The 144,179-nt window shown below is 35.9% G+C and overlaps 8 protein-coding genes and 2 long non-coding RNA genes across 10 annotated transcripts in view; 6 read left to right on the top strand and 4 right to left on the bottom strand.

Moving 5' to 3' along the window:
- The first annotated feature begins 33,765 nt into the window (after positions 1-33,765).
- On the top strand, positions 33,766-37,326 carry LOC136815459 (uncharacterized). Its single transcript, XM_067071913.1, has 4 exons — positions 33,766-33,977; positions 35,510-35,763; positions 36,021-36,141; positions 36,860-37,326. The coding sequence occupies exons 1-4, from the start codon at positions 33,860-33,862 to the stop codon at positions 37,312-37,314; spliced, it is 948 nt and encodes a 315-aa protein (XP_066928014.1). The 5' UTR covers positions 33,766-33,859; the 3' UTR covers positions 37,315-37,326.
- A 16,130-nt stretch (positions 37,327-53,456) lies between these two features.
- Positions 53,457-58,456, bottom strand: LOC136815376 (uncharacterized). Its single transcript, XM_067071815.1, has 5 exons — positions 58,370-58,456; positions 57,646-57,680; positions 56,291-56,687; positions 54,399-54,710; positions 53,457-53,945 (listed from the first exon to the last, which is right to left on the bottom strand). Exons 1-4 carry the CDS (start codon positions 58,428-58,430, stop codon positions 54,499-54,501), a joined length of 705 nt encoding a protein of 234 aa, XP_066927916.1. The 5' UTR covers positions 58,431-58,456; the 3' UTR covers positions 53,457-53,945; positions 54,399-54,498.
- A 5,164-nt stretch (positions 58,457-63,620) lies between these two features.
- LOC136815458 (chymotrypsinogen B-like) lies at positions 63,621-65,963 on the top strand. The gene is made up of 4 exons (XM_067071911.1): positions 63,621-64,046; positions 64,224-64,459; positions 64,889-64,996; positions 65,723-65,963. Exons 1-4 carry the CDS (start codon positions 63,743-63,745, stop codon positions 65,936-65,938), a joined length of 864 nt encoding a protein of 287 aa, XP_066928012.1. The 5' UTR covers positions 63,621-63,742; the 3' UTR covers positions 65,939-65,963.
- Positions 65,964-66,769: 806 nt separating this feature from the next.
- Positions 66,770-69,334, top strand: LOC136815457 (uncharacterized). The gene is made up of 3 exons (XR_010847717.1): positions 66,770-66,821; positions 67,251-67,475; positions 68,657-69,334. It is a non-coding gene; the product is annotated as an uncharacterized lncRNA (long non-coding RNA).
- Positions 69,335-70,683: 1,349 nt separating this feature from the next.
- On the bottom strand, positions 70,684-79,207 carry LOC136815461 (splicing factor U2AF 26 kDa subunit-like). Its single transcript, XM_067071915.1, has 10 exons — positions 79,070-79,207; positions 75,037-75,124; positions 73,836-73,923; positions 73,163-73,242; positions 72,757-72,889; positions 72,282-72,324; positions 72,061-72,090; positions 71,756-71,818; positions 71,443-71,523; positions 70,684-71,147 (listed from the first exon to the last, which is right to left on the bottom strand). Exons 1-10 carry the CDS (start codon positions 79,111-79,113, stop codon positions 71,048-71,050), a joined length of 750 nt encoding a protein of 249 aa, XP_066928016.1. The 5' UTR covers positions 79,114-79,207; the 3' UTR covers positions 70,684-71,047.
- Positions 79,208-82,160: 2,953 nt separating this feature from the next.
- Positions 82,161-112,058, top strand: LOC136815439 (mediator of RNA polymerase II transcription subunit 14-like). Its single transcript, XM_067071891.1, has 34 exons — positions 82,161-82,352; positions 89,014-89,040; positions 89,325-89,430; positions 89,697-89,791; positions 90,461-90,539; positions 90,865-90,991; positions 92,045-92,085; positions 92,227-92,314; positions 93,217-93,245; positions 93,576-93,654; positions 94,008-94,051; positions 94,167-94,255; positions 95,621-95,646; positions 96,247-96,618; positions 97,710-97,788; positions 98,188-98,347; positions 98,739-99,014; positions 99,368-99,556; positions 100,230-100,614; positions 101,037-101,131; positions 102,140-102,286; positions 102,973-103,047; positions 103,856-103,979; positions 104,918-104,985; positions 105,231-105,330; positions 105,936-106,046; positions 107,239-107,350; positions 107,690-107,903; positions 108,548-108,698; positions 109,478-109,536; positions 110,053-110,160; positions 110,544-110,657; positions 110,876-111,074; positions 111,470-112,058. Exons 1-34 carry the CDS (start codon positions 82,207-82,209, stop codon positions 111,529-111,531), a joined length of 4,176 nt encoding a protein of 1,391 aa, XP_066927992.1. The 5' UTR covers positions 82,161-82,206; the 3' UTR covers positions 111,532-112,058.
- Positions 112,059-114,226: 2,168 nt separating this feature from the next.
- Positions 114,227-118,430, top strand: LOC136815375 (uncharacterized). Its single transcript, XM_067071814.1, has 3 exons — positions 114,227-114,370; positions 116,716-116,969; positions 117,485-118,430. The coding sequence occupies exons 2-3, from the start codon at positions 116,785-116,787 to the stop codon at positions 117,801-117,803; spliced, it is 504 nt and encodes a 167-aa protein (XP_066927915.1). The 5' UTR covers positions 114,227-114,370; positions 116,716-116,784; the 3' UTR covers positions 117,804-118,430.
- Positions 118,431-122,735: 4,305 nt separating this feature from the next.
- On the bottom strand, positions 122,736-127,530 carry LOC136815382 (secretory phospholipase A2 receptor-like). The gene is made up of 5 exons (XM_067071819.1): positions 127,485-127,530; positions 126,797-126,892; positions 126,359-126,500; positions 123,917-124,339; positions 122,736-123,117 (listed from the first exon to the last, which is right to left on the bottom strand). The coding sequence occupies exons 1-5, from the start codon at positions 127,498-127,500 to the stop codon at positions 122,736-122,738; spliced, it is 1,059 nt and encodes a 352-aa protein (XP_066927920.1). The 5' UTR covers positions 127,501-127,530.
- A 4,795-nt stretch (positions 127,531-132,325) lies between these two features.
- Positions 132,326-135,720, bottom strand: LOC136815456 (uncharacterized). Its single transcript, XR_010847716.1, has 2 exons — positions 133,613-135,720; positions 132,326-133,240 (listed from the first exon to the last, which is right to left on the bottom strand). It is a non-coding gene; the product is annotated as an uncharacterized lncRNA (long non-coding RNA).
- Positions 135,721-138,967: 3,247 nt separating this feature from the next.
- The window catches only part of LOC136815381 (uncharacterized), a 9,436-nt gene continuing 4,224 nt past the window's right edge, over positions 138,968-144,179 (top strand). The window contains exons 1-7 of the mRNA XM_067071817.1: positions 138,968-138,998; positions 139,674-140,066; positions 140,906-141,199; positions 141,558-141,731; positions 142,350-142,517; positions 143,157-143,546; positions 143,930-144,179. The exon at positions 143,930-144,179 is cut by the window's right edge and continues 59 nt beyond it. Of these exons, the coding sequence (XP_066927918.1) occupies positions 138,968-138,998; positions 139,674-140,066; positions 140,906-141,199; positions 141,558-141,731; positions 142,350-142,517; positions 143,157-143,546; positions 143,930-144,179 (1,700 nt within the window). The remainder of the gene's footprint in view (positions 138,999-139,673; positions 140,067-140,905; positions 141,200-141,557; positions 141,732-142,349; positions 142,518-143,156; positions 143,547-143,929) is intronic.

Here is a 144,179-nt window from a genome sequence, read left to right as displayed (position 1 = left end):
CAATATAAACAATTCACTAGTAAATGCAGAAATATGTCCTCAACGATCTTGAGGACAATCAAGAAGCCTTATATCACCATTATGATAATGTTCAAGCAAAGGCTCCAAAAACATTCAATGTGACTTGGATCATGGCCGTCGAGAAAATAAATATAGAAGTCAGAGGGTTTTGTGGGTCTGGACTTTTATCATCTATATCGACTACTTCAGCCTTCCACCACACTTCCTCCCCATAATCATCATTAAGATAAAGGAAACTAATACTGGCATCAAGAAAGTCTTCTACTTCAATATTAGCCAACTCAACTTTGCCATTTTGAAAACCTTAGAAAGAAAATACACTAGTGTCATCACCTTCGTTGTCACGCTGTATATATTGAATGGTAAATTTTGGATTCTCTGCGTGTGTTGTTTCTTTCATTTCTAGAATAAGACCCTTAAACAATTCAATCAACTCATTATTAATACAACGCTCAGTATAGTGATGTACAAGTTTTCCTAAAAGGTTACTAGGAGTAGACACAGTAGAAATATCTGTTTGTAACCTAGCTCTTTTTTATACAGTTTGTCCCCTTATCTTTTTTTGTTTTTCGTTTTACAGGTTTCCCAGACGCTTTCAAAGTAGTTTTTGTGGCTTCAGTGAGATTTTTTTGCTTGCTTTTTCGACAGGTTTCCCAGACAATTTTAAAGCAGTCACCTTGGCTTCAGTAAGGTTATTTTCTTTTGTTTTTTTGAGAATTTCAGGGTCTAAAGTAATGGGTTGATCAAAGCACTGAGTTTCCTTTTCTTGGATCAACTCTGACGGTTTCCAGCTAGCTACTTTTAAAAGATTAGCTTTTATTTCAGAGATGGGCTTATAGTCCGGGAGCCAAACCTGAAAAATGGCATTTTGCTTAACCCAAGATTCTACAAGATAAACTATACATTTTTGGGATCCTCAACTATCCTAGTTTAAGAAATGGTCGGTCCCCAAAGCTTACTCCTGGTCAATTTTTCATATTGGGCCTGAGTTTAGGGGGTACTTTTTACCCTTTGTAAGGATTTGTTAAGGAAAATATCTTTCCATGTATGATTTAATTTGCTATATCTCATGAATAAATTGACCAATTGCTTTGAAACTTTGCAAAAGTTTCAAGATACATCGGTGATCATCATTGGCAAAAGATTTTGGCGAAAAATTATTTTTGGGGGTTTACCTTGGGCAAAATAGGGAAAAATTGGGTATTTTCACTGAAATTTGACACTTTATAAGACAACTACACATTATTTCGATGCTTTAACTGAAGTTACAACTGCACAGTTACAGTGATTTAGCGTAACTTTGTTAGCTCTTTCTCTGAAATTTCTTGTATTGCTTCTCAGTTCTCAGGACCTCCCAAAAATGGTCCCTACTAGCAGTGTTTTAAGTACAATTATTGTAGTGATAAATAATTATTAGAAGGCGTAGAAATAAAAGTGATATTTTGCGGGTTAAGGGGGATACGACCAGACTGACGAAGAAAATGCCAAATCACCTCTAATGAAAGTAGATCTTGATGTCCTCTTTAAGGTCATGCTTTGAGTTGACTTCTCTTTTCTTCCACTATTTTATTTTCCTTTTAACAGTAGCTTTCCTCAAAATAACAAGTTCTACTCAAAAACTGGCATTTATGACCGTTTCGGGAAGTAAAAGCTGACAAAATTAGGCTAAATTACTGTAACTATGTAGTCATAACCATTTTTGGGAGGTCCTGAGAACCCGGGGGGGGGGGGGTACTAGGGCAAAATGGGTTACGGGGATGCTCCGCTGGTCAGGGTACCTTTTTTAACCTCCACGAGTCCCAGGTAGGGTCGCAAAAACACCAAAATAGAAAAATCAGTCCCTCGTAGGGTGCCTATTTTTGGAAAATTTGGGGGAAAAGTAGAAAATTTTGCAATTTCAGTCCCATTCAGGATCACTTTTTTCGCAAATTTCGAGTCCCACGTAGGGTCCATTTTTCGAACCCCAGCGGAGCACCCCCGTCGGTCGACAAGGGTAGTACCCCCCCGGGCCTGAGAAGCAATACAAGAAACTTCAGAGCAATAAAGTTCATAAAATAAAGTTCAAGTTAGCCATAACTTCAGTTAAAAGCATTGAAATGTTGTGTAGTCTTTCAAAGGACTAAGTAATGATTGAATGGTAATTTAAAGTTTGTTAGGGCTGGTTTTTATTCTAAAAATTTCGGATTTTGAGGAAACTTCTCAAGAAAAACATCCAAACTTAGGCAACTGCGAACTAGAAATTGGCATATTTAGTCCCTGATTTTACACCTGTATCCCTGATGCCAGATAATGAAAAGCACAGATTGCTTTCCTCGATTATCAATGTCTCCAGTAGTTAGAAATCAAATTTCGTACACCTTAATACTTTTTTATGGGTCAAGTGGGCCCAAAAATCAATAAATATTGATAAAAATCCACTAAAACGGACAATTTTACCCCCTGGTTTGTCCAGTTGCACTTTGAATGTGATATTTTCAATTCAGAATTGTAATTTTCCAGAGTATATTACACAAAAGATCAAGTTAAAACTATTCTCGAAGATATTTTAGGCGAGATGAGCAGTGAAAATTATGTAAAAATCCAATAAAATGGGCATTTTTACCCCCTGAAGCGCCAAAAGTGAAACTAAGTACAGTTGACAAGAAATTTTTCTGGTGTATCGCATCAAATTTTATCATAACACAAAGTTTGTGCCTCATTAAAAGTTGTTTTGGTAGGTCCCAGTCTTATAAAGTGTCAAAATTCAGTGAAAATACCCAAATTTTCCCTATCTTGCTGCCCCAAGTTAAACCCCCAAAAATAATTTTTCGCCAAAATTTTTTGCCAATGATGATCACTGATGTATCTTGAAACTTTTGGCAAAGTTTCAAAGCAATTGGTCAATTTATTCATGAGATATAGCAAATTAAATCATACATGGAAAGACATTTTCCTTAACGAATCCTTACGAACAGTAAAAAGTACCCCCTAAACCAGGAGTTAGCTTTGGGGACCGACCATTTCTTAAACTAGGATAGTTGAGGATTCCAAAAATATATAGTTTATCCTGTAGAATCTTGGGTTAAGCAAAAGTGCTTATTTAAGGAGATATAGGATTTGGCTCCTGGACTATTATTTTTGTTGTTTGAAGAGAGGTGGAAAAGAGACTTTTCACATTTAAAGCCAAGCAGTTTTTTATGAAAATCAAGTTGTGTTTGTCAGTTTTCAGAAGATCTACAAAGGTATCCATTTCAATTTCAGTTTTCCAAAGCCCTTGCTCCTCAACACTTTTGACTAACCTCTCTTTCACCGGTATAATGTTGGCTTCTTTTGTAGCCCTTTCTTCATAGTCATTTTTCATTTTTATTGCACGCAAATCATGAATTTCTTTTTTTCTTTTACTGCAACAACCAAATTGTTGCTTAGATCTATATAATCAAAAAAGGAAATCAATTTTGGCAACAAGGTAAATATTCCAGCACCATTGAGAAACAGGATATTGAATCTATTGCCCAAGAAAGGATATAGGGGTTCTATACCGTGCTCTTCATGCAGCCATGTACTAAATTGAATTATTTGACCACTTTTTTCGCAACCAGCATTCTGAACTGTTTTACAAGTAGTCCTTATGAGTCTGGTAGCTCCATAATCGCCAGTTGAATAGCCTCCATGCTTCAGGGAGCCAACCTTTTTGTCTTGAAAAAGAAACGATTCGTACAATTTAAGGCTAGCCTCCGTTTGATCTGACAAACCTACTAAAAAATGTAGACCACAAAAGTATTCGTTTACTTTTGCAAATTTATTTTACTGCTTTCTGATAATGTATCCTAATTAGAAAAAACTTTAGGCAAGACACATGTCCTAAAATTATCAAAAATCTCATTGAATTTCTTTTGAAAACTCAACTCAATGCGTGGGGTGCTCAGTGGTGCGTGTGTTCAGGGGTGGGTGTGTTGACAGAAAAAAAGAATTTACGACGAACGAAACCACTGTCATGTTTTGGCATGTCGCTACTGAGCCGATAAACTTAATTAAAAACAAATCATACCACCAGAAAATAGAAAGATTCAGCTTTCCAACGATGTATAGTGCTTCACATAAAATCTTTCAAAAACTCAAAAAAATTGAAGTTTGTTCTTATTTTCGTTATAACTTTCGCTGTAGATGTTGCCTGGACAAGCGGGTTGCACGAAAAGAAAGCCCTGTCTTTTCTCTTCACGTTGAAAGCAAAACGGCCGTCGTAAAGATGGCAGCTTAAAAGCAACAGGCCGTTGCAAAGCATTTTTATTGTTTTTTTTTTCGGTGCCGTGGTCATGTGCGGCGCGCTTGCAAAGGTACCAGTCTAGAAAGAAGACGATTGTGAGCCGAAGAGGTATTGTCGCAATTCTTTTTTTATTCGATTCCTTAATAAATGTTTTCCTTCTTTGGACCAACATCAATTTTCAAAAGCTTAAAAACATTAATAAGTCCAAGCAATCCATCATTGAATTGTATAATTGCACTATATACGCCTGGCTCTTATTGTGGCCTCTCAACATAGGTTCTTTTAGGGCACTGAGACCAAATTATATTGTTTATCGACTCATTAACATTTTGCGTTTGACCGTGGGTACATTTTGCTACGAGGTCGTCATCCATTTAAAAACAGGTTCTAAAATAGGAAACATCCATTCAGGCAAATTCACTTTATGTTTAGCATGTGCTGGGTCTTTTTTGAATTTACACCAGGAATCCTCATCTGGGGGACAATACATATGTCTCTTTTATACATTTTTAAAGTCCGTGCAGTGATGTAAAATTGCGGCGATCCACTTTTTCATACCGTAAACTTTTTCCTTGTCTGTGTTTCCTGTTCGTACATTATAACGAATGGCTCTACCATAAAAATTTGTCATAGAATTGATTGTTTTTGCTTTCTGTGTAAGCTTCCCTCGTTTACCTCCCAAAGGTCGTTCCGTTCCTTTATGGTCCCTTACTAAATTTCGTAGCCGCAAACGCATTCTAGCTTATTAGGCGTGATTCTTCTCAACTGAGCGGTGGAACATTTCAACAGCGCCATTGGATTCCAAATCGCTCTGACGATTCTGTGTGGATGATACGGCAAATATGGGTTGCTTTCCAAGCGTTGTATGCTGACGTACCTTGTTTTCTCTCCCAAACTTCACAACCTCTACATCTTTTAGACATTACCATTGAATTAATGCACATACCACCAGATATCATTGTTACCACCCCATTTAAGGATGAGTGTCCTCTTCGTTGCCAAGAACCGTCAATCGATATCCGCGCTGAATATACGTTGGGTGCAATTACCTCACCACGTGCTTCAAAAGTAGCTTTTTCATGCTTTCATTTGCTACAAGTTCATAGGTATCATGAAGCTTTTCATTGATCTTTGTATAAGAAGGTTCACTTATTGAGTACATGTTCATACAGCGCGAAAAAGTTTTTATTGTGTCAGAGATGTTCTGAAAAATGCTAAAAAGAATGCTTTTAAACCCGAGCCAAAAACAGGAGAAATCTGGAAAATATATTTTTCGTAAGCTCGAGGTAATGCTTATCATCGGCTTAAATTGCTGCCATAATGAGCCTTGATATGCTTATAAGTGCAATGCTTATATTAAAAAACGTGTATCTCACAAGAAGTAAATTTCGCAGATGACTATATTTAGACTACATTGCCGTTTCAGGATTTTCATGTCTTTCTACATCTAAACTGCGCATGCTGATTGCTGGAATAGGTTTTAAGTCATCTTTAATCTCAACTAACATATAGCGGTCTTCGGACATTCCGCTGATAATTTCTTTGGGACTGAATTTTGTAGTGTACAACCAAAGTCGGGACTTTAGCGAAATTTACCCCCTCCAAATTACATCCCATTAAAGTATCTAACATAAAGTTTAGCAGTATTTCATTTTATTATAAATGTGGTCCAGCTTTGATTAGTAAGCAACACATTCTGACGAGGACGTGTTGAACATATGTCAATTCAGTAAGATAGAATAATTACAGTAAAGTAAACAATGATTTTTCTATATTGAGTACGAAGGTTTTTCTAAAAAGCTAATGAGGCAACTAGGTCGGAAAATTGTAAAATGAATCATGAGGAATTTTTCTCAATTTAGATTTCGCCCCGCTCTCTTCCAAACACACTTTTAAGCAGTTACCTTGGCAGTGAAATTCTTTGTAAAGGATCTTGAAATGCTTCCGGGATAAAGCTTTCTCGTCAACAGGGTCATTGACATCATCCCTTTCTATAAGTAGAGGAATCGTTGAAGGATGCACTTTCTTTTTGCACAGTAAAATTTTCTTGCAAGGACGTACGTAAGGATTGGTGGACCATCATCAGGATTAGGGCGATAGTAGTATTCTCGGTGTTTAACAACAATGTCCAAGCCAATCTTTATCTTTTTCCCTGTTGGGAAATGCATCCTGCATTGCTTGCATTTGATGGCACGCTTGCATTCTTCATTTCCCAACCGGTGAATGATGAATTACTCGTTATTGTGCCAAAACTCCTTGAAATCCATTTTTTTTCCTCATCGACTTGAAGATCGAAATCCGTTCTCAGGTGCGTGATTGGGTTAGTGTGATTTTATGTTGTGTCATGCCGTTTCTTCTTTTCATGCGGTTTCTTTCCACCACGCTTCGGAACATTAACCACCTTCGCAGGGTCTACTTTAAACTCCTCCAAGAATCTGTTCAAGGTATCATTATCAGCATGGAATGCAATCATGTGACAGCACAGGCCTTTAAAGCCGAATTCTGAACAGTCACACTTCCCGTTGATCCCCACAATGGCGTTGGTATCGTAGCCCGATATAGATGTAACACCAGAAACCAGTTTTTCTGCTCTTTCTTGAGCGATGATACATTCAGCATCCGTCCAAGGTTTTTCAAGAGTAGAAATTGGGGGATCAGCCAACTGACAGGTTTCATTCAATGTTAAATGTATTGAACTGTTGAATTAATGAGGATCTATTGGGTGCTGCGCCAGAAAGGAGCTTCTTAATCGTTGCATCCTGCTGGGCATTGGACATTTTATTCCATTCAGAAATTCGAACGGATTTTTCGGGACAAGCAAGACGATAAATGCCCATATTGCATATAGCCTGTATCAGTTCATCTTCTTGAGCTTTGAACACCTGCCTCTCAACTTTGTCTAAAATTGAAACTACATCTACTGCATTCTTTGAAATTGCTTCTTGTACGACCAAATTTAAGGCTTCAACAGGGTTGTTACTATACTTGTTTGCCGGCTACCAAGTCCAGTAGACTCACGAACTTTTCGAAGCATGCACTTTTTCATCGTTTCCTTTAAGGGGCGAGACCTGCCAATCGCAAACTGTAGTGTGATAGTTTTAGAATCCAATCTAAAAAATTTTCCTCTCCAACTCCTTTAGGTCAAAGAAAAATTTTAGTACTTGAATCAAGTAAAATAGTCGCATCAGTCATCAAAAGGGGCTATCTTGTGCAAATTTTCTTGTTGAGAAATTTATTTGTTCTATAGATACGCAGACTTGTATTTTTCACTACGTCATATTACGTTTTTCTATTGGTTGGTTATACACAGACTGGTATTTTTGCATTACGTCCGATTATGTTTTTCTTACGTAACTCCCGTCAACAAGGTACTGCAAGGCTGATTTTTGGCATGAAGCAGGGTCTTTTGGGTAGTAACATATGCACCAACTTTTGTTGTAAGATATTTAACGGTTCGAAAGTTATTTGAAAATTCCGTACATTAGTAATTTGCGGAATATTTTTTTTCTGGAATTTTTGCACTACGTCGAATTACGTTTTTCCTACTTAATTCCCGTCAACAAGGTACTTCCGAGCTGACTTTTGGCGTGAAGCAGCCTCTTTCAGATACTAACACACGTGCCAAATTTCGTTGTAAGATATATAAATGTTCGAAAGTTATTTGAGAATTTCGTAGATTAGTAATTTGCGGAATTTCAACGTAAGTCTCGATTACGTCGTTTTTTTAATCTGAAATTTTTAATACGAGATTTTGTTACAAAGGGGCTACCTTGTGCACATTTTCTTGTTGAGAAACTTAATAGTTGCAGGGATACGCAGAATTGTATTTTTGCGCTACGTAACATTACGTTTTTCTTACGTACCTTTTTCCCACGTCGAGAAGGGGATTTGATTTTTTCAGAGAGGATTTTCATACATACCTTACGTGTTCACACCAAATTTGGGCTTTTTGCTCGAATTTTTTTTTTTGAATTAGAGCAGTTCTAAGTTTCGGTGGTGAACGGTTAAAGGATGACTACGTGATTTTACGTTTTTCTTATGTAACTCCCGTCAACAAAGTACTACAGAGCTGATTTTTGGCATGAAGCAGAGTCTTACGGATACTAAGATACGTGCCAAATTTCGTTTTAAGATATACAACGGTTCGAAAGTTATTTGAAAATCCCGTAGATTAGTAATTTGTGGAATTTTCGTAATCAGAATGGCACTAAATGCTTTATTGGCCGTAATTACGTTTTACGTAGGTTTCATATTCCCAAAGTTTGCATGTAGCAGTATTGATCCATTATGAAGACATGTGTGAAGTTTGAGCAATATACCTCTGTTGATTCAAGAGATATCAATGTATTCCGTAGATTGGTAATTTGCGGAATAAAATTCCGTAGATTAAAAGGCGGAATTTTATTCCGTAAATTACTATAAGCCCTAAATAGATACATCACCTGAACCAGAAATAATTCCAAAATGTTTTTTTTTTTACCGACATTAGGGTTTTGAAAGGTGAAATTCGAGAATTTCATAAGCGCAGCGCAAAGCGCCGCGCGCAATGAAGTTCAGATTTTACATCAGAAAATCTAAGAGAATTTATGGTGCAACCATGCTTCCAAAAGGCCTATCTGACCGACCAGCACAAAGTGTTAATGGAAGTACTAGAAAATGTTTAACTTGTCCCCAAAAGTGGGGTATTAGGTCGAAACTCAATTTTCGTGTTAATTTTCAGGCAAGTTCTAGTTAGACTTAGTTTAATACAAAGGGTAGTTTTAAGCAATAAATAGAAACAATTATTTGTTTGACCCGTTCAGGGTTAATAATCTATTACTTTAAGATAAGCTACTAAAATCGTCCTCTTCCACGTCCACGCCATCCTAAAATGTAACGAAATGAAAATTGAGAATGTGTCAATGATAATTGATGGGTGGGAGGGTGTGGCACCATAAATTCTCTTAGATTTTCTGATGTAAAATCTGAACTTCATTGCGCGCGGCACTTTGTGCCGCGCTTTTAAAATTCTCGAATTTTACATCACAAAATCTTTCAAGAGTTTATGGTGCAACCATGTCCCCGAAAAGTGGCCCTAAAGGCCCGTTCGGGCCAGTGTCCTTTCTTGTTCAAAGCTTATTGTAACATAACCTTTTGGGTTTTTTCTAAATTAGACAATATAGGTTTATGATAAAAGTTTTGCCATGTTGAAGCACTGCTCCAATTTCCACAGCTCATAATTCCCCCCGGTGAATTCCCACCCAGTGAATTCCCCCCGGAAAATTTCCCCCCGAAAAATTCCCCCCTGGTGAATTCCCCCCCATATATTTTTTATATATAATTTTGATCGAGTTTTTCTTGAAGAGGATAATTCTCATTTTCTATGTAATGTTCTTATAAATAAAGGTGCAGTCTGGTCATAGTTTTAGATTCCGTGCGGTTGCGTAATACGACCGTGTAATGAGTATTAATGAATGGTTTCAAAAGGTGGGGTTGGATGTATTGTTCTAAATTCCATTTTTTAATAGAAACAACAATAAAAGAGCAAAAGGTACCCTGAAAGGAACCCGCTTTTAATTATATTTTTGTTATATCATTATATCAACTTCTTGTTCGTCGAAAGTCATGCTTTTATCTTTTATCTCATATCTTTCAATGGGCATCGAAACAAATTTCAAGAAAACCTTTCACGGTTGTTTCGCAATATTCCCTTGATCTCAGCAGAAAGCCTTATCACAGTGGAAAGGCTGGAAACAATGCTTATTAATCAAGTTTTTATATCTGAGAGAAATAATAAAATCTTCTTTTTTTGTTATTCTTGATTTTATGGCATTTTCATGACAAAATCTAAAACACAAACCGTTGTAATAGAGTAAACAAACAAACAAAAACTACAATTTGAGCATAATAGTAACATAAAATAATATAATGTTTTTTAATCGAAAAATCCCAAGAATTACAAAGCTATCAAAACACAATGTTGTGGGCTATAGCTCTCAAATATTGGACTGTTTGACGATTAGGATAGTCCTCAACTATGGTCATAATACGCTGATTACAATCACGATATCTCCGTCTCTGGGGTGGTGGGGCGTAGCCGACAAGTTGTTGGACAATCTCAACACGGACCAAGTTTTCTTCATCCTTTAGAAGGTCGATAAATTTCCAAAGGGTCGGGTGGCATGATGAAACTTGTAGGCGATGCCAATGTAGGTGTCTTCGAAGTAGTCTAGTAAATCATCCAGATCATTTTCGAAACTTTCCTGAATGGCATCCGTCAATTCCCTAAAACCATCAATAACATCTCCTTCTGGGAGGAAAGCAAGGGCACAGATCATCCGACAATGGAGAGCAAACTCTTCGTCATTTGCATATCTTTGTTGGCCAAACATTTGAAGACAAATGATAAAAACAACCTTTGATCTCAGCATTTGGTTTCAAATGGTTAATAGCATTCATAGCCGCTTTTTCAAAGTCTACAAGAAAGTCCTGCAGGTTTTCGTTTGGTACCTCTTGGAAAACTTGGTCAAAGAACCTGCGGTATGTATCCTCCGTTTTGTTAGGAAGTAAGGCATAAATGCACGGAAATATTTGACCATCGCGTTGAGCGTGGATGGTGTAAAGCTGGAAAAAAGATTTCTGAACACACTTTGAAAGTTCCGTCCGCATACCAATGCTCGGATTCCCCTAAAAGCTGAACGCCAATGTCCGACGCAAAAATAAAAATCCAATTTACATCATCAAAAGCACTATCGTAAAACAAAAATCTTTCATCCACCGTAGTTTGACGGAATGCTGGCGGCAAAACAGAAACTTCTTCCCTGCTCAAAGGATTTGGCGGTTGATCACCATCTTCTCGTGCTTTTCTAATATTTCGCCGCATTGTTTCCATACTTGGAAGGTTAGCAGCAACATCCTCGCTCACGTTTCGTAATTCTCTAGAGAGAATTTGTTGTGGGTTGTCCGTTGTTGATTGAGCTCTCTGCTTCATGCTGACCTTTAGCTTCGTAACTTCAGCCTCCGTTTGAGAAGGAGCATGCGTGTGAAGATTGACTTGGTCAACAAATTCATCATCCTCATCTACTTTGATGAAAGCATTACACCGACTTTCCTTTCGCCGTAAAATACATTCAAATGTTCTTAATCCACTTGCCAACTCCTTTTTAAACGTATAAATGTATCCGTCTTTAATGATTTTAGGTTTTCCTTTTTCCGTTTCAGTAAACTCCATGATTTCACTTCGGTCGTAGATTGCATTTAAGTAGAGTAGTATATATATTTATAACGATTCTTCGTTTGCATTTTTGGTCAGCCTAAGCTGAGCATTCAAATAGGTAAAATTTTCTTCCATCATCATCAGCAGCATCATAAGACGGCAAAAAAAAAATCTGATTTTCCGATCTCACTACTTTGATTTCTAAACTTTCTTCCGATCGGGTTAACTTTTTGGGTACTTTTAGCGTGCGTTGTTTTTACTGATCATAATGTACAGTGTAGTGTTTCAAGATGGCGGCTCAAGCGATAAGTCAGATGTGATAAGAGCTGTGATAAGTCAGTGTTGTACCAAAGTATTTCCAGTGTAAATCTGTTGCAAGCTTCAATTTCTGTCATTTATTTTTTTAACTCGGCAAATCAAACACATGATTTTCATTAAGGGGATTCTTTTTCAACATCATTTGAAGGTTTAAAGCCGTTTGCTCAAGTTTTTGTTTATGTTGAATTTTCTGATACTTTTTATTGCTGCTTTTTAATAGTTTTTGCAATAAAAACATATTTTTCTTGTTTGCCTCCCCTTAGGATTGATGGTGTTATAATGTTATTGGAATTTGATAAAGTTTACAAAAGACTGGATGCAATCGTGCTTTTTTGGACTTGTTGGACGTGTTTGATATAAGGCAAATCACAAAAAATTGTTTGGTTCCCGTCATTTCTACTTTAAAAAGTGGGGGTCGTTCAGTCGGTCGGTCGAAAATATTTTTCTGTTAAGAAGCAGCTACATCTTGTTGAAAGGGAATCTGTGTGGATTGATCCGACCAAATTAAAAAATTAAGAAACCGTGGATAAACTGGTTTTCGGTTTACTCTCCATTAGCATGCGGCTCGCTACTTCGATTTGAAAACTTGTAAACACAGAGCGTGCAGAGGTCGACAGTGGAAATCCAGCAAAGCAGCGGAAAAGCTTTCCGACTCTCCAACTCTACCTGCTGACCGTAAATCAGGGTCGGTTAGATGACGGGAACCAAATGATGACATCACATCTCCTATTATTGGACTTGCAAAATTATGACAAATGGTCTTTGGAATTTGATCAATTATATTAATATTAATATATACAGTTCTTGTTGAAATTGATCAAACTATTTTTCAAGCAGTTCCGGACGCAGATTGTGTTTTTTAACCTTGGCGCACGTTTTGAATGAATAGAATGATGGAATGGAATGACTGGCGATAACAGTTTATACATACCGTGAGATTGGGTAACTTGCATCAGTGGAGGCTAACATGCATAGCCCTCAAATGAAAGACCTGGCTGGTCATTAAAATACAACTACGCAGCTCCGCTCACAGCTCTACTCTACCATTTTTGTTTTGATTTAACTTTTTATTTTAATGACCAGCCAGGTCTTTCATTTGAGGGCTATGCATGTTAGCCTCCACTGATGCAAGTTACCCAATCTCACGGTATCTCTTATCAGACTTGCAGAAAGCGGACTGCAGAAAGTTATGAAAAATGGTTTCTAGAATTTAATGAATTATACCGTCAAGTTACACAACATGCACACTCTTGTCACAACTTGCACAGTCATAACAAACAGATCCATCTGGTCTTCATTTAACATTGTTTTAAAGTTTAAAAAACACTGCTAGTGCTTGGCACAGAAGAGAGGACTTCCAGTTGAAATTAATTGCTACTCCGCTGCCCTGTTGAATTTATTTATTATGGTCGTGTGTTTATTCTGCCAAGGCGATAAAGCGACCAAATTCATAGACCAATCAAAAGGGAGTTTAAAGCAAAACGGGGGGAAAATGAGCTTCCCTGCATAGTTATGAATTTTAAGTTTTGCTTTCGATTATCATTTGCGACCAGCAAAGTCTTCAAGATGGTTGTGTGCATGTTGTGTAACTTGACGGTACTAAACTACAAAATTTATTTACGCAGACTGGATGCAAATTATGTTTTTCTGACCTTGCCAAATTTTGGCTTTGACTGAATAGCAGTCAGTTTTTACGTACCTCATTGGCCTTGCAGACAACTGACAAATGGTTTCTGTAATTTGACCAAGTCTACTAAAATACAGTTCCTGTTGAAATGTTATAAATATGAACTACGTTTTGCAAAGTTTTTGATGCAAATTGTGTTTTTCTGGAGTTTGCGCTTTGTGACTTAAAGTTTGTAGCTTGTTAGTTTAAAGTGTTATTGGAGTTTTATCAAGTAAAACAAAAAGTACAGTTTCTATGTATATTCGATGGATATCTTTATTTTGGCTCTGAAGTTTTGGCAATTTTCTTATTTATTTCTAGATAACACTTGGTCAGATATGGATATTGTCTACATCCAACAGAAAAAATGTATCATAACTGACTGGAATGAAATTAACAAAAAGTTTAATTACACTATGTTTCTCTTTTATTTTATAGTAATGAACTATAGCTTAATTGTTTGATGTCATAGAAACAGTGCTACAATGCTAAATAGAAGTATACTTTAAGCTTCTCGTGGGGGGGGGGGGGGTTGGAGGAGCTCTCAGGCTTGTTTTAAATAATTTTAAATCAAGTTATCAAATGTTTCACATTTTGTACATTATTCAACATTTTTAGTCTACTCTGTTTCAGTACATCTCTTACATCTGTTAACCCACTTATTAAAGCTATCTAGCTAAGCTCTATTGGCTGACCTTCCAGCCTCGGCTGGTTTATTTTCTTTTTCAAACAGGTAAAAACCTGTTTTTCTGGATTTTGTTGTAATGTAGACACTCAATTAAGTTTCAAATCAATTTTGTAAGGGCCGAAAAAGATAATTGTTAACAAGACCTTTTTTCGCAATTCTGTATATGGCACCTATTGATTTAATTGTATACAATATAAATGTCAGTAGTTTGAATAACATGACGCAAACGAGAATTTCTGCTTCTTTCGGGGCTTAAGTATTTACAAAACATGAATATCGATTTCCATTCATGTCAACTTCTTTTTTATTACATTCTCTATTGATTCTTTAGGAAATTTAGAAGATGTTATGTGCCTAGTGTCAATTTTTATAAAAATATATGGGTGGGAATTCACCGGGGGGGGGGGATTTGCCGGGGGGAATTACCAGGGGGGAATTCACTGGGTGGGAATTCACCGGGGGGAATTCACTGGGTGGGAATTCACTGGGGGAATTCACCAGGGGGAAATTTTCCGGACACCATAGTTTCCTGTACAGAAGCTCCTAACACTTTAAGCTTAGAGGAAGCCGCCGATCTAGTAGAGTGGGCAGTAAATTTAGAAATGTCCACCCCCACGTTTCCAAGAACAGTCTTTAGCCATCTACCTATGGTGCTAAGTAGAGGTGACCCCTTTGTGTGGGTTTACAAAACTGAGCGGGAAAAACTTAGTTTCTGAGTTAATATCTCTCCATTTCTTTGTTCTGTTAATGTACCTTTTAATTGTTGCCACTGGGCACAATTATACCTCGATCCTCAATACTCAACTGGTTCTGGTGCCTTGCCTTTTTTCCTGAAACCCTTTGGTTTTTCGTTCAGTTTAAAAATGACCTTGTTTTACCCCAACTGCCATGAATCTTGTATCCAGGATGTGTAAATCAGAACATCTCTTTAAGGCAGTTAAAGCCATAAGCATGACTGTTTTAAGTGTGATATCCTTGTCTGATAAATTCTCATCTTCTCCTAGGGTTTTCAGAAATGCTACAACGTCTTCAACTTCCCAAATAACATTATATTTTGGAGTGGGGGGGTCTGAGATTTTCGATTCCTGAAAGTAGTAAACAAACCTCCTTTATTTGTCCTACTTTTATCCCATTTATGGGTTTGTGATACGCTGAAATAGCTGAGCGATATACATTAATAGTTCTGTACTCTAACCCTTTTTGGTACAGTTTTGCTAGGAAATCCACAACTAATTCCACAGGTGCCTCAAAGGGATCAACCTGTTGTTCACTGCACCACAAAACCCACTTTCTCCAAGGCGCTTGGTAAGGATGTGTCGTGCTTGCCCTTCTTGATTGGACCATAATTTTGGAAGCTTCTGCTGAAAAGCCTTGCTCTTCCAAGCGAGTCCTGATACTTGAAACGCCGCAAGTTGTAGCTATCGGTTTAAGACTAGAGGGTTTGTCTCCTGCATGTGATTCAGTAATAAACTTTTCTTTTGAGGTATTAGTACTGGCTCTGTCACTATCATTAGTAGTGCTGGAAACCACGGTTGTCCCGGCCAAAGTGGTGCTATTACTAATGCTTTTGGAGTTTGTTGTTCCCTGAGAATTTTTAGAACTCTGCCCATTAGACAAAAAGGAGGGTATAGATAGGGGTACCTCCCCCAATTCTGATACAGGGCATTTTTAGCCAAAGATTCTGGGTCTGGGTTCAGAGACATGTAAAGTGGAAGTTTTTTCATTATTCTTGACGCAAAACAGTCTATTTCTGGCATCCCCCACAGGTTTCCCAATCTTTGGAATACTTGAGGGGACAGTTGCCATTCGCTGGAGTTTGCCTTTTGTCTGGACCTCCAGTCTGCTGTCCTGTTTTCTTTTGATGGGATCCATGCAGCAGTAATCATGGTCCCCTTCTGGTCGAGAAATTCCCAAATGCGTTTGGCTATTGATGTCAATATCTTTGATTTTGTCCCCCCCCCCCTTTGTGGATTAAATAGTGTAAGGCTGTCATTTTGTCCATATAAATGTGTACTAACTTGCTTTCCCTGTTCTTTAAGAACGTTTTTAATGCAATTTCCGCTGCCAGAAGTTCTAATTCGTTTATGTGGTATCCCTCCTTCTCTTCTTTGTCCACACCCCCTGTCGACACTCCGTTTTCCAGGGACCCTCACCAGCCTTCCTCTGAGGAGGCATCCGTGTAGATCACCAAATCTGGATTCCCTAGTTTCACAGGTGCCCCTTGGCTCAATGCTGTGTTGTTCACCCACCATTGGAGTTCTTTCAGAGATTCTAACGAGAGTTTTACTTCCTCCTCGTATCGCATTCCTAGTCGTTGTCCCTCTATTAAATTTTGTTGCAGTGCTCTCACCTGCATTGGTGCCATTGTTATGGCTGGTAGGGTGGCCTGTAATTTCCCTATTAAGCTGCTAGTTTCTGTAGGGTTATTACTTTCTTCATCAGGGTGTCCTGACAAAGGTTCAATATGTTCTGGACCTTTTCTTGTGGTAGCCATATTGTCATTGTAGAGCTGTTTATTATCATGCCCAGAAACTCCATTTCCTGAGATGGTTGGAGTACTGATTTCTCACAGTTTATGGAGAAACCCAGAGATTGAAGTAGAAACAATACTGAATCCCTTGACTGTATTGCCTCCTGCTTGGTTGATCCTATGATCAGCATGTCGTCTAAATAGGCTACTAGCTTTATCATCAGTCTCCTTAGGACTGTCAATGGTACTTTTAGTAACTTTGTAAAAATTCGTGGTCCTGGGCCTACCCTAAAGGCTAGTACACACATTTCGTAAAGTTTTTTCTCCCACCGAAAACGTAAAAACTTTCGACTCTAGGGATGGACTGGGATGTGCCAATACGCATCCTTTAAATCGATCTTTATCGTGTAGTCTCCCTGATTCAACAGATCTGACACATTCTTCATCCCTTCCATTTTGAAGTGGATGTATGGCATGTATGAATTCACTCTTTTCAGATTGATTATAGGACGAAATTTTTTTGCCTCTTTTTTTGGCCTTACAAATATTGTTGACAAGAATTGGTCCTTTACAGATTGTACCTCTTTCAGGGCACCCTTCTGAATCATTGTCTTCACTTCCTTGCTCACTATCTCCCTTTTCTCCTGGGACAATGGGATTTGTTTTGGCTCTCCCCTTTGTTGGGGTCTGCCCATTAATGGGAGTCTCCACCCTTTCACTATCTCGAGAATTACTTGATCTGAAGTCAATAGTTCCCAACTTTCCTGAAAAAATTTCAGCCTCCCTGCTGACTGTGGGGCATTTCTGCTTCTTGAATCGCCCGGAAAAAGACTTTTTAGTTTGGGGTGGACATTTAAGAGGCACTCTGGATCCCACTGATTGAGCAAGGTTGGATTTTTGAGTAGAGCAGATTGAGTTTTTCTTACCTCTTTTATTCCAGTTACCACGATCTCTGTATGATGAGGCTCATCCATTTGGGCGTGGTCCTTGCTAGCTTTGGGAGGAGCCTTGTTGATTGGGCCGGTTGATGTTTTGGGGTCCTCTCTTGGTCACAGTTTTGGTAAGAAATTTCTCCGCATAGTCTTGGGATTTCACAGTCGCCTTAATATGCTTCTGAAATGATTCCACAAACAAGATTTTGCCTCACTGTTTAAATCCTCCAGATTGTCCTTTATGAGGGCTTTCGCTTGCTTGACGTCATTCAATCCTGACAATATCGAAATTCTTCTTTCGTAGGTAACCTTATTGATGACTTCTCCTAGTAGGACAACAGTATCGTTCAAGTTTTGCAAGACCGTAGCTGGTTCGATCTCACTGTCGTTAGCGACCACCTCTTGAAGTTTCATCTAGGCAGAGGCAAGAGGTCCCATAGCATGAAACAATTTCTCATGCACCTTTCGGTGCTCATTGTCTTGTGAAACAATTTTGTTGAGCCCCTTCTTTTCCATTAAGGCTTTTATGAAGGGGACTAACTTTGTCGCTGATTTCACATTTGATGGTAATGGTATAGACATAAATTGTCTTTCTCCTGAAGGTACGTTTGGCAGCGTTCTTGGAGGAACTTGGCCAGGTCCTCAGGAAGATCCCAAGATTCGGTTTTAGATGCGATCTCTGGCAGGAAGAAATTCTTTGGAGGTGGTAATAATTCTTCATTCTCATCCTCTCTTCTTCTTTTGCTGTTCCCATCTGATTCTGCCATTATAATAACCCAATATTGAAAAGATTTCTGAAGATTTTAAAGATAAAGTAAATTTGTTTTCGTGCTGGTCGTCTGTGTCCTTCTATGGATGTAAATATAAGAGGAAGGACACTGACCGAACGGGATTTTCGGGGCCATGGTTGCACCATAAAATCTTGAAAGATTTTGTGATGTAAAATCATAGTTATAAGAGGATTCCATAGTTAGGAAGCGAACAATAGCGCTATTGTTCTCCGGCCCCGATGTTATTGAATTTGATGTTGCTCGGGTCCAACCTTCCAAACAGTCATAAACAAACAAGATGGCGGAAATTTTGCAATGATTCTGTGCCTTATTCTGATTATGTGCTGAATTATTTTGTTGTTTTTTACTAAATTTTGGTAATGCCCGGAGACTACTGTTCTGTAGTTGGGTGCAGAACCTCCAGAAGCACTGGAATATCTTTTTTTAAGTTGCCTCAAGACCAAGGTGATCTTAAAACAAAGCAATGGAGGGCAGAAGTTTTGAATTTTATCACAAAGGATAGAGTGGTAGACAAAAAGTTCCAAGCTCAAATTGACAACGACAAAGTTCGCATTTGTGCAAGGTATTTCACAGAGGATTCAATGTGGCATTGTAAGTATTTCACATACTCTTTAAAATGCTTTAAAGTTTTTATACAGATTTAATAAAGGAAAAAGAATCACATCCCTTTGTGCTTGATTTTTATATTATGCATCATTCATAATTTTGTGCACTTTTTATCTCCTTTTTCTTTAAAGGTATTACTAAAGTGTGAAGGCTGACAGGCTGATATTTACTAAACAAAAGTCCATATCAATCTTAAGTAGGTGTTGTGGCTAATGAAAATTAGGTAAAATATAATTATAAATGTTATTATTTCCTTTAGATGTATCTCTGAAAGCACTGAAAGAGGGTGCAATCCCTACATTGCATGCCCCTTAGAAGTCAATACAAACGGCTCCAAAACCTGAACGATCAACATCATCAATCAAAAAACGAATCATGGTACAAGCCAAACAGCAGAAAGCAGCATTGTCAATACCAACACCACCAGCATACAAACATTATGATAACTTTGTAAAACGGGTAGAACAGTTGAGCCTCCCTCCTTCATGGTCACTCATCATTCATGTCAACTATGTAGCTGTTGTGAAGAAAAATCAAGAGTTTGTTCTGCCAGAATTAGAAATTTTTACTAACTCCAGCTTGAACATTGTTGTGCGATATTTTGGATGGATACTACCTTTGTCTTCTCTACCAGAGAATTCAGTCCGCAAGATGACTCTCACCAACTTTTTGGGACAGCTTGAAGGATATAAAGTTTGTCAAGGTATAAGTCATGACTTTTATATATGATATTATCAAAATATTTCTAGGATCTATCTAATGACATATTAATCTGGACCCTATCCAGCATGTGATATCTTATATCCTATATTACCCTGTTTATATCATTTGGGAGGATATTTTCGAAAATGGCCGAAATCCTATGTAGGTTGAAAACTGAAGAACAGAGTTTGTGTTTTCTTTGTATATATTTAATTGATTCATATTGAGTCACTTTTATTTGTGTTTATTTTTACTTTTTCTCACATTGAGTTGCTTCTTTCCTTTTGGTCGATTTAGATCATGCTGTGCATTTTTGCTTTTGAGATACTTCCGAAGAATACACCATTGTCCCATTTCTGTTTTTCTGTCCCATCAGAATTATGTACAAATAGTTTAGATCTTTTTTCATCATTTGATATCACATACCTGTTTTCCATTTTATGAATATTCATCCTGAGTATGTTGTGTTGTTGTGTCCTCTTGTTGGTATTAAAATCCAACAGTGCCAGACAATTTCAAAAAGTATAAAAAGAAGCATAACCCAAAAATAAACATTTCCTTGGATTTTTAAATAAAAAACAACAAGAAAATAGAGTCGATGTTGTAGGAATATTTCGACGATCTTTATGTCATCATTTTCAACCATATACTAAAAATATTTCAAATGCTACAATTTATTCTAAAAATCAGTACAGCAGGTAATAAAAATCGTAATTAAAAACATTAATGAGATTAAATAAAACTATACACAAGGGAATGAAATAATAAAATTGATATAAAAGAATAACGGTTTAAAAGAAACAAAGAGAGTAATAAATTATCAGGGGCCTATCCAAACAATTGAAGCTCTTTTGAAGCTTTTAAACCGTCATTAATTTTAGGCCGAAATTTCTTAATATAAAATGCCTCTAAAAAAGATAATTGTGACCAATTATCATTCATGTCTAAAATTTTACAGTTATTCAATACTGCATTAATCATATGTTCTTTATGGTCGATCCCGTCGGAATTATCAAACAACCGAGCGAGAGCAAAAAAGTTTGTAACGTCATGGAATTTATCACAAAGTTTTTAAGTGTTGATGCATTGGTTGATCTGCCCTTCTCCCATGCTCAAGCATTCGGGTTCTAAAACATCTATCCGTTTTACCGATATACTTCTCTCCACAGCCTGGGCAATTAATTTCATAAATAACATTTGCTTTATGCTCACCCAAGACCTTATCCTTAGTCGGACAAAACATAGATAACTTCTTTGATTGGTAACGAACTATCAATTTTACATCATTTTTTAGGTATCTTTTCAACTTGCGTATAAGAGTTTTGACCAGATTTTCACCGTCGTTTCCCAGGTAAGGAATTTTCAAAAAGATTTTGGTCGGGTCAGTTTCATCATTATCATTCTTCTCAAACGGTGGAAGATTCAATTTGTCAACTTGACGTTTTATTAGGCGACTACTGACATGTGAGGGGTAGCCGTTCCAAGAAAGATATTTTTGGATTATTTTGATTTGGTTTTTGAAAAGTTCTTGATTGGAACAAATTTTATGGGCTTGTTGGTATTGTTTTGTCTCTTTTTGTTTATTACCTTTTTTGAATAGTTGAAGGTTCAATACTTCTTTGACTATATATATAATATGAAAAAATAAAATGTTTTCTCCTGTCAGACCAACAAACAACAATGAGTGGCCGAATTCTTTTCTCTTAGAGAGACGATGTTACGATGTTATGTTATATATAATCTTATACAATGACTCAAGTAATTGTCAACCAGAATGGTATAGGTTTCTTTAACACCTAGAACTTGTCTTAGGAATATAAAATCATAATTTTTATCAAAAATATTGAGAAAAAAAATTTTTTTTTTTAATTTTCAGGTGTTAATTTGGTGGAAGCTGATAAAGCTCATCATCTGCAACATCATATCATTCCACGTAATTTTATCTTTGATCATTTATCATCTTCACAAGCCTGCCAGCCTGTGAGCGAGATGAAGTTCATTCGTGCAAGCAAATGCTCTATTTTGACTCATACCGATGGTCCATGTCAACATCGTCAAAGTCTTAGTGTAGTCACAAGATCGCAGGAAGCTAAGAAACGAAAAATTGCATCCACTCCTGCAGCACCAAGAGCTCCCCTTTCAGCCACCTCAGCTGAGAGACTAGCTTTAACAGTGAAACAAAATAGGGAGGTTATCCAATCATTGATTTCGCAAAATGAAAAGCTGACTGCTCAACTAAAAGCTTCGATATGTTCTAGATCTGTTCCATTCCAGAAAGATTTGAGTGACGACCTGGTTGATATCTTTGAAGCTTAGAGTCTCATGCAATAATCCTAATAATTGTATCAACTTCATCGAGTGGTTTGTTAAAGCTATTCTCTTATTTTTTGACTTTTTTCTTTTTAGCAAAAGAACTTATTAATGAGTTATATATTTTGTTAAGGCTTGAGTCAAGATATAACTTTTGATGATGAAACTATAAAGTATTTGATCAATAATTTTGAATTATTGTTTACTTATATGTAGGAATTCCTGAGGACAAGGTGCCCCCTTCATGCGCCTTTTTGGACTGAACAGCAAAAGTATCTACGTACCGACAAGAAACATCAATTGAGATACCACCCAGATATCATCAAATTTTGCCTATCAATCTCAGCCAAATCATCTGCTGCATATGACCAACTAAGGTTGAAAAGTAAAGATGGCTCAGGGATCTTGGTTCTCCCTTCCCAAAGAACACTCCGTAATTACCGGCATCATATCAAACCTCAACAAGGATTTGATCCTAAAATTGTTGCTGACTTAACTTAGAGAACCAAAGAAATTTCAGAACCCGAAAAATTTGTATCTGTTGTTATTGATGAGATGAAGGTTCAAAAAGATCTGGTTTGGGATCGCAGCACTGGAAAGCTTATTGGTTTTCTCGACCTTGGAGACACTGCTATCAATGAAAGCACTATATCCGATGAAACAAAACTTGCAACCCATGTCATGGTGTTCCTTGTGAAGAGTGTCATGAATCCACTCTCGTTTAGCTTTGCAACCTTTACAACCATTTTTATAATTTTATTAATATAATGTTTAATTTAATCACCAACACATACTTTTGATTTTACAGCTAAAAGAAAAGAAAGAAATGAACAGTGTTCAGTATAACACATCTAGGTTCTGAAAGACTGCTGTCAGACATATGTCCTCGTGTATGCATACATGCATATATGTATGCTGCTAAACAATGATTGTTACCGCAGGCAGAGACAGGACGTTCAGATTTACTGAATGTTCGTGATATTCGCTAAAATATAAGGGAAAATTCTACTAAGTCACAAAGGTAATTTCACTAAGTTCCACAAATTTAAAAAGGGCAAAGATATATGTACAAGTCAATGAGTAAAAGATATACTTACTAAACACGTATAATCCCATGAGCTCTGGTGTGGTATAAAAATGTCTTCTATATTTCCGGTTATCTGGTTCTCAATCTCAAATCAGTTTTCACTCTGATTTGTCTTTGTAAAATTTGTACCTCACTCTTCTCTCATCAAAGTTCAACTAACAGAAAAGGCAACAAAAACAACCACAGAAAATGCAAAGGCGAGAGAAGAGAAAGTCCCAAGGAACAGACGCAACAAAACAAAGACAAGCAAATGGGAATGCGCGTATATATAATTACCCTATAATTATAATAAATAATGGCATTTACATAGCCCCTCACAAAAATTTTAATTTTTGTAATCTTCAAAACATTTAAATAAATTCCTAAATAAATTTTTAATAATTTTTGATTTTCATTAAATACTATATTTTTGTAGTAAAACTATTTTGTTCAAAGGTCTAAGTAATTTTGACTTGTTTGCCAGTTCAATTTCAACAGTTCTCGTGAGCCCAGTCCCAGGGATGAGCTTTGTTACTTTCGCTAAACAGCATTCATTTCTAGGTTTCTCATCCTTTAGCAAAACAACATCATTAATACTAATGGCATCTTTCAGTTCCTTATGCTCCCATTTATGGAAAGGACGCAACCTACACCCATTAGTAACCTTTTACAAAAAAAAGAAGTTAATAGCTGCTTCCAATTTTTCAGTTAGTCGAGGAACGTGTCCCTGACTGACTTTAACCAAAATGTCGAAAAGTGGGATTTGGGCTTTCTGGCCAACTTGGATCGAACGGTATGGCTCCAATTCATAGAAGGGACGCAACCTAGGTCGCTACTCTGCGTATACAGTCTAAAATTAGTTTTGACGTGACGTAATATGAATGAAATAATGGCCCATAAGAGCATTTGTATATAGGGAGCATAACTTAGTTGATTAGTGCCCATTGATGTATTTTTTTAATTAGCTCCGACAAAATTTTTGTAAAATATGCAGTTGGCAATATTTCAATCTAATAAGGCCGATGGAGTGATAAAATACCAGAACTTGACAAGTGAAATGGACGAAATTATTATGTCAAAATGTTGCAATCATCATAAAAAAGACTATTTACCAAACAAACAAACAAAGTTTTCATAAAATTTTCTTCCAATCCATTGACGATTCTGAATGTTCTGTTGATATATTCCGGAAGAGATTCACCGCAAAATTCTTTCACACATACAACGATCAACGCAACAGAATAATCAACGAGGATAAGGGACAGTCTTGAAATTTTGTTGAAAACAAGTTTCTCTTTCTCTTGTAACGATATGAGAAAACGGTGGATCGACGGTACTGAATGTGAGCTAGACAGATATTGGAAGAGGGGGTGCTAAGCCGTATGGATGACGTACGCAAAGTGAATAAAGGAGAATACGCTTACACTATTTTAAGGGTAGGTTAACACTACCGGTCGCATCTAGGTAAACTATGTCTTTATAGTTCTTTTCGTGATACAACCTAATCAATCCCTCAGTCGTTAATGTGATCCGCACCTCCTTGTCTACCATGACATCATGAACTTAGCCATAAAATTTACTTGCCTGCTTTTGTTCTTGTGCCCTCGCACGGTCTTCGTTTTCGATCTTTGACGCCACTTGTTGAGCTTTTCCGTGTAGAAAGGCTTTTTTCGTGTGGGGGCTCCTAACCTCAGATTTTATTTTCTGATAAATTTTTTGGGATCACCCGGCTTCCTCTCTGTTTTCTGCTGCAAAAGCCGTTGGCTTGATCTTTGCCAATTTCTGCCCATAAACTTTACTAGGAGGAGTCTACAAATTCTTCTCAAACCTTCGATGCTCCGATTTTCTTTTTCTATCAGATATGATGTCAGCGCTGGTTTTCCTGATATCGTGTGAAACTTTGCCATCAAACAAAAGTGTCGCATACTGGCAATCTTCCTTCATGATTGACACATTAGCTGAAAAATTGCATTCTGGTCTTTTAAAACGCAGATGGCATATACAATAGGGGGTACTCGATTTCTTTTTTGATTGGTCGTTGTTCAATCTTTGGTGGTTGACGACTAAACTGCAATATTCGTTATGTTTTTTTACCGTTGGGAATAAAAGGTCTTTGTATTTTTTTTCAAATCTTCGATAGGTCGAATTATCACTTTGTACTATTCTGAGCTTTTGCCAATCATTTGAAAGCTTTTCACGTAAGCTTTACTGTTTGAGTCGATAAGTAAACACGCCACTTTTTGGAATTTGAGCTGACGTCAAAAGGTTTGCGGTTTGCGCACGGTCTTCGTTTTCGATCTTTGACGCCACTTGTTGAGCTTTTCCGTGTAGAAAGGCTTTTTTCGTGTGGGGGCTCCTAACCTCAGATTTTATTTTCTGATAAATTTTTTGGGATCACCCGGCTTCCTCTCTGTTTCCTGCTGCAAAAGCCGTTGGCTTGATCTTTGCCAATTTCTGCCCATAAACTTTACTAGGAGGAGTCTACAAATTTTCACGTAAGCTTTTCTGTTTGAGTCGATAAGTAAACACGCCACTTTTTGAAATTTGAGCTGACGTCAAAAGATTTGCGATTTGTTGAACTTTTATTCAAGTAAGAAGAATTTCCTTAGGACATTCGTTTTGGTCAATATCGGATGCTGATGACGAGCTGCTTTCGGATTCGGTAATTCCAAGGTCAACATCAGTTTTATTTATTTTGGAAATTTGTGTAAAAATCGGGTGGAGCCAAACGGCACAAAGCCGCATCTTTTCTATAAATGGGAGCCATACCGTTCGATCCAAGTTGGCCAGAAAGCCCGAATTCCACTTTTCGACATTTTGGTTAAAGTCAGTCAGGGACACGTTCCTCGACTAACTGAAAAATTGGAATCAGCTATGAACTTCATTTTTTTTGTAAAAGGTCACTGTAGGTTGCGTCCTTTCTATAAATGGGAGCCATTCGATGCAAGCTGGCTAGAACACTTTTTATAACTACTTTCGATTTGAATCTCACGCGCACTGACGCTGACGCTACCGCTGCAAAACTGACGCTGGCTTCATTTTAGTAGGCGAAAGATAGGCTGGTCTACTTATCAAAGATGGCAAATTATTTTGATTCAAATAGGGACGGAGTAGCTCTATCTAAAGTCTGTCCAGATATAATTGGCAGTGGAAACAAGAATGCCTGTAACTTTTGATAGTCAAATATAATTATGGAAATTTTTTTACTTGGTTTAGAAAATCAAAAGCACTATATTTGAATGTATTTTTGGTTGAAAAATTCGCGATTTTTAGCGGTTAAATTTGCGATTGTAAAAATTGAGATTCTTTTCTACTTATGCTATAACTTTCATTTTTACACCAGTGGTAGTTCAACCTTAGGTTAAGAAGTTTGTTAAATTTCAAGGCAAACAGAAAAGTCCTTCGGAAGATATGGGACCCAAAATACCCCTTGTTAGCACTTTTCTGTGAAATATCAAATCTCCAACTTATTACTAAAAACGGGGGTAGTGATATGATTGATAACACAGTTTTTCGATCATAACACATTTTACGATCTCTTTAATGACCTCATAGCCAAACTGTGTTTAGTGTTTTGGGAATTAGCAAAGTTCTTTAATGACAAAGGCAATATAAGTTCATGCTTATCTTTTCAATAAAAACAATTATACTGTGATTTCACTTCGTTTCGAAATAATCAATGATACCAATGATACCAATACACCAACACTTAACATTTTCCAACTTTTAATTGCACTGTTCAAAAAAGATAACCCCCGTTTTTAGTAATAAGTTGGAGATTTGATATTTCACAGAAAAGTGCTACCAAGGGGTATTTTGGGTCCCATATCTTCCGAAGGACTTTTCTGTTTGCCTTGAAATTTAACAAACTTCTTAACCTAAGGTTGAACTACCACTGGTGTAAAAATGAAAGTTATAGCATAAGTAGAAAAAAAGCTCAATTTTTACAATCGCAAATTTAACCGCTAAAAATCGCGAATTTTTCAACCAAAAATACATTCAAATATAGCGCTTTTGATTTTCTAAACCAAGTAAAAAAAATTTCCATAATTATATTTGACTATCAAAAGTTACAGGCATTCTTGTTTCCACTGCCAATTATATCTGGACAGACTTTAGTGTTTTACATAAGATATATGTGGCCCTGACCCAACCCAATTAATTTTGTCTGAAACCTAATGTTTTACCCAATTATAGTAAGTTTTTACTGAAATGTATCCAAGATAATCCAACAGTGCCAGACAATTTCAAAAAGTATAAAAAGAAGCAAAACCCAAAAATAAACATTTCCTTGGATTTTTAAATAAAAAACAACAAGAAAATAGAGTCGATGTTGTAGGAATATTTCGACGATCTTTATGTCATCATTTTCAACCATATACTAAAAACATTTCAAATGCTACAATTTATTCTAAAAATCAGTACAGCAGGTAATAAAATCGTAATTAAAAACATTAATGAGATTAAATAAAACTATGCACAAGGGAATGAAATAATAAAATTGATATAAAAGAATAACGGTTCAAAAGAAACAAAGAGAGTAATCAATTGTCAGGGGCCTATCCAAACAATTGAAGCTCTTTTGAAGCTTTTAAACCGTCATTAATTTTAGGCCGAAATTTCTTAATATAAAATGCCTCTAAAAAGATAATTGTGACCAATTATCATTCATGTCTAAAATTTTACAGTTATTCAATACTGCATTAATCATATGTTCTTTATGGTCGATCCCGTCGGAATTATCAAACAACCGAGTGAGAGCAAAAAAGTTTGTAACGTCATGGAATCTATCACAAGTTTTTAAGTGTTGATGCATTGGTTGATCTGCCCTTCTCCCATGCTCAAGCATTCGGGTTCTAAAACATCTATCCGTTTTACCGATATACTTCTCTCCACAGCCTGGGCAATCAATTTCATAAATAACATTTGCTTTATGCTCACCCAAGACCTTATCCTTAGTCGGACAAAACATAGATAACTTCTTTGATTGGTAACGAACTATCAATTTTACATCATTTTTTAGGTATCTTTTCAACTTGCGTATAAGAGTTTTGACCAGATTTTCACCGTCGTTTCCCAGGTAAGGAATTTTCAAAAAGATTTTGGTCGGGTCAGTTTCATCATTATCATCCTTCTCGAACGGTGGAAGATTCAATTTGTCAACTTGACGTTTTATTAGGCGACTACTGACATGTGAGGGGTAGCCGTTCCAAGAAAGATATTTTTGGATTATTTTGATTTGGTTTTTGAAAAGTTCTTGATTGGAAAAAATTTTATGGGCTCGGACAATCAAAGACCTAACCCACGAAATTTTGAAGTTCCAGGGTGTCTGACTGGAAAAATCACTGTACTGACCGGTATGCGTTGGTTTGTAGAAAATATCAGTTTCAGTGCCATTAATTTTAATGTCTAAAAAGTGAACATTTTTATCGTCAAAAGTATCAACTGTTTGCCTTGGATACGGCTTGATAAAACATCAATATTTTAATTTCCCAAGGATCCTTAGCTAACTCAGGATCCTCATTAGGATATCCTCGCAAAAGCCTGAGGACCCTAAGGATCCTAAGGTTCATATTTTGAGAAAAAAAAGAAAAAAAAAGGGAGGATCCTCAGGATATCCTCGCAAAAGCCTGAGGACCCTAAGGATCCTAAGGGTCATATTTTGAGAAAAAAAGAAAAAAAAGTGAGGATCCAATGCATCATGGGTAATCATTCGGGGAGAATTCGGAAAGCCGATATCGTCTATTGGGCAATTTGGCGCCCTTCGGCACGTTTACAGCGCCTTCTATGAGTATGGATACGAAAGACAGTTTTGATGGAAATCCAAGATGACGGCTGTTGTTTCATTCGATATCTATGTTTTGTTGCAAGAAGAGAAATTTAACATTATTTAGCAAACTCGATTCGACTCAAATTTATTGCTCACTTTCCCCTAGTTACAAATGCTCACCCCCAAAATGATCAAAACTTGTTGATTCTCGCTGGGGTTTTTGTGGTCTTATACTGACTAACTCTCTCCGTTTTAGAAGATCTTTTAAGCTATTTGACCTTTCTTACACCAATTTTTTTGCCTGCGGCGCCAAAATTAGATCAAACGCTTCTTTCCAACTTCTGAATTTTTGGGGCCTCTTTCAGCCATGATCTTTAATGGAGAGTATAGTAAGATCAGCGGCGCAAAAGTTTTAAGATTATCAGGTAATTTTTCTGATAAGAGTTTTAGAATGCAAAAATATAGACTAAATCGACTTACTACGTATAAAATTTCCATTTCAAAGATTAGGGGCGTTACTTTCAACCAGTCACTGCTCTTACAGTTTAATATTTTCACTTAATGATGGAGGGCGCAAATAAGGACAAAAATACAAGGGGCGCCAATTTCATAGTTTGCACCACCAAGTGCCAATTAAGCCAGACCGCTACTGATTGTACTATAGAGAATTTCATAGAATTCTGAAAGTCTTTAATGCTTTTGTTTATGCTTGGTTGTTGTTCTTTATTTTTGGCATATTTTTTTTTTGCGCTTTTCATTGGTAAAATTGTTTTTCAATCGATCAATGTTCTCCCATTTTTCTTTGCTCTTTGATGGATTGTACTTATCCTTTGCCTTTTTTGGATCATACTTTTCTTTTGCCTTAATTGGATCATACTTTTCTCGTGCTTTTTTTGGATCATATTTTTCTTGTGCCCTTTTCGGGTTGTAATTTTTCTGGTGTAGCTTTTTCCTTTTTTCAGGGTCATAATACTTTTGCTTATTATTTTTCTTTGGCTTTTCAAGGTCAACCTTAACTTTTTTGTCAATAGCTTCAAAGATCTTCATTCTTTTTTTTACTATTTCGTCTGAAATATTTTCATAACTGGTACATTTTCTTTTTCTTAAGGGATATTCTTTTTTATCACCGCTTTTGTTTTTCACATTTCTTAAAGTGTTTAATTCAGACATTTTGTTTTTTGAAGTGGACATAATATGTTCAACACCAAAATCTATTTCCTCAGATACTTTTTTATAGATGCCGAAAAACCGTCCTCCTGGGTATTCATTTAACATTTGAACTAAATTGTTAAAAGATATCGTCAAAATAAATCCATTTAGTTTCCCAAAATAAAGCACAGGTGAAATGTGCTCAAGTGTTCTGCACTAATGCTGATAACTTGTAAGGATTTCCTTCTAAAATAAATTGTTCTAAAAATGTGCATCTATTCATATTTGTTTCACTATATTCTATCATTAAAAAGTGAGAATATTCAATTGACCGAATATTTGCTGGAATAGAGACAGCACACATATCACAAATCCCTGCGTTGTGATCAAAAGACTTTTCTAGGCAACTTGGCAAGTAACTTTCATTTGTAAGGAGCTCGGGATAACAAATTTCAGAAATATAATTAACCATGCTTGTGAGTTTGCTTCTTTTTTCTATTCCGCACGACAAACAAGTGCCCTTTGCTTCAAAACTTGTTTCAAAAAATAATTTTTCTTCTTTTGATAAAATTTTTAAGAGATTGCTAGAAAATAATTCTGAAAATTGAGCAGTACAATCCCTGTTTACAAATGAATTTCATCTAATAGTCGAATTGCATTATGTTGTTTTGCCTCAATAATATTGCTAGTTGAAACTGAAATTTCAGTAGACCCACTAATGAAAAGCAAATTAAGGAACTCACTCAGATCTTCAAAAGCCAAATATTTTTGAATTTCAGGAAGAAATAACCGATAAAATATTTCAAGGAAGCAATTTACAAGACTGTATCAGTTATGCAGTTTACTATTTACGAATTCCCCAGAAACCTCAAAGTGTATAATTGAAATGAGTTTCTTTCGAAAGAAATCTTTTACATGATCCTCAAATGTATAACAGTAATTTACTAAACTTTTAATTATGGAAATGGCACTTTAATTGAATCGAAATAATAGACAGACTTTATGTTATGATTCTCTATCACTGCCTTATTTTAAAAAGCATTGATGGCATTTTTGGGTTGTGTTTTCAACGACGGGAATAAAAATATCAAGATAATATAACTTCATCCAAGATCTTGGTCGTCATGGTTACTTTTCTCTGCGTTGATTGCGCGCTGAATAGAATCTGGATTGGTCGGCACAGGTCAATATATGATATCGGTCTGTGCTTTTCACGGTAAGAATGTAAACTTGACTATATAAAATCATGTATTGACTGATTGACTCGTTTGATTTGACTAAAATATGTTCCTGAAGGCTGATTTGTCAAATAAAAGAGGCTAGTAACAGAATTTGTTCCCATAAGCCCCATTTGGTACTTTGCAGACCAGTCTGTAAAATACACGTTGACCATCTACCGGAACTCAGGAAATACTGAAGCTTTTGACTTGAAATTTTCTGACTATGGTCAGAGCCCTTAATAATTCGTGGTCCTTAAGAAATCAATATAGCGCACGAAATATTGCCAGTGCGGGTTACTTGCAAGGCCGGTGCATGCTGAAACTACTATCAGGTCTACATTCTACAGAAATTTAGTTTAAAGTCCGGAAGGCTGGAGAGGAATTTTCAAATTTTCCCTGTGTCACACAGGCCCGGTGGAACTTTTTCCTCAGTTGGGATAAAAATTCATATGTGGATAGAAATTCTATTGTTTCGAGGTTAAAAAATCCAGTGGGATGGGTTTGGAGTGCAATTTTTAAACTTTGAATTTCGAAAGAGGATGAAATAAAAGTCAATTTCCTAGTGGGGCTAAATTTCCAGGGTATTTTCCCACCGGAAAGAAATCTTTGTTGTTTTAGGCTCAAAACGCCAGTTGGATGCATAGCAATGAAGTGCAACCACTCGTTCCCTGCGTATTATCGCTTTTTACTTTTTGATTCTTTGACAGCGCAAGATATTCTCTGGCGGTTTATTGGTAACACGAATAAAGCCTGTGATAAACGGGTACCAAATTGATTGGATGGTATTTTTTCTATTCGATTTCAAATGAAAATGAATTTCATGTAGAAACCTTCCCTGTGGAGATTAAATTCCAGGATATCTTTTCACCCGGTCGATTTTACCAGTGCAAGGGGGCTTACACCATTGTCTGTGACGAAACAATTAGTGTCTTTACATAAGTAAGGAGGTTTCTCTGCTTGCTGCTGTCATTGATGACATCAAAATGTTTAGCAAACTGGTTCTCCCCAGGGGGGGGGCACTCAAGGTAAACAACCTACCGTAGGTGCGGCCCCCAAGGGTCTTTTTTGTAAGCTTCCCTCGCCCAAAATGAACCGTAAGGGTCGAAACGAGAAGAAATGAGAAAAAGTACACTATGTAAAATTTGTGTGTAGAAATTGGAAAATGTGACCATACGGTATTTTCCCTTGAAAAACGAAACAATTTTCAACAAAATGTACTGTGAGGGTTGTTTTTTCTTGTCCAAATTTACCCAAATTTGACTGACTGCATTTTAAGAGTCCGATTTCAAAGGCCTGATTTTGGGCCGCACGTACGGTCGTTTTTGAATTGAGGGCCCCACGGGTGTTTTCGGTTGTTTTTTTTGTTTTAGTCAAAAGCCGCTATTTTTAAGATTTTGAAACAAAAGAAGTTTTCCAAAAATCTTCCAAAAATTTATTTTTAGTTTGTTTAAAGATGCATCCTTTAAAGCAGAAATTAAAAGAAATATTTTTCTTCTCCGAAAATAAGATCTTCTAAGTTGAAATACTCCTCTTCGCAAATGTCTTCATTTTCTTTTTTATCCATTTTTTTCATCGCGATTTTTGAATTTTCAGATTGAAGAGTAGGCTGCCTAAAAAGAACACATAACATTCTATAGTTTTGATGGCTACATCACGCCGAAATTTGAATTTTGAACATGGCAAATATGAAAAATTCATTCAGAGCCCATAACAGCAAAATGCCAAGGGATTTTTCTTCACTGGCCGCCATCACTGGAAAAATTTTTTGTCAAAAACCACGTTCACAACAAGAGCCCCGAGAGTCTCACATAATCCAAGTTGCTGAAACTTTTTTCTCTGACCCTGGAATGCCCCGACTCTTTTGTTTATTGAATTTATAGGGGTTACTCCGGGAGGGGGGGGTACTTAGGCAAAAATAGGTGCTGGGTATGTGCGGTCAGTAAAGGTTGGTTTTTTCACCTTTGAAAAAAGTCTCTCTTAGGGTCGGTAAATCAGAAAGCTTTGAATTAGTATCTCTAAGGGTCGGAAAATTCACAATTTTTAGGAAGACTTTTTCATTTCCAGAGAAAAAATTGTAAAAAATCTCTCTAAGGGTATGACTTTTTTCAAAATTCGAAGAAAATTTTTCAAAAATTCTCTCTCAGGGTTACCTTTTCAGCAAAAAATCAGTCTCTCTAAGGGTCGGTTTTCCGAGGTCTAGTCGGCACATACCCCTCATTCGCCAACCCTAGTACCCCTAGTAAAAGTTTAATTTTCTTGGTCGTATGTGTCTCGATGTATTAGAAAACGTCCCGACCCTTCTTATTCGTTTCCTTGAATATGTTGAAATATTAAGAAAAGCTATACAGAAATTGATTCCATATAATTTATTTGAATATCGAAAATATATAACATTTCTATAAATTAAATATTCTATTATAAATATTGACAAAAAATTTTCTATAAATTATTGATGTGTTGGGAAGGTAAATCTAAGGAGATTTTATTGAATAAAGCTCAGTGATTGGTCAAATACTGAAATCCCATCACAATAATACTTATTGATTTTGAGTCGTTATGCCATTATATTCAGTCTTAAATTCTCAAAGAAAATAAATTTCATCTGACCAAAATCGATATTTTTTTCGTGACATTTAGATGCATTGAACAGGTTTTTTACATCGAACAAACATAAATGTTGCATCAAGGTTTCTCTGTAAAATAAACACAAAAATGATTAATGGTGGAGTAATAAATAATATTTTGGCCTTATATTTCTTCATCAATGTAATTCAATATGGCGAACCAGAAATGTTACGAAGGGTGGATGTAAGCACTGTCAACAACAAAGGTGAGATACTTCGTTTTTTTTTTATAAGAACGTCAAAAATTTTCGAAGCCTTCGGATGTTCTTAGTTTTTTGGATTTGAAGCCTAAAAATGTTCTTAAAATGTTCTTATTTTCGGCTTTTTTTGAGCATTTTGATGTAATTTCTTAAGAAAATGCATGTTTTTAAGTCTCCAAAGCCTTATAATGTTCTTAGAATGTTCTTAAATTTTTGGGCCTCGAAGCCTTATGTTCTTATATAGTTTGTTCTTATAAAAAAAAAACGTGTACTTCGTTTATTTAACTCATATTTTACTTAGTCGTACACATTTACACCCCTTTCTCACAGCCCCGTTAGGAATTTTTTCAGACAACGGGGATAAAAAAAACGTACTGACAAAACTCAATGGGGATTGATATTCACATAGTTTTTATGGCTAGGGATTTCAATTCTTTTGTTTTCAAGTCATAAACTTCGGTGGGGATGGGAAAAATGGTAAATATTTCGCAGTGAGGATTGGTTTGTTTGATTATTTTCACTGGGAACGATATTTTGGCCAATTCTTCCAGTGGGAAGGGGTTCTAGTGGGTCTGTGAAAAGGGGTTGTACATTTATGCTGTCTCAAGGTGCGTTAGTCAACAAGTTTGAAAAACCATAGTCTAATAAAAAATCCACGGTTTGGGAGTCTTTTATTTCTTTCTAACAACCCCTTTTCACAGACCTGTTAGGATTTTTTAGCCAGTGGGGGTGAAATCAACGGATTCAATCGGAATTGAGATTGATGTTCCTATGTTTTTTATGAATTCCATTGTCTGTTTTCAAGGCAGAAAATTCAGTGGAAATGGAAAAAAAGCACAATATTTTGTAGTGAGGATTTGTTTATTTGATTATTACCAGCGGCGACAAAAATTGGGGTATAATTTTCCATTGGGAACGATATTTTGGCTTATCTTTCCAGTCAGAGGGGGTCCCAGCGGGTCTGTGAAAAACAGGTGTATCTTATCATTGAATTACTTATAAAAGTTCAAATCAATCTTTTAACTATTGTTTCACTGAAAAACTGAAAACTGGTTTCTACAAAACATCACTGCTAGGGAGAAAACTATAGATAGCGTACTTTCAACACAAAAAGTTTCAGCCTCAAATAGACCTTATCGGAGTTTTTGATTTTTTTAAAAAAGCAATGCATTGTAGGATTGTTTCGAGTGTATTACAATAGAAATCTCTTAGGAATTCCTGAAGGGGATTATATTGTAATGATATGCATAAGTCAAGATGACGTTATATTTTTAACGGAAGCACCCGAAAAAGCCAGTTTATGACCTATGTGTTTCTATTTTTAGTAACAGAGAGGGGTCGAATACCGGCTTTTTTAGGGTGTTTCCGCTAGAAAAATGACTTACACATATCAAGAATACACTCGAAACAATGCATCGCTTTTTTAGAAAAATCAAAACTCCGATAAGGTCTATTTACCTAAATTTTCAGAGAGAGGGTACCTTTTTTTGCAGGTTTTAAATGGTATCCATACTGGTAATAGTATTATTCTCTTTCAGTTGAGTATGGTTACGTTAGCATGGTAACGCACGATAACCACATTCTCAATGTGACAGCAATCAACATATCATACCACAAAACTTCCCAAGAATGCATTCGAACTTGTCTCAATTTTACAAATTGTGGGAGCATCAATTTGAAGAAACAGCAAAATAATGAGATTTACGAATGTCATATTTTGGATACTGATCGATTTCGAAACGCGTCAAATTTTGTTTCTTCCTCTACAGGAAATTCTCATTTTTCTCTTGATGTGAGTAAAATAATAAATTATCAAACTAGTTCCCAGTCCTTTTGATGTGCTAACGTCATCAGTAAAATAAAAAAGTAATGACCCACCTTTTATTTTATACAAGAGCCGAAATTCCACCAGGGTAATCATAAAGATTTTTATGTTCCAAAGTTTTTGGAAGTTTTGACTACTTTAAGCAAATAAGCCGACATTTCCTCACCAGTAGGAACAGACTTCTGTCATTTTCTTGGTAAAAACTTTCTTTGTTATTTTTACAGCATGATTGTGAATGGAAGGAGACATGCATCAACCCGAACAAAATATGTATTCCAAACTACTCTGATGGTTCTTATGAATGTGTTTGCGAGCCTATTGGTAAATACGACATTCATTGCATAAGTAAGTATTTTCAATGAGATAAAATGAATTAAGGCTGTCATATTCCGAAAACTTTTTGTTGACAATTTTAAGATGAACAGTAAGATTCAGTATAGAACAAATCTATTTCAATTTTTGAAAGAAGCACTCTCCCATTTTGCTTTTACGAGATTCGCTAGTTTTGTGTGCTCTGACTCAAGATCTTGTACCAGTTGTCATACATACTTTGCTCTCCGATGAATTAAACTTTCCTCCGCTATAATCATACACTGTCATATGATATTCATGGTATGAGATAACGTATCCATGACAAATGGTACAAAATTTTCGATCTACAGTTATTTAATGGATTTCTAATTATATAAGGATATGTGTATTAGGTTCTGAGATTACTTGATTTCACTAAATCTTTCCTATGTTTCTTATTCGTGATTTGATTCCTACGGTTTTCATCCATCCATTCTGGATGATTGTTATGGTTACTTTTCTTGTGCGATAAGTGAAATGGTTCGATTGAAGGGGTTTCAAGGAAATAGAGGAGAAACAGCTCAGGGGTACAAAAACTATTTTACTCGGTTTTCACAGCTCACAATCCAACCCTTACTCCGTATATCCCAGGCTTTCTTTATGTTCCTGATGGGTGCTAGAGCGTATGTATATTATCTGGAGCTATCAGTACGCATCATCAAGCCGATAATACACTGTTCATTCACGATCACCAATATATATCTCTTTTCAGACAGAAACATTGCATTTCAAAGACCAGTCACTTTATCGAGACTAGATCCGACTTCTGGGAAACCGGCGTTTGTTACCGATGGTTATAAAGGAGAAATATGTAATGATTTCTCAACCAATCTTGTCCACTCGAAAATGGGAACTATGGAAATTTGGCTGAGAATTGATTTGGGTGGAATGAAACAAATTAAATTTATTGATATTTTCGATCGTACAATAGGAGCACCTCATCATCAACGACTTGCTTTTACAGATATTATTGTGTATGGTCAGAATCCTATTGATAATCGTCAGCTTTGCAGTACTATAACATTGCAAGATACTGAAAATGGTGATAAGGTTTTTAAAGTTTGTAACGAGGTTTTGACTGGGAGTGGAGTTGAGTTATACAAGGCCCCCGGTACATGGCAAATGATACATCTTTGTGAAATAGCTGTGTACGGACCTACAAATTGAACTTCATTAATTTTACTATATCATACAATGTGTTTCACAAAAAAGTATACTGAGAAAGTAAGGCAATTTTTAGAAAGAGAGAAATATCTAGTCGTAAACACAAAAGGGTACGACTTTTCAACATTGGTGATCAATTAAGTTCTCCAAAGATAAGGTAACTCAAAACTTTTGTTGATTTAAAAGACTTACAAATTTAAAAGAAGAAATCAATTTATGCAATACAAAGAAAACATTTTTCTTCTTTTTACTGCTTAAAAAATTTACATTCAATTAGCCTTTCATCAACGACAAATTTGACTTACAAGCTGCATAGGTTTGACTTTAAAAATGGAAGACTTCATCAAAGTGACAACTGACAATTAAAACTTAATCACTTACTTTGCTTTGAAATTTTTCTATCTCGACTTTTTACGAAAACAGCCGGCGAGGTCACATTTTTTTCCGATGTGTTCTGACAGCATATTTCAGCTAGAAATTTTGATCTCTGTTCTGATCAGATTTTCGAGAATTAATCAGCTAGAAATAATGATGTGTTCTGACGAGACAGGTAGACAGGGGTATGATCAAGGTCATTTAACGTGTTCTCGTCTAACCGTCCGCACATACCCAGCACCCATTTTTGCCTAAGTACCACCCCCCCCCCCCCAGGAGTAATCCTTATAAATTCAATAAACAAAAGAGTGGGGGCATCCCATGGCCTTAAATCTTGAAATACCATCAAATCTTCGGTAGAATCCAGAAATTCCGTTGATATAACAAAGTCATTTATATATTTATATTTCATTATAAATCCTGACAAAAAAGTTCTATATATTATTGATTTGTTGTCAAAGTAAATCCAAGGAGATCTTATTGAACGAAGCTCAGTGATTGGTCAAGTCCGTTATAATATAATTTATATAATTTTATAAAATCTGTAAGCTTTTAGACATTTAAATGCATCAAGGTTTTTACATAGAACAAACACAAAAATGATTAATAGTGGAGTAATAAATAACATATTTGCACTATATTTCTTGATCAATGTAATTCAATATGGCGAACCACAAATTTTGATAGCGCCTTGAGTGCATCAAAAATCGTTAAGACGTTTCCAATTCTTTATCTCTTTATCTTTATTTTCTTTCCTCAGTTTTAGCTATTTTTCTATTCTTTTTGTATATATTCTCAATCAACTAGATAGGAACTACGAAGTGCGTTTGAGGGAATAAACAGCTGACAAGAGTAATTTTGTCACCGAGGGTAAGTTCGCTTTTCCGCCGAAGATAACATATGATGTATAAACATATGATCCACACGCCGTCGGTACCAAAGTGAACAGGAACGTAAATGTCGCATATACGCTGTGTCCTGTTTTAGCATAGGCAATTACGAGTAAAAAATCTGTCCAAAAGTCTACTAGTGATAGTAAACAAGCGAATGATTGATATCCTTATGGCTTGTTTTAAAACGCTACAAGTATGTGTTTTCCCGTCATAGTTTTTGTTTTGGACAGTAAGATTTTCCATCTTTCTTAGTGTGCGACTGGAATCTCCATTTAAAAGAATCAAAGTCTTTTTCGAAATTCACGTAGTTATAATTTCGCAAGCAAATACGTAAGATATTTAATCGGCATACAAATCCCATTTTTTACATTTGATTATAACCATAGTATAAGAAAGCCGCGGCTGGAATGAAAACACCTTAATTTCTGTTGTTCTATCTCTGTCGTATTTGATGACTATTTGTTGATCAAGAAATAAGTAATGCAGCATCTTTAATGGTAAATTTTATTGGTTTCTCGTTAATACTTACTTCTCAGTGCGTTTTAGACATTAATGATAATGCACTTGCATTATACAATCATTGTACAGGAAAGATCAATAAGAAATTTAAACAAGCACAAAATGGCTGGGCTGAAAGAACTCAAAAATTAATAAAGTGCCTTCGAATGCTCTCACAATATTTCAGTGAAATCTTTTTAGAAATCAATGAAATAGTACATCAAGATAATTATGTGAAAATATCAAGCCAGCATCTTCAAAATTTATCATTCAAACTGACAGGAAAGTTGTCATCTTGAATATAGTTTTTATAATTTTACTTTTGGCGAAAAACTATCGTTTCCACAAAATACCCCTGAAATATGTCAAAATCAGTTCAAGTGTTCTATTGGGTACAGATTCAAAGATATCTAGCAATAAAAAAACTTTTTGTGAAGGAAATAAGAGAAAAGTTTCAAAAACTATCTACCAATAATAAACTGACAAAATTTCTAGGAAATTTCTAGCATCTATTGGTATTTTTGTCTCGATCCTCCGTCCGATATATAAATAATAAACTGACAATTTTGATGTTCTTATAAAGCTCGGGAACAGAGATAGAACAGCAATTAACTGAAAAGACAATGCGGTACATATTCCAGCCGCGGCTTTCTTATACTATGTTATAACTATGCACTATATCCACTATATCCACCATTATATCCACTAAGGTATTTTTATGCACAATAACTTTGACCATATGCGACACCTTTAGTAAAAACAAGACAAAACTTAATCCGAAAATTGATTTTGCCATGGATCTATGTGGAGTCAGATCACAAACAACAAAATTATTATCTCACTTTATAACAAAAGCATCGTCATAGACTGGGAAACCAAGCTTAATCTCAGAAAAAACAAAAATACCTCACCTCACAAAGTTCTAAGATTATAGAGCTTGGTGCAGGTAGTTTAATCTGATACATAATGTTATAAACAGTCTGTGTGTGAACCTTTGTTGACAGACTTTCTGAACTTTGGAAACCCAGGCGAACACCAATAACCAAGCGTTAAACAAGTAGCAAAAATATCATAAGCTAGACTGTGGAAAAAAGTTTAAACGCTTGGATTCCAAGGGTAGTACCGTCAGAGTGATAGTAACTGTAAATGTTGAACAAATTTCTAGAAAAATCAAACATCAACTAGTGGAACAAATTCAAGCCTCTAGAGGCTTTCAAACCCGAGCTAATTTCTGGATTATTTTAATTCTAGACTTTAATTGCCAATGCGTCTTTAATAAACAAAAAATGTTAGGGGAAATTGACGAAAAGTTTGCGGGGTTGACGAAATTTTCTCCCGACGAATTTTGCCCCCAATTTTTTACCCGATTTTTTAATCCCCAACCGAGATTTTCCCCCAATTTTTAAATTTAAACAGAAAAAAGGATTTCTATCGTATTTTTCCATTGTGAACGTTTCCAAGGGATGTATGTTTCTTTACAGAACAAATAAAATGACTTTCTTTTCAAACAATTTCTTTTGTCTAATAATAAACACAACAAGTTAAGTTTAAAGACTACAATGGTTTGCTAAGAAATAACAATAGTAACACAATGTCGGTCGTCGGTCAAGTCTTTAAAAAATCCAAATATTAAAAAAAGATTTACGAAGATGTCCTCATTTCTGGGCATTTTTGGCAGCAAGAAAAGGTATTAGTTTGTAGCAGTAATTCAAGGTTGTAATAAAACTATTGAAATAAATGACCACAAGTTGTTTGGTGATTTATTCTGTCAAGAGTAACTCAGAAATTAATTGCAAAAATGACGTAATGAAATTTAAAAAGATGCTAAGTTTCAATGGCTAATTAACTTTTTAAACTAACTTTCAAAAAATTTCAAAATTGACCTCGGGAAATTTATCCCGAATTTCCCTTATAGTGAGATTACTAGTACTAATTAACTTTTTAAAATAATATCTTCAAAGTTGAATTATTCTTCTTCGCGAAAGTCTTCATTTTGTTCTTTATCAAATTTTTTCATTGCGATTTTTAAATTTTCAGATTGAAGAATAGCCTAACAGAAAATGTATAACATGCTATAGTTTTGATGGCTACGTTAGGCAGAAATCTATGAAAAATTCACTATGGTTACATCCCTTAACAGCGAAATGCCGAGGGATTTTCCTTCACTGTCCGCCTACACTGGCAGAAATTTTTGTCAAAAATTACGATCGCACCAGGAGCCCAAAGAGTCTCAAAAAATTCAAAATACCTCAAAACATTTTTCTTACTCCAGAAAAAGGCCAATACCGACATACCATAGCCCCTATCTTGATACCTGCTCAGTCAATTTACATACCACACCAATCCTCTAACAAAGGGGCCACAAAGTAGTTGAGCTTCTCATCAATTGATTTCTTTATGCTGGGGTTAATTCTATGTTTTCCATGGACCACTTCCAGAATTCTCACATTGGACTTTCATTCACAGAATCTACTTGAATTTCTTGAATAGTATTGCTTTCTCTATTCCTTTCTTCGATATCAAGAAAAGGTTCGTGGCTGCAACAACAACAGCATTTTGATATTAGAATAAAACTACAAACTGTTGCAAAGAGAGCCAAACATTGCATGGTGACCTGTCCTCCTTCATGAAAGAAATGTATCAAGTCTACTTCTATCAACATTTGATTGTAATAAAATGGTGAATTTATCACTGAAATAGTTTCATTGGTTAAACTTTTGACTTCCACAATTTCATATTGCGCTGGTGTAAATGCACCTAATATTACTTGAGAAATCAATAAAATGGTCACCAAATATGCACCAATTTTTGAAAACATGTAAAAAGGCACAAATACACTGAAAATGATACTCTTTACCCATTCGGACCATGTTTTCTTCACAGCATATGATTTTCTGGAATAGATCAGATTCAAAATAGTTGCAATCAAGATTTTGACACATGTAGCAACATATGATATCGTTCTCATTTTATTAGCGAATAACCCGAGAGTAACAGCCAAGGGTAATAACCACGAAAAGTTTATAACAAACATGCAAATCTTCAAACCAATTTTTTTTATTTCAATAAGTGTTGTTAGCTTCCATGCACCAGTGAGCAGTGATGAGATAACCGTGAAAACTTGAAGATAAGTGCAATAACCTTGATCACCGAACAAAATTGCAAATTGGAGTGATAGTTGAGGTAGCGCCTCGAATGCATCAAACATCGTTAAGACATTTCCAATTATTTCTCTTTTTCTATCGTCAGTTTTAGCTATCTTTCTATTATTTTTGTATATATTCTCAATCAACCAGATATGAACTACGAAGTGCGTCTGGAGGAATAAACAGCTGACAAAAATAATCTTGTCAGCCGTAGTAAGCTCGCTTTTCCGTCGAAGATAACATATCTATATTATAATACGCTTAAATCGGAACTCTCCCATTCTCGCATCAAGCTTTTTCGCTAGCGGTATTGTCTTTCTTCGGCAAATTTTTCCGGGGGTTCTCACTTTTCGTGTTTGGCTTACTTCCATGTTGGGTGTTGTCAATTTTAATTTTCAGCATAACTTTTAAAATTCTGAAAAGTGCACACAATTTGGAATGTAGAAAGTGAAATAAATTTTAAGTTTTATTTTGTATAATGCAAGATTTTTTACTATATTAAACTTTTTAATAACCCCCTGAAATAGTTTTTTGTTGTGTACAGGCATCACGAAACACGAAAATTTTACTCGACCCAAACCTCTTTTAAACTGCTTGAGGCAGATTGCAAAAGCCCTTTTCTGAATTCGCTAATGAAAGACATGGAAGGAACAAACACAAACCACAAAAAGATCAAATCTAATCTTTGTTTGTCTCTTCAAAAACACTCTTAGAACATTGTTTACTTGCTTCAATAAAGGTACAGGTAATTTTTTCGGTTTCTTTTAGATTTTTGGGTGGGCTTTTTTGAGAAGTTTGTGTACCCCTTTTTTGGGTGGGCTGCCTTCTCTGGGCATGTCTGAACTGGATGATGATGCAGAAATTATTTTATGTAATGCCAGGGCTATTGGTCTCGACTTCTCCTTGAGCAGCATAACACCTTCTGATGGAAATTGTTGGTACCATGCTGTCCTAGATCAAATACGTCGTCCTGATATTGAGCCTTTAGTGCCAAGAAGATTTCGTGACATGGATCATCTTCAGTTACGTGAATGTGTATCGAGAATTTTCAATTCAAACCTCCATAGGGATATGGTCTCTTATTACCGCGATACTGCCTTCATCGATGAACCGGAAAAGTGGGAGGATTACTGTAATGAGCAGCCTCGCAACGGAATGTATGCGTCAGGAATATTTTGCCTTTTCACTGCCATGCTTTTAGACATAAAAGTTTTGATAACCTCTAATAACTGTGATATAGCCCATCCATTTTTTGTTTTGAACGATGAACCTGGGACGCGCAACATAACTATCTACATTGGGCAAATAAATGAGCATCATTTTCAGTCTCTTCTTCCTCGAGTTGAGGGAAATCTTTACCGTAGTGATAACTATTTTTTGAGAAGTTTACGTAACACCATAGACCTTAACCCCGATGAAGTTGAAAACCTACGTCTTTTGTATATTGTACATAGAAACAGGTTAGTATCTGAACAGGCTTATGCGCAACCTGCGGTTGTACCCTATAGTGAGGATAGATATAATGCACTTCTTGAACTCAATGATGAGTTAGAGGTTGAACCGGCGGATGAACCCTTTGTTGTGAACTTAAGGCCTCAATTATCAACTCTTCGTCATTTTTTTACTTTTTCAGGATTTGAGCTTCCAAGCATTTCAAAGATACCGTAGGAACAATCCGGGAAGTCTGAAAATGCTCATCATTTTTGGCAATTAAATGGCGGCAAGGATGAGCCCGGTTATGCACAGAAGTGGCGGCGGCAACAACAACAACGTCGCCGATTAAAACGGAAAACTGAAAATAATAAGACTTCAACATCCAGATCCAGATCCAGATCTCAAGTTTATTTGCGTCCTGGGCCAGGCGCAAAACACTATTCTATAACTGTCGAAAAGGGGGCAACTCTCAACATGAGCTAACAAACTTGCTTTTGCTAGCTCTATTGCCAATATCGTCAATTCAAGCTTTTGTTATTGTTCAACTTGAGCCTTATTTTAGTATGAGAGTTGCCCTCTTTTTGAGTTACTCTGTTGTTGTTTTTTTATTATTTTCTCATTCTTGATTGGTTTCCCTTCGCATTATTGATTTCTGAAGCTGAGATATTAGATTTTGAAGGACCATGGCCAGTAGCACCAAAACGATTCACTTTTTTTTCAAAATGTCTCTTACCAAGCTTTTGCATTTGATTTTGGTTCCGTTTTGAGTTGGTTTTTGAATTCAAATTTGAATGTTGCCAAGCTTGAAAACGTGCAGTTTTTGCCAATGTTGCGATTTTTTGCGTTTCAGGCAAAATTGCAATGCAATGATTTTTGGGGGTCTTCAAATTGCTCAAAAAATTTGTTTTATCAAGCCTCAACTTCTTTGGATCAAAATATTTGTGGTCCAAAAAGGTGTTTTTGTTTTGCATAAATTATGCACATTGTTGGCAAATTCCCTGTTTTCCATTAGTTTTTGACCACAATTATGCCAATAATTTTTTATCTAAAATAGTTTAGACTTTGTAATACACTTTTTTGCGCAGTTTGAAGACCCCCAAAAAATCACATTTTCAGGCCTTGCAATTTTGCCTGAAAATGCAAAACATGGCAAATTACACTAAAACTGCACGTTTTCAAGCTTGGTAACATTCGAATTCAGATTCAGCACCCTCAAATTGACTTGGCCATGCCTTTTGACTTGAGATTGGTCACGAACATTTTAAACTGAATTTGCTCGGAACTTCTTTTAGTATGAAATTTATTTTTGAGTTGTGTTTTATACAACTTGAGTTGTAAGGAAAAAAATTTTTTCAAATTACATTTATATAGTTGCTATTTATATTTTATACAACAAAAAACAAAAATATTTTTTATATAATGAAAAGGTTCAGTTTAAAAGAAGTTGTGGTTTTATTTTATTTTACATTTTCTATCTCGATATTATATTTAAAAAAAGAAAATATCTTTTAACATAATATGAATTCTGTAGCTTGACAAATACTTTTCAATTTTATATTTTTCTGCACATACCAACCAATTCGTACTTTCAATCGTTTGATATCTGCTAAATTTCTTCTTTAACCATTTTCTTGCCACACTAAAAAAAGGACAATTCTCAGTGAACAAAACGGAAACTGTTAAATATGAGGTATTTCTTACCCTAGGAATTACTGATAGAAGCGAGCGCAGCGAGCTTTAACCTACATGCAAAGAGTCGTCTCGGACGACGCCGGGACGGCTAGTGATGTATAAAGCTCCACACGCCGTCGGCACCAAAGTGAACAGGAACGTAAATGTCGCATATACGCTGTGTCCTGTTTTAGCATAGGCAATTACGAGTAAAAAATCTGTCCAAAAGTCTACTAGTGATAGTAGACAAGCGAATGATTTGAATAATATCCTTATGGCTTGTTTTAAAACGCTACAAGTATGTGTTTTCCCGTCATAGTTTTTGTTTTGGACAGTAAGATTTTCCATCTTTCTTAGTGTGCGAAAGGAATCTCCATTTAAGAGAATCAAAGTCATTTTCGAAATTCACGTAGTTATAATTTCGCAAGCAAATACGTAAGATATTTAAGCTGCATACAAATCCCATTTTTTACATTTGATTATAACCATAGTACAGGGTGTCCCTTATTAAAGTATCGAGTTTGAACATGCAATTGAGTAGAAAAGTTTGTGTGTGTTATCGCTAAAATAGAAGAACGTTCTCCATCACACAGGCTTATTACAAAAGGTAGTTACAACGTATAAATTAATCGTAATGACAAAGAAAAAAGAGGGAGAGCTTAAAATACAATTTTGTGAACACGCACATAAAACTTTCTACTCATAGTTGTGTTTCCACTCGATACTTTCATTAGGGACACCCTGTATAAGAAAGCCGCGGCTGGAATGAAAACATCTGAATTTCTGTTGTTCTATCTCTGCCGTATTTGATGACTATTTGTTGATCAAGAAATAAGTAATGCAGCATCTTTAATGGTAAATTTTATTGGTTTCTCGTTAATACTTACTTCTCAATGCGTTTTAGACATTAATGATAATGCACTTGCATTATACAATCATTGTGACTGGGCTGAAAGAACTCAAAAATTAATAAAGTGCCTTCGAATGCTCTCACAATATTTCAGTGAAATCTTTTTAGAAATCAATGAAATAGTACATCAAGATAATTCTGTGAAAATTTCAAGCCAGCATCTTCAAAATTTATCATTTAAACTGACAGGAAAGTTGTCATCTTGAATATAGTTTTTATAATTTTACTTTTGGCAAAAAACTATCGTTTCCACAAAATACCCCTAAAATATGTCAAAATCAGTTCAAGTGTTCTATTGGGTACAGATTCAAAGATATCTAGCAATAAAAAAACTTTTTGTGAAGGAAATAAGAGAAAAATTTCAAAAACTATCTACCAATAATAAACTGACAAAATTTCTAGGAAATTTCTAGCATCTAATGGTATTTTTGTCTCGATCCTCCGTCCGATATATAAATAATAAACTGACAGTTTTGATGTTCTTATAAAGCTCGGGAACAGAGATAGAACAGCAATTAACTGAAAAGACAATGCGGTACATATTCCAGCCGCGGCTTTCCTATACTATGTTATAACTATGTACTATATCCACTATATCCACCATTATATCCACTAAGGTATTTATATGCACAATAGCTTTGATCATATGCGACACCTTTAGTAAAAACAAGACAAAACTTAATCCGAAAATTGATTTTGCCATGGATCTATGTGGAGTCAGATCACAAACAACAAAATTTGCATTTTTATCATCTCGCTTTATAACAAAAGCATCGTCATAGACTGGGAAACCAAGCTTAATCTTAGAAAAAACAAAAAAACCTCACCTCACAAAGTTCTAAGATTATAGAGCTTGGTGCAGGTAGATTAGTCTGACACATAATGTTATAAACAGTCTGTGTGTGAACCTTTGTTGACAAACTTTCTGACCTTTGGAAACCCAGGCGAACACCCATAACCAAGCGTTAGACAAGTAGCAAAAATATCATAAGCTAGACTGTGGAAAAAGTTTAAACGCTTGGATTCCAAGGGCAGTACCGTCAGAGTGATAGTAATACTGTAAATGTTGAACAAATTTCTAGAAAAATCAAACATCAACTAGTGGAACAAATTCAAGCCTCTAGAGGCTTTCAAACCCGAGCTAATTTCTGGATTATTTTAATTCTAGACTTTAATTGCCAATGCGTCTTTAATAAACAAAAGAACGGGCCAATTACCTAATCGGGGAAAAAATGTTAGGGGAAATTGACGAAAAGTTTGCGGGGTTGACGAAATTTTCTCCCGACGAATTTTTTCCCAATTTTTTACCCGATTTTTTAATCCCCAACCGAGATTTTCCCCCAATTTTTAAATTTAAACAGAAAAAAGGATTTCTATCGTATTTTTCCATTGTGAACGTTTCCAAGGGGTGTATGTTTCTTTACAGAACAAATAAAATGACTTTCTTTTCAAACGATTTCTTTTGTCTAATAATAAACACAACAAGTTAAGTTTAAAGACTACAATGGTTTGCTAAGAAATAACAATAGTAACACAATGTCGGTCGTCGGTCAAGTCTTTAAAAAATCCAAATATTAAAAAAAATTTACGAAGATGTCCTCATTTCTGGGAATTTTTGGCAGCAAGAAAAGGTATTAGTTTGTAGCAGTAATTCAAGGTTGTAATAAAACTATTGAAATAAATGACCACAAGTTGTTTGGTAATTTATTCTGTCAAGAGTAACTCAGAAATTAATTGCAAAAATGACGTAATGAGATTTAAAAAGATGCTAAGTTTCAATGGCTAATTAACTTTTTAAACTAACTTTCAAAAAAGTTCAAAATTGACCTCGGGAAATTTATCCCGAATTTGTACTAGTAATCGTATGTTTTGTCGTGCAATTAACGATTAATCACGAGTAACAAAGGAGAAAATAGTAATTTGCACGAGTCCGAAGGACGAGTGCAAATTAAGGTATTTTCTCCTTTGTTACGAGTGATTAATCGTTAATTGCACGACAAAACATACGATTCCGAGGTAATCGTCAGTAAATAATCATTAGTAAATCATATTTTTTTGTTCTTTTGTTTAAAAAGAAAACATTGCAGTGTAATTTTTCTTTGTTTTCAATTAAAAGAAGCTATAACGTAAAATTTCTTTGTTCTTTTTTATATTGAAGAAAAAAAATGTCTTTGTTTTTTATTATATAGTAAAAAAAAGTCTCTGACACAGGACTTGGGAGAGAAAAGAATAAGGGGACAAAAGTGTCCCCCCCGCCGAAGAGTGCAAAAAGTGGTAATAGTGCAATTAACGATTAATTGCACTCCTCTAAACCAATCAGATTCGAGTAATTTTGCACGGCTGACGATTACCCTTATAATGAGATTACTAGTACTAATTAACTTTTTAAAATAATATCTTCAAAGTTGAATTATTCTTCTTCGCGAAAGTCTTCATTTTGTTCTTTATCAAATTTTTTCATTGCGATTTTTAAATTTTCAGATTGAAGAATAGCCTAACAGAAAATGTATAACATGCTATAGTTTTGATGGCTACGTTAGGCAGAAATCTATGAAAAATTCACTATGGTTACATCCCTTAACAGCGAAATGCCGAGGGATTTTCCTTCACTGTCCGCCTACACTGGCAGAAATTTTTGTCAAAAATTACGATCGCACCAGGAGCCCCAAGAGTCTCAAAATATTCAAAATACCTCAAAACATTTTTCTTACTCCAGAAAAAGGCCAATACCGACATACCATAGCCCCTATCTTGATACCTGCTCAGTCAATTTACATACCACACCAATCCTCTAATTTGTTAGACACAAAGTAGTTGAGCTTCTCATCAATTGATTTCTTTATGCTGGGGTTAATTCTATGTTTTCCATGGACCACTTCCAGAATTCTCACATTGGACTTTCATTCACAGAATCTACTTGAATTTCTTGAATAGTATTGCTTTCTCTATTCCTTTCTTCGATATCAAGAAAAGGTTCGTGGCTGCAACAACAACAGCATTTTGATATTAGAATAAAACTACAAACTGTTGCAAAGAGAGCCAAACATTGCATGGTGACCTGTCCTCCTTCATGAAAGAAATGTATCAAGTCTATCAACATTTGATTGTAATAAAATGGTGAATTTATCACTGAAATAGTTTCATTGGTTAAAGTTTTGACTTCCACAATTTCATATTGCGCTGGTGTAAATGCACCTAATATTACTTGAGAAATCAATAAAATGGTCACCAAATATGCACCAATTTTTGAAAACATATAAAAAGGCACAAATACACTGAAAATGATACTCTTTACCCATTCGGACCATGTTTTCTTCACAGCATATGATTTTCTGGAATAGATCAGATTCAAAATAGTTGCAATCAAGATTTTGACACATGTAGCAACATATGATATCGTTCTCATTTTATTAGCGAATAACCCGAGAGTAACAGCCAAGGGTAATAACCACGAAAAGTTTATAACGAACATGCAAATCTTCAAACCAATTTTTTTTATTTCGATAAGGGTTGTCAGCTTCCATGCACCAGTGAGCAGTGATGAGATAACCGTGAAAACTTGAAGATAAGTGCAAACCTTGATCACCGAACAAAATTGCAAATTGGAGTGATAGTTGTGGTAGCGCCTCAAATGCATCAAACATCGTTAAGACATTTCCAATTCTTTCTCTTTTTCTTTCGTCAGTTTTAGCTATTTTTCTATTCTTTTTGTATATATTCTCAATCAACCAGATAGGAACTACGAAGTGCGTCTGGAGGAATAAACAGCTGACAAAAATAATCTTGTCAACCGTAGTAAGCTCGCTTTTCCGTCGAAGATAACATATGATGTATAAAGCTCCACACGCCGTCGGTACCAAAGTGAATAGGAACGTAAATGCCGCATATACGTTGTGTCCTGTTTTAGCGTAGGCAATTCCAAGTAAAAAATCCGTCCAAAAATCTACCAGTGATAGTAGACAAGCGAGTAATTTGAATAATATCTTTATGGCTTGTTTTAAAACGCTACAACTATGTGTTTTCCCGTCATAGATTTTGTTTTGGACGGTAAGATTTTCCATATTTCTTAGTGTGCGACCGGAATCTCCATAAGAGAATCAAAGTATTTTTCAAAATTCACGTAGTTATAATTTCGCAAGCAAATAGGTAAGATATTTAATCTGCAAACAAATTCCATTTATCACAATTGATTATAACCATGCAACCATTAAGAGTTTTCAAACATTGATTTGTATTACAGAACTTTTTAAACCCCTTAAGAAACTGCCTGTAGGGTTTATATAAAGCTCAGTGCTTTTCATTCTAATTAGCTGATTTTGCACCCCCAACTACTTAAAATACTGAGATTGGCTGTCGAAAGGAAAGATGGTCGATATTCGTTTTAAACTAGCGGTCACAGAAGTTGTCAGAGACGACTTTCACTATTTTATTAGCTTCTTTAAAGACAACACTTTCTTAAGATATATTCGAATTGAAATCGACCTTTACCTACGATGCAAAGCTATATTATCAGCTTTGATTGAAATAATAGATCATATTTAGGACCTTCAAATCCGTTGGTAAAGTATTATTTAAATTCCTTCTGTTAATTATCTTTTATTGTAGAATTTACATATTATGACTGACAAAATGTGTTTTGAGAATCTTTTCTCTGCGTAAAGGTAGGGTAGGAGCACCCTTTAAAACAAAAGATTTTATTAAGGAAGCATAAACAAAAGATGCGTGCATTGAATAAAATGTTTTGCGATTTCAAACACGGATGACTTGGAGAATAACGAATCTTTAAAAAGGGCTAGATTAGAATTTCTGTCCTTTCCCAGCCAAGAAAAAGTGAAGCCATTTATTTCCCATCCAGAATGCGCCTAATCCGGTAGGGACCGCGAAAGACGGGGGTAAAATGGTTGGAATCGACCAAAATGTTGTTTTTAGGTTTTAGACCACCTATAACCATGGGATAAGTTTTAGAAGCATTCTTATCATTAAATAAATGTCCTGTAAAGGTTTGGTGGCCATTACTTTATTTTTTATGAAAATATGAGCAATTTTGTAAAATTTTGAATGGCAGACGACCTACCAACAGAAAATTGGATTTAGACAGGTGAGCGCGTCCTCAAACCCCCATGATGTTATACATTTTTGGAACTGGAAGAGATCAGCGCTGTTTGTTTTTTTTGTCTCATTGACCCAATCAAATCCTACAAAAAATTATTCAGTTTTTTCTGGGAAAAAGCCACTTTTGAGGGCTTTAGCTGTCCTCCCCGGCATTAAGACAAAGATAATATGAAATTTCAACCTTTTTTACATATTGTTTGTTAATAAAAATTAAGATTTTCAACCGCGCTCTGCTGTCTTTTTTGGCTCAAAGTTTATTGGTATTCGAGAAATTCTACAGAATTGTCGAGCGCGTGTTTGTTTACAATTCGAAAGTTCAAAGTCCACGGAGAGTGACAATCTGCCAGCTCTCCGGCATACAGGATATTTTCGATTCATTCGTACGGCAAACGAGAATTTCGAAAAAAAAAATTGATAAAAAATTAAAACTTTGTCTTGAGAACCTTCGTGCCAAGTTTCAATGTTATAGCATTAATAGAAGTAAAGTTATTGCAAAAAATGTATTTTTCGACATAACCCCCGGATTTTCACTTTTAAACCTATTTAACCATGATTTTTTCAAAAATCCTCGAAAATCGTTCCAAAAAAAAGGTCATTTTCAGGAGATAGAAAATTTCATATCTCGAGAACGGCTTGGCCGATTTTGATGAATGAACCCTCATTTTTTTTCTTTTTTGATGCTCTTTCCAATGAGCATGGTTTCAATGCGCTAAAAACAATTTGAAAAAATCATTGCGGTCCCTAAATCCGGCGTTTGTGTAAAAACCACGTGCGGACGTTCTGAGACCACTTATTTCCCATCCAGGAATCTCGAGTCTAGTCCTTTGGGCTTTGAAGTCAATGGTTGTTGATGTGTAAGACCATAGATGTAATAGAAATTAGATAAACTATTAACTTTTATTCGTTCTATTGTAACGAATCGTCATAGAATTATTATCAGATAGAATGAATTCATGCTTTTATCCTCAAAATGAAGCGTGTCTGTAAGGGGTCCCTTAGTTGCATTGGGAATTCAATTGCACGTGTGCAATGATAATGTCATTTCTTTGTTCTTATCGTATTTTAATTGCATATTTTCTCATGCTTGATTGGATTCTTTTGAATTCTCAAAAAATTATGCACATAATTTGAATATATTTTCAACTGGAAATTTCGGGTACTTCGGTCCCCTCAATGCAAATAAGAATCGAATCGATAAGAATTACATATTTGAAATCAGCTCATTTTATAGATTCACCAGTGTTGAAAACTATTTGAAAAAGCACTTCTAAGAAAAGAAATTGGGGTGTCAAGTTTTCACCTAAATTAGTTATTCTTTCCGTATAGACTAAAATTGTTTTTTTTTAATTTTAATTTTTTAGTTAAAATCGATGGAATCACTAAATTTCAGCTCCTAAAATTTCAGATTCTAAGCTAAAATAGATTTGTAAATATCAATCGTTTTCCAAAACTAAAAATTTCGTAACTGAGAACAAATACCGTGCAAACATACCCTTATAAAGAGATTTCTATCCACGCATCAGATTTTGAGAAACTGTTTTTACGACCAATAATCACTTTTAACAAAGGGAATCTGAATAGATGATGAAGTAGCCAAAGTGAGATATTATTCTATCTGATAACAGTTCACTGTTATCGTTGTCATGTATTTTCGAAAATTATAAAAAACTTCCAGTGAATTCAGCTTGTCTTGCTGACAATGATTCGATAATAAAGAAAGCCGATTTGAAAAGAATTTCAATGCAACTTTAAAGACAAAGAAAAATTTAACAGTCCATCTAATTTCTATTATGTTCATGGTAAGACGAATGTAGCTATTGAGTAAAACCCCCATAACACCATTGCCATAAATATATTTACGGATTTCGAGTGATGTATGGATATCAATATCAACCAATCACAGGCTTCTTTGGAAATACCAATAAAAATTCAACCGATTAGAAGCCTTAAGCAAAATCGATTAACATGTTATAATAGAGCCTACAAAGAACTGTAATAAACCAGTTTTTTCATCAATCACAAACCTCTTTGTTTCACTTTGATGGGTTTAATCAAGGAAACCTACCAGTGTAAACGCGCCCAATTATACTAAAGTTACTGGCTAGGTTGACTATAAAACGCAATTCTATTTACCAAATAAAGATGAAAATAATATAATATAATGATTTCAAACTCGTGTATTTCAATTCTAAAAAATTGACTGAGAAAGTTCGCCACTATCCAGCACCACCAGTGACTTAATTATCGACATCAGAATATGCATCGGCGACCATCAGCTTAAAATCTTCGTATTTTTTGCTGGCATAAACGCCATATTTCATATAACACCCATTGCGATCATTCCGGCCAAGAAGACCTTTCCATCTTTTGACCTTTTCATGATTTTTAAAAATGGTAACTGTGCTATTAATACCAAGAGGCTGCCAATCAACAATCAACTTCAAATGGTTCCATCGTTCAATCCAGTCTTCTAAAGGCTCACGATAGATGGTGGTGGCGTACATTTTCTCTTTTTTCGTATCCAAGCATTTCTTCGTAATGTTAACAGGATATTTCGAGAATGGAATACTGCATCGCACAGACTTGACATTGTACCTAAATCGATCAGAATATTCTTAAGTAGTCTTATTTTGAAAAGATCATCTTTATTACTCCCCTTCACCTTAGACTTTTTGATGAACTCACCTGTTCTTACTTTATAGTGACATTGGCTTTTGAAAAGGCAAAAATTTGAAAAATCTTCATTTCTCATGCATATACACCCCTTTCTCACAGACCCGGTAGGACTTTTTCAGCCAGTGGGGATAGAAATAACGGACTGAAACTCGATGGGGTTTGATATTCCCATATTTTCTTATGACTGGAAATTTCAATTCTTTTGTTTTCAAGTCATAAAATTCAGTGGGGATGGAAAAAATAGCATAACAATTTGCAGTGAGGATTGGGGTCCTATTGGGTCTGTGAGAAGGGAGTTTTCATATAAACCATTTCTGAATATTGAAATTTCAAACCAAAAAAAGCCAGCAAATTTTACGAAATAGTGTTTACCTTCGATCATCATATCTAGCCACAATCACCAAATAATTTTGATCAATTTTGACAGCAAGCGGTGGGTAGCCACCCTGGTTAAATTTACCACCAGATTTGGTTACATCATCATATAAGCTTTGATTGCTTTCTGAAATGTTTTACTATTCTTGATTAACGGTAAAGCATCATCCAGCTCATCGACAACTCCTTTAGAATCTTGATAGACTAGACCGTTTGGTCGTCCATGCCATTGAAAAATGACAGATCTAGCTTTAGTAGTCTTCGTATCATTTGGAATTAATACCCATGCACCGTAGTCTGCTTTTGTACCTTGTAATATCAATGTAAAGCTCTGTACAAAATCTATATAAAGTTAACGCTTTTTACAGTAAGAAACGAAGTCACTCTAAGGTGCCTAAACGGCGGTCCCCCTTTTGTTAATTTTTCGATTTTTCAACCCCAAGACCTTATTAGGACTCCCCACCGTTTATTGACTTTTGAAAATATTTTCAGCTGTCAAAAGACAGTCCCTTATTTTGTTCTAATAAGCCTTGTCTATAATACTTTATTTTTGGGGTATCTGGCTGCGTTTAGACCAACTGGCATTTGTAATTTGGCATTTGCTCATGAAGGATTCGATTTTAATAGCTTTTCCATTGTATTTCTGTCATGGCATTTAAGGAATCGTCTTTACTGAAGTCATTACTGAAAAGGTGATTCCCTCAAGTTCAACTTTGACAGATCAAACAATGAAAAGCATGGAATTTCTCAAAAACTGCTGTCATTAAGACTGAGACTTTTTGCCGTAGGGCTAGGCTACGGCAAATCTTGCAAATTTTACAATCTATAGAAAGAACTGAATAAAAAACGTGCAAATACTTTAAAAAATCAAAAATGTCATTTTTCTCTTTGTTTTGGTTCCTTTGTTTGATTTGAAATGCCAGAAAAGGGGATTCATTTGCTCAAAATGGCATTTCAAATGCTAACGAAATGCCAACACGCTGGCATCATGAGGCATTTGACAAACCGAGCAATTGCGCGGAACAATAGAATTCAAAAGAATACTGCAAGCAATTACAAATGCCAGGCTGGTCTAAACGCAGCCTCTATCAGGTTATCAGATGAGATGGAGTTTTTATAAAATACTTTAATAATTTGAAGTAATAAAAATGGCACGTTCTTTAAAAAAAAAAAAAAATTGTTTTATTACTGGTTAACGACCAACTAAATCAAATAAGAGCTCGTAAAAACTCCATCTCCTCCCTTATCTATAGGTACAATTTTCAATCCCCCGGCAGTTAGGTCCCCCTGTTTATCAAAATTTAGAGATCTTTCCAACTGCCCCGTTTTTTACTAGGCAGCTAAGAGTACAAAACCTCGTCACCTTCAATGAGGGTCCGGCAGTTTCTAGGGCATGATATCAGCCTCCATTGCCTAATTTCTTTCTTAACCCTTTAAAATATGTAAGAATTTTTAAAGCAACGTCTTACTTTAGCCGGCTCAAAACTTACTTATTATCATGTCATTTTTCAGTAGTAAACTGTTGAAAATTCCATCGAAAATCACTGATTTTTAAATATATTAAATATTTCAATGAAGTTATAAATATGGAGTAAAACAATGGATAATTTTCGTCTTCGAGTCATACCTAAAATCCTTTAACTTTAGAAATAATGATAAAAAACTAGCGCCGCTTTTAGGTTAAAATTGCATAATCTTGGTCCTTTTTACGTAGGCCCTTTTAACACCAGCCCTTATTTATATTACGCCACGAGCCCAAAACTAACTTATAATCATCAAAATATTCTGACTTTTCAAATAGTAGCTACGGGAGATCCGGAAAACTTCGCGAGATATAAGCCGTCAAAGATTGATCAGGGCCTTTGGGAGCTGAGAAGGTTAAAATTTACCTTTTGACGTAGTATGTACCGCGTTATCACAATAATCAACGATACGTTTGGTGTGTGCTAAGTACGCTAGTTGGTATGAATTGAATTCAGAAATCTTTGGTGAGCTTGCTTTAGTGAAGCAAAAATTCATCTCAGCGCGTCCTTTATCTTGTCCATTTAAAACACTACTCCTTGTGAAAATAAAAGTCTCGTTGGCTTTGATGTAGACATTTTCATCACCACCTTTTTGGACTGGAGTAACTTCACGATTTGGATTTGCATAGAATTTGAAGATACAAGATGAGTCATCTTTGATGATGTCTGTTTGAGGACTGATTTTGCCATCAATAACACCATTGCTATCGATACTACATAATGGATCGATCACAACGTCATAATCCGTTCCCCCAAAGATAGACTGAAAATCAATTGTACCATAGAATATTTGTATAACCAAAATTAAAATACAACCACTTTCTTTAATACACCTTTTCGACCATAGCCGCCAAATTGCCGCGCATTTTTTGTCCACTTTACCCCACTAAAACCGTCCCAGTCCTTTTTTCGCACCTATAGACAATAGAAAAATGTGTCAAAAAAGGATTGGATCGAGTGTAGTGAGATAAAAGTGGCACGCGTCTGACCGCGCGAATACGGTCGAAAAGGTGTATAGGCGTAAACAAGTGCTCAGATTTTTCAAACAAAGTCTCTAACGTTATTGATTAAAGGATAATTAATGGCTGCCAGCGCTTTGCTTTAAAAAAGCTGCGTGAATGCGTGAATGGAAAGCCTTGCGTGAACAAAAACTGCGTGAATACACGGGTTACAAAATTATAACAATGCAGTCAAAACATGTGATTACTCGAAAAAGTTCACGTGATTTTATTCCCATGTTACTTGCTTTACAACTTACAGCTGATAACTTTATTACTGTCAATAAATTCAAACCAATCAGAAAAAAATGTTATGGGTAGCAAGTACATAAAAGTTTCGAGTAAAAGCGTGATTTGTCTTCAGACTTTAATTTTGCAACCTGTGTACTTCAAAAAAAGAAATGTGCAAATGCGTGAATTTAGAAGAAAAAGTTACGTGGTTGCGTGAATTGAAGGTCCCTTGGGACTACCTCATTGATGGAATCTGTGGGATTATTGAAAGTTGTAAAGGTCTAATACACTTTGACCAAAAAGAATATTAAAACTAAAAATAAGTTTCTAATTTGCGTTTTGCTTTTAGTTTGAGAACCTGAGAATCTCCAGTTAAGGTTAAGGATCTCATATGAGAGATAATGATACTTTAGTATATCGCCCAGATGAACTTAATCGTGAAATTAGATTAAACTTAATTCGAAATTTTTCAGAAAAACAAGAAAGACCTACCGGCTTGGTAAGGATGTTTCCATTGATGCTTGGCGCTGCAAAATATAGAATTTATTTATCTTAGAATGAAAGTGTACTTTAGGAAATCTCTGAAATGCTGCAATAACATTTACCTTTCTTTCGGTTCGGCCATGATTGATGAAGCAAGGTAATCAAAAAACTTTAGTTTTCTTCATGATGAAAAAATTATTTTTCAGTTTTGCAAATTGACAATTGTGTGATTTTTACTTCAGGGCCCTTCAGATTTATGAATTGTGTTGAATAATTATGGTTTGACGGAATTGTGGAATCTAGGACCCCTCGACAAGGGTTTGTGCGACATATCAAAATTGAGTCAATGTCTACCAATTTGAGAATATAAACCTAATTTAATGCCTCGTGTGAACAAACCTTTTCGACACCCCCTTCTCACAGACGCACTGGAGCCCCGTCACCCCCTCTGGAAAATTATACTCCAATTTTTGTCCCCACTGAAAATAATTTAATAAACCAAACCTCAATGCAAAGTATATACTATTTTTCCCATCCCCACTGGTTTTCTTGACTTAAAAACAAAAGAATTGGAATCCCTATCGAGTTTCAGTCCGTTATCTTTATCTCCACTGGTTTAAAAAATCTTACCGGGTCTGTGAGAAAGGGTGCTATTCGACTTTCTCTAGAACGAGAACGTAAAAATTAATCTTTAGAGCAACAAAACCTAGGATTCTACAAGAACGAACCTTACCAAAGAGCAGGAAAAGCTCCAGCGAAAGATATATAACGATCCCTTCTTTAAACGTCTTCATCTTTACATCGAACACTATTCAATCTTAATTAAAAGATAGTTTTTCAAAGCATTTCACAATATCAATTCTGCCTTATTTGTCAAATATGTCATTTTTAAACATTAAATATTAGATAGAAAGGATAAATGTTTAATGTTGAATTAGGTAATTTTGAAAATTATGTGAAACATGCAATGTTGAATATGTGCAACATACAATGTTGAATATGTGCAACATGCAATGTTGAAAAAGAAAAATTTTTTGATCACGCCAGCCCTTCATTTTCACGCCATCAAGCCATATTTTTTAAATTTCACGCCATTGCACCACGATAAACCCTTCATCACGCCATGACGCCCACCGATGGGGGCCTCGTTTACGGGGACCGGTGTACTATCTACATTTGTTTTAGATATAAAAAATAGCACCCTAAAACAAAAGTCTCAGAGTCTTCTTTAAGATAGATAGAACAAGAAATAAAAAAAGCAATGAATCCGACGATGTATTAGCCTTTAGCCATTCCAATTTTATTCCAATTTAATGAAATTCAAAGACCTCTCATATTAAACTTAAAACTGATTAAGTTTTTAAAACTCAAAAGCACAAAGACGGGGGTAGTTCTCGGACGGGAATTTTATACACGTTGCGTATCCATAGGGGATATCAAAACATATCAGAGGATGCGTGTAGCCTAGTTTGTATTGATGAAAACGGTTGATCCTTACGGAGTGTTCCCCACTTCGTGGAAAACATATCTTCTATAGTCAGTATCCAACTTCGGCCGGCTTTTAGGCTTTTCAAACAGCAAAATTAAGAAGTGTTTTACCGATTTTATGTGCTGTTTCTACCAAAACGGATATTTCTCAAGGAAGGACGGAAGATGCAAAGGAAAGGCTTAACCATTTCGCTAATCATCTTGACGTTTTCTTCTATTTGATTTTTAAACCTCTCTTACCAATGAAAGTTTTATTACGACTGCCGATAAGACGATTACGAAAGCTTCTACATCCATTGTTTTAGTTATAATTGTATGCAATTATCATAAACACATCAAATGTGTAAATAATTAAATATCATATATTGATGTTAAATAGATAAACTTAATTCTTGAAGATCTGATGAATTTCTGAGTTTCGTTTCCTTAATTTATGATTTTTAGAAAGAAAGAACGCTTTATTAAGCATTTTTACATACCCATGCGATCAGGGAAATGTTCATAACAGGGAAATATAAAAAATCAATACTAAAATAGCTGTTTATCCTGAGGCATACTCAAATTGGAATAATTTATTCTAGGAAATCTAATTTCATTATCAGTTCTGTTTTAGATAGTTTCATCTCTGTCTGATTGCAGGCTCGGCAGAACAACCGTTAAAATGGGGAGGCTGAAGGATCAAAATGAGATGAAATTCGATAGGAATTCGAGAAAAAAAATCTCATTATTTGCTCGAAAGTGGGGAGGCTGAAGTCCCAAGTCTCCCCTGCTTCCGCCAGACCTGAACTGGAAAAGCACCAGGGGGTCTGCTGTATTAATGATTTGAGCTGTTATTGATAAAAAAGAGTCTACTAAATGACGTGCCCATGTGCCTTCATTTTTTTGACGTGCTTTCGTGCCCGCATGATGATGAGGAATTGAATTGGTCTGTACGGATTGAAAGATGAATTAACTCTTCGTAACAATAGTAAGGGACTATTTACTATTAGAAAGAGGATACGATTACGATCAAAACATCTCAGAAATCAGTATTATAAATCAGAAGCTGAAAAGATCAATCAATTTGCCATCAATAGAGAACTCGACAAACTCTTTTCGAGGGCTAAAAACCAAGAGACAACCCTTAGAAGCACAACTGCAAAATGCCCCCCAGAAAACTTCTAAAACACTTCCAAAAACATTTCAATCCTAGCCGTGATAATCTCATAATCCCTGAAGAACTCTCGACTAACGTGCCAGATTTTATAAATGAGCTTCGTAACATTTCCACCAACATCCCTATAGACACTGACACTCCGTCCATCGAGGAAATTCAAAAGCACCTTCTTCAACTAAAACCAGACAAGGTTAGCAATGACATTGACCCTGAAATCCTTAAAAAATGCGAGCACCCGATTATGCTCCTAGTATCCATAAATTGGTAGAAAATCTTAGGTCTAATCTGGATCTACCAAGCGCCTGGGGAAATTCGAGATTGAAAACGCTTTGGAAAGGGAAAGGTTCCAAATCCGACCCAACCAAATATCGGGGAATCAGCATTGGCTCGACTGTATGTAAATTGATGATAAATATCATACTGGATCGAATCAGACCGTGGTATGAGGCACAAATCACAGATGAACAAAACGGATTTAGAAAAAACAGATGTACAACAGACGGAATTTTCACTATCAAAAGAACACAACAAATATCCAATCGAATAGCGCAACCACTCTACTTACTGTTTGTTGATTTAACGGCTGCATTTGACCATATACCCAGAGACTGGCTATTTCAATCAATCAAAATTCGCTTTCCTGATAATGCTGACCTAAAACTATTCGATATCTTAGAGAAGTTATACAGTAAAACATTCTTGACCTTCCATGAAGCGAACACTTCATTCCATGTATCATCAGGTGTTCGTCAAGGAGGACCTGAGAGTCCTCTGTTGTTCAACCTCTACATTGACTACGTCATGCGAGTTTTTATTAAAAAATGTAACTTTACTGACGAGGTTAGTTTCTTTAAACATAAGTATCGAATCAATCCAAGATCGATCTCTAGAGCAGAACGACTTCGAATGCGAAATGAGAGCGAGAAGCTATCAGGTGAATCATCACTCCCATGGTGTGGGTACCCAGACGACCTGATACTTTTCTTGACTAATCTTTCATCTCTACAATCAGCGTCAACACTGCTAGACAATATAATCGTTAAATTTGGTCTTCGAATGAACGAAACCAAAACCGAGACGATGATTCTCAATCACTGCTACCTCGAGACAAACTATCCTGATAGCATCATTGATATTCGCGTATTTCCCGTTGAAAAATTCAGGCCAGTTCAAATATCTTGGTTCGCCCATCTCTCCAAATACGCCTAATACCGGAGACATTGAAATCAACTATCACATTCAGATGGCACTTGGAAAATTCGCAAGTATGACAAACCTCCATCAGAATCATGGAATTCATCCATCTACAAGAGTTAAATTTTTTAACTCCTTTGTTAGAAGTAGACTAACGTACTCTTGTCAAAATTGGAATCTGACCGCAGCGCAATTTGATAAGCTTGATTCAACGTACAGAAGTCTACTTCGCAAAATGCTCACGCTCGTGCTCACGTGCTTGCGTGCTTACGTGTCTACGTGCCCTCCAAAATCGCCCATATTGCTCGTAGGAACGTTGGACACATAAGGCACGCGAGCACGAAGGCACATCAGACACGTAGGGCACGAAAGCACGTCAAAAAATGAGGGCACGACGGCACGTAGGGCACGTCATTTACCAGACTCGTAAGGTGCCCTGGAAGACTGGAAATCGGAGGATCTTCTACAATCAAAAAAAATTACCCCAGCTAGTACATAAGGAGCAGATATTTGAATTTTTTTGTCAGTGTTTCTGATATGATTTAGCCCAGAATCGATGGCAGTATAAAGTCTGAAAAAATCATAGGGCATATGGGGCTGCACATAGGCAAGATTGGTGATGGGCATGTGTGAGCATTTACACAACTGACCATTTTTTGTATGTGTTTGTAGAAAGAAATGACAACACTAATACAAAATGTAATGTGCTTAATTGTATAGGGGGTGGAATAAGCATAGTGGGATTGGTACTCTGGGAAAAATTCCATAAAATGAGGGGCCAATGTTATATGATTTTGGGTGATTTTCCCAAAAAACCCTAGGGAAATGAAGATTTTGGCACTTTTTTAGGAAAATTTCATAAAAGGGGGAGATGTAATCATAAAATGCTATTGGGGTGATTTTTTTCCGAAAAATTAAAAAGTGACGCCCCCTACAATATTAAGCACAAAAGAGTAGTGGGGATGAAATTTTAAGGTATTTTTCTCATCATTGGATATTTTTTTGCATATAACAACATTGAGTCAATCTTTTGCCATAGAACATCTCTTATCTTAGAAAAAGCTAAGCTGTTTATGGGAAGTTATACCTTACTTGCAAAGTCGAGATTAAACTTAAATAAAGACTATTAAATCTAAAAAGACGGAATTTCCTTAATTACCGCAACAAGGGACGTGTTTGACAAGGGAATGTAAAATATGATGTGATTTGCAATACAGTAAAGCCTCTAATTAACGGACACTCTAAAAGGCGGACACCTCTGATTAGCGGACAATTTAATTTTCCCCGGCCGTTCCCTAGTCAAATCCTCATAAAAAAGTTTCTAAAAGGTGGACACTCAATTAGCGGACCCTCTGATTAGCGGACAAATTTTTTCGCACGAAATGGCCAAAACCCCTATTTTAGCTCTCCAATTAGCGGACATTGAATATCAAACGGGTCACAGACGTCCAAAATCGAAAAAAAATTTTAGATATTTTTATTTCAAGCACTTATTAGTCTTATTATTCAAATTTCCAGTTTTCCCTTGACCCATTCAACGAATTGTATTTTCAATTTTGGTGTTATATTTCTAGATTTCCTTTTATTTGTTAAAAACTTATTTGTTGCGTTTTAATAACCTTTTTCTTGTTCTTCTATGGCCTAGTGTCTGCAGATAAGTACTTTAGACCCCAACTTTGTATTTTCGACACCCTGGGATGGCCTAATTTCAAAATTGGAGCTCCGAGATCAAAAGTTTCTAATAGGCGGACACTTCTAATTAGCGGACACTAACCCCTTTCCCCGATGGTGTCCGCTAGTTAGAGGTTCCACTGTATACAAGTTGCGGCTCAACGGTAGGGTTCTTGTAAATGCGATATCCAGCAGATGTTTCAATAAATAAAATGGCAAGTCGGCAAATCGCAAGTTTTCTCAGAATTTTCAATGATGTATATGCTTTTAAGTTTCGTTTCCTAGATTCATGAATTTTCTTTAAAAGATGCTTTTATGAGCTTGAGATTACTCAAAAGATATTTCGAAAGTACTTGTAAAATCCAGAAAAAATTTTGAGCTTATTTGTTTTATTAATTTGATTTTATGTATTGTTTTAATAGGACCTTAGTTGGTATCGCAGGTATAAAAGGGGCAGTAATTGCAGGTTTCAACTAACTCTCTTTGAAACTTCAAAAACTGCAATACTCTGACGATTAAATCATCGAAACAGACTTTGTCAAATACGGACTGGATTCATTCAATATTGTGAACACGAAGATTGGACAAACCGCAATAATGAAGCTGTTACAAATATTAATACTTGTAAGCGTAGTTAATGCTGATCAATTTTTCAACAACTTTACAATTTGCGGAAAGCCGATCAAGAAACGTACAATGGAAAGTTCTAACTATGTTAGCCCAGGATATTTTCCATGGCAAGCAGCAGTCAAGAAAACCGTTATCAGCAACTTCAATGGCTTACCAGATTGTGGAGCCACTTTGATCAGCAACGAATGGTTAGTTTCAGCTGCTCATTGCAACATTACTGTTGGTGATCATGTTGTCCTTGGTGCAAATTATATTGGCCTAAGTGTTGAAGGTAAAACAGCTGAAATAGCTCCTTTCTTTCATTTTGATTATAAATTTTCGTCTGAAGAGGTTAGATTGTACACAGATATTCTCATTCCTGTATCAGTTGATTATAAGTAAGCGATCCGCTAAAAGACCAATTGAACAGAGAAACACTATTAAGATTCATCATCCGTTATCCTTCTAGAATCAAGACAATACTTTCGGGTCAAATTTGTCAGACCCCATCCAAGTTACAGTAAAGTGACAAATGATTACGATATTGCACTGGTTCAACTGGATAAGCCTGCTACTTACACAGACTATGTCAGGCCTGCTTGCATTATCAACAGTGGAACCAAACTGGCTGCAGCAACCAAATCTGAAGTTTCTGGTTGGGGTTTATTGAAATGCGGTGGACCAGAAAACCTTCAAAAAGGCGAGGTAAAATAAATGTTTTGATTCTTTCTTTAAAACTTTTCGTGAAAGTGGCTCTTGAAACGTCAAAAGTAACACATTTAGAGTGTATTTTACGTTGAAAATCCAATTGCAAAAATTTCGCGTGGATTTAATTTTGCGTGTCTGCGATCTCGCGCAATTTTGCGAGTTCTATTTATGCAAAAATTATAAAAATTTGCGAAAATTAATCCGATTAAAATAAGTGTCGAAAATATCATAGAAATATTTTTTAAATTTTCTCTAGTTTTAATTTCTTTCGATCTCAATTTGTTTTATTGATTATTGTATTGGTATATATATTTGGGAATAACCGGGTAACCTTTTTAATGTGTTTGTATAAGACAAAAAGAAAATAAAGAATCTTTCCATGTAACGGATTCATTGTGAGACCAAAGCAATTTTCTTCTGTTACAGATCAGTATTAGTTCAAACGATGTATGCAATCAAATTTACGGTAATAAAGAAGTTACACCAAGAATGTTATGTGCAAAACATCCTGCAGGTGGTAGAGAAGGTTGTCTGGTAAGTGAAAGCCAGCGGAAATGATATAAGAATCACTCATAATTGATTTTTAAATAAATAGGGGATAAGTGCTAGACCATGCTGGCCATTGCCTGTCTTGTCAAAAGAAGCTAAATTCTTTTCATTGATTTTGTTTGAGTGATAATTAATTGTGTCCAAAACGTCCCTTGTTAAGGAATATATTGCCTATAACTAGTGGAAAATACTCTCGGGTACCTAATAGCCATACCCCCGGTGATAATTTTTCCACCCAGGACATTCTTAATCCGACCCCCCCCCCCGCTTATTAATTTTTGGGAAAAGGTCTTTGAAAGTTCTCTCTTTTGTCCTAATTATGTTGTATTTCAACCCCTCAGGCATTTTAAGGCTTTAAACAGTCAAAAGTTATTTAAAAAATAGTTTGCTGACGTCAGCATTTTTACATGTTTTGCATTATTTATCCATATATCTTTATTTAGGCAAACAAAACAATTATCGAACAGCACTTATATTCTACACCCTAATACGCTTCCAAAAAGGTATGAATGAACACCTCTTGGCGAGTGCTATTGGTGTTTAAAAATTACGGAAAATTTGGACCTTAAAATGCCTGAGCCAGGACATTTTCATTCCACCCACCCCTGCTATTAAGTTTTTATTTTTTCCACCCCTCCCCGTTTTACCACGCCCCCCGATCATTAGGCACCCGGAGTAGGTATAACGTTTACTTTTACGTTCACATTAAAGGGAGATGGTGGAGGTCCTCTTGTGGTAGATGTGAAACAAAACCAACAATTTTATTTGGCTGGAGTTGTAAGTTGGGGCACAAAATGCAGACATGGTTTTCCTGAGGTGTTTGCTAATGTTTCAACATTACGCGAATGGCTTCAAGAAGAATTGAAATCGAAAAAAGGTTACTTTTTATCAGGAATATTTCGAAAAAGTTCTAAAGATAAAATATGAGGATATCACACCCAGCGGGAATTGAAGGCAATAGAAATTTTGGGAAACCAATGACAATCACACACATTCATACGAATGGATTGGGGTCCCAAAAATGTGTTTTAGATGGTATGGCTACAAAGGGTTGGGATTTAAACATTAAAAGTCACTAAATAAAATGTAAAGGAAATAAGGTAAAAAAATGTTTAGTTATTTTTCAAAAGTATTTGAAGGCAGCCATCACCCTCAACAATACAACCCATGTCCCGGTGACTTGATCAGAATCATTAGCCGGAAAGCACGACGTTCTAAATAACGGCCTAGAGAACTACAACCCTGTTCACAGCCCTAGTGGACTTTTTCCTCAATGGGATAAAACTTCCTGTTGAAATAAAAAGTCTCTTGTTCCAGGATAAAAAATGGAGTGGGATGGTTTGGAGTACAATTTTAAACATTAATTTCGAATTAGGGATGAAATTAAAGTCAATTTTCCAGTAGGGCTAGGGTCCCGCGGGTCTGTGACACAGGGATGTTTGAATTGAAAGTGAAAAAGAAAATGAAGTGTTTTGTTATTGTATTCTTTTTTTATTTAAATTTGTCAATTTATATTATTGATACAATTTCCTTTCTTTCTCTAATCGCATATGTTTGTCGCATAACCCTTCCAAAAACAAAGAAAACCCCTTTTTTACTCCTATCTTTACGCAACAATACAGCCCTCCGATCTGACTTGAATTCACGTTTGCTAGGCCCATAGATTTAGAACACCATTGCCAAGGGATATTTTTTTGCCAATTCTTTCAAGCGGGAAGGGGATCAAAACTGATCTTTGATAGGAGATTATAAAGGATTAAACCTTTTAAATTTTTTTATTTCAGTGTACCGGCGATTGAAAGTGGTAAAGGTAAAAGTTTAACCTGTTTTTATTTTTAATTTATTTTTTCTCACCTATAAGCGAGATTATACTAGGTATGGCCTAGAAAAAAATTTCTGCATTAGACGTCTACGATTATTAGACACTCTAGTTTTTGACAGACATATCATAATCTAGCACGTCTTATTTCGAACAGTACTGGCTCCAATTCGGACAATTTTGGAGCCACTCTTTAGTCTTTAAGAATTTGATTTTTTCTTAATTTCCGATTTTAAAATCGTGGATGAGGGACGTTTCTGCCGAATAGAGATTATCCAATTAAGCATGTTCGTTTATGGATAAGAAACTTTCGTAACTCGTCGTTGTCAACGCTTTCGAAAAGCTATGAAAAAACCTGTTATCAAATTGTTGTAACCTCTTCTAGCGGTCTTATAAATCAATCTTTTATTTTTTCTCCAGTATCATTATACCGCTACTATAATCCAAAGTTATATGATCATTTCTACACCACAAACTGGATCGAATTAAGATACGGAAACAGTGACTGGAACTATGAAGGTGTCCCATGTAAAATTTTGAAATCACAAAATGATGGAAGTGTGGCGTTATATCGTTACTACCATGCATTAAATTTTAATCATTTCTACACCACAAATATCACTGAAGTTGGAACTGCAATTCCAGGTTAGTTTCAAGTGTCTACATCTAACGTTGAGAAATTTAAAGATCTGACGATAGACAATGTCTGTTGTTGTCATTAAAGCCTCGTGTCAACAAACCTTTTCGACACCCCCTCAATTTTGGTTCAATTTGGTGGAATTAATTTTGGTGAACGATACCCATTTTTGTTCAATATTTTAGCTGAAAAAAGAGGGAAAAAAAGTGTTTTTATGAGAAATAGAGACTGAATTGAAAGAAAATTAAATTTGGCGAGAATTTATTTTGGTGAATGACCTATAAATTTAGATTTCTTTCCGCCAAAATTTCTTCGCTTAAGGTAAGTCTATTCACGATAAGTGCGCACTCTTTTTTCATTTACTATAACTTTTGAAGGAATTCTTCAATCTTTATAAATTTGGTATCATCGGAAAGATATTAGTGATTGGAACAATTTGAAATAAAAAAATATTTAAAAAAATTCTAAAAATGAAGAAGAAAGAAATGAAGATCTTGTAGATAAATGCTATAACTTTCATTTTCACTGGAGAGATTTTTTTTATCTTAGAAGCTCATCACTGTGAAAAAATTTCATTAAAATATTTATTCAATATAAAGTTATGATATAAAGTTGATAAGTGATTGACCCCAAAAAGCAGCAAAAAACAGCAGAAAACAGCGTTTTTAGACGTCAATCAGCTTAAAACTTTGTTTGAGATCTTTTGACAGAATAATTATTTTTGAAATATTTTTTCACAGTGATAACGTTCGATGATCAAAGATTTACTTCAGTGAAAATGATAGCTATAGCACTTTTCTACTAGATCTTCATTTTTTTCGCTCTTTTTCATTTTCATTTTTAGAATTTTTTTAAATATTTTTTTATTTCAAATTGTTCCACTCATTAATATCTTTCCGATGATACCAAATTTATAAAGATTGAAGAATTCGTTCAAAAGTTATAGGTAAAAGAAAAAAGAGTGCACACTTATCGTGAATAGACTTTAGAAGTTTGTCATAGGCCACTTGAGAGTTTAAAGTGGAATTTTGTTGGAATTACGGAAGAAAAAATAGCTTTTGAGTCCAAATATAGAAGAGATTTTGGTTTGAGTCACTGGTTTTATTTCGAAGAAAGTCCAGATTTGGGTAATCATGTTCATTCTCCCTTTATATATGATATATGAATAAAACTAAATATTCTATTTCAGGAACGGTTGGGAATCACGGCTTTGTAAGCCAGGGAATTACTGGCTATTGTTATCCTGTGCAGAAAACCGGAACAATACCGTTATACCATTACTACCATAAACTAGTTAAGGATAGTTTCTACACAACTAGTGCAAACGAAATTGGTAGCACTGAATCTGGTCAAATTAAGAAAGGTTATACATATATCGGAACCACATGTTACGTATTTCCAAACGAGCTTGAAACATAAAATTAAAGAGTGTCGTGTTTCAATAAAATTCTGAACCCACTACCAAATTAACTCTTGGATTCGTGCAGACACCCGAGGTTATATAATCTCAGGAAGCCATTTATCCCCTTCTCCATTTCCCCTTTTGTTTGACCCCTTCAACTACTTTTAAACCCCCTTTTTATTAATTACCTTCCTGTTAAGTCTTCTTTATGTTTTATTTTACGACTTTGTTATTTTGATATGCTAAGGCTAACGCCATTAACCCCAACCCATCATGTAATCAGGCAATTAATATTTATTTTAGAAGTAGCGACCTTTATATATAGAGGTCAAATTTTCTTTACTTTGTAAGTAGACAAGTGAAGTTATTTCAACCTTTTCATCGATTTATTTTCACAATGTAAGTGTAACATTTCTTTTTGTATCTTTAGGAGCTGGTTATGTTAAAAATTATTTTTGTAGGGAACTAACTTTGTCTCAAAGTTCATTCTACACTCGTCTCCCTTTTGCTTTAATATGTACTCTATCTGATCATGAAATTTAGTAAGTTCAGATGGAGGGCTCAGAAATCCCATTACATCACCCATCGAACCAAGTTTTGTTTTAAATATAAATCCTCTGTGTTAGACTGTTTCGACACTATCAACGTTTTCCTTCTTTGAGTTTGAACTTCTTAAAAGCTGAATCAATGTTTTCAAATCATTTGTCCAATTTATCCAAAACCCCCTTTCAGATTTTCTCTGTTTTGATGAAAATTAGATTTTGTAAAGGTAAGACTGGTAGGGGCCTCGACAAGAGTCATGATACCTAAGAATAAGAAAATCTGATGGATTTCTTCAAAACTTATCAAAACAGGACTTTAGTCCACGTCAAAAATCTTTTTCCACTAGCCACTATAAAATCGCTACCAAATTTAAGTTATTCAATAAATTTCCCAAGTTCAGGCTATTTCAAGCTTCAAAACAGGTTTTATACTTATCTAACAAGGATTTTTACTCTAAAATCAGACAAAAAATTTAACGCAAGAAGATAGATAGTCCAAATATTTTATTGAATTTTATTGCATTTTGAGACGGAAAATATACTCTTAATAATGACATAATGACGTTTACTACGGTGGTGGTCAAGTTTTACTACAAGGATAGTAAAATGCCTCTTCCAAGAGTCTGGGTGGTGGTATGTAAAAATCCTTTTACTACTCATATATGTCTGAGATTTTACTAACGACCCCCCCCCCTGATGAAATACCTATTTCAAGCGATATTTCATTGTGCTTTTTGTAGTTCTATTTTATGACCGTTCAATAATTATGCTATATAAATTTTGTAATATTTTGACCCTCTGTACTCTGTAGTGAAGTGAAGGGTTATAATCTCCAGAGAGAGACAGAGACTTTGTTTAATTTAAGTTTCTTTAAAATATATCTTGAATATAATGTGTTTCTTTCATTGGTCTAACTTGTATAATTCAATGACATCCAGGGGGGACTTACGGCAAAATGGGTGCCGGGTACCATTAGGGTCCCTTTTTCACACCCTCGAAAATCACTCAAAGGACTGATTTTGATATATCAAAATCATGATAACGTTTATCTGTAGATTACACCATCGTTGTAAACTGTTGAGTTAGCTTTGTCAGAAATGGTTTATCAAAAATGAATGCAGATAAGCTTTTTAAGTCAAACTTATCAAAGAATCATAGCGAATAAGAATAGGGAAGAAAATTCGGATAGAGTTTGGGAGTGTGATATGACATATACAAAAAGAGCGGTATCGAATAGGATAAAAATCTAAAGAAAAGACAAAGCTAAAAAGGTTTTCACAAAACTGACGACAGAACCATCCAATTTATTTCAAAGCATCTTTTGCAATATAAAAAGAGGTTAAAAATTTTTACAAGTAAAATAGCCCACCAATATGAGGAATAGACCCAAATTCAGAGTAGAAAGTCGAATTAAATGTGCTAAATGGTCACCAGCAAAATTCTATAAAATAATACAAAGCTAATTGGTCAAGTATACAAATAAGCTTGCATGACTGTGAAAAACTAAATGCAAGTGATACGTTGTTGAAACTGATGTTAAAGAGCCAAATAGTCAGTGACTTTTTAAGCAAGTTCGAATCTCTGTTGCCATATTATGAATGGTAAAGTGACAGTTAAGTTTGTTAGCGCTGCATGACTAACGTGGACTTCTGGATCTTCTGCGCCTTGGTGATCTCCTTTTAGGTGAACGAGATCTTGATTTTCTTCGTGGAGGTGAGGGTGAAAATGAGCGTGATCTGAAATGAAAATAGGGTGATAAAGTTACTTCTTTCTATCAATAACTTTTTGCATTCAGATCCTAGAAATAACAGTTTTAAGGCTGAAAAGTTAGATTTAATTTCTAATAAAATTCATTTCATGTACTTTTGACGCGGAAATCCAGAGGTACAACACTGAAACACTACACTCAAAATTCAAAGATAGCACTGCTAGAGATCAAGTCAGACAATTTATTAACACGAAATACCTCTCACTTTTGAGAGAAAAACCAATAATTGAGAATTTCAAAGAAAACACAAGTCATCGTTTTACCTTCCTCTTCGAACGAGGGGTCCCGAAGAAGCACCACCACCTACACCGGCACCACCACGTCGCCGGCCGTACAATCTTCGCCTATAAAATTTCAAGATAGAGAAGCTTTTGAGTATTCTTGTCTCATTATAGGAATCGAATGGGAGTTTTCACCGGTTCTTACCTAGAAAAAACTGACACTCCCAACTTAGAAAACCCTTTTCTCATTTATGGTTAATGTATACCATTTTATTGATTATGATCTATGGAATGACCAGCTGCCCATCTATATCAATTTTAGGCTTGTTTCCAGCAGAAATAACGTAATTCTCACCTGAGTTCTCTTGAAATTGGTTTCAAGTGCATAAAATTACAAAATCCACCACGAGTGCATTCACTGAAAAAAGAAAAGAAATCACTTTAAATCATATTCAGCTGTATTATAGTGTCAATTATTAGAAACAAGAAGAAATACATTCACTTTTATTTTTTTATTTCATAAAGTCAACTGGTTAGTATTTTGTCGGCTGAAATGGACTAGATTAAAAATATCGGCTAATCTATTTTAAGTTGAATATAGTTCGAACCTGATCAAACGGTGGAAGAAAGTCAGCATAGAAAATTGAAAAAGTCTCTTACCCCATCTCATATTGACGGCAGCAAGATTCCCTGGTAAAAAGAAATGTTATGTCAAATCAATTTCAAGTATACTAGGGTCTGGCAATACCAGTAACAAATAAATATATGATAAAAACCTTAATTCTGAGCAAAGAAATCTTTAAAAACAGTAAAAGTATAGTATCTGACAATAGTTGTGTTTCCCAAATTTTGTAATACAAATAAGGCGATAATAGGGATACCTGAAATCAGTGACTGGGGATAATTCTGCATAAATTGGCTGACCTAAAGATAAAGTGTAGAAGAGTAAATTTTCTTTTCTGAGAAATAATGTACCTAACAACAATATGAAATAGAGATTCAATTATAATTCCCAGGTAAGTTGTGTATATCTTCAATACAAAAGAGATTTGAAAATTTCTTGATGTAATCAAGTCTTCCATCAAAAAGGGTAGTCCAGAGTATTCTTTTTAAATCCTCTGTAGCCACACTACAGTTTAAAACAATACTTCGTGAATTAAAGGGAGCTACAATGAAGTGAAAGCACGCTTCATTCCTGATCAAAAAATTAAGGATCCCCTCTAACATCAATCATCGATTGCCACCTATGCTTTTTTAAATTGTCCAAGGTGATAGTCTCGGTCAAAGAAGAAACAATGATCATTGGAGGAGAAGGTAACTTAAAAAAAGACTTCGAAGAACATGATTAGATCTTACCATTGTACCATCTATTGTTTACTTGATTGGAAGCTTTCTCTGCATCCTCCTCATAGCGGAACTTGACATAAACATTACCAACCAAGTGATCACCCAAGTTGTCGCAAACATTCATCTCTTCAATCTCGCCGTACTATAGAAACATTATGAGGGACATGGATGAAGCACGTATATCTAAATAAAGAAGTGCTAAAGAAAACCAAATTTAAAAACTGTTAATTCATTTCAGTAATGGAATTTTGTAACCTTGACATGTTCATTTATTCATTATTCATTCATCAGGTAGCTTCTGGGTCTATAAAAATTCATCATCTGTTCACCAAATAACACAAAACTCAGAAATGAGAAGGAAATTGTTGGTAAAGAAGGAATGGGTAGCTAAAAAAGATTTGAGAATAGACTAAACCTTTTCTTCGAGTTCAAGGAAAACATCTTCAAAGAAGCTATCATAATGTTCCTGTGCTTCTACATCACTCATGATGTGCGCTGAAATGGAAACAAGAAAGAAGTATTATAAAAGGCCACATTTGAATTGGAACTGGGCTGAAATAAAGACATGGTGAAAATTAAGGGATGATTTGTATGGCAAATTTTTGCTCTGCGCTCCCCTGGATTTTCGAAAACGGTTAATTCCTCACCCTTTCTCATTTTTCTGAAAAAATGACCAAATTTATAAAAAGGTCCAACCAATCAAAAACAGCCAAATCTAGCTATAATATGGTAAGATAAATACAACTTTTCGACCGTAGTAGTCGCGCGGGCATGCTTTTGTCCGCTTTAACCCACTAAAACCGTCCCAATCCTTTTTCGACTCATTTTTCTATTGTCTATTGGTGGGAAAAAAGGACTGTGAAAGTTTTAGCAGGATGAAGCAGACAAAAAATGCCCGCGCGGCAATTGGTAGCTATGGTCGAAAAGGTGTATACACCTATCAAACCTTAGCGGCTCCATCAGGTCATTAGGGGACTGGTAATGACTTAAGAAACATTTTCCCATTAAAAACTCGTTTGACAACTCAATTTATTAGGCACTTACCCAAGAGTACGCAGATTATCCAATGAATTAAAAAATTAGCTTACCAGCAGCAGCTGCAGTAGTTACAGGCATTCCATCAGGATTTGTGGCTTGGTTTTGAGGATTTTGATACATGTTTTGCAATAGTATTGTCTGTGAAAGAGAAAAGAAACATTTTGTGGTTCAGAGATGCGGGCTAAATCCATCTTACCAGGCAAGGTGCAGTACCCAGTGCTGGTGAGTCCCTATAAGGACATACATACACCTGCTCTGCCACCCAAATTTCCTGAGTGAATATAGTTCGCTACCTTAATTCAAAAGGGGCCTAAGTCCTGTGAGCCTTAATTCAAAAGGGGCCTAAGTCCATTTGGGTCATTTTGAGAAAATTGCAATTAAAGTTTTTCCTTGATTCTGAAACCATTTTTGATGGTAAAGCTTTGAAGTAAATGTTTTCTGAAAGCCATAGCTATAAGTTGTTTTTCCAATGAAAAGGCATTCGTTTGAAAGGAATGTATTTTTGTATGTAACAGGTGCAACTTAGTAAATCTTGCAGAGTGGACTTAGGCCTTTTTTGAATTAAACATGAATTTTGAAAAACGTGTGAGGGTTAAATTTCTGCCTTTTAGAGTTCAAAACCTGCACATATGACACTCCAAAATAAAACCACTTACACCTAGATTCAAGATAAAGAGAAAAGACAATCTCAGTAAAATAAAGAAAAACTCAATTAAACTTTTTAGGATACATGGACTTAGGCCCATTTGCAATTCAATTGGACTTAGGCCTCTTCAAAACTTAACAAACTTATTTTGGTGGACTTAGGCCTTTTTATTGTAAAAAGTTGATGGACTTAGGCCCTTAATTGTAAAAAGATGATGGACTTAGGCCTCTTTTGAATTAAACATCACTTTTATCAGAGCTTCAGTATGAAGTTTTGAACCTTTTTAACTTTAAAAACTACTTGTTATGTACATCAAAAGAGAGCAAGTGAGTCAGAGATTGAGAAAAACTAAAGATCTCAAATTTCATAAAAATGGACTTAGGCCCCTTTTGAATTAAGGTAGCGAGTTGTACTGAAATTCTATAAAATGTTCAAAATTTTAAGTGTAAGGTTTGCAGTCTGCAACTTACAGATAAAAGTTCATAAAATTATTTTTACATATGGTAGGTTCAAATAAGGTAGGTTTATTCCAAGTAAGAGAGTTTATGGAAAGTGATTTTCTGATTTTCATTATAGCAGCTAGTATTTCCTAATGAAAACTTTACCTGACTAAAAGTAGGTTTATTGTGGAGCCTTGAACATTTGTCTCCATGACGACAAGCACCAATCTTGAAATAGAAGGAGCAATTGACCCTAAAACAAATAAATTGCTCGCAATACAAACATTGACAGTGCAAAAAATGCAAAAAGTGGACAAAATAAGCTGTTTCTGGTTGAAAAACATTATTTTTAATATCTTAGGAGTTAGGTACAGAAATCAGCTATACTCGTGATATATCTGGACCATATTTTAGAAAGGCAGGGCAGCGACCATTGGTTGTCAAAAAGGGCACTTTAGGTACTGTTTTTCCACTAAAAAGGCTGTTTTTACCAAGATTTTAGCGATTTCAGGAGAGGCACCGTCCAATAACCGGACGCTAAAAGGGCATAAAAAATGGCCTGATATCTCCAATCTTAATTTTTTGAGAGCTTTCCAAAAATATACAACAGGTCTCTTTTTTGTATGTATAATAAGTGCTTTGACTAAAAAAGTCGAGCTATCTCAAAAAATCAAACAAATTTCAAACTATCAAACTATGTTGGATCTATTAGGGGTCTATGACTATGTCAAAAACCTATTTTTGGAATTTTGTACTATTTAGTTTACCAGTTTACAATGTACCAAACAATGTAGAAATATCAGAAAAAACTGAAATATGGTGTAGGAATTTTCTTTGGCTTCCCTACCCGAGCATTAGGCAACAACCATCCTCTGCATATCCTCTGCCTAATAAAGTAACCCATATATTTTCTTGATTTTGAGAAAAAAGGGCAAACTAGTCTACTCGTTGAAGACTAGTTTTACTTTAGGCTTTACTGTGCTCTCGTAATAATTACTGATGCTTAGAAAAACTGTATCTTTGGTTTGCCAGTAAAACTCAACCAAAAAGGGTTTGAAGAAAAAAGGTTTCTAGAAAATGTTTCCTGACAAAAAAAAGTAAGTGATGCCTTTTTATGAAAAATAGAAGCAAACGCATCATTTACTTGTTTTTGTCAAATTTTTAGTCAAATTGACATTATCCTCTAAACCACAATTACATTCGATTGAGATTTTCGTTCAAACTTGTTCGATACACTTTTCCTGTAATTTGCAAAACAGATCTGCGCGCATTATTTTGATGTTCTCCACTGATTGGTCTCTGGAGGTAAACAAACCTGTTTTTGCCTGCGTTTCATTAGGGGAACATGTTTTTTTTTAGCTTTTCTTAAGTTCTGTCGATTAAATTCCCCTCAAATTTTAGTATGTTCTTTCAACTGTCAACTGCTCTAACTTGGGACGCTTGGTCAAAACATGGAACTGTTGATATCTGGCCTGTATTTTCACTTACTGTTAAATCTCTTTGACAACAAATTTGTTCTCCACCAAGTTTATCAATTATACTTTTTGTCATAACATGTCACGATAACTTTCACTGATAGCGCGCCCTTTTTAACTTTTTTGTTTTCATTCAAAATGACGGGACCACGTCGATTTGGAGAATTAGAGAATGGCTGCCGCCTAATCGCAAATATTAACAAATAACGAGTGTGTAACTTGTCGCACAAGTGACGTCAAACAGTCCATCTTTTTGCCACTACTTTAGGCGTACAAACTTTCGCGAGCAGAAACTTTCGCAAGGACGAAAAACTGCGAAATTCACAACATTTACTTTCGCGAATTTAACGGAAAAATATTTTTCATGAGCATAAACTTTTGCGAATCAAGACGTAAAATTGAGAATTTTCACATGAAAAAATGGCTTAGAGGGACAAATACTTCTTGGATTGGCTTGAAACATTTTGTCCTTTGACTTATTAGTCTTTTAGCAGGCTAAAAACATTTTATTCAAAGTTTGAAGTTTTACAGATTTTCTATTTTGTCAAGAATTTTTCGTGAGCATAAACTTTCGCGAATGGCCCTTCCTAGAATTTTTAAAGACAATCGCGAAAGTTTCTGCTCGCGAAAGTTTGTATGCCTAAAGTAATCTGTTCTTCTTCATTCCAGACACTCGTGTGTGTTCAACTACAAATTTTTTTCATATTTCGATTTAAAAGCCTACTCAGTGCGAAAGAGAAATTGTACATTTTTCAATACGCCGTTTATTAACTAGAGCAGTGTTGACGGTATATACCGTGAAGTCGGGTAACTTGCATCAGTGGAGGGAAACTTGCATAGCCCTCAAATGAATGACCTGTCTGGTCATTAAAATTTCAAAACAAACCTGATTTACAAAAAATTTGCGGGTGGTAAAATGTATAAATATCTCCAAATCATAAGTGATGTCATGCATAACTATGTTTAATATCACCAGACGATCTCAATCGAACGGAATCGACGATCTAACCAGTCTAACCAAATCGAACGCAATCGAACGATTGAAATTCGATTGTCGAACGCAATCGAATCTCAATCGAATATTACCGCAATTTTCAGATTCGATTGATATTCGATTGCGTTTGATTGATGTTCGATTGCGTTTGATCGTCGATTCAGTGACCCCCAGATTGTTCATTGCATAATCGAAAGTAATTTCATTCGGCTTGTGATGTTTGAGAGCTTGGATGTTAGCAAGCTGCAAAAATAAAGCCAGGCGATCTCAATCGAACGGAATTGATGATCGAACCAGTCGATCGAACCAGTCGAACAACAATCGAACCAATCAAATATAACCCAAAATTTTGACGTTCCCTTGAGATTCGATTGCGTTCGACAATCGAATTTCAATCGGTCGATTGCGTTCGATTTGGTTCGATTGGTTCGATCGTCGATTCCGTTCGATTGAGATTGTCTGGATATCATTATCAAAAATTTAAGGTTACAGTACACGACCAGCAGCCATCGAGAAACATCTAAATTCCCGCTAACTATGCTCTTTTATTCACCCGCGATTCTGTCGTGAGTAACTCGGCAAAAATACTTGCGCAGCAAATATGAGATTCTAAAATGGTAGAGTAGAGCAGCAAGCGGAGCTGCGTGGTTCATTTGTTTTGAAATTTTACTGCCTTGATTGGTCAGTCATTTGATGGCTATGCATGTTTGCCTCCACTGATGCAAGCTATCCGACTACACGGTATCATACAACCCTAAAAGATCACTATCAAAAGTTAGAAGCTTAAAACCCACTTGCCAGCACTTGCCCAAACCCCTCGCAGGCAAAAACGTGTTGGTTTACCTCCCAAAGAATTTTACACACAACAGTCAACAGTGGAGCACACATTTTTTCCCGGGAAATTTGAATTACGGGAAAGGTGTATTGCCACTTTCTGGCTGCTATCATCAGTGGTATAGTTGCTTTTTTAGTTTACGCAAAAACTCCAGGTTTTCAAGCTTGTTGACATTAAAAAAATACTGGATCCAGCAACTTCAAATTGACTAAAATACGACCCTGCCTATGCCCCGGACAGTCGGGGGCAAATGTCTGGGGTCTGAAAAAAATAACTTTTTCCCCGGACCTATGTCCGGGGCTCCAATTTTTGCGCCATTAAATTTACCCCGGAAGAATATTTCAATGAAATTAGAAAAAAGCCCGCGCGGTCAGCGATTCTATAAAAAGCGACCGCACGGGCTGTCTGGGGCGTCCGGGGTAGTCTCTCAAAAACAAATACGGACCCCGGGCACGCATCAAAAAAACCCTGGACTGTCCGGGGCATAGGCAGGGTCGTAGTAAAATTGACACATATTAAAAAGTACGCCCCTGCCGACGCACCGGACACACAAAGTCCAGTGTTGGATGAGGATACTTTTTAACACCGGACAATCTCAACACCGTTCGGTGCGTCCGAGGTGTGAACATTATTTTCAAAACAAACTTTGTCTGGTGTCCAGAAGTTCGAAAAATTAACATTGGACCAAAGGTTTCCAGTGTGGCTGAGGGATACTTTTGGGCACCGGACAAGCACACTGGACTGTCCGGTGCGTCGAAAGGGTTGTTAAAAAGTTAGTCACAGACATTTTGCATTTTTCTTTGAAGCTTTATCCTTTCACTGGCCATAGTCTATGAAGAATGTTCATATAAATAACAAACTATTCATGAAAAGAAATAAAAGATTCAGACTTACTTATCTTTCTCTGTTCCAAAAATGGAAGCTAGATATTCAGCCATTGTTTCTCAAGTCTTCTGAGTATTTTCTAGCTGTACAGTACTCACTTCTTCGCTGTTCGCCGGCTGACTTCTCGTGTCTACCTTTGTCTTTTTGACATGCTTTAGCGCTGCCGTATAACAATTTACAGACCTGAGATTATATTCGGAGCTGACTTTGCTGCTTTACTGTGGAGGTTGCTTCGGTCGAACTACAGTGTAGCGATTTTTGGTCTGTAAATTTAACATTGATATCCAATACCATCAGTGGGCTTAGATCTAGACCCGGGATACGTTTCAAAATTTTGTAACGTATGGTATGAACGGATAATTATACAGATGTATATATTTTTTTTTGGAATATAGATTGATTGACAGTAATTAAATATTAAATTAAAACGTTACAATATACAAATTGCTTACAAGCCGTATATGTATAAAAGTTGCGAAGCGATCGAGGCAGGTCACTAAATTCGCAAGTTGCAAGCAAAAAGATAGAAAGTATTGAATGAGCCCGATAAGTTCTTTTTTCTAACGTTATAGGCAGGGGTCTCACCAAACAAAAATGATTCATACCTTATTAGATGAATATAAGTATGGAATTTAACGGCCTTGAAATTAACATAAATTTCTCAATTCGTGTTAATTCACTTAATTACACGTCTCCTAATACTCATGTAAGGTAAGTAAAAAATATTCGAAGAAAATTTTAAAATCGCGTCTTTTGTTCGGGAAAGCTTTTCCACCTAAACCTAAAAAGTAAATTATTTTCAATTTTGGTTTTTATTTTGACTCATTTTACTTCCGGTTTTAAATTCCTCGTGTCGAAAATCGAACTTTCTAATCTTTCGAATTTCGAATGTTTAAATAAAAACAAACATTCGAATCCCCCTGCCATAAATAGTTTTTTATTTGTTAGAATCCCAGGGTAGACAGTCTTTCCTCAGTAAATGATTGGTGACTCGATGATAGTATTCGTGGTTTCGAAGATTTTTACATGTAAATGTTGATATCAAATCTAGTCTTTATTTTAGAGTCCCTTGCATACAACCAAAACCCAATCAAAACAAAAGAATCCTCGGGGTCAAGCACTATCCGGTTTAAACACCAGTCGGTCTATTGAGACAGGGATGTGAAATACTGTACTTGAGGAATTTAATCTTTAATAACCATGCCCAGTTACGAGTTAGAAATATTGTATCAAGTTACATCATTATTCATACACAAAAATTTAAAAGTTTAGGTTCTATAAATATAATAAATCTATTAGTGGTATAAAATCCTAAAGATAAATATAAAGAAAAACCAGAGAAAAAGAACTAAAATTTAAGAAGATTTTCCAAAGTGGTGAAGCCTGTAGGGTTTTTAATCTTAAATCTGCTGGAAACAAATGTTTGACAGTCTTACCATTGATTTAGGAGCAAACTCTTCACATTAAAATAATTTTACCAGCGTAGCACAGAAATTTAAAACAGTTAAAAGTACATCATAAATATCCATAATATCATGTTTTGATGATAACTGTCAAGATTTGTTCATGGACACATATTTCGATATTTTACAAGTCATTTCCATTTCCAGCAATTTCTAAAATCCTTTTACAATGATATGTTTCCTCAATATTTACTTTATCCTGGCCATCAAATGCATATTTATAACAGCAAGCAACCAGAGCCCACATATTTTCGAGCAGCCAAGTCAAGATTTCAAGAACAACGACAAACAATCAGTTCTCTTTTCCACTGAATAAGAAGAGGGATAAATTCTTCCAGATTATCCATAACTTGAATATGTTCGTCCCCATTTCAAAGCATGCAAAAAGGCCAAGTTCATGTTCTTGCTCACTCTCTTATAGTTATATTCGCTTTGCAAAAAAGGTCATTTTTCAGCTTTCCTTTTCAAGAAAATGACACAACAACTCTGTTGAGCCTGTCTTGTCAATGAAACCAGACGAAACAGTAAAAATTTCCATCTTCTTTCTTCTGGTCTTTCTCTTTGCTACAGTTTCAGCTTTTTCTTTTCAACCAACATCTTACACCTCTTCAACTTTTTCAAAACATTCAACGTTTCATTTTTATTTCTCACAAAAAAGTAAACATTCGAAATTGGAAAGATTCGAAGGTTCGAAAGTGTCTGTGTTTTCAATGCTCGAGTCAATGCAGCGACTTCTTAAAAGGGAGCACCATGAGAGCAGAGAGAGAGTAGAGAGTTTGAGTTTTTTGAACGCTTCGACCGCGCGCTGGTTTTCCGAACCAATCAGCTTTCTGATATTTGAACGCTTCGACCGCGCTCTGGTTTTCCGAACCAATCAGCTTTCTGATATGGAGCGGGAGTAAAGAAGTTAATAATGTACGGGAACGACGGAATATCTTTTATGGAAGTTGCCCTGACTCGGAGATTTTCGGCGCCGTAGAGTGGTTCTTTTTCTCGACGAAGCCATCCTATATACAATCTACCAGTCCGATATTGTAACGCCTCTTACCTGGACGAAAACAACCGGGATCTGAATACTTAACCCACATTTAACAGATAGGAACTAAATTTTCGTTTTCCTCTTGCGCTCCCCTGGGTATATAGAATTTAAAGGTACATGCACACTATAGCAAAACTGCTTCGCTCATGTATATTCGCTTCGCAAAAATACATAGAGCTAGGAAATTCATAGCGAGCACCTCACTAAAAACCGGGATTTTTAATCTCGTTTCTTAGTGAGTTCCACTTTGACGATTTTCGAAAAATAGAAGCCTTTCAAGTGTTTTGACGCAAATTCGATTATTTTGCTACTGCAGGAGCTTCGAAAGTTAAAAGTGACGTCAAAAAATCGAATGTTTAGAGCCCGAAAACCCGGGCTCAAAACATTCGAAAAAGTCGCAAAGTGGAATAGACGTTAATTGCGTAAAAAAACGCGGGTGACGTCTAGTATAGGCTAGGAAATTCAAAGCTAAATAAAAAATTGAAATCACGACACAAAGGAAACAAAACTGAAAACTGAATCGAAATACTGTCGAAATAGCACAACGGATAATTATTTAAGCCAGTTTTTTCTCTATTAAAGACGTCTTCCGTTTCAGAATATGTGCTGTACTGCTCATATGTTTGGTTTTGTTATCATTCAAGATGGCGCCGATGATGATCGAGACTCATCAGGAACAACAACAGCAAATACAGCAGTATGTTCCAAATCAAAAAGGAATAAGCCTACAAATGCTAATCGACAATCTGCTACAACAAACATTCCATGATTTGTCTGTGTTATCTGAGTTGTAAGTATTTTACTTGATATACAGTAAAGAATTAAGGTAAGTAAGTACAGTAGTCAGGCAGCTGACCTGCTGAGGTCACATAAAAAAGTACTGTAGCTACAAAGTTTGCGAGCAAACTTTAAACAGTTGTTTTCAATAGATATGACCTTTCTGAACACAAAATCATCAACCGGACAGTTTAAAAATATTTACCGGACGCGTCCGAAGATATTTTCGTATTTGATGACGTCAAAAGCAAAAATGATTTGATATTTTAAAAAGTTAAAAGCTTCCGAAGTTTTGATGACGTCATATTTACACTTTCTTTAGGATCAATTTTCTCGAGTTAGGTTGAAAAATCATATATATATATATATCCACTTAAAAGTCTTCTATATCAATTTTTGAGAGCTTTCGAATGGCGGTCTTAGATTTCAATTTAGATAAGTTTGAATTTTTGATTTTTTTTTGTCTCGGACAGGTAAAATTGACGTTACGGACATAAAGGAAAAGCGTTCTAACTTTTCAGTTAGTCACACTAGCGTCCCGCCAAAATGCGTATCAAAGATTAATGCTGTGAAAGCGCTACCGTGAAAAAGGGTAACTTGCATCATTGGAGGCTAACATGCATAGCCCTCAAATGAAAGACCCAGCTGGTCATTAAAATACAAAAATAAATCAAAACAAAAATGGTAGAGTAGAGCTGCGAGCGGAGCTGCGTAGTTGTATTTTAATGACCAGCCAGGTCATTCATTTGAGGGCTATGCATGTTAGCCTCCACTGATGCAAGTTACCCTTTTTCACGGTATATCGTTTACTTGACTCTCACGCAAAAAAAATGTGGCGCAAAACTTCTAAAGGGATTTATGAAAAAATAACCCGGCGCTTTTCAGTGAGGCTGGAACTTCGATTTTTGAGGATTACGATTTTACCAGCTTTTTAGCAATTTTTGCCTCGCTAACCCAAATCTCGCAACCTCTTTACCTTAAAGGAAAATCGAAATTAGAGTTTTTCAGCGTTCCGAAAAAAACGCAAAGCAAAAATCTTTTCATCTTCACAGGATCGATTCTCAACAACAAAATACATCTTTTGGTCTTTGGGTTTGTTTCTGACGTTTTTCCTTTAAAGAATATCGATCACTTTCCTTTTCCGCTCGAGCGCACGAGAAAAAAATGATTAGCTTGCATTCTCGCGCGGGCGAATAAAGATGAGGCGGCAATCTTGCACTGAGGGTGCTACTTAGTTTCCGCCCTATTTTGCGCCCACAATGGAATGGTCCAAATACGGGGGTATTCCAAATGATAAACAATGCCGTTCTGTAAGTGTTTATTTTCTAAGAGATACAAATAGTATATTGAATGTTATTAACTTATTTATTTAAGTATAATTTATGAGCCCAAATTTAAAATTCTGGTTAAAGAAAAAACAAATGATATCAGTTCTGTTTTTCCTCAAACCCCCGGGAAAAGTTTTTTGGCCGACTTAGCTATTTTACAAATTTCGGAAAAGAACTCCCATAGGAATTCCGATACATAACCCGATTGGTTCATTTTGGAACGGCTTCAAGAAAGTCATAATGGCAGATGATTTTAAAAGTTTCCGAGGAAATGTGTGGAATTTATTGATGTTGATGGCTTGTTGATTCTTTAAAGAAAAAAGATAACAGGTATAGCTTTTTCTAATCCTGGAATATCGAGGTTCCAGCTTCACTGCTTTTTAATGAAATTAACATTTTCAAAAACTTTGAGAAATTGCCTAAAATTTGAGCCATAGATGAAAAAATTTGAGCCAAGCCAACCTTGAAAACTAATTTGAAGATCAACTTCCCAAGAAAAAGATCTAAGGGGGAGGCGGAACCCACCTAGATCCGCGCACCACCGGATAGGCTGTTTCCCGGAAATTTTGCCGGACCTCAAATAATGACCCATTTACATATGCGGAATTATTTTTACTTTAGCGTATAAACCAGGCCTTAAAAATCGAAGCGCTGTCTCGGGAATTGAATGACAAATTTTGGTTGGTTGATTTTGGTTGCTGCACGTTTTATTTTGTTTCAAACTTTCAAGTTTTAATTAATTGTCTTGCGAACTTGATTCAGGTAACTCTCATCCTTGTTGTGCAATTATACATCCTGTAGATGACTGGATGTTGTTTTTTTCTGAAAGCTAGATTTCCTATTGTGACTAACTGCTTTTTATAGCAAATTTTTTTAGATATGGTTACTGACCATTTTCTTAATCTACGTTAAAAAACGCTTCGATCGGTACCGTGAGTGGACCTAAATCCAACAGCCCTGCCTAAATCCGATGGGGTCTTTCAAAGATACAAACTAAAATAAAAACAAACTTTTCGCTGTGATGCAATGGAGATACCAAAGTGTCAACTAAACTGAGAAATTTGATACACTGAACCAATTGACCCAAATAACAATAATTGCTTCTTATACAAAACATAATTTTTTGTTACAAAATTGTTAACGTTTTAAATACGAGCAACGGATTCAGAATAATAGAGACTGTAATTATTTTTACAACTCTTTTATGATCACATTAATTGACATCTTGACATTATAGTAATCTTGTTAGATGTTTTGTTTCGAGAGTTCTTGCGATAGTTTATTGTTCAGCTTGGCAGTTAGTCACACTAGCGTCCCGCCAAAATGCGTATCAAAGATTAATGCTGCAAAAGCGCTATATCGTTTACCTGACTCTCAAGCAAAAAAATGCGCCGCAAAACTTCTAAAGGGATTCATGAAAAAAAAAAACCGGCGCTTTTTAATGAAATTAACATTCTCAAAAACTATGAGAAATTGCCTAAAATTTGAGCCATAGATGAAACAATTTGAGCCAAGCCAACCTTGAGAACTAATTTGAAGATCAACTTCCCAAGAAAAAGATCTACGGGGGAGGCGGAACCCACCTAGATCCGCGCACTGCCGGATAGGCTATTTCCCGGAAATTTTGCCGGACCTCAAACAATGACCCATTTACACGTGCGGAATTGTTTTTACTTTAGCGTATATATAAACAAGGCCTTAAAAATCGAAGCACTGTCTCGGGAATTGAATGACAAACTTTGGTTGGTTGATTTTTGCTGCTGCACGTTTTATTTTGTTTCAAACTTTCAAGTTTTAATTAATTGTCTTGCGAACTTGATTCAGGTAACTCTCATCCTTGTTGTTCAAATACATCCTGTAGATGACTGATGTTGTTTTTTCTGAAAGCTAGATTTCCTAGTGTGACTAACTGCTTGGAGAGGGAATGTTTGTAAACATAGAATTTTTTTTCATAACAGTTATTTGGGGGGTCAGATTTAGGCAGGGCTGTCAGATTTAGGACCACTCACTGTATATAATATGTCTATGTTGGTTCTCAAAATTTTTTCAGTTAGCCTATGGGCACGCATGGCGTCATCAGGTCCTAAAATATTACCGGACACGTCCGGTAAATAATTTCAACAACTCCGGTTTATGGTTTCTAGATATTTAGGTTGTATATTTTCAATTAAAAGTGGTTTGGGATTGTTTGCACCCCGTCCAATTTTTTGTGACCTCAGCTGCCTGTCTAAAGGGGAAGCAATAAAATAAAATATTAAATATTAGAAATACAACTACGCAGCTCCGCTCGCAGCTCCGCTCGCAGCTCTACTCTACCATTTTTGTTTTGATTTAATTTTGTATTTTAATGACCAGCCAAGTCTTTCATTTGAGGGCTATGCATGTTAGCCAGTCACGGAAATCCTTGCATTTGCACAGGGTTCAACATGTGGCAAATGCAACGGGTCGAAAACGAAAGTGACGAAAAAACCCCGCGCAAATACACTCAATCACTGCGGCCCGTTGCATTTACACAGAGTGGAAAAATGTTACACTTGATTATAAAAAAATGCACAGATCAAAATTTTAACCCGTAGACAAAAATTTTTATAAAAGGCTAAAGAATCTTCTAAAAAGAGAAAATGAAAATGCCATTTGTCTTCGTTTTATGCCATTTTCATTTTAAAGTTGAGATTTGTTAATTTTTGCGCATTTTGCCTTACACGTTCTAGCTCATTTGCACAGGGTCGAAAAAAATCATTGAAACCGTTGCAAATGCACACCCCGTGCAAATGCAAAGATTTCCGTGTTTGTTAGCCTCCACTGATGCACTGATCTCACGGTAGCCAGTTTTCAATGATTTTGCCCCTGAACTGTATATAATTATTATAAATTATCACTGCCCTTGCAGGGTTGCCACGTCTGCCAGAAATGGCATACATGTCTGGAAAAGAATAGAATTTGAAGGAAATAGTCCTGAATGAAGCCTAGTAAACTTTCCGGTAATAGGAAACTTTTACCCTAGGGCATTTGAAATTCCTGAAAATTTCTGCTCGTTACGCTCGCAACCAAATCTTTAAATTGTGTTCATTCTTAAATTTCTCATTACCTTGTATTCCTCAATCTGGCCTTTCAAATGACATTAAGGAAAGACTGAAAACCTTCCTAATGGATGAAATGTCTGGAAAATATTGGGTTTTTTGTCAAAATATCTGGAAATTCTCTGATATTTTCAGGTAAAAAATCTGGAAAAACATGGCTTTTTAGACTAAAAGTCTGGAATTTTGAACTTGGCAAACCTGTGGCAACCCTGCCTTGTAAAGTGAGCAATATCTCTACCCTCAAGATCTCGATGATTTCTGCCATACTCTGAAAACTGGGCGAAGAGTATGCCAAGCGATTCTAGCTTTACGATAGTGCTGTGGATCATCAGTAGATAGTATTCAATTATCATCATCCCTTTATTTTCATTCCTAGAATTTTTGCAAAAAAAATAGAAAAGTTGTATTTTTAACTGCTCTATTCACAAACCTTATTGGAAATAATTTTCGCGGGAATTAATTTTAGCGTTTTTCGCTGTTTTTCGTCAAAATCGCAAAAATTTGAACCCGCAAAAAATTTTGAGAGTTAAAAACCGTGAAAATTAAACACGATGTTTTCCAATTTTATCGACAAAATTTGAAAAATCCCTAGGAAAATGAAAGAAATTTGTCCAAAAAAGGGAAAAACCGCAAAAATTAAAACCCGCAAAAATTCCAGAATGAAAAAAACGCGAAAATTAAAACCCGCGCAATGCAAATTTTTGGATATTTTTTTCGACCTCGAAAATTAGTTCCCGCGAAAATTAGTTCCAATAAGGTATACTGAGTTTGAAAGCTCTTCTATGTGGCATTTTTTGCAAACTTCAAAAAACTGATTTTTAAAATTATTGTGCTTGTGTACAGTATAGGGTACAAAGTCCAAATATTCGTTTCCCATAATTTTTGTATGAAGAGTTAAGTCTATAATGCCATTAATCGCACGATGAGTTATTTTTTCTTCTTTGGCGCGCCTTCAAAGAGAGCAATTAATCGTTAATTGCATCCTGTAGAGAGCAATTAATCGTTAATCACATTCTTCAATGAGGCGCCAATATTTACAAAATTGATTTTAATGTTTTTTCTTACATTTTTTTTGCATCGAACGTTTTAATTGCATTCGAAATTTATTTTGTGAGAAAGAAAATCAATAAATAACAATAAAAGAAAGACATAAAGGGAAGAGAAAAATATAAAACTCTCAGTGTAATTTCTGTAATTTACTTTCCTAACTGGGAAAAAGTAGTGAAAGCCATTGTGCGATTAGCTCGTAATCACATAATAACTCGTACAATTCGAAAATTGCACTCGTGATTTTTTTGTTTCGAATTTTCCTCGTCCTTTCGGACTCGGAAAATTAATAACAAAAAAATCACTCGTGCAATTATATTCGAATTGCACTCGTTATCATGTGATTACATATACTAATTGTCAATTGCTTTTGACCATGCCTGCTGATTCACCAGACAATCCGGTGCCATTGTCTTGTATACATCTAAAAGTATTCTCAAAATGCATGGTCCGTAAATCGCGCACTTGTTGGGATTCTTGGTGCGGAACAAGGAAGAATTTACCTTTTCATACTATATACGCAATTACAGCAAAAATCATTATTCCCAACTTTATATAGTTGATGTGGACTTTTGGTCTCTATGAGTGAGGGTCAATATACATACAGTTGCGAGACATTTTTTATCAGTTGAAGACCCTCTTTCATCAAGCAAGGATGTCAAATTAATTGTAAAGCATTTAAAGAGAAAACATCACATCTCACTGCAGGGCTCGAAATAACGGTCGGACATCGGACATTGTCCGACCCAATTGCTGAAATGTCCGACCCAAATCGATTCTAGTCGGACATCATGTCCGACCCAATTACTTTCGGTGCCTTCGAAAAATTTGTCAGATGCGTTGTGAAATTTCCAAAAGAAATTGTAATTTACATAGAATTAGTAACTTCTTTATTTACACACAAAAACTCTCAAAGTTGCGATCATTAGTGTTAGATATTCATTTTGTGTGATGCTTTTTCTCAACAAATGAAAGCATGCTTCAAGTAAAAATCATGGGCTTATGTAAAATTCTATCAGAAGCTTGTATTAGACTTGAAGTATACCCCACATAAAAATCAATCGGACATGTCCGACCCATTTTACTTTAAAAGCCTTAGAACATGTCCGACCCAAATCAATTTTTGATTGGACAGTGTGTCCGACCACCTAAATATCGTTATTTCGAGCCCTGCACTGTCTTAGACTTGTAATCATATTGTTTTTTTTTCTTCCCTTAGGTTACCAAGAAAATCTGATATTGAAAGGTAAATACTTGTTTCCTTTTGAGAAGGTTTTGTTAAATTTACAAAGCCTAACAAATATTTTCATCAAAGAAAGTGGTTGGAGTTTTCTTCACAGATTTGGAAAGTATATAACTATCCTAACTCTATTGAGGTATTATTTATTGAATTCGACCCAAAGGACAGGTGGATGTGGGTTGCATATGAATGTTATAAGTGCGTTTAAATTTGTCTTCCACAAGTTTCTTTTTAAGCAACAACAAACTTGAAGTGGTTTTCTCTAAATTATTTTCATAAATCTTGTTTAGGAAGATTGAAATCATCAAATTTGCAACAAAAGCTCGTCAACAGTTCATTCGTATATTAGCACTTGTAAAATGGGCTGCTGGAGAAGACCGAGTGGACAAGTTCCAGGTTTGGGAAACAAATTTTATTCCCCTTAATATTTCAGAAAAAGTTCATAATCATAGACCTTTCTGTATTTCCATTCCTAATCCTTCTAGTAGTCAAAATTTCCATCTCTTAATTAAGTCTTATTTGGGCTAATTTGTGTGAAGTCCATTTTTATTATTTCTAAAGTAAAAAGAACACTGTTATTTCAATTACCAATTCTAAAAACTATTCTAGCTGTGTAATAGGGAGTGAAGTGAAACAAAATATTTTTGCCTTTTCCCTACTAGGCTATGTCAATGGGCTTGTTACAGCAGAACGAATTCTACATCCATACAGCAGATACATTGTTCCATTTATCAAGAGGAGACCTTGTCAATGCAAGGTATGAATACAGATCCCAATTTTTTTTTGATTCGTAAATTTTATTCAAGATTGTTGAAGGATTAAAACCAGATAGTGTATGATTTACTCTTTTTTCTTTAGCAAAAAACCTTAGAAAAATAGTTTTGTCAAAATCCTTGTATAATAACCACTCTCAGTCTGATCGAATTAGATATTGTCAAATGTTAAAGGCAATTCTCCTATAGAGGATATAAACTCATTTTTTTCCTACTTATCTACTCGTCATTACTCTAACTTGCTGTGACATAATTTTTCGTGATTATTGTGTCCTCCTAGAATTTTGAATAACCAGTTTGTGTTTTAAATGACAAGGACATTAACTTCCTCTCTCTTGGATCTTGGCAAACTAATCAGCACACCAAATCTGTGATTTTACTGTCCTTGATTTTGAAACAGCAATACTTCGATTTTTAAATGTTTTTGTCACTTTACCAAACTAGGAAGCTAGTTTGAACATAAACTTAAAAACACACTCTTTCACATATTTTAAACCGTCCTCCATGCCCCCAGAATATTGAATATACATTACATAACTCACCCATGTATATCTTGGGGTAAGGTCTCAGTTTCTCTAGAGCAAGATACAAACTGAACTTTTGCCTGTACGCAACCACTAGCTCGAAATTTTGTTTTGATTAATTTTTTTCAGACTTCCAAACTTTTCATTACCAACAGCAGTTGATGTTCTTACCACTGGCACTTTCAATAGATTGCCGAAATGCATACGGGTAAAATCAATTACAATTTAGTTCATGACATATATTTCTAGACAACCCACTAACGTGACAAGAAGAGTTGAAAGTAAAATGATAAATTAAGTTATTTTCGTTAGAGTTTACGAATTAGAAAATAAATGTGGATTTTTAGTAATCGAATAATGAATTTGTGTAGGTTTAAGATCGCAAAGAACTTTGGGTCTGGCCAACAGGAATTCATTACAAAATCGAACTAAGTTCTGATTCCTAGGATCCATTCCAATTATGAAATAACTTTAGCACCATATTTAAAAATAAGACTTGACGATCCTATGTGTCCAATTTTTAATATTTTCAGAAAATTGTCCCTGAAGAGCCAATATCAGCAACACAGAAAGCTCAAACATTGAAAAACCTCAATGAAGTCATTCAACACCGATTGGTGACAAGTAAAATTCCTCCTGAATTCAACAGTATCAAAATTGGTAGGTGATTGGTTAGTCTGGCTCTAGTCTCTGGACTCGGGTCAACTTAAAGCTTTTATATAAACTGGACTCAATTTTAGTTTTTTCTTTGGTGGGCTATTTTACAGAATCAGTTGCTTTTGAAAGGTATAAATAGCAGATATCGTCGCAGTAGAATAAGAGTGCCTTATGTCCATTTTTTGAAAAATTTTTTTTTACATTTTTTGGGACACAAGGCTGTGCTCTTTTGAATGGTGACTTTAGATTTCTTGGATTTTATCTCATTTGGGAGAAAGCTGTCCAAATTTGGACATAAGGCTTTTTACTTTTACATGTGCTAGAATAAAGTGGACTTAAGCTAATTTAAATGTTATGAATTGATAGATTAAGAATAGATTCTTGATATAAAACGACTAGAAACTTATTATACCTACCTGCTTTTTGTTTATCAGTTTCTTAATTGAAATTGTGGGATTGTTTTCATCACTTTTATTAAGCAATTTATACTTAAGTCCATTTTCCAGTGAAATTTATAGAAGAAAAATGCCTTATGTCCATTTCTGTTGACAAATGCGCGCCATTATGGTACACTCAATGGCGCACTCATTGATTTTTTTTTTCAAAAATGTGATACACAACTACCAAAAAGGCAGAATTAGTGAAAACACTTGAAAATTTTACAATAAGTCTTCGTCATTAGGCTCAAGCAAGTAATGAAAACTTTAAACTCGATTTCTGCAAAACAGTGATTTTGGACATAAAGCACTCTTATTTTACTGCGACGATATGGGAATGGTTTTACTTCTCATTTTTCAGAATATTTTTCAACTCGAGTAGCTTTTTTATCGTTTGGATTTTTCATGTTTTTACTGTCAAATGCTCCTAGTCTAACTTCAATGATGTAATCAAAACAAAAATTATCAAAAAGCTCTTTAGTGTAGATTATTTACAACGAGATTATTTACTAGAGTTCCCAGGGATAACTTTGAATAACATGTAGCGTACATAAAATTGGTGAGAAGTCAATCTTCCAAAGGTTTTGCTCTAAATTATCTGTATTTTCTCTATTTTTAGGAGATGGTAAACTTGTCCTTAGAGTTGAACATGAGTTCGAGGTCAGTCAACAAGCTTAACAATTTTACTTTACACAAAAGAGGCTGTGATACTATTCTGATTTTTAATTTTATAATTTCTGTTGCTTAACCAGGTAGGTCCATTAAAGTCACTACTTTTCATATAATTATTTGCACTTTCAGGCTGTGTTGATGCTACCAGGTGACGGTGCAGACATTCCATGGAGGTTGCTCCACATTGACTTCTTGATGGAAGATTATGAAACAGGAGGTTTGTTTTAGAATCAGTTTGTTTTCTTTGCCAATCTTGTGATTGTGATTAAGGGTAGATCGAAGTTATATTATACCTTATTGGGACTAATTTTTGCGGGAACTAATTTTCGCAGTTGAAAAAAATATCCAAAAGATTGCATTTCGTGGGTTTTAATTTTTGCGGTTTTTTTCATTCTGTAATTTTCACGGTTTTGACCTTTTTTGTACAAATTTCTTTCATTTTCCTAGGGATTTTTCAAATTTTTCGATAAGGCGAGACCAATTTAATTTGTTGTTCTACGGGCCCGACCGACCCTATTTTGCTAAAGTCAAAATAATAATAATATTGAATTTCCACTATAATATATTTTTCACAGTACTTATTTGTAAGAATCAAATTTGAATAAAGCTGAAAATTAATTCACAAAATTAAAAAATTTAGAAAATCAAGCATTCCATACACTAAGATTTTATTATTGATCGTCATCAAAGATAAAAAAAGTGAATTTTTGATCCAGATATTTTTTGAAAACATTCTCGGTACTTTACCAACCCTGATAAATGAAAAATTTATTTTTATTTTACCGACCAACGGACCCATATTTTGCTAATGCTCTGCCCGTCGAACAACAAATTAAATTGGGGTCGCCAAATTGGAAAAAATTGTGTTTCGCGGTTTTTAACTCAAATTTTCGTGATTTTGACGAAAAACCCGAAAAACGCTAAAATTAATTCCCGCAAAAATTAGTTCCAATAAGGTATATTGTTCTATCGAAAAAGCTGATTTAATTTTGAAAGGGCTTTAACGTGATTTCAATAGAACATCTGAAGTGAAGTATGACATTCAAGAAAAAACAATAGAACATTTATCTTCCATAAACTTTCCAATGTATTAAAATGTTTTAAATCTTGTCATTCTAGATGGAAGGTCATTAGTGCATGGAATGCAAGTGAGTCCGATGAACCAATTTTGTAATCTGAATGAATTGTCTTGCGCACTTCTAAGAATCAGATCAATCATTCGTAAAATGAAAGGCATAGCATCAAATTCGAAAAACCACACAATTATTTCATTTTTTTGCTTGATTCTTGATTCTTTCAGTTGACAGAATTCTTTCCCCCAAAGGACATGTACACAATAATATCTAGAACTTGTATATCAATTTCATATATTATATAAATAGCCGAAATCTACCAGGAGATTTATTTTCAAAAATAAAATGTTTTTTTTGTAACAAAGCCCTGTATGTACACTTTTTGCTGAACCTTCTTTCTGTTAGGTTCATTTCATCCATCAAATTGTTCAATCAAGGTTGATGGTTCAAGAAGATTCTCTAGCTGAACTTTACAACACACTTCGTATCTTTTCACTATGATAAAACCATTGGTTTCAAAGCCTCGAAGGAGCTAGATTTGAAACTCCTGGATGGGAAATGATGCCAATCATATCCTATCTAAAATACATGTCCCGGGTGGTTTAGACAAAAACACCAGATCGAAAGTACAACCCTTATCTCCAAATTTCGAAAAATATGCAGCGCAAAAACAAAGAAAGCGCTCGATGCAATCCATCATTCTAAATACTGACCAAATCTTAAGGCTTTTCTTTTTGTTGCTTGAGGGCCTTCAAAGTCAAAGTCAAACATTACGCTTGTAAAACTCCTGTATTTGATCATCAATTTTGTCCTTAACTCTATCCAACACTATTACAGATAATTTCTGTTTATCACTCCATTTGGAAGTACTCCATACTCAGGTAAGTTTTGTCACTTTCCCTGTTTTATGAAATATTTTGCAATTTATTGTGTGTAAGGTTAGGATCTATATAAATGCTGAGACTCATACAATGGCTTATATTTTTTTTCTTGTAGAGCAAACGTTTGATCAATGAGCGATGGGGAGAACATGTTCGAGTAGAAGAGTACGTTCCTGCTGAAAAACTCACTCTCTCATTTTTCAGGTAGTTCTTTTGTCCACAATTCAGTGTTAAAAGTCCTTCCATCTCAGACGGAGTATAAAAAAGAGGCTTTTTCGTCTCAAAATTCTGCATAATTCATCAAAATTCTAAGAAAATGTCCTAAAGTCTGTCCAGATATAATTGGCAGTGGAAGCAAGAAAGCCTGTAACTTTTAATAGTGAAATAAAATTCCAAAAACTTTTTTTGCTTGTTTTAGAGAATCAAAAGCGCTATATTTGAATGTATTTTTGGTTGGAAAATTCGCGATTTTTAGCGGTTAAATTTTCGATTGTAAAAATTGAGCTATTTTTCTACTCATGCTATAACGTTCATTTTTACATCAATGGTAGTTCAACCTTAGGTTAAGAAGGTTGTGAAATTTCAAGGCAAACAGAAAAGTCCTTTGGAAGATATGGGACCCGAAATACCCCTTGGTAGCACTTTTCTGTGAAATATCAAATCTCCAACCTATTACTAAAAACGGGGGTAGTGATATGATTGATAAAACAGTTTTTCGATCATACTGTAACACATTTTACGATCTCTTTAATGACCTCATAGCCAAACTGTGTTTAGTGTTTTGGGAATTAGCAAAGTTTTTAATGACTTAAGAATAATAAAGGCAATATAAGTTCATGCTTATATTTTCAATAAAAACAATTATACTGTGATTTCACCTCGTTTCGAAATAATCAATGATACCAGTAATACCAATGCACCAACACTTCACATTTTCCAACTTTTAATTGCACTGTTCAAAAAAGATAACATAACCCCCGTTTTTAGTAATAAGTTGGAGATTTGATATTTCACAGAAAAGTGCTACCAAGGGGTATTTCGGGTCCCATATCTTCCGAAAGACTTTTCTGTTTGCCTTGAAATTTCACAAATTTCTTGACCTAAGGTTGAACTACCACTGCTGTAAAAATGAACGTTAAAGCATAAGTAGAAAAAAAGCTCAATTTTTACAATCGCAAATTTAACCGCTAAAAATCGCGAATTTTCCAACCAAAAATACATTCAAATATAGCGCTTTTGATTCTCTAAAACAAGCAAAAAAAAATTTTGGAATTTTATTTCACTATTAAAAGTTACAGGCATTCTTGTTTCCACTGCCAATTATATCTGGACAGACTTTAATTTGGTGTGTAAAATCAATTTTCCCTCTCAGACGAAAAATTTTAGATTGTCCACTGATAATTTGGAAATCGAAGGCCAATCTTGATGCAATCTTCATCAATTTGCCACCTTTAAACCTTATAATTTTCATAATTTAACTTTGAAAAGTCATCGAACTGTTTTGTATTTCGTACTGCTTGATGTCACTTTGACACTTTTTAAAGATTATTTTCTTTTTTTATTTCATAGAGCTTCCGCAAGATTCGTTAAACCAGGTATGAAGCAAAATTTAACTTCTCCAGTGGGTACTAACACCCTTAAAACCCACATTTAAAGTCCTCACACTATCCACCTATTATGGAGAGTTTATGTTGTTATGTTGTATTATGAATTTATGATGAAAGTCTATGATGGTCTTTCCAGGCAGTGATAATTTATTTACCCTTTTTACGAGGGAGGGTAAAAAGATATTTTTAGTTTAATTTTTACCCCTTAAAAACCCTCAAAATGGTTTTTCTCAAATAAATTTCGAAAAGCTCTTTTTGAATGTCAAATTAAGCCATAATAACAAAGGGTCTGTGTTGATTTCTTATGGGACTATTTATGAAATTAAGGAAAATGCAAGTTAGCGGTTTTGAAGTGGGGATTTGCATTTTAGGGTATCGTAATAATAATCCACTTGTATTCTTTTCAAATAGTAAATCAAAAGACCTTGATACAACACAACAATGAATTTTCATATTAACAACTACTTTCTATGTATCAGATCCATTATAAATTATTTTACGGTCTTTGGTTTAAAGCTATTGGCTTTAGATGCTTTTACTTTTCTAAATCTTGTGAATATTCTTAAGAAAATTTTCTTTTTTCTACAGAGAAGAAGCCTCCGTCAGTTTGTATCACACAATCAAAAGAAAAGAAACAAGCATTGATTATGCGATACGTTCCACCTTTGGGGGACGACGACGATGGAAAATCCGACAACGGAATTTACATTTCGCCTGATTGTCTATCCATTGAAAAAATCTTTGCCATAGCTGTCAGATCCTATTCTATATCGATGCTGAAGAATCTGCTTGGCCAGCTCAGTGTTGATGAATTTTTCAAGGAGAATGCTGCATTGAATTTAGATCTACCGTCATTGGAATTTAAACCGTTTCAATGCTGCATGAAGAAAGAGTCAGTGTCGGTCTCGATTGATTCGCGCACTGGATTTCTACTTTTGAATGTTGGCGTCAAAAATCCAAGTAAGTTGAATTCTTTTGCTTTTCAAATTTTTGTTTCCAGGAGGTTTACTGAAATACTCAAGTTAAAAAGATGGCTAGGAAGAATACATGTTTAATCTCATGACAGATCATCCATTCTGCGCACGAAACTTCTTACTCTATAAGGGATGTGGCCAATGTGATAACCTAACCGCACTGTCTTTTGCCCTAAGAAAGCGATTTGGTTCTAATGTTAATGTTTATGATTGACATTTGTTTTGATGTGATTGTTCTGCTTTAGCCAGTCACCGCACTCAAAAGCTCATTACAATATTCGTCCCAACTTGATGAAAAATATCAAAACGGTCCGCTAGCCTAGGCAGATTATCTTACGGAGAAATGGCCTCTATATATGAATACTTGTCATGCGTGGAGTATTAGAATCTGCTTGGAGATATAAGGTCGGACTATCAGAAAATGGACCATTCCATTTTATATCCATACAGGGGGTGGACGAACATTCCCAGAGAGTGTTCCGAGAAAATTCTCCATGGGGTATAAAAGACTGATTTTAGTTCGTTCGCCCCCCCCCCTTTCTTTTAAGGTATAAAAAGAATTTTTCTAAGGGTATTTTTATTGCAAATTTTGCCATTTTCTAGGGGGTTTGCAAACATTTTCAATAATTTTTTTGACCTTAAAATGGTTCGTCTACCCCCTGTATGTTTTTTTAATGAAACAACCAAATCTTTTTGACCAATCATTGATTTAGTTTTGCTTTTGATTCCATAATATTTCGCTGTCTGAAACAAATAAGGTTACATGATGTAAAGATTCTTACATCTGTTACATAATTTGCGTGCTTTTCGCGCGCTTACAGTTTCACGATAATCGGAATGGGCCGTCGGGCGGATGAGGCGGAATAGATTATATCGACTTTGTTTTCTATTGTTATTTTATATTTTACGGGGAGATCGAGATTAGCTCGACCCTTCTCTCACTGAACACTGTAGATATCAGATGTCTTAGATTTTATATCATGTAAAGAATCATAAACTACTATATCAATCGCTTCACTTTAATCCAACTCAACAATTTGTACACATGATGAATACTATCATTTCTTTTTATCTTAGAAGTCAACCTGATGAAACAGCTTCAGATTTACTTGAGGACTGACATTCATAAGTTCATTGAAGAGTTCCATGCTCTAAGGTAACACTAAATAATTTAATCTCCTCCGAATTGACAATAATAATGTTCTGGAAAAATATTATAATGGGCGTTTTAGCTAAATGCAATCCTACTGTAGAAAGTTTTTACTTTGTATTTTGTCTTTTGTCTTTAATTTTTGATAGACAATTTTCGATCCTTGATGGAGGTTAAACTATTCTAAGAAATTGTTTATCTACAGACTTGAAGAATCTCTGTGTATCTCAAAATTAACGTGACAAATTTCTTAGGGATTAATTTTCCGGGTAGCAGTCTTTTTGGGGGTAATTTTCGGTGGAAGGTGACAAATCTCCAGACGGGCATTTTTCCTGAGGGGCAAGTTTCTGAGAGGTTGCAAACTTCCTGTCACCGGTAAGAAATCTTTGATGGTCTTTTTTTTAGATGCTCACTGTATTTGGAGAAAAGTAGATCATCAGTATATCTTCAACCCGTCATTGTATTTGAACAATTTCCCGTCAAACATTGCAATTTGACGTCACTTCAACGTGTTCCAAAGCATCGATTGTTTTTACAGTTCAAAAAGCATCCTGACTATTTTCTGGTGAGCGATCGTAACTAAAAATTTTGCAGAGTTTTGTATTCTTTATCTAGGCTCGAATTGGTCTTTATATTTTCTTGAAGTTATTGTTTGTTTTGTCTCAAAGATATACAATTGTACTCGAAAATTTTGCTTGCTGAGAGTAATTAATTTCAATTTAAAATACATGATCATAATTTACATTTAAAACCTTTTGTCGTAAGAATCGATAAATAATTGTATAAAACAATTGGAGACTTTCCCAGAATACATTATAAACCCTTTAAAAAAGCGTGAAAAAATCGGGTTAGGAGTTTAATAAGAGAGATTGATTTTCTCGTAGACATTAGAATGTGACCTAAATCGTTCCTGGCAAACTCTAACCAAGTATCCTCGTGCTTGTCAATTCTTTCAGGTTCTTGGGATCGACATTAGTAATGACATACCATCAAAACCAATCAAAGATAAATACTATTTGGTACAAGCCATCGACAACCCTGAAATCTCGCATAACGACTCCATAAACAGTACAGAGAATATGGACAACCTGAAGATCGCCAATTGTTTTCAATTGAATAGTGACACTTTGCTGAATAAGAGAAAAATCACCGAGAAATTGCCCGTTGAAGGACCTGTAACTCCTGTTCTTAAGAATGACATCAGAGAAGAGTTATCTCTGATGAAACGAAAGGTATTGTTGAACTCAGGTCATCGACCCCCTTTTAATTTCCTGTAAATTTATTGAAGGCTAGTTTTTTATAGTTCTTTCTACCGGAAGAAGTCGCTCTTTTTCTAGGTCCCCCCTCCTCTCACTCTGAAATATTTTGGTTGCTCATGAGCTCTTAAGTTTTTCTCTTTAAGCCAGGGTTTTGAACCATAATGGGAAAACATTAGTAAGTACATTATTAGATTACTAGTCCAAATCTTCCTAGGTTTTGGGTTTGAAACACAGGGCTTTAGACAATTCAACCTAAAACGCTTTATGAAGGCTCGAAAGTATTTCAGACATAAGTATTAGCTTATCTATTGTATTATTCTCTCTAGGAGCGGTTACAAGAACGTGCGGAGAAACGAAAACGCTTAGAGTGCGCAAACGAGAAAGTGAAAGTGGTCATGAACAATGAAATTGAGGAAGACCAACATTTAAAAGAAGATTCTTTGATCAACAATATTTTATCATCCATCTTGTTGAGAAGTTTTCAACGGATTCCATTCATTGAACTTTGCAAACAGGTGCGTTTCTTTTAAGTATTTTTTACGTTTACCCCGACGGGGATAGGTTAATCGGGCAAAAATGACGGAATTGTTTAGGGAAATCACGACATTTTCCTTGACAAAAAACTATTACAACATATCACCTATTCTACCTGTAATACGATTTTCTTAAGCTATTAAAGGGATGAAAGTGAATTACATGATAATTCTCTGATTTTCCCATGAAAGAGAATGCAGAAACGGCCAAGATCGTTCGTGGAGTTATCATTAGTTCATGTGTTTGCAACATTCCAAAGAAAGCTCTGATCTGATACTACGGGTTTTGCATTGCATTTTCATGTGCCGGCAATTGCGCTTCAAAGTTTCGTCAAGAAAAACCATACAGGGGGTGGACGAACCTTTTCAAAAAATTATTGAAAATGTGTAAATACCCCCTGGAAAATCTCATACATGAAGGTGAGGGTGGACGAACTAAAATCAGTCTTTTACCCCCTTGGAAATTTTAGAATAACTTCTTACCTCCTTGGAAAAATGAAAAAACACTCCCTGGAAATCTTTCTCGGATTACCCCCTGGAAATGTTCGTCCACCCCACTGTATTGATATAAGATGGAATAGCCCAATAGACAACCAGAAGGTTTTAACTGAGATTATATTCTTTTTCGTTCATCTTACAACTTTCTCTTTTACAGCTTGTAGCGGCTGACATTCTTTTCCACGGTGTTCTGGAAGAATCGCACGGCTCGCCTAACATTATCCTCCTAGACTATCCAACACCTCCTGGATGCAATAAGAAAGATTTCGAGTCTTTCAAAGAACAAATTCTCAACTCCACAATGTATTTAGATGTTGAACTCTCACAATGGGTTTTGACTTTTTCTTTTAAAAAACCATTGATGGAATCGTGCTGCGAGGATGTTCGGCATAAAGGAATATCGTTTGATTACAACCTTCAATGCGGTGGTGTAGAGAATCAAGAGAAGAAAGAAAGCTTCCTCGCGGACAGGATATTGTCCGATTTGAGAGGCTTATTTAGATTGTATAAACATGCCATTAATGTGGATCAATATTTGAAAGGTGAAAAACTTTAACTGATACGAATAAATGTCCATTTAACACCAATTTTACGTCCATAAAGACCTACGTTAGGACTGAACCAAACTTTGCCATTCGAAAGTACAATTCATTTCAAAATAGTTTTGAGGGAAAAGACAAAAGTCAGGCAGGGGGTAATTGTTATTGACCAAAAATATGTGCTGTCATAGGAGGCAAACTGCAAGGGAAAATGACGGTCAGAAAAATAGCTTCTTACAGATAATTTGTGCTGATGTCTTACTTTCCCTAATTCACAAAAGTCAAACTGGAGAGAAAAATTTGGTATATGGTGACATCAACTCAATATATTTAACTGGTTAAAAATCGACCAATTAAATCGACAACAAGACCTGTCAATCACAAAAAACTTATTTCAATGTTGATCGTTTTTGTTTTCATTTTAGCATTGAATTCGACATACTCTATCTCCACATTCGTATTCAAACGATATGATATGAAGTCGTTGGTTTTTACTTATTCCCGTGTCCAAGGTTACGAGGTATTACTCTAATACAACGGAAGGTTTTCGCTCAAATATTGGGCTCTTAAAACTTCACTTTGATCGCTATATTATTTTTGTTGTTAATAGGGGGGGGGCGAAACTTAGGACCCGTGACATTTTTTATGCGACGCAACCAAACCTGGTCCATTTCAAAGATTTTTTCGCGAGGGGTGTTCTTTGCTAAGGCCTAAGAAAAAGTTTGACGAAATTTCAAAGTGAATAAAATTCAAAACCATTTATACCAGTTAAAAGCACTCAAAAAGCGATGTAGAGGACTTTTAAGTGGATATAGTCTCGAGAAAATTAACGTCAAAATTACGTTTTGTAGTCATTTCCGGTCAATAGATTGATAGAACCGGTCGTTAGAGTGATTTTGACTTCCGGAAACTTTTAGGTATCTAAAGATATCTAACCCTGCAAATTAGACAGAATAAAACATTGCTTTTAGCTTTCCACTGTGTTTTGTTATACTTGCTATACTTGCCTTGAAGATAACTATCTAACTAAACCACCTAAACTAAAGGAAGCGACAAGTCAACGTTTCAAAACCTGGGGTTCGCGATTCAAATTTCCGCTCCTTCCAACGTTCCGTTCAAGTTAAATATAGCCGAGCCACCTAGCCTTGGACCCCGTGAAAATAATCGAAATACTGTCCAAAATTTCTCGATTTTTGAGCTGTCCACGTAAAATATTGACTTTATTTATAGTCCGGGAGCTGTGAGAGGTTAACTATGACAGTCGGAGTGTAAACACATCATCTAATAGCATAATGTCCGAATTTACCCTGCTATTTTTGTATTCTGGTCCATAAAATACACACCTAAAAGAAAATTTCGGGCAGTCAACAAGTTAATTCTAAAAATTAAGACATCTTGCTATAAATATAATATATGCTTACATGTGCCTCTCCGCCTGTCTTAGCTGACCTCCCCAAGCTCCCGGACTTGAACAAGGATTTAAACTTTAGTATTGAAATCGCTAAATCCCTTTTCTTCCACCTCTTAGGTGACCTTTTCATACGATCGCGAGAAAGAATACCAAGTGACTTTCATGAAGAATGGAAACACAAAAGAACCGTGTCCTCACTCACTAACGCAAGAATATATCCAACAAGAATTTAACCGCCACCAAAATCTACAATACTCTCTCAAGGTACTCTTCTATCTAATATTCATGGCGTGATGTTTTAAAAAACGTCCCGCCCGGTTTTTTACTAATAATGTAAATGTGAGATATTTTTCATTGTCTCGCAACTTCAGAAGTTTCTTTGAAAAAGATATATCTATTACGTACTCATTGCTCTGTACCATCGTTTCTCGGTTCAACTCCTGAGAAAAGCTGGTAACAGACGAACGGACGAACGGACGAACGGACGAACGGACGAACGAACGAACGAACGGACATGGGTTATAAGAATATAAGAATGTACTCTATAAAGATATTCCAGATGAAATTGGCCAAAAAATTTATCACGACCATAGAATTTGACAACTGAACCTTAGAATGCCATTTTTAGGGTAGAATGTTCAACCCCTTAAAGGGGAGCGGTTTTGTCTTCCTAAAGTTCAAATAGGGGGTCGAGAACAAAACAAATGACCGATAAAGAGAGGGGTAAGTTATCAAAGAGGGAAAAGCTTTTCAAAGGGTTTTCAAAGAAATTACAATAAATAGTTATATATCACTGTACTACTTGAAAATAAAATTTGTATGAATTTGTTAAAAAAATCTTCGCAAAATTTCTAAAAAAAGTAAAATCTCTTCCATCCAGAAAGAGAATGTTCGACTTCTTACAGTTAATTTCTAACCAATAAAAGAAGTTCTGTCCATCATTCTGACAGGTAATCCACGATACATACGCACCATTGAAAGCTATCTGTAGGCTGACCATCATACCCGAGTTGACCCTTTCGAATGTAAGTTTCCATTTAATACTGATCTATCACAAGTTTAAAGGGATATAATTTGTAAACAAACTGTATGCAGCGGATACAAAATCAAAACAAATGTCACATGTACAAATAAAAAATCAAACCAAATATGGCTAATTTTGATTGTTCAATTGTTTTACAAGTTTGTTTTGGACACGTGATTTTAATTGTTCTCTTTAATGAAACGTGGTTCGCGCAATGTTTACATTTTACTACTTTAATGTCCCTTTAATTTGAAGCGTGTCAATAATGAGTTGTTTTATTAAAGTTTACCTTAAATAATAAAACTTTTTCAGATTTTCATGACTGTTACCTTTTCTGACTTCTTCCTTCTCATTTAGTGCAAATTGCCAACCAATGTGCCATTTCACGGTCGAAAAGATTCATTGGTAATCAGGAAGGATTATGCCTCCCTAACGGCTTTCCGTTGGTTAGACGCAAAAAGATACAAAATCTTAGAAAAACAGAAAGTCGTTATCAGAGCTTGGTGGTGCCCTGATTCACTTTGATTCCTTTTAACCGTGGAATGGTCTGTTCATGATATGCACCATTGCAATATCTTCTGACATTACATTACGGATCCTATAGCTGATTGGTTGTAAGAGACGTTAAATCAGTTAATACGTCACTTTCAAAAAATCAGCAGCCTGGTCCGTGGAAGACAATGCAATGGTGCATATCATGAATTCGGGGACGTGGAAGCAGTTCTCTTTAGACCCCAAGTTATTTTAAGTTAAGTTAAGTCAGTTTTTTTTTACGATTTAACCTAACGATTACATTTTACTTTTCATAGAGAGCACTCCAAGTGGTGAACAATTTTACGGTGATCGCTCATTCTTCTACTCAAATCAACATGGTTTATCGGAACGCACACGTCTTAGATTTGTATTTGATGGAATCGTCTGTACTCATCAAAGGTACGTTTTTGTTAATTTTTGGACCTACCCCATTTTTTGCACAGTGATGCAAAATGGTAACGGAGCCCGATTTTCGAAGAAAAAAAATGAGGTTTTTCTGATTTTTTTCGGAATTTTTTTTTTGGCCGTAAAAAACGGATTTTCTTACTTGGGGAAATTCCCCTATGTCATTTTTAGGGAAAAAGACCATTTGTCGTGGGCAAATTTGAACCAAAAAGTCCCTAAAAATGGGGTTTTTTAGACTTTGTGTGGAATTGCTTCATAAGTATTTTCTAATTTTTTGGACTGCTCACTACACTTTCTTACTCTCTTGCTATTTGTCCTAATTGTTAAACGAAAACGGCGTCTGAATTGTCATGTTAAAATACCAGCAGAAAAGCTTTTTCTGAATGTTATGATATATCCTACGCTGTACGCATCCCCGATTGATGATTTTGATATAGGGGATTCGTATCGTGTATAGTATTCCCGTCCGAGAGTTACCCCAATTTTGGGGTAACCTGTTTCAATTTTTTTTAATATGGTTCAGAAATCCAATGATAGTATTAACCTCAGGCCATTCAAATTTTTGATTCAACTTTTTGATTCAAATTTAATGAAATTTAGATATTTCTCATTTATTAAAACCTACTAATCAAGCAAATCAAGTTTCTAAAACTCAAAAACACAACTTTGGGGTAACTCTGGAACGAGAATTTTATACAGGATACGCAGCCCCCATATCAAGACATATCAGGGGGCGCGCGTCCAGCCTACATATGGTCTTGATATGATAGTCTTCAGAAGCTAAACTTTAGAAAATCAGCTCCCAATAATAACTTCAAATAATCAAAACTATTTCTTACATCTATCACTGGGTCAACAACACTGAATTAGGCACTCTTCGTTTAATTTTCTTTAGATTCATTAATGTTTACCATAATGTCTTAACGTTTTAGATGGAACATTATATTTGACGGACACGACGAAAGCTATGAGAGGCTTCAACCCGATACCTCAGTTGACGGTAAAAACTGTTGATTTTTCAATGTGAAGTTAAGAAGCATTGCGATGATATTTATCTTTTGGTACATCGAGAAATCTTGAAATAAATATCTCATTTTATAATTGCTACACGGTGTATCATGCTGGTGAAACCTTCATTCAATCTTTAGATGATATCCTATTTTTGATGTGCTTTTGTCGAGTGAAGCTTTGAATTTTGATACTAAATTTGTAATTGCAAATGACAGTGCCATGCTTCTTTTACAGGCTTTCCTTCACCTGTATGCAGAGAAATATTCAGGAGGAAGTGCTGGACTCGATTATCCAGTCACTCCTGGTGGAATGGAACTCGATCAATCAACTGATAGTAAGCACCATGTGACTTTGTTCTTCAATAAACCATATCTAAGATTGATATTTAATTCATGATATGCATCACTGCAATGAAATTAAGCAACTTTTCTGTTTTTGTTCCACCCAATGCGTCACTTTTTCTATTGTTTAAGTGACGTATTGGGTGGAAAATTCTAAAAGTTCTCAGAAGACTCTCCAGTGGTGCATGAATAAGATAATAACTTCCCTAACTAAGTGGATCAGAGGTTGGCCCCCTACGAATTTGCATTTGCCTTTGACTTTTTTCACTACTGGACTCCGACTTTATTAAATAAAAATTGACAAAATCCTCAAGAGACTTTCTCTGTTAATTATACAGTAAAACCTCTAATTAACGGACACTCTAAAAGGCGGACACCTCTGATTAGCGGACAATTTTATTTTCCCCGGCCGTTTCCTAGTCAAATCCTCATAAAAAAGTTTCTAAAAGGCGGACACTTCTAATTAGCGGACACTAACCCCTTTCCCCTATGGTGTCCGCTAATTAGAGGTTCCACTGTAATTTGAAACATATAAAATCTGCGTAATTGAGAATATTGAGTAGTTCTATAACACTTTTCCATCGTTTCTTCATGACAGATTACAGTCAACCGCCAAGCAATCATGCTTCGATCGTCATTTCTTCGCCACAACCTTTCAACCAATTCACCGCACCAAGTCCTGGTAACCCTGCTTCTGTTCCCTCGCCAGGTGAGCTGTTTGTTTGTCAGTTGGTAACTGCTGCTCAAAAAACCAAATCTGTATTTTTCTGTCTTACATACTTTCTAAAACCCTGTTTGTTGTTGTTGCATATCACGCTCTGCTCTGAAGGGATATGGCGAATGTGACGGGCCATGGTTTTTCGTGCCAGCAATCAGAACTTTCTCGGAGATTGATTCTTAGGGGTAGATCTAGACAAAAAGCAAGGTTTGTTCCTGTGTTACCGAAGTTGAATTTTAAGATGCCATGGTTTGGAATTATAGATTTTCTGCTACAAATTAAAATTTAGAGTATTGAAAAAATCTATTCTGTCATAGCAATTATCTGGTCTTTAAACTTTTTGGACCTACCTCCGGGTGCCCCGGTGGAGGTTCTATAAATTAACCCATGTCCGTTCGTTCGTTCGTTCGTCCGTTCGTCCGTTACCAGCTTTTTTACACAATGATGCAAAATGGCAATGCCCAGAACGTGACGGAGCCCGATTTTTGAGAAAAAATCTATTTGGGCAAATTTGGGCCAAAAACTTCCTAAAAATAGGGTTTTTTGGACTTTGTGCAAAATCCTGTCATTACTTTTTTCTGATTTTTTGTACAAAGATAGAGGGCAGGATTCTCTAAGGAATGGCTGAAGTGGTTTTTCCTGGAAAATTCTTATTCACCTTAAAAGACGGATTTTCGTATTTTGGGGAAATTCCCTTTAACCGAATAAGAAAATATAGCTTTTCTCAATGTTGACTCATAATTTTTTTCTGATTTTTTGCACAATGATGCAAAATGGCAATGCCCAAAATGTGACGGAGCCAGATTTTTAAGGAAAATTTTTTTGGGAAAATTTGGGCCAAAAACAGCTTAAAAGGTTTTTTGGGCCTGAATGGTATAAGTGATTTTCGTATTTGGGGAAATTCCTTTTTACCATTTTACATTATTCAACACACAAGCTTTATTTTTCCATTCTGAATTTTTGTACAATTATTGTCACTTTTTTCTTATGTTCATCTGATGTTAATCATTAGGTAGGTCCGTTCAGCATGTTGCTTGTTATGATTAAATCCTTCTCAATAAAAGCTGTTTAGAAAAATCACTACTTGTAACTACTTTGCAGACCAGATATAGTTGCTATGGCGAGATTAGCCAAGGTATGTCGACAGTACATGAAGTTAACCCTTTCATTTAAACATTTCCAGGTACATTCCTCCAGCAACCTTCTCCAGCAGCCATTGGAAATGCAATGTCACCAAGCACATGGCCTGGTTCACCTCCTCTTGTACAAGGATCGCCACATCCTGCTCGACAAAAGTAATAGAAATATTTATCACCGATGGTTTAAATTGCGGAAAAGCTTTTGTAAAACCTTGTAAGATTTTGCAAGCTGGTTGGACCATTGTTATATCATAGTTCAAATTAGAAAAAGATTTAAATTTTAATATATCTCTATAATTCGAATATTTTTAATTTGAATCTTTCTCTAATTCGAACTAAAAGATCGGTCCATTCGGCCTGCAAATAGTATATACTATACTCAGAAATACCCTCCGTAATTCGAATATTTCTCAAATTGCGAAGAAGATTCTTTATCCCTTGAAAATCGAATAAGAGAGTGTTAACTGTAATTTTATTCTCATATCTAACCTTCAGTACGGCCACACCTCAATCACGAATGATGTTATCCAGTATCAACGTGACTCACGCTTACACGCCTGTTCTGTTGACACACGAGTCATTCAAAATGCTTCTCAAACCTGACAACGATAATAAAGAGAATTCAAATTGTGTTTGTCCGTTGGAGAAATTCTTCGGTTCCATACAACTTCGATCACATCTGATAAGAGTTCTACGCAATGACGATACTGTAAGTATAAACACCAACTATTGTACCTTGTACTACTCTTTCAACTTTTGGACTTATTAGTGCGAAACTATCCAAGAGTAAGTCACAAAAAGATTGTAGAATTTTGTTTTCACGCGCAAATTTTGTCAACCAATTTTTGAAATTCTTTAGGTGAAATCTGGAGTCTTGGAGAATTGATTTACATACTTGGTCCGATTTTTGCTTGAAATTTTGTGTTCGCCGAAAATGTGTATATGTTTAAAGCAAAGCAGCCTTTGATCAACAATGCCATTTGACACTAAGAAGCCCGCTCACATATGAAAAAGAAAAATCAAATACGTAAATAACAAATCAGACCTTTGAAAACTGTTTTAAGTAAAGTAAAGTAAGTTTACGACCGCACTCGACGGCGACCCGAAAGTTCCCTTTTCTCTAGCTGAATTAAAAGCACATCTGAGTTCGTATATGGCGAAAATTCAAGCATTTCAAGCACTACCTTGAGCCTACATTTTCTGATTTTGCTTGTATTTAGCTGGAATTGTACTATATTATTAGCATTACCCTTCAAGCATTTTTCCAGCTTTGTAAATCTCTCGATCTAGAAGCCAAATTTTAGATTTTGTATGCTTATAAATAACATTTAATCGAGACAATTTTACTTTTAGCTAAAACATGAGAAGACTGAAAATGGAGTGGTGGTATTTTCATCTTGTGCCGGGAAGATTGGTCCAGAAAACGGCCTACAGTACAGTATCAGTTTGAATCAAGCTACCATGGATTACCTGGTTCTTAGAGTAACTCCTGCAAGAGGGCACGGTAAGAAACCTTCATGATATTATGCTTTAAAGGACTTTTTCGTATCTCCTACGATTTGCTGACACAGCATTTTTAAACAAAAGTTAAAGAACAACTTTCTCCCCTTCCCGTCTCGTTTGAGCACAAATTTTGTGTGATTCTTTTGTTTATTCTGTTTTGTCAGCACAAGAGGCACGCCTCCTTTCTACATGAAAAAAATATTAATTTCTTGAACTTTGACATGAATTTTTTCACGAAATTATGAGTCGCTGATTAGGCTTGTCTGTACACGGACTACGACTTATTTCAAAATTCATTGCCATAGAGGGTCTGTTGTTGTCTTTTCTCATGCGAGATTTTTCAAACCGACCGCTGCGATGGAGTGTTGGTGAGTGACGGGAGACGATGATGGAAGTGTTGCTATTTATAAATCATTCTTCATCACAGAGGTCTCCATACGGGAATTTTTTTATCAAACAGACAATGCGCACAGAGTGTACTACGAAACTATAAACGTGAGATAAGCTCTGGTTATGATTAGGCTGACAGCGTCCCTCCGATTTGTTTTGTCATAAAAGGGTTGCGAATCGACCTCAAAAGTCAAGTTTTTTAAACTTGGAATCGTTGATATCATTACAGCTTTAGTGAGAATTTTATGGTACAAAAGGTTACGAACTTGCTTTTTTATTCAATTCTGGAAGCGTTTTTCGAGTTTGATTTGCATCCTTCCTAACAAAAACTAATTCAGGCATCCACGCAGCCTACTTGCTCATAATATTTCAAAAAAAATTATTTTACAGAGGCAGCCTGGCAAATTCAAGAGGAACTGAGCATTTTGGAACAGTACTTTGAACATAAGGTAACATGCGTGCCGCCAAGTTCTGATCTGAGAGTCTCGAAATCGTAACTCGTTCGCCTTCGAAATACTCCCAGTATTCCAGATCGGACAAATTAACAACTGGTCCGTCTTACTTCAGAAATTTCAGGGATTTTTTTTACCGCAGAACCAATGAATACCGAGTTTATGTATCAGAGGATATCGAGAGCAACGGTCATTGAAGTCGATACAAAACAAGGTCGAATTATGATGTACGGCTTTATATCGTCTTTGTCCAACTAAACAGACGACGGTATTTTGGTGTTTTTACCGTCGTCGAGCAAAGTGGACGGCGATTTTGGTAACATGTCTCCTTCGGTTTATCTCGAATACATAAACTTTCTTATGAGTCTTTTGGTTCAGTAGAAGAAGAATGAGCCTACCCTAGCATAGGACATATAGGCCTTGCCCTAAGGACAAGGATCACAACGCTAGACTTGGTTCAGTATCAAATATGTTATTCTTTGACAATTAATTATCTTACTCTTAATACTAAAGGTGGCGTCGCCTCCGTTCAGAGTGACGGCGTTGACTTCGTTCGCTCGTATATTGGGTGCACAACAAAAAATACTCAAAGATTTCATGAAAGTCTTCAAACTTGAGATGGTAAGAGGATTTATTGGTTTTACCACGTTTTACCATCAATTTTTCCATCAATACACTGTGAAAAGCTTCCATTTTCATAATTCACGCTGAAAATGTAAAATAAGACTGCAGGTTATCACTGCGAGTTCAGAAAGATAAATCGTGATTATCGAACCCGAAATCCAAAGTTGAATCTTGATTATAGAATGTTAAGGTTCTAATTTGTATACATCCTGACTGACTGAGGACGACGGTAAATCAACTCTTTTATCGTCCTAGATTTTGCGGGTCAAAACTGCGGTTTATTCCAAATCGCTTCAGTGACTTTACCGTCCTCAAAAGTGCAAATACACAAACTTGCAAATGTTTATCAATATTCATCTGTATGTATTTTCTTTTTTTAGCAATCGAACTGGGCAGATTATCACTACCGTGTAGAAGTAGTATTAACCATCCCACCTCCCATTGTGTTGCCAGGCACTTCTGCTGTCGCTCTCAAAACTAAAAACCTTCTCTTCGTAAGTGACTAATTACTCTCTATTTTGAATTAAGAAACACTTTTTATCCATTCTTGAAAATCAAATACCTTCTTATGCCTACATGCTTTTTTATAAGAAGCCAAAGTGCATAATTCTTTTCAAAAATCTTGTACTATATCCAAAACCATAAATAAGTCTGTAAATGTTCACTGCTGCTCATTTATTGATTTACTGAGTTTATTGTTTCTTTTTAACAGCTTCAACTGACAGACCTACAAAACGAAGAAAATATCGTGGTTCTCACGCTTGTGCATGAAGTGCGTACTAACTTAGTTCACGCGCTCGAATATATCCCGTTGAAAAACGTACCGGCAGAACCTACATCGTGGGCGGTGCGTGCCCGATCGCAAGTTATCACGTTTTTAAATCAGATCGCTCAAACAATCGCTCAAAGAGGTAATTACTTACAGTCTCTGATTTTTCAATGAAATTACAATGGTTTATTTTTACAGCACCCAGCCACAGTGCGCAAGGTCGTGGGTTCAATCCCTAGCCGGGTCATACCAACCATGCCACCTCTCTGCTTGGTGTTTAGCAATTAATGGTATGATCAGGGGTAAGTGGAGTAATCCTGGAAGAAAGCCAGGCGCCCTCTCATACCTTCGGGCCACCCCCTACTGCGCTCGCAATTTTACTTAGAATGGTTAATTCCCAATGAAACAGCGGAAAGGCTCACAATTCATGATATTCATGACGTAATGTTTTCTACGGAAATATCCCGGTTTATTACGTCATGAATCGAAAGAATTCGAGTCCTGGAGAAGTTGTCTATTTTGTTCTTTTCTTTTTAGATTTCCCCATATTTCGAGCTGTTTCGTTACTTGTTACAAAGTTTCAAGTCAAAGACTCATAATTTTGATAGAATTGTAACCAACCAAGCTGTTACACGTTACACCAGCTGTATGTATTGTCAAATAATATATTGGGAAGTGCCGGAAATATATTGTAAAACCTTCCGCAATATATTGCCAGCTGCACTTGCAATATTTTTACAGTATATTGGGGGGGGGGTTGCTTGAGAATATATTTTCATTTTATAATAGAGTACCTGTTATTTATTTCGTGTATTGCAGTCCGATATATTGTGCCCCTTGGGGGAGTACTACCCTTGCCGACCGACAGGGATGTGCCGCTGAAATTCGAAAAGTGGACCATACGTTGGGATTTTTCTATTCTGGTGGTTTTTGCTACCTGGGACTCATAGAGGTAACAAAAGGCACCAGCGGTACATCCTCGTATCCATTTTACCCAAACACACCCCCCTCCCCGGTATTGTGAAAATCGAGTTTTTTTTTTTTTAACTATAAAATACTTTAGTCTCTTTTTATGTACATAGACATTATTTTCTAAAAATCCGAAATATAGAATGACTACAAAGCAGTTCATTGAGCTTATTTTTGGTACTCGTTAAAATGTTTTTGTTAAATACTCTTTATTTTTGTAAGAATAAGTTTTAATAATAACAATAATGAGAATTTAACAAGCCTGAAAATACCTATTTAGTGGTTGGTATCTAGACTGTTTCGGGCAAATAATCACTTAAGAATGCTACAAGCAATACCCAATTAAGTATAAGTCCGAAGGGCTAGAATCAAATCTTTAACCTTTCTCAGGCAAGAAAAAGTGAAGCCTTAAAATATGCGCCGTATTTTTGACGACGGATTGAATCTAGCGATTCCTTTGTTTTCGAGTGATATTTTTTCCAAAAATAGGTGTAAATTTTAGTTTCAATCTGTTGTAAAAACCAGGCGGACCGCGCAACTTTGTTAGGATTTGGTAGGCTTCAAGTCCTACCAAGGAGATTCGATTCTAGCCCTTCGGGCTTATAATTCATTAGCCATACCCTATACACTATGACATCACACGGATAATTACGTGGAGATTTTTGGATGATAACTAATTTCTGTCCAAAATTGGATTGTTCTTCATCGCTTTTGTAATAGTTATCACACGGTACCGAGTACACTATATCTCTCGAGTTCAGATTTTTTGTCATATTTGTAAGCGAAATACAGCATTTATGTACGCATTTTTAACCTATCAGATTGCTCATATTTTTTATGTTGATGATAATGCTTAATATTGTTCCAGTTTTCTTATAAAAAATGTTATTTATGGTTATGGTATATAATTTAGCTATCTTGCAATGGAGGACTTTGTCAACACAAATTATTGATGTTGTTGATTTATGGTATATAGAAGAATTAATTAGAATAATCCACTTGATAAGGTATTATTTTATTAAAATTATTTTTTTTCCTTTGTCACTCCCCAAGTTAATTAACAAACATCTTGTTGACTTTTCAAGCTGAGCGGAAGTATTTTCTGTAGAAAGAATTTTTACGAAGCTCGATTGTATAAAAGTCATTCAAATTTTGTGCGTTGAAAAAAAAATGGAGCATGAAAATTATTTGTGGTTTAGTTAGTGTTTCGTTTTTCGCTTCTCGTTTTCTTTGGGCATTTTTCTATCCAAGCTATCTTTCTTGTAAAGAAAAGTGTCAAATACTGAGAGTTTTTCTGGGCAATCCCGATAGAAAAAATGTTAAATAATCTTGACTAACGCTTATCAAGAAATATATTACATAAATTAAACACCATCAAGTTTTCAAAGCCCAAATAAATTGAGAAGACAAAAAAACGAAACACTAAGCCGCGTTCGTTCTGATAGTTTTACATAAGTAAAAATGAAAAATTTTGTATTAATTATGATGTTGGCCCTTTCCACTTCTTTTGTGGCTTGTAAAAAAAGGTCATGCGAAAAATTTATCGAAAACGAAGAAGGAGATTTAATCTGTAGAGGTATATATATAAATAATACATTATACTCTGGTGGGTTCATGGTATAATTTTTTGTCACAATTTTCTCTTTACTGTAGCTTTTGATCCGAAGAAAATATGAAAAATGTTAATACTTTTTTATTAAAGATTTTTGGTCAAATAGAAAGAATCTTCATTTTATTCTTCTTCTTCGTTTTTTATTCTCATTTGCGGAAATTTTGGAAACACTTTGAATCGCCAGAACGCCTCCTTAAAATTACCAATTTAAGATTGTTTTTTTTCATTAATTTGCATTCATTATTAGGAGGAAAAACGATTTACAGTTTCAATGACCAAGGGCGCAATTTCTTCGCAGCAGAAGCAAATTGTGTCGCACAGGGTGGCCACTTGGTAGGGATACAAAATGAAAAAGAAGCTGACTTTCTTTTGGCAGAAATGGAAAAAAGATAAAAGTTCTTATGTTTAGCTTGGGTAAATAGTTTTGAAAGTTGTTTATAGGTTGAATAATTTTTGGTAAGTTTTAGGGATTTACTACATCATGTAAAAAACATATAAATGGGGGATTCAACATTTTAGTTTTATGACATACGTATTTGATATAATTTCTTGTGATTCTATTTACTTTTTAACTCAAAACCCCTCCGGAATTCTGAATTTCAACAAGATTGAAAATTCTAATCCCGTGAAATGGGCGATGACGCAAATTTTGGATTTTGATTGCTTTCAAACTTTTTGAAAGATTTTTCCTCTACTCAACTTTTTGTAGAGGGATTACACTGGCATGGACAGGTCTGAATGACCACAAAGACAACACAATTGACGGAACGTTTGAATATTTAACCGGTATCGACGGATTTGTCCCTTTATCACCTCTCCCATCAAACAGCATTCTGAAAGATTGTGCTGCACTTCAGGTATATACTAAAAAACTTTTTTTTTCATTTGCAGTTTCTGTGAAGTCAAGCACTGTGGTGTGGGGGGCTACTCTTGAGTACCTAATAGTCGGGGGGGGGGGGGGTTGGTAAAAATTTCAAAACTTAATAAGCGGGGGGGGGACTGCAATAAAAATGGCCTGGGTGGACAATTTTTGAAAAGGAGGCTAAATACAGCAGAATTAGGACAAAAGATTAAAAAATTGATCGAAAAATTAATCATGGGGGGGGGGCTGCTGGAGACCAACTTTATGCTCCCCAGGGGGGCAGTGGGTATGACGGTATGTGCGGGGAACAGATTGGCTTTTAGAATCGCACCCTTACAGTGAAGAAGAAAATCGGTGAAATTCATACCCTTACAGTGCATTTTTTCAACAATAGAGCAAAAGAAGCAAAATTTTTGAGCAAAAATCGGCAATTTTTCCTAGATTTGCTGAAATTTCCACCCATACAGTGCATTTATCAAAAGTCTACCCTTAAAATGCATTTATGATATTTTGAAAAACATAGCCTTAACTGCCGCACATACCCGTCAGTCAATTTGCCTGACTGCCCCCGAGTCATACCATATCAGTTTTTACAGGAGTTTAAGGTCTTCTTACAGTATATGGCCCCCAAAACGGAGACGGCCCCCAAAACGGAGGTTTTCATTGAAATGAAGATTCTGACTTGTAGATTTATCAGAATTAAACGATTTTTGTTTATTTTGAAAGAATGATGGTTATACTTAAAAATGAGCATGTTTTTGCTGGTTTGAGACAGATTCAAAATAACATATTTGCGTCTAAAGGAAATATTTTAACACCAAAATTAGATGAAAATTGCATATAACTCACTCTAGCTCCTTGGATATTGAAAATAAGTTATGAAAACGGGGTATAGAAAACTTTCTACACCTAATGCCGTTCAGAAAATACAAATACATATATATAGCATCTTGAAGGTCAACCAGTATTTTGGAGCCCTAGAATCAGCATTGACAAAACCGAAAATTCTAAATATGAGAAAAACAAAAAATATTGGAATTCTACTCCTATCGCCTTGAGTTAATAGTTTATAACAAAAAATTAACATTATATATAAAAATTTTCGCTGAATCAGCAAAAACGGCAAATTCTGTAATTTTTTTGCAAAATATAGGAGAAAAATATCTTTAAAGCTTAATATTTTCAGTTTCAGTTAAGCTTTTTTCTAAAATTTTCACAGCTTATTCCATACATGAATGGAACTATTTTCAAAAGAGATTTGTTTTCAAAAACTTGATTAAGACGTTGTTAAATCAAAATTGTCATTTTGAAAATTTCTAAATTTTCAGTTTGGACTTTGCAATATCGAAAATCTTGAAATATTTCATAAAAATCATAAGTTTTACATCCATCGGGTCGTAAATTTAAGGGAAAACACAAATATGTTCATAGTTTTTCCCCCTACTACCACTGGGCTTAATAATTTGATTTTAACTACACCTCCGTTTTGGGGGCCCCAAACCTGCATTTTGACAACCAGGGGTGTACTGTAAAAATTTTATCAAATAAATTTATCCCCAAAACGCTCTAAATCATATTTCAAAACTATGGTCAAAATTTTGTATTCATATCTTAAAGATATCTCGAGAAATCGCTAAAATTTTAAACCTCCGTTTTGGGGGCCATTAGAAAAAAGCTACCTATCTTTAAGCGATTGAAAAATATTGTTGAAATTGAAAATTTTGAAAAAGAACTTCCAGGAAATAAAGTAGAGATGTTAAAGGTTTTCATGCAGCAAAAATTTTTGTAAAATCTCTTTTCCTCTAGATTTGAGAGAAATTTCAAATTTGATCGCCGTTTTGGGGGCCACATATACTGTAGTCATTATAAAATACACTGATCTGGTAATCTACTGTTTTAGCTTTTTCGTCAAATTTTCATTTGTTGTAAATAAAAAGCAAGTTGCGATTTGGATCACATTATTATTTTCGACTCTTGGGATTGGTAAACAAATCCATTTAAGCTCTAACCCAGCTTGCACACAACGTTGTTTCAACGTTTATCTAATGTTCACAACGTCCGTATAACGTTAGATGAACGTTGAAACAACGTTGTATGTCAGCTGGGAACTGCTAAAAAATAGAGATAAACGAAAGCCTTCCAGACCGGGGTATTTTATAATGACAATCTGTTTAGACACGACCTGTTAATTTAAAAGCCTAAGATTTGTAAGATTTTTAAATTGGCCAACAATATATTATTTAAGTACAAGAAGATTTTTAGGTTTAGAACACCCAAAGGCCTCTTAACCTTTTGACGTTCTCAAAGGAACTGAAATTTTTACGCTTTTTACGTTTTCAGGTTGGAAATGAAAATAAATTCGAAGTTCGCTCGTGTGGTGGGACAACAAAAATATGGTCGATTTGCAAAATGAATTATTTCCGCCTATCCATTATCTTTGTACCAGCTGAAGTTCCACAAAGAGACGAATCTGACGGAGTATTAACCGAATTGAATTGGTCAGATGCGGATCAAGAGTGCAAGAACAAAGGGGGAGAATTGATGAACATTTGTGGCATGAATAGTGTTATCTTACGTCGAATTTTACGCAAAAGGTATCAATAGATATCGTTTGTTTTCTAAAGTTTGCAGTCTTTTTTCCTACCATGCAGAAACCACTCAAGGAAATTAGTCTAATAATAAGACTTCTGCTCATACTCTAGCGAAACGAGTTTCTTATAGGAGCTATATCTATTGAGTTACATTAAAAGTGAATTGGAAATACTTATCCACGCAATGTTATCCACAGTTCACATCATTGGTATACATCCTGGTGCAAGACAAACTTTGTCGCCTAATTTAGGAAAAAAAACATCCCAATTCTTCGGTGTAAATACTTCAATTATCGGCTCAAGGATATAATTGCATAATTTTTCAATATTGCTAAGAATTCAGAATACGCTGTCTCAGTGTTACACTTCGTCGGCCTAGAAAACAAAAAGCGAAAACAACCGCAGCACCCTCAGCCAAAGTACAACTTTCTCTTTACAAAATGTATGAATCTCAAACTTTTTGTACAGTTTTTCAACTTTCCCTATATTTGAATTTGCCTTGATTGTTATTTTTTCAGGAATATCGATACTCCAGTTTGGATTGGAATGAATTATGATACTTCAAAGAAGAAGTTCTTTTGGAGAAATGGAGTCTCAAAATTTAGGAGGTGGTGTCGTGGAGAGCCTTCATTAAACCCAGACCCTTTAGCACCTAACCAATGCGTGGCTTACATAGTTGGTGGAAAACCCCGTGGAAGAGGCACCGGAAAAGGTTGCATTAGGGTGGAGCCATGTGGAACCACCATCGCACCCAATAAGAAAATGTTTGTTTGTCAAATCAAAGAGTCAACAAATAACGATTTGGTGAACGATACCTTGAACGAAGTGGAAAAATAAAGGAATCATATCTTTGCTATGATAATCAAATGATTTGGAGACTTTTAAACATTTTTAGCCGTTTTTTGTTTCTTTTTTATAAACTTGGCATGGACAGCAGTAGCGTGGTTAGACTAGAGTATACTTCTGATTAAACTTTTTGATGATTTTGATGGCGCTGAATCCAGTGAAGTAGACTAGAGGATTTTGCCATCTTCAATCTTTTCACTTTCATTTTCAAAAATTATATGAAAGTAAATGAAACTAAAAAAAAACAAGAAAATACCTCCAAAATTTGAAAAAATTGGTCTATTGGTTCTTTGTTTGTTTTTCTCCAAAAAGGGACTGGATCTAGTGGCATGTATTTGCTACTACATCAAGCAAAGCCAAAATATGAAGCCTGCCAAATTACGCCGGGTCACTTATCAGCGCCATCCAGTCTATCAAAAAGCTATAGTATAAGTGGCTCCCGGGCTATAGCGTGGGTCGACCAAAGTTTGGGCAAACTTGGGAGATGAATTTCAAAATTTGCTGTTTTGGCGCTGATGATCGATTATTTGCGATATATCTTGTTATATCATATTTCAGAAATCAATGCTCAATAAATAGTTAATAATAAATAAATAGTAAAGAGAGACTTAAGATCGAAATAACACCTTAATCCTTAACTTGATTTTTCAACCCCCTCTGTTCTCTCAAAGAAGTTGATAACATTTCAGCATTTTCAACAGCTGCACCAATGGAATAGTTACAAAAGCAATCATTGCGTACGCTTTTTAAAAGTGACCCTTACAGAACTAATCATAAAACAAATACCCTAATCCCATTAATTTTCGCGTGAATTAACTTCTGTTTTTCATGTATTTTTTGCCCTCTTCACTTATATTTTTCATCGAAAATACTCAAAATAATATCCCAGATATTACAAGATGTGCGAAAATAAGAGGCGTGAAAATAAAAGGAACGCAAAAATTAATGGGATTTATTTAAAACGAAAGTTTAACGACTTGATGTCTTCCTGCACGATTGGCAATCTTTTTTAATCTCACTTGTTTTCTGCAAGATAACCGAGATCAAATCACGTAACATAGCTTTTTCTGTATAATCAGGTCCTCCAATCTGACAAAAAAATTGTTTAGGAACAAGGATAAGTGCCCCATCGTCTTGACGACCGCCACACAAATTAACTCCAAAACACCCTTGACCAGCAAGGAAGAATACACATTGGCCGCTTGGCTCGGGCGCGGGCGTTGTCGAACTTTCATCAATGGCGGGTTCATCAGTGCACCAGTTTGGAGTATACACAACAAATTTGATTGAAGATGATTTTGCTTTCAATTGCTTTAGTTCCACTGCTACATTTGTTTATATTTTCTTTAATGAACAGAATCGGAAAGTACACTTTTTTTTATAAGAACATCCAACATTTTTTAAGCCTTCGGATGTTCTTAACTTTTTGGGTTTTAAGCTTAAAAATGTTCTTAACATGTTCTTATTTTCACCATTTTGTGACCATTTTTACTTTTTACCCATTTTCCAAATTTCAACCACTTTTCTTTTTCCGATGGCATCTTAACTTTAACTTCACCATAACTTGAACAATACCCATAATGCTTATCTCTTGCTGACTCTTTACGAAAACCGTTCAAACAGTTTACACAATAGTGGTACGCTTCTTTGTGTTTACTATTCATCAATCCTAACAGCCTAGATAAATTTTTCACCGCCGTATAATGTCTTTTTTCTCCCTCAACAATCATCAATAAATCGACCTGCTTGCTACGCTTACTATTAAAATTAGACCTACTCGCAATATTTATACTCTTCTGATTAACAAACATTACGTTTACTGCGATCTCAGGATTATTCTTTTCAAACTTGCTAATCTTCCTATAATCCGTCGGAAAATCCAATCCCTCCCAATTATATCGCTCTACATAAGGCTCTAATTTTGCAATACGCTCGGGATGAACATCAATTTCCTCATGATGCAAAGCTGCTATCACAGCCCATTTAAAACACTCTTCATCCTTGTTTTTAGGATTTATAACCGCCTTCTTTGATGCTATCCAATCTGGCAATTCAATATGTGAACCGCCTCGAGTCAGCTCCAATTGATGAAAGTCAATATCTAAATGCATAATATAATCAAGAGTAAAACCACTCTTAGGTAACGCAGGATGCTCAGTTTGAGTCTTAATATGAGCAAACATACTCTGTAAAATCTCTTCTACATTACTACCTTGAAACACCTCTGTCATCTTACTGTTAAATACCTTATCCACTTTGATCTCATGAGCGTTTTTAGTTTGTTTATATTTTTACTTATCATCCTCGCTCCAACCTTCCATATCTTCATCATCTAACCTCATAATTTGCTCTTCTTTCTTCCACATTATCCATATATGCATCTGAACTTTGGCTGCAACCAACACTTCCACTTGCTCTTCAATAAGCTTTTGAAATTTAGGCTTCACAAGAGCTATATAACTATCAACATCTGTTTTTTCTTGTCCGCTTATCCTAAAACTCTTATATGCACCGTTCATCGCTTTCTTATGTTCTACAGGCATCAGACTTTTAACATCTTCATTTTCATATTCTTTTTCAGCCTCTTCTTCAACTTCTTCTAACAATGTCTTTTTACCTTTTCCTACTACAGCGCTTCTACCTTTTTCATACAAACTCATAACACTATTTTTTACCTTTGAAAAAGCGTTCCCAACTGGCTCTTTAATTGATTTAGGCACGTAATTTATTAGCCAGTCGTACCACTCATTTAGCTTGCTCTTCACAACTGACCTATTTTTCATCATCTCCTGCTGCTCAAAAATATCTGTGCTTTCAGGTTTAGGTAACAATGTAACTTCACGAAGTGATTTCTTTTGACCAGGTCTTCTTGGCGGTCTTACTGGAACTTCTAATAAAGAAACAAGCTCTCCCTTTCTAAGTTTGTGATATCCTCTTAAACCACGCTCTTTAGCAATGGCTCTTAATTCTTTAATCGTTTGATTGTTCATATTTATTATAGACTTTTTAGAATTTAAAAAATTCTTTAAAGTGGTCGTAACTGAGACAGACATTTTTATTATAGATTCAACCTCCAACTAACAACTTTTAGGGAATTTCCCTTTTCGATTTTTGACCACTTTACAAATTTTCAAATCATCAAAATATTCAACAAAATTTGAAAGTTCATTCCTTTCAAATTTTTAACAACTCAGCATTTTTTCAAATCGCGCGGATCATTTTTGTCGCGCGGATCATTTTTGTCGCGCGGATCATTTTTGTCGCGCGGATCATTTTTGTCGCGCGGATCATTTTTGTCGCGCGGGCAAAAGTGTCGATGACGTCATTGAATGGGAATTTCCCTTTTACTCACTTTCTGTACGGGAATTTCCCTTTTACTCACTTTCTGTATGTTCGTTCGCGTGCGTTCGTGTGCGCGTGTCCCAGAACCCGAGGTAAACCTGTACCCTCTTTAGTTTACTGAGAGCGTGATTTTATCGCTATTTTTTAGGATAATTTCACCCTTTTACTCACTTTCTGTATGTGCGTTTGTGTGCGTTCGCGTGCGCGTGTCCCAGAATCCCCCAACATATATCTCTGTTTTTCAACTTTCCCTATATTTGAATTTGCCTTGATTGTTATTTTTTCAGGAATATCGATACTCCAGTTTGGATTGGAATGAATTATGATACTTCAAAGAAGAAGTTCTTTTGGAGAAATGCAGTCTCAAAATTTAAGAGGTGGTGTCGTGGAGAGCCTTCATTAAACCCAGACCCTTTAGCACCTAACCAATGCGTGGCTTACATAGTTGGTGGAAAACCCCGTGGAAGAGGCACCGGAAAAGGTTGCATTAGGGTGGAGCCATGTGGAACCACCATCGCACCCAATAAGAAAATGTTTGTTTGTCAAATCAAAGAGTCAACAAATAACGATTTGGTGAACGATACCTTGAACGAAGTGGAAAAATAAAGGAATCATATCTTTGCTATGATTTTCAAATGATTTGGAGACTTTTAAACATTTTTAGCCGTTTTTTGTTTCTTTTTTATAAACTTGGCATGGACAGCAGTAGCGTGGTTAGACTAGAGTATACTTCTGATTAAACTTTTTGATGATATTTTGATGGCGCTGATGAATCCAGTGAAGTAGAGGATTTTGACATCTTCAATTTTTTCACTTTCATTTTCAAAAATTATATGAAAGTTTATGAAACTAAAAAAAACAAGAAAATACCTCCAAAATTTGAAAAAATTGGTCTATTGGTTCTTTGTTTGTTTTTCTCCAAAAAGGGACTGGATCTAGTGGCATGTATTTGCTAACACATCAAGCAAAGCCAAAATATGAGGCCTGCCAAATTACGCCGGGTCACTTATCAGCGCCATCCAGTCTATCAAAAAGCTATAGTATAAGTGGCTCCCGGGCTATAGCGTGGGTCGACCAAAGTTTGGGCAAACTTGGGAGATGAATTTCAAAATTTGCTGTTTTGGCGCTGATGATCGATTATTTGCGATATATCTTGTTATATCATATTTCAGAAATCAATGCTCAATAAATAGTTAATAATAAATAAATAGTAAAGAGAGACTTAAGATCGAAATAACACCTTAATCCTTAACTTGATTTTTCAACCCCCTCTGTTTTCTCAAAGAAGTTGATAACATTTCAGCATTTTCAACAGCTGTACCAATGGAATAGTTACAAAAGCAATCATTGCGTACGCTTTTTAAAAGTGACCCTTACAGAACTAATCATAAAACAAATACCCTAATCCCATTAATTTTCGCGTGAATTAACTTCTGTTTTCATGTATTTTTTGCCCTCTTCACTTATATTTTTCATCGGAAATACTCAAAATAATATCCCAGATATTACAAGATGTGCGAAAATAAGAGGCGCGAAAATAAAAGGAACGAAAAAATTAATGGGATTTATTTAAAATGAAAGTTAATGACTTGATATCTTCCTGCACGATTGGCAATCTTTTTTAATCTCACTTGTTTTCTGCAAGATAACCGAGATCAAATCACGTAACATAGCTTTTTCCGTATAATCAGTTCCTCCAATCTGACAAACAAATTGTTTAGGAACAAGGATAAGTGCCCCATCGTCTTGACGACCGCCACACAAATTAACTCCAAAACACCCTTGACCAGCAAGGAAGAATACACACTGGCCGCTTGGTTCGGGCGCGGGCGTTGTCGAACTTTCATCAATGGCGGGTTCATCAGTGCACCAGTTTCTATGGGGACTATATGAAGCACTAGCCCATTTGAACTTTCGTGTTGACACATCGTGAAATTGACCGACCCAAACATCATGAATGTTCCTAAAAAGAAAAATAATTAACCTCACGTTTCATTCTAGCATGAGACTGAAGAAGAATGGCTGAATCGACATTGGGCTTTTCCAGAAAAAAACCGTATACCCCCTGTTGAGGAGGTCCATCACTTTGTGGCTGGAAATGCTGCAACCACCTGGAATTCCAGGCAATTTCAGGCTTAAACCCCTCTGGAATTCTGAATTTTAGTAGGATTTAAAAGGCTACCCCCATGGAATTCCAGTTATTTTTGACAGATTTTTGTATCTCCCTATGGAATTCCGCCACATATCAAACCTTACCCCCTTGGAACGGAAATGGACCTCCTCAACAGGGGGTATACGGTTTTTTTCTGGAAAAGCCCATTTAGCTTTTTATTTACCCCTCAGGGCAGGTGGGGGAATGGTCGGATTTAAAAAGCACCCAGGTTGGAATCTCTTGGTCAAATTGGGTACGGGGAGGTTTCGCTGGTCAGGGTCCCTTTTTTAGGCTTCTGAAGATATCTGACAGGGTCCCAATCTACTAATTTTCAAAATGTGTATTTGACAGGGTCAGTTTTCAGTGTGAACATTAGAAAGTTTTTCCTTTTTTCGTCTACTTTAGTCATTTTTGCTACTTTTTCGATTTTTTTATTTTTTTGAGTCTTAAATTTATCAAGCATTCATATTCGACAGTCTCCAGTGGTGAATCCCCGCCAGCCGTCAAGGTCAGTGCCCCCTGCCGGGCCCTCAACTCCTATTAGCTTGTTCCCACACATTAAAATATATTTCACCCAAACAATATTAATTTTAGTAACCAACCAACTTACATATTTTGTAAAAGGTCTTTTACAAAATTGTTCATTTTCCTTGACCCAATAGTGACCAAATCGCCTCCTTTCGCCATACACTCTTCTCTTGCTGCACCCCAATTCTCCATGATAACAAAACCCTCGGTAGATTCTCTATCAGGTAACCGAGGGGCTGTTACAAAAATGATGGACCCATGGATAAAATTATACTTGCAAATGGAATGTATGATTTCTTTGCCACCACACTTATGTACCTCGAATTTTTCATCATTTTCAAGTTCTAGAGCAGCACAGTCTTTAATTTGAGTATTAGATGAAAATATGATAGTATCATCAAAGACTGGGTTATACCCTTCAATTCCAGTGATATATGTGAAGGTATTTTCTTCTGAACCACCTGATCCATGATCATTATAACCTGTCCAGGCTAGATCGATATCTCTGCAAAAGCAAAACCAAAAATAATAGCGGGGGGTCAACTGATACTTGTCCGGGGGGTAAAACCTGTTGTCCGGGGGGCCAAAAGTCACTTTGTCCGGGGGGGGTAAATCACTGAAAATTGTTATATCCTCCACCCCACATATTCATTTTTTTTCTGGGAAAGCCTAATTTCTAGTGTGTGACCCTATAGATATTTTGCTTGCAACTTGCGAATCGAGTGACTTCCCTGGAGCGCTTCGCAATTCTTATACATATACACTAGTGCAGTGCTTCCAGATTACAACAAGCTAGATGCTGAATGGACCTATCTGATGATGAAAATTAGATAGCAATAAGGAGAAAAATGAAAACCATCAGTCAGAAAATATAGCATTTAGCGAAATTGCATAACGCATCAAATTTTATCATTGATTGTTGCATGGGGGAGAGGGAAGGGGAGTGGAAAAAAATAGAAAGTTCCGGTTGCAAAAATCAGTTTTATTGACAATTGAATCATGCTTGATGTTGGGCATTATTATCAATAATGTTTTTGTGTGAAAAAAAAAAAAAAAAAAAAAGATGTGGAAAAAGTCCAATGAAAATCTGCAAAAACGTCGATTTCCGGCATATTTCTGGCATTTTCGGCCGGAAAAAAATTTGCTCAAAAATACGAATAGGCCATGTTTTGGGCAAAAAATCTGAAAAAACTCGAGAAAATGTCAAAAAACCGGTTTTTCCGGCATATTTCCGGTATTTTCGGCCGGAATAAAATGTTTTTCGAAGATCAGGCTCTGTCACATTTTAGGTATTGTCATTTTGCATCAGTGTGCAAAATTTCATAAAAAATATAAAGTACAGCTCGAGAAATTCAAGAAATACTGTCTTTCCGGCGAAAATAGGTTGTTCCAGCGATTTTTAAGTAGTTCGAGCTTCAAAAATCAATTTTATTGAAAATTAAGTCATGCTTGATGGTGGGCATTGCTATTAATAATATTTTTGAATGAAAAACAACCAATTATAAGGAAAAAGTCCAATGAAAATCCAGAAAAACGGCGATTGCCGGCATATTTCCGGCATTTTCAGCCGGAAAAAAAATTCTCAAAAATCGAACTCGGCCATGTTTTGGGCATTGTTAACACGCATCTTTGAGCAAATAATCAGAAAAAACTAATGATAAAATCTCGAGAAAATGCCAAAAAAACAGTTTTTCGGCATATTTCCGGCATTTTCGGTCGGGAAAGTTTTTTTTCGAAAATCGGGCTGCATCACATTTTAGGTATTGTTATTTTGCATCAGTGTGCAAAGTTTCATAAAAAAATATAAAGTACAGCTCGAGAAATTTAAGAAATACTATCTTTCCGGCGAAAGTAGGTTGTTCCGGTGATTTTTAAATAGTTCCGGCTTCAAAAGTCAATTTTATTGAAAATTAAAACATGCGTGATGGTGGGCATTGCTATTAATAATGTTTTTGAATGAAAAAACAACCAATTAGAAGGAAAAAGTCCATAATGGAAATCCAGAAAAACGGCGATTTCCGGCATATTTCCGGCATTTTCAACTGGAAAATTTTTTTCTCAAAATCGGACTCAACCATGTTTTGGGCGCTGTTAATACGCATCTTTGAGCAAAAAATCACGAGAAAATGCCAAAAAGATAGTTTTTCCGGCAACCATGTTTTGGGCGTTGTTAATACGCATCTTTGAGCAAAAAATCACGAGAAAATGCCAAAAAGATAGTTTTTCCGGCACATCGGGCTCCGTCACATTTTGAGCATTGCCATTTTGCATCTGTGTGCCAAAAATCAGAAAAAACTAATGAGCCAATCTCGAGAAAAGTTGGTAACAGACGGACGGACGGACGGACGTTGGGTCAAATGCTATCGTTGCAGTAATTGGCTCCAAGAATGTTGGCGGCCCCCAGAATGTTGGTGACCTCCAGAATACAGGTTTGACGTAAACTGACGATTCCAGCTTGTGCATTGTTGTACATAGAAAAATATGTATGAGTTTTCAAAACAACAGTGGAGGAGATCATCTTTACCTGCTCTCCATTTCTTGAAGAAGGAAATCAGCTTCTTCTTCGTCTACTATATCTGTCAAATGTCCTCCTCTCGCCACACAATTTCGTTCAGCTTTAAAAAAATCTGCGCGTGGTGGGTAAAACTCGTAAAATACATTTTCTCCTGGAATTAAACAAAGATAAAAATTAAAGATTAAAAACGTTTTCGAATTACACTTTTTTTTCTTTTATAAGAACAAATTTATAAGAACAATGAGGCTCAAAATCCCCCCAAAAAAGAACAATTTAAGAACAATGATCTGAGCCTGAAATTACTCCACTCACACAACTTACGGTTCGAAATACCTCAATTACCCCCAATAAATAAGAACAGGATAAGAACAATTTAAGGCTCAAAGTGCCAAAATAATAAGAACAACCAAACCTCAGAATCAGCTTAGATGATAGACACCCGCTTACCTCGACAGACAGGAGTCCCTTCTCGACCTTGAATAAATTCTTCACAAGACTTTTTCTTCCCCTCGAAACCAACCACCAAAGAAAGAAAGGCGATCCCTAGTAATAATGTATTGGTAAAAAACTTCATTTTCAAATTTCTGTTCAATGTCAGCCTCAATGAATGTCTTAGAGATAACTGAAAATTGTCATGCTTGTTGAGCGGGTGCTTGGTGTATTTATACCAAATTTACCACTCATTTATACATAATCTGCTACAAAAACATCCTTTACCCCACCCTAGTTTCATCTTTCCTTGTGACATTTGTATATGTAGCCAATAGCGGAACATATTGCATCACACGTTTTTTTATAAGAACATCAACCATTTTTGAAGCCTAAAAATGTTTTTGATATGTTCTTGTTTTCCCCATTTTGTGAGTATATTTGCCCATTTTATAAGAATTCGGGTGTCTTTCATTCCGCAAAACCTTAAAAGTGTTCTTAACTTATTCTTATTATTTTTGCCATCGAAGGCTTATGTTCTTATATAGTTTGTTCTTATAAAAAAAAAACCTGTACCTCACTTTGTCTTGAAAGAAAAAAAAACACGCAAAGAACCATCAAATCCGTCTTCAGTTTACATTCAAAGTAATCAGGGTAATTAGCAAACTTCCATCAAATCACACTACATAAAAAGAATCGTGCTTACGAAACTGAAATCCCATGTTACGTTGAATTCAATGACCAGGATGTATGACATCTATATACAAGTATTCTTTTACCATTAAAACAAGATCATTAATGGTTTTGGCTTGAAATTTGATTGAGATATGATCACGCGATCGTGCAAACTGAGATAATAAGAGACAAAGGAGAAGATCATGAAATTCTTTGTTTACATATTTCAAGCAACTTTCAAGCAACAGTGTGAATACACCCAAAGGTGATGATTACACTCGCTTGAACGCTTCACGTACATCAGCAAGAAGTTTCTTTACTAGACTTCCCTCGTTCCATAGTATAAGAAAGCTGCGGCTGGAATATGTACCACATTGTCTTTTCAGTTAATTGCTGTTCTATCTCTGTCTCCGAGCTTTATAAGAACATCAAGATACTCAGTTTATTATCGGTAGATAGTTTTTGAAAATGTTCTCTTATTTTCCTTCACAACACTGAAATATTGTGAATGCATTTCGAGGCACCTCATAAATTTTTGAGTTCTTTCAGCCCAGCCATTTTGTGCATGTTTAAATTTCTTAGTGATAGTGTTGATTTTTCCTTTACAATGATTTTTTAATGCAAGTGTATTATCAAGGGCATATCATTAATGTCTAAAACGCACTGAGAAGTAAGTATTAACGAAAAACCAATAAAATTTACCATTAAAGATGCTACATTATTGATTTCTTGATCATCAAATACTCATCAAATACGACAGAGATAGAACAACGGAAATTCAGATGTTATCATTCCAGTCGTCAAATCATGTCAAACTAAATTTTCTTTAGCTCCGTATGGCATATCGTATCTAGGCAGGATCAAAAAGAATTTTTGAGATATTTTAAATATAAAAAATGTGGGAGCCCCTTTTCTGGCCCCCTATTAGCCTCATATAAAGTATGACAAAAAATTCCCAATTTGATCTGGAAACCTTAAAAATCATTCAATTTTGCTGCAATTTGGTACAAGTCCTCCTTGAATAACAATGATAACATTTTGTCAGTATTATTTAAAACATTTCATTATCGGACGTTTTAGAGCGTCGCCAAACCCCAAAAAGGGCAAAAAGGATTGGGTAGCTCTAGAAAACTTTGGAATGATATTTTTGCCCTAAAGTTTTGCATACCTACCCTCAGTTATCTATCTTGACGAATCCTGGGAATATTTCCCAAAGTAAATTCGTTATTTCGTAAATAATTGTTTCGATGTCTGTAAAAAAAGGGGAAATATAGACGGGCTAGGGCTCATTCATAAATCGTGTAATTCAGTTGAAATTCCCTCTAGAAATTGGTATTCTTGATCCAAGAACAGTTTTGAAGCCTTTCAGAGTCGAAATTCATGTACAAAAATTTCAATTTTCCGCTTTCAGATCCCTTTCTTACGTCTTCTGAACTTCACTGAGGTGCTAAATTAAGGAAAGTGTTTTTATCAAATAGAGCAAATTATCGGCAGATCTACGAGGATTTACATTATTTCAGATATAAAAGAAGTGCTTACAATTCACAAACAATTTTGATGGATTTTCTGTTGTTCAAGATCATAGAAATAATAGGTTGTCAAGTTTTCATATATTTAGGACGAGAAGTCACTCCCTGTAGGAAAAACAAAATTTTTAAGATTTCACAATTTACACTGACAAATCTTCACCTGAAGAGGTAATGTGCTAAATTTAAGCAGGAAAGAATGTTTTCTCGCCTTTATAGTCAAGCCTTCCTCTTTTTTGCCTGCGTAAAGCCTTTGGTCTACGCCTAAAATGTCCAAATTTATATTTCTCGAATAAATGTTTTGATATATACTTTATTTCTGTCCCTGAGAAGTGAATGTGCCAAATTTGAGCGGAATTCAATCACTGTGTGTCTCATTTCCAACATAATTTGGGTAGTTGGGTAGATGGAAAAAGATTGATTTGAGGGCACAAACCTTAGTCTACAAAAAGGCTTTCCACATTTTTTTTCTTTATTTTTGTTAAAAAATTCTATTTGATCCTGTCTACACTTATAACTTAGACCTCAAAAAAATATAGTTTGACATTTTTTGAAAAATCACCCTGTATACATAGCCCACTCCTAATCACTATGCTTTGAGCAAGCCGGGGATTCTATAAGATCGGAATACCGGATTCTTCCAATCGTTTATACAAACTAAATCCCGTAACAATAATCGTATTATCATATAACGCCTATACTACTGTATTACACGCATTATAATCGACTCCAGTTCATACAAAAGCCAGTATAACCATATAGCTATCCTAATTTATCGCTGAAAACCTGTGAAATAATCAGTAAACTTAGTGAATCAAAGATTAAATTACAGGTTGAGAAAATAAAGGTCTTCTTGTTGGATTGGGGAAGCAAGGGTTTTTGTAATTTTGTGCAAAAAAATTGTCTGCTAATCAGAGGGTGTGCTTATCCAGTGTCCGCCTTTTGGAAACCTCTTTTTTATGAAGATTTGATTAAAGTAAAAACAGCCGGGGAAAAAACAGAGGTGTCCGCTTTTTTAGAGTGTCCCTTAATTGGAAGATTCAGACTTTGTTCCTGACTTGTCTCCATTTGTCTCATTGTAAAAAAGCTTCAAAGAGTTCATTGGCATAAAGAAAATTACGCATATCAGATTTGTATGGATGCTTTACCCGTTCTTTTATAAGAAAAAACTATATAAGAACATAAAACTTCGATGGCAAAAATATGATGAACAAGTTAAGAACATTTTTAGGCTTTGAGTACTCTAGAATGCTCATTTTTTTAGGAAAATTGACAGTAGAAAAACTACACCCCTGTCTCAGTGCCCCGGTAGAACTTTTTCCCTCAGTGGGGATGAAAATCTCTATCAAAATGCCAATGGGGATAGAAAATCTATTGTTTCCAGCTCGAAAATTCCAGTGGGGATGGTTTTTGGGTGGAATTTTTTACATTCAGTTTTCAATGGGGATAAAATCATAGAGCAATTTCGCAGTGGGGTTGAAATTGCAGGATATTTTTTCCACCGGGGACGATTTTTTGGCCTATTTTCCACTGGGGTGGGGGGTCCACCGGGTCTGTGACACAGGGGTGTAAAACTCAAAGAATGGTAAAAATATGAACATGTTAAGAACATTTCTAGGCGAATGTTAAGAGAACATCCAAAAGCAGGCTTCAAATATTTTTGATGTTATTTTGAAAACATGTAATCGTTTACAACTGCTTGAAAATAGTTAGTTTATTCATGTTTGAAATAATTAACGGACATAATTATCATAATTTCCTATTGATGATCTGTTTGAGCAATTACTCAATTAAAGAAATGGTATTAACTTTAAAATCCCACCTGTCTTTATACATCTTAATACATCTCATTCTAAACTCACCCCTTCCTTAAAGATGACATTTACACCTAAACTCCGCCTCCACCCTATGGTGCTTGTGTGGACTATTGAATGCTTTTTTCTAGGTTTTTGGGATTGATTTTTGTTAGCTTAGATCTAAATGAATGAAAAAAGATTTTCGAGAGAGTGACTTGAGTAATATTTTATAGTGGCTGTTGAAATTTCGAAGTGATAAAAAAGTTTTATGTTGAACTTTAACTTTTACTGATTGTGACCTGTAAACATTCACGTGAAGCTGGGTTGATTGTCTATGATGGAGAGGAAATTGTGCTTTATAATTTTACTCCAGTTCCTTTCCACTGGTAAGTGTCCGCTTATTTTTTTTATTAGAACATCCAAAATCTTCGAAGCCTTCAGATGTTCTCAATTTTTTGAGTTTTAAGTCTGAAAATTTTACCAACAATGTTCCTAACTTCGCCATTTTGTGAGTATTTCTGTCCGTTTTCCTAAGAAATTGGGTGTTTTAGAGTCCTCAAAGCCTAAAAATATTCTAAACTTGTTTTTAGCATTTATGCCATCGTCATCGAAGCCTCATATGTTCTTACCAGGGATATGATATAGCGTAGCTGGATAGAGGACAGGCGTTTTTTCTATGTTCTATGTATGTCCCATTTTGTTCGCGCTACTTTTCAAGTTTCTAATTATTGTTTGAGCGGGACCAATCAGAATCTTGCAAATAATTTCTCTCGACCAATCAGAAGCGTTGAAATCATAACAAATAGAGAGAGACGGAGCGAGCGCCGACTTCACCAATCTCCCCACGAAAATTACAAAATGGCGTCGTATGAAAATCTGTTTGTTAGATGAAACATAGTTTGTTCTTATAAAAAAACGTGTTTAGCATAAGCAGATTGACGATTTTGACTGTGTAATCATGGATCTTTTATATGTCCATGGTGTAATACAGTGAAAGTTTTACTATGAGTTACTTAGACCCATTCTTTATTTATAAGAACCATAAAAATTTGGCCGAGGCTTGGCTGCTCTATTTTTTTGGCACTTTGAATCTCAAATTATTCTTATCATTTTATCAAGTCCCCTGGGGGGGGGCACTTGATTTCGAAACGACGGTATGTGTCGCGCAAAATTTGCTTTTCAAAATCGTACCCTTACAGTGCAGTTCAAAATGGCTGAAAAGGTACCCTTTCAGTTAGTGCACTATATTTCTCAGCTGTAAAACCTGCGTGAAAGAAGAAGCTTGGGAAATTTTCTGTTTCAAAGAAAAACTGAGAAAATTATTCTTGTCAGAGCTGTAATTATCAGACAATAGAAACTTTTTCAAATAAACGAGAAGTAAAAACCTTTCTTTTTAACACTTGTACTGGAGAGCCTTATCCGAGTGCTTGCCTAGCAGACGAATAAGACGCAGTGGGTGAGTGAGTCTAGACTACGAAAGGGGCGGGCTAAAGGATTCTAGGGGAGTAGAACCTAATCCTATTTGCAGACAGGAACGGGAGACTATGCAGTTACAATAAACTAATATTTAATAATGACAACGCTCTACAATCGTGTTATAAATAAGAAAAGGATACTTACAAACCTATGTCCTGAGCAGGTCCGCCGCCGATCGCTGCCGAAACAACACTAAAGTTTAGGAGGGCTGGACAGCAATTGCTAAGTTGCTGCCCAGTGGAGCGTGGAAGGCGTAGTTGGGCGTTAGAAGGGCGCTAGATACGATCAGTAAAGGTATAGCCGAAGGAACACTTTAGTACATTCCTCCGACCTTAAATGGCTACGTGGGGTCGCGTTTTCTTTGGAGGCGTTCCCTGCTCAGGGCTGACTAATAAAATAATAAAAATAATAAAAATTTCCTAAACTTGACACTTCTTCCATCTTTGCTTGGGGGGATCGGAGATTGGTCGGGGGGTAGCCACTCTTCAGGACAGGTCTTGTGCTTCTCAGCTGTTGGTGGATGGATCATCTTCTGCTGACCTTGGGATACTTTCTGGGGTGATTATGGTGGTAGCGGAAATAGCAGGTTCCACTAATACTGGTGGCTTGATGATAGTGGATGACTGGTAGTGGTGTCATCCCCAGCTGCCTGTGGTGGTGGTTTAGCAGGCGTTAAAAGTTCATTTGTTTGTTTTGAGGTTGTTTGGTGTGTCTTCTCAGCCACCAGTCTCTTTGTTTCTCCTTTGGTGGTCATATTTAGTGGGTCAGCAGATTCAGGTTTCCCTTGGCGTTGGTGGTGTTGGTTGCCATTTTGGGTAGTCAGTTGTTTGTAGAAGTGTTGGTTGGATGGGTGAAGATGAGTAGCTACCGCAGGGAGGGGCATAGGTCTTTTGGGTTCTGGTTTTAGGGGTTTTAGGGTTGGTTTCAGGGAGACTAAGGATTGGTTTGTGGCGTTTCTCGTGTTGTCTTCTTCAATCCCTATGCAAATACTATAAATATATATAAAAAAAATCGTTAATTCAACATAGAATATAAAATAAAAATTTAATACGAAGTGCAGTCCCAACTTCGAATTTCTCGTTTCCTTCTTTTTCTCTCTCTCCTTTAAAAATGAAACGATTTTTTATAGAACTTTCTACACCTTTAAATTTCGACCCGATAAGAAGAGAACTCGAATTTCAGACCTCATTCAGATGAAAGTTTAACAAGAAAAAATTTTAAGAAAGAAAGCAAGTTGACCTTTGTTACAGTGGAATCTGTTTCTAAAAAAAACTGAAGATTGATTGTGATTTTAGGGATAAAAAAATACAGGCAAGACAGGCAAGGCGGAACGATGCCTGCGGTACTTTTAGAATACTTACGGAGTTTGCGTAATTTACCTTGTACGTCATTGCTTCTTTTTTCATAAAAAAATTCCTGAAAGATACTGAGAAAAGGTCAAATTTAAAAATCTCTTGAAAAACTTGAAAGCATATGTTTAATTTCAGGTAGAGTGCCTGGACCCCTTAGTCGACCGTATCCATCGGATTGGGACGTCTTCTCCCGTGAGGGATCCCACGTTCCAAATATCTACGGATACGACGCACTAACCTTCCATCCAAACTAAGGGCATCCGAAGCACTCTGCCGCCTTCGCAGACGGACCTCACTGAACAACCTGGTGTTTAACCTATCGGTCAGGACCCGGGCGGTGACTACCGCCATGTCAAGACGATCCGTCCAGATCCTGAACAATACTTGCCGCACATCAAACTCGGTGGAGTCGCACATCTGGGCAAGTAGGGGAAGGAGGAGTTCTTCGTACATCATGATCCTTGACTCTAGGAAGTTTGCTTCCCAAGTCAAGGATCCGATGATGTTCGCCGTATGGTCCTCCTCAGACTCGGTAATGTCGTCTGGTGCCTGCATCACAAGAAGCGACATTAAACGGAAAAAATTCATTGGGGAGCTAAAACCCTGGAACGTGTGGTTTCCCAGTAGGTGCACCCCCACTGGGTTTTGTCGGCGGACACCACCGAAAATTGGGTGCGGACGGAAAAACACCATTATCTCTCGAAAGCAAATGAAAAAAAATATATATATATACTTACCTAGAACTTCTTTTCTTCTTTTCTGAAAGCGTATTGAGGAAACTGTAAGAAAAGAAGTCAACTATGCGATTATTACAAACGGATTAAAATTAATTTTTTCATGAACCGCAGGTGTCAAACACCGTTTAACTACTGGACCGTGTACTGTTCGTCAGTAGTCACTAGACAAAATCAACAATGCTCATCCGTTAACCCGTTTCAACCTATTCGCATCTATATACACACCAGTTAAACTGCTTCAACTCGTTCGTATTTATAAGCTGTTTAACCATTAAACAAACCACAATAAACAAAACAAAAACAAAAAAAACATAGAATATAAAATAAAAAACGTACACATTACTGTGTTTCTGCGTAAAATGTCCTTTCATCCAATAGATTTATGGCTTTATTAAGCCGTTGGCGATTTAACTGTCTTCGTCGCCTTACTCGCTCTACTTCGCTCTGCCTGGGTGCCGGCGGCTCGGGTACAGGTCTAAGGGTGACCGAGGCATACTCTGGGAAGGGCCGTGCCATGCGCTCTTCTAATGTACGTGGTACATCGTATACTTCTGTTTCTCGGGCAGGGGGTTCGTTACTTTGTAATGAGGTTTCCGAGCCAGCCGTACCCAGACAGTTCCTACATGTTCTACAGCCACCGATCTGTCCCGTTATTCTAAGGTAAACGACGTACACCCCTAGCGGAAGCAGTATAACCCAAATAATCATTCCGGGTATTCCACCAAATATTTCTTTGAATACAAAAGAGACTCCCGTTAGACTATCTTTAACCGCTGTACCTGTCGACGTTATGAGTTTACCCCCGGGTTCCCCAATGGCTGTAATAATTTTTTCACCACCACCCGCGACGCCACTAATGGTATCCTTGATAGCGCGGCCTAAACTTGAAATAACCTTATCCCCTGTTGACCCTGCAGCTTCCAAGACTGAAGCTAATCCCATGCCAATACCCTCGACAATAGATCCTGACCCACTCGGGCTACCCTGTATCTTAATTAGCTCTTCTAACGTGCGTTCTGATTCGGCTACCATTTGTAGCAAACTTGGTTGGTCCATGATGACAGGATTTTTAAGGAATATTTTTGTATTGAACCCCCTAGGAGGTCGTACCAAGTGTGGGAAGAGAACCCTGTCTCGTATATTGCTACCTAAGAGGTCAATACGGCCGCGTTTGTCAATATGGTACGCCTTATTATCTTTTGTTATGAGCACGGTATGTTTTTTTTCGCTTAGTACAATTAATGGACCTAGATCGCGCTAGCAGGTTCCTATCTTCTACCCTTAGAAAGAGAGTCATGTTTCTTTTAGTGGTCACTGGGAAGTGCTGATAACACTTCCCATTTAGTTTCCTACCCCAATGGACTTTATAATCAGGCACGGTCTTACTTTGAACTTACCACTGCGTCGCCTATACTTTTGAGTACCTCGCCGTGTTCGTCCGACATAAGCTTTGTGACGTTGACGGAAAGTTTTTCAATGCCCAATTTCGAAACCTTTTTATGTTTTTATTTATTCGGCAAACCTGATGCCAGACTGCTCTAAAGTGACTAAACATTGTGTCGACAGTCACGGCGAGGTGACCTTCCAGTAGTAGTTGTTGGTCCTTTTTACTTTTTCGGGCAAATTCTTCCGCAATCTTTTCAAAGGCTTCCCGTTGCTGTTTCTCACCACTCATTTCAAAAATTACTGTCTTTGGACACTGAATTACACGCCCGTGTTCTTTTCTGGACCTACACTTAAATTTTCCCCCACCTAAGTCCTCAATATCTACGTCAGTGTATCGATAAAGCATGCTTCGGCTTTTCCGCCCTTTACTCTCTGTCTTTCTAGCTGCCATTTCCAGTATCAGACCATTGTCTAGTTGGAAGTATTTACCTGCTTCTTCTCTCTGTATAGCGCCCCCTACTTTAAGTGACGGAATGAGAATATAATCACCTATTTTGTATGCTCTATATCTCCCTAGGCGGTGAAACGCGTCTCTATCGTGGGTTACGTTGTTCCAAACGACCACGGACTTAGGCTTTTCCTCTGGGTGACAATACATTTGTTTGTATGGACAATGGGAGTGCGTTAATGACTGATGGATATTATCTTGCTTACCCTCCAAATACGCTTGAGTAACTCTTAAAGTGAAGTGATTAAAGGATAGATACTTCGTTTCTAACCACTTACACACGAAATGGTCGTCCGTATGACTAGTAAAAAGTGAGGGGTTAACCTTATACAGATGATTTCCCAATGCTATTCTATTTCTATAGGCCTCTTCACACTGTTTTGGGGTAACTTTGACGGCTGTCTGCGATGTTCTTTTTGCGTCTGACCCAAAAAAATATTTCTTACAAGTCAAGGTTACTTGTACGTGTTCGCAATGGTAGATGGGGAAAGGGGTTTTCTTAATGAAATATTTCTTCACCCGGACGTATATCTCCGCCCTCTCTTTTAATTGTTTTTGAACTTGCTTTCCGCATCCGGCCACCCGATTAATTTTGAAAACTTTCGATTGTCTTATCGTAGAACAGTCGTATAGGTCTCCAATTTCTCTAGGACCCAAAGGGGCTACTCCTATCACTAAGAATGCTAGTAAAAACCATAATCCCCATGTCCAACTAAGAGTAGGAATGTTCCCTGCAGAAGCTAAAACTAAAATCTTGAGGCTCCTAGATTCACCCTTTTTTTTCTTTGACATCTTTCTTTCAAAATCTAAAATCAAATTTGCCACTGCATGAGCGAATTCCTATCGAATCTCGCAACCCACGCGATTAGATCAGCAGCGTCTATCTAGAATTAAACTCTGATCTAATATACAAACATCGTTCGTTTTTGTTTAAACAGGTGTTTGGTTCTGTTCGTTTACAAACACCTGTAGTCTAGCGGCTTCAATTTTCGTTTATCAAACAATCTCTACACACTTGCTGCATTAACTGAAAAAAAATTCTCATTTTCTATTTTCGCGACCAAAAGTTCAAAAAAAACAAAAAAAATTGAAAAAAACTAAAAAAGAGAAAAAAAATATCTGAAACTTTTGGCCCATACTTCGAGTTTAAAACCTGGACGCTTGGGTCCCGAAGTACATTGTCCACTCCCTATAGGGCCCTATAGTGGAATGAAAATCTCAATATTCTCAAATCACATCTCCGTGAAATCATTTACTCTAGATGTCTCAATACATCAGTTACTACAGGATCTCAATATCCTCAAATTATATCTCAATAAAACCGTAAACTCTGAAAGATGTCTCAATACATCAATTTCCAATAATATCTCCATCGAACACAAAGGTAAATGAAAAAAAACCACTGGCGGCTCACCGCGCGCTGGGACACTAGCCAATTCTCATCTAAGATGTGTGGACCGACCTTTCACTAATTTGTTCCCATTCAAGAAAAAGATTCGAGGCGGTCCAAGCTCGAAACAAAAACGCGAGAAGAGAGACAGTCGTTACACGACTACAGCGTCACTCTGATATTTCTAACTTTCTACGTCAACTCTCAACACTCCTCTCATCACACACACTCCTACATCTTGCTTAACAGCGTTCGCACCTTATAGAGGACAGTGCACCCTGGTCTTGTGGATTCCGTTATCAAACTGGGGATGCGTCCTATCGCCCACCCGATGGTTTAGAATCCCGGACCTTATTTGTTTGCTTGGTATAGCTTAAAACCGCTTTTGATTAGGGGTATGCAGTAAAAGATAACCTTCCTTACAGGTCCATGCGATGGAATTCTACAGAGTATCTGGAACCCCACCCCAAGAAAGGAAGAAATCCTATAGAACCCTTTCCCTAGACTCGGGAGTGATTTCTTAATTCTTTAGCTTCGGGTGAAAAGAAAATAATCATTAGCCAGTAAGGCTTTAAGAAACAAAAGAAAGACACTGTTTAATTTCGTTGGGCGCCAATGTACTGGAGGCTTATCCGAGTGCTTGCCTAGCAGACGAATAAGACGCAGTGGGTGAGTGAGTCTAGACTACGAAAGGGGCGGGCTAGAGGAACCTAGGGGAGTAGAACCTAATCCTATTTGCAGACAGGAACGGGAGACTATGCAGTTACAATAAACTAATATTTAATAATGACAACGCTCTACAATCGTGCTATAAATAAGAAAAGGATACTTACAAACCTATGTCCTGAGCAGGTCCGCCGCCGATCGCTGCCGAAACAACACTAAAGTTTAGGAGGGCTGGACAGCAATTGCTAAGTTGCTGCCCAGTGGAGCGTGGAAGGCGTAGTTGGGCGTTAGAAGGGCGCTAGATACGATCAGTAAAGGTATAGCCGAAGGAACACTTTAGTACACACTTATTTTGGATTTGTTTTAAAATTCGACCCTTGCAGTGTAATCTCACAGAAACACACCCTTACAGTGCATTTTGGGATGTTGAAAAACCCCACCCTTAAGCGCGGCACATGACGTAGGCCAGATCATATGAGTGCCCCCTCCCCGGGATCAAGTCTCATTCGTATTGTTCTTGTAAAATTTTCTTACACCGGTATAAAAACAAAAGTTTCTTATAAGAACAAACTATATAAGAACATAAGGCTTCGATTACCAAAATAATTTATAAGAACAATTTAAGGCTTTGCAAACCCTACTTTCTTAAGGAAAATGGATACAAAAATACTCGCAAAATGGTGAAATCCCTGGGAGGAGGGTACTTGGGTAAAAAAGGGTACGGGGATGTGCCGCAGGTCAAGGTACCTTTTTCATCTCAATGAGTCCCAGGTCGCAAAAACACTATAGAAAAATCAGTCCCTCGTAGGGAATTTGGAAAAAATATGGAAAACTTTGAGAAAATTTTGGAATTTCAGTCTCATTCACTCAGGGTCACTTTTTGTAAAAAAAACGAGTTGCACGTAGGGCTATTTTTCGAACTTCAATATGATTTTCCCAGACTGGTGAATCCCATACATGGTATAATATTCACTTCATTGGAGAGCCACTCACTTTTTTCGTGATCAATTTCCAACCAATTAAAAATGAGAAATTTCAAACCCTATTCGCTTCTTGATCCTTCAACTTTTACATCCCTGTCTCAAAGCCATGGTGGAGAAAAAAATGTCTATAGAAATCTCAAAGTGGGTAGAAATTCTATTGTTCCAAGCTTAAATGGCTTTAGGATGCTATTTTTTATATTTGAATTTCGAATCGGGGTGAAATCAAATTGTGAGGTATTTTCTCCACCGGGATGAAATTTTAGCCAGATTTTCCATTGTATTGGGAGTTCCAGAGGGTTTGTGATACAGGGGTGTACTTAAGTATTCCCATGTATCGGGGGAAAATTATGTATGTAATGTAACGTATCATTTTATTCCAACATCATTTCTAAACCCATAGTTTTTGCTGAGCCGTTTCTGTCTGCACCAAAAGAAGTGAAGAAAGTGTTAACTGGGAACCCACAAGACAACCAAGTATCAATCCCATTCACCTTCGAAGCGCGCAATACAACATCGACCGCTCGCCATCTCCGATCACTCGTTATCAGGGATGAGAAAAATCAAGAAATAGCTTACGGCACACCAACATCATTTGTCGCCCGAAATGTATCACGCTTTGAGAACCGGTTAACTGTATCCCGATCGGGAAATCAGTACGTTTTGAAAATACAAGATTTGAGAATAAGTGATGAGGCAAGATTTACTGCACATGCGTTGTTCGAGGAAATAAATGGAACAGATGTAGAATCGAAATATTTTGTTGATAAAGCAATCGTGGATTTGATTACTCAAGGTAGGTTTATTCTACTCTAGTCTCTTCAGCTCAACCTCTATAACTCGAATGTCTCCTTAACTTGTATAAGTTTTCTCGTCCATTCAGTTAACAATGCTTTATAATCCTTACTTTATAACTCAAACCTGAAATTTCCTTAGCTCGAATAAACTTGTGTTACACCTGTTTGCGTTCGAGTTATGGAGACTCCATTGTATTTCAAATTGATCAAAATGGTAGAAGTATGCACTGCTAAGGGAAAACTACACCTCGAGTTTAAAACTGGACAGCTGGTACAAACCTTACCTAACATATTTTTTGAGTTCCTCTTTTTGGTACACCCCTGCTAACATTGGACATTCCAAAGTCATTAAATTCAAATTCCAAAAAAACGTGCATACTTTGTTGAAGATGTACTTTATTTTACTTAAAAGCAAACGGGTGGTTATTAACAACATTAACAGAATTACCAGAATTTGATCTAAAAGTGCGTGGTATTCCATAGGGTTACAGTTTTTTCAGTTGGATAATTTAAATGTCCCAAAAGTTGGATCTCCTCAATAGGGGTATACTGTTTTATCTAGAAAAGTCACTACGCTTTATATAGACTTTGAATGCAGTTTCTCGGCCAAGCAAAATATTTCGATCGGAGTTCTTTTGAAAGTTTTATCCGCATCGAGAGCGCTAGATCTACTTCGCTTGCACATAAGTGATGTAGTAACGTTTGTCGTTAGGCAATGTTTTAAAACTGCAATGGCTTATATGCGGGTAACACTTTCAAAAAAACTCCGATCAAAGATGGCGGATAGAGCTTGGTACAGGGTTTATAAAGGTCAACAAGAAAAGCACATTTTCAATAGGACCACCTCGACATTGCAATCGAATCGAATCAAATATTCTACCGTACAACATCACTCGATTGAATCGATACCATACGTATATTTGTGGCAACCCTCGACCTGATGTCACGATAAAACAAGGTGATCAAGAAATCGTAATTCGAGATATAATCGAAGATTCAAGCGAGAAACATCGATATCGATACACATTTGATTTAACCGATTTGAAAGCGGAGGATTGTGGATCGGATGTTGTAGTAACTGCAAACGGGAATGGTGCAGAGATGGTTTTGACCAGAACATTGAAGTTAGAAGGTACTTAGGTTTTTCGATACATATCTGTATCTATAACTCTCCCCGAAGCTCGTATCTAAAACTCTCACAAGCTCGTATATATAACTCTCACAAGCTCGTATCGCTGCCAATGTACATAAAAATCTCGCCGTGTCATACTTAAACAAACGATTTGGTTTTTCTGTTAAAATATAATATTCAGAAACCAAGAACATTTTGTCAGCTTTTTTCAGTCTTCTGCCCTCGAAAAATAGCAATGTTAAAAACTCACTATGCTGGTAAAAAGCCTTTTATGCTGTGGGTTCTAGAGGACCAATTCCTTTCCAAAGTTGAAACATAGTACTGTATTTATACCTCTCTATATCCATGATTTTCTTAGCGTTACCAGAGGTTCAAGAGGTGGTAGCAAGACATCAAAGGGATTGTCTGAATGTCACCTATAATGTTTACGATGTTGGAAAATGCAATCAAAATTTTCAATACAAAGTGAATCTATTTGATACTGAAGAGAATCAAGTCGAGGTTTCCAAAAATATGACATCACAGAGTGAAGGTAATTTTAAATTTTGTATAATTATTGTCATTATGCAGTAATTTTTTTGAGCAACCCAGGTTGGCATTTAAGGTTAAAGATAATTAATACTATTTATCCCTTAATTATTATATAAGCATCCCTTAGCGATGGAAACCGAGTTTTGTGGGGGTATAACCCTCATCTTTTTTCGATCAAGAGAAATGAACAAAGTTCTTCAAACACTGAACCCTGTGCCTCAATGTTTTAACCTTGATTTGCTGATCAAAAATTAGTAAAGTCCTGTTCACAACAAAGTTTGTAGCTCATAAAATACAAGAAAGGTTACGTGTCTGTGTTTTTTAATGGCGGAGATGGTAAAATTAGCAAAGTCCTGTTCACAACAAAGTTTGTAGCTCATAAAATACAAGAAAGGTTACGTGTCTGTGTTTTTCAATGACGGAGATGGTTAGCTTCTAATTTGTCTAGATCCTGATTGAATGAGGACGGACGGTTGATAAGCACTTTTACTGTCTTCGATTTTGCAGGTCAAAACTGCGGGTTATTCCAAATCGCAGCACCAGCAGTCACCCTGCCGTCCTAAAACTTGAAAATACATAAACTCGCTACTCATAACTTACTAATTCGTATTGGTTCTAGGTTTCTTTCGTTATTGTGGAGTCAACGAAACAGATATCCAAAAAATCAAGAACGTGAATGTCGTGTTCCACCGAGAAGAAAACATTGACAATGTAAAAGTGAATACAGAAAGTTTGAAAAATTCTCTACACCCTGTCATTGAACTTGTATCAACTTCCAAAGAATTCGGTGAGTTTAGTAGGATACCAGTTGTATAAACGTAAAATTTTCTGAAATATTCTTCTAAGAAGGTTTTCTTTTGAAAACTTTCTTTCCTCTTTCCTTTTTTCTTTTTCCATTTTTCTTTTCCCTTTTACCTTATTCGGGACTTCAGGGAAGAATGTATTCTATGATATTTTGGTGATCGCTACAAACAATAGGTTATTAGCAGAAGAGAATGGGTCAAATGTCAAGGAATGTTATAAATGTTATTGAAAGTTTCACAAACTGAAGTAAATTCCCGGGGGGGGGCACTGGGTTTGCGGACTGACGGTATGTGCGGGCCAAAAATTGGCTTTTAAAATTGCACCCTTACAGTGCAGCAAAAATCAGTGAAAATCATACCCTTAGAGTGCATTTTCCCCCAAATTTTCGATCCCTTTCGTGCAAAAAATGGTCAAAATTCTAGCATTTTTGGTCAAAATATCTAGATTTTTCAAGAATTTTCTGAAATTTCTACCCTTACAGTGCATCTCTAGTTTTTCCGACCCTTACAGTGCATTTTAAACATATTGGAAAAGGTACCCTTAGGACCCGCACATACCCGTCGGTCCTTTTGCCCAGCTGCCCCCCCTGGGAGTAAATTAGACAATTTTTTCTTTTTCATAGATAGTGGAGCAGAACATTTGCAATTATTGACAAGTCATGCTGGTTACAATGGGGAAACGGTATCAATAATATCACGTATCATTTTCCCTAACGACGGTAAATCGCGCTCCGTAACGTCATTTGTTATCCATTTTGACGAAGAGGACGTCAGCCCGAGACGTCAATTAGCGACCGGAAACCGAGACGATTTCAACATCGTGAATAGCGTACCGGAGAAAGATAGATACACGGCAAGTTTTGAGTCTATACCTGGAGGAGAATCAATTTATAATCTGACAATCTCACCATTGCTGTATAAAGATGATATGGTGAAATTGGAGGCTGTTTTGTTTTTCGACGAAGATGGAAAATTCACGAATGAGCAAGCACACACTATACTGCTTGTCAGAGGTAGGTATTGAAATTCAAAGGAAAAAAACAATAAATCACACGCGTGTGAAAGCTATCATTACTGCACAGAAATTTTCAGTCGGCGTGGGATTTTATTGAAAGGGCCTCATCCTGGAGTATAGAGGAAGGGGAAGGTTGAGGTACCACTTGGAAGGTTACCTTATTCAAGCTCTGAATTTCTGAAATCATCTTTGGTCGGTCAAGGTTATTGCCTCCGTGGAAGGAATTGGGGAATCGGCTTTACACGTTTTTACAACGTTTCTTAATCTACCGACTTTTTACAAGGCTTATTATTTCTAGCTACATGAACTCGATCTTTTGGGATTGGTTTTTTTTGTCAAAATAATGAAATCTAAACCTTCCAAATTTCTTTCTACCCATAGGGGGGCCGTATTTCTGCGATGAAACAACCATTGAGAATTCATACAACATCTCCTCAACAGAAGAAACACCTGTGACAAAAACATTCGAATTTACTGTCTGTGGTAATCCATCACCGAAAGTGGCTGCATTCTGGGGTGAAAAGCCATTGCAATTGACTAAATCAAACACAAGATCCACCAATGAATTTTCCACAAAACTTTCGCTAAGCATTAAGGGTATTGAAGCAAAGGACTGTGGGAAAAAATTGTC

Source organism: Clytia hemisphaerica, unplaced genomic scaffold (genome assembly GCF_902728285.1).
Source record: "Clytia hemisphaerica strain Z4C2 unplaced genomic scaffold, Clytia hemisphaerica genome assembly, whole genome shotgun sequence".
NCBI lineage: Eukaryota > Metazoa > Cnidaria > Hydrozoa > Leptothecata > Clytiidae > Clytia > Clytia hemisphaerica.
This window is presented reverse-complemented; position numbering and strand designations above follow the sequence as displayed.

Coding starts and splice junctions, on each gene's coding strand:
- LOC136815459 (XM_067071913.1), top strand. CDS start 33,860: ATGATTAATGGTGGAGTAATAAATAATATTTTGGCCTTATATTTCTTC. Junction 35,764..36,020: donor ATTCTCATTTTTCTCTTGAT/GTGAGTAAAATA, acceptor TTATTTTTACAG/CATGATTGTGAATGGAAGGA. Junction 36,142..36,859: donor ATACGACATTCATTGCATAA/GTAAGTATTTTC, acceptor ATCTCTTTTCAG/ACAGAAACATTGCATTTCAA.
- LOC136815461 (XM_067071915.1), bottom strand. CDS start 79,113: ATGGCTGAATATCTAGCTTCCATTTTTGGAACAGAGAAAGATAA. Junction 73,924..75,036: donor ATAAACCTACTTTTAGTCAG/GTAAAGTTTTCA, acceptor TCTCTTTCACAG/ACAATACTATTGCAAAACAT. Junction 71,148..71,442: donor CCCCTCGTTCGAAGAGGAAG/GTAAAACGATGA, acceptor TTTTCATTTCAG/ATCACGCTCATTTTCACCCT.
- LOC136815439 (XM_067071891.1), top strand. CDS start 82,207: ATGGCGCCGATGATGATCGAGACTCATCAGGAACAACAACAGCAAATA. Junction 92,086..92,226: donor GAGTTGAACATGAGTTCGAG/GTCAGTCAACAA, acceptor TTGCACTTTCAG/GCTGTGTTGATGCTACCAGG. Junction 99,015..99,367: donor TATCTCTGATGAAACGAAAG/GTATTGTTGAAC, acceptor TATTCTCTCTAG/GAGCGGTTACAAGAACGTGC.
- LOC136815458 (XM_067071911.1), top strand. CDS start 63,743: ATGAAGCTGTTACAAATATTAATACTTGTAAGCGTAGTTAATGCTGAT. Junction 64,460..64,888: donor AAAACCTTCAAAAAGGCGAG/GTAAAATAAATG, acceptor CTTCTGTTACAG/ATCAGTATTAGTTCAAACGA. Junction 64,997..65,722: donor GTGGTAGAGAAGGTTGTCTG/GTAAGTGAAAGC, acceptor TTCACATTAAAG/GGAGATGGTGGAGGTCCTCT.
- LOC136815382 (XM_067071819.1), bottom strand. Junction 126,501..126,796: donor AGGGACTCCTGTCTGTCGAG/GTAAGCGGGTGT, acceptor GTTTAATTCCAG/GAGAAAATGTATTTTACGAG. Junction 124,340..126,358: donor CTTCAAGAAATGGAGAGCAG/GTAAAGATGATC, acceptor TTGCTTTTGCAG/AGATATCGATCTAGCCTGGA.
- LOC136815375 (XM_067071814.1), top strand. CDS start 116,785: ATGAATTATTTCCGCCTATCCATTATCTTTGTACCAGCTGAAGTTCCA. Junction 116,970..117,484: donor CGTCGAATTTTACGCAAAAG/GTATCAATAGAT, acceptor TTATTTTTTCAG/GAATATCGATACTCCAGTTT.
- LOC136815376 (XM_067071815.1), bottom strand. CDS start 58,430: ATGAAGACGTTTAAAGAAGGGATCGTTATATATCTTTCGCTGGAGCTT. Junction 57,681..58,369: donor GGAGCTTTTCCTGCTCTTTG/GTAAGGTTCGTT, acceptor TATATTTTGCAG/CGCCAAGCATCAATGGAAAC. Junction 56,688..57,645: donor GAAACATCCTTACCAAGCCG/GTAGGTCTTTCT, acceptor ATTGATTTTCAG/TCTATCTTTGGGGGAACGGA.